Raw genomic sequence first — 144,179 nt, forward strand, 5'->3', positions numbered from 1 at the left:
TGGAGCCCCGAGCCGCTAGGGGGCCCCCGACCTGGTCTCAGCGCGTTTGCCTGTGGGTCAAGCGAGAATTTCGAGAGATTGAATTATGTATTTTGCGTGCTCCTGCCCTGTTGTACAAACAGTACGTGCATATGTAGGCCCTATGCTATGGCCTTATGAACAGCGGATCTGTGTTCAAAAAAGTTCAAAGAATCCGCACATATTTAGGCAACTGTGGTAAACGTCAATCGAGGGTGCAGTGATGACGGATCAACATCGGATTTTGGCATTTAACCTACTCAATTAAGTTATAGTAGGCTAATGTTAATTGGCAGAAAGATTGAACATGGTTTGCTACATCTATACGACAGTAAACTTCAGCTAGCTAGCGGCAGTTGCAACTAGTTAAGCAAGGAGATGGTTAACTTTATGTTTGTATTAGGGCTGTCAGCCATAACATGTTAATCGCGATGCAGTAAGGACCAAGCGTTAATTTGTTAGAACCCGATTGACGCAAAGTGCGTCAAAAAATAGACCCTTTCTTCTTTGTTACATTGCTCCGGAACTGTTCATTGCAGCGAGATAAAACTTTTATTGCGTGACAGAGCAGAAGTGGGGCTTTCCAACGAGACTACGCACTTGTCTGTACGATCAAGTATGAAAATAAAAGAAAATCATGAAATTAACCCATTTAATCCCAACGGTCACAATAGTGACCGTACAAAAAAATCTTGCTCTTGTGCCTTTAAAACTGTTACTGGATGAATTATCAATACATTTCTCCCAGAACTAGAAACCTGAAAGGGTCTCAGTTAAATATGTGCAGTGCCAAATGTGTAGTGTAATTTGTCACATGGCCAGAGGTGCTTATGTTTTGGTTGCACCCTGACCAGAAAATGTTTGCCCAAAAGCTCCCAAACTAAAGCTTAGAAAAGTATGTTTATGTAAACATAGGACAAAGATTTTTGGTACACATAATCTTTAAGGTGTCTAGTATGGAGGGATGGAATTGAAATATGTTAACTTTGTTCAGCGTTCTCATAGCATGAGTGAACATGATGACGGTCACAATTGTGACCGTTGGGAAACAACATAGTCCGATTTTAGTCATTTTCACACATTTCATTGTGCAATCATCTAATTTCCACTAAATTCCATTCAGAGATGATATGGGGACATTGTCCCAGGTCTGTTCTTTACATTTAAATGTGAATCACATGGCATTTCTCAACATTGCCTCTGCAATTCTCTATTATATTCTAAGTGTGCCCATTTTTACATAGAAAATCCATTATACCACACTATTATACATAGGTATTGTAATAGCTGATTTTCTATGCTATTGTTTAGTTTAATTTCACTTTCCCTTCCTTGTCACTTCCTGCACATATCAGATCTAACTGACAGATATTACAATCACACCTCAAAAACAGTAAATCATTATACGTATTGACTATATATTACATATGTCACATATAAACTAGGTGGTGGGGGGTAAAATCAACTTGCCAGTCAGCCTGTTGAAGGCATATTGGCTGAATTTATGCAGAGACTTGTAGTAGACATGAACAACCTTAGCAGAAAATATATTCCCCACCCGTTTTCCCAAAAATACCCCCTCCATTTATATACAGTAAAAGGCCTCTACCACAGGGACCAGTCAGACGAACCATAAGCAAAGCTTCATGTGATCAAAAATAAAGATCAAGTGTCTCAACAATCTGCTCTGACACTATGTCCAAATTACAGAATGTTTCCTATTATGCATTTAGAACCTTACTTAATTCAGTGGTAAAATTAATCAAATTGAGCAATATAGTGGATATCACACCCCTCTGACACTAGATTGGGCCAATAACTGAAGTCAGAGCAGGCTCCTATGTTCCTCAGGTTTATATGTAATAGGATTATGGACAGGGGTCCTGTGTTCCCCAGGTCAAGCACTGTATGTTTCCAGGGTCCTCCAGCTTTATAAAGCACATAATAGGTACCTGAATGAGCATAGGTCCCAGGATACATAGGACACTGGGAACATAGGGCTTTATAAAGCCTTTGGAGCATAGGGACCTGTGGGCACACTACGAAGCATGTTAGACATATCTAGGCTATCTAGACATATCGAAGCTACACAAAGCTTTGACTTGGGGGTATAAGTTAAGTGATACCACGATAGCAGTTATGTGATACATTTGTAAAACTAGGCTTTCAGCTCAGATCTGTGCACGGATGATGTTGGCCAATCGTGAAACTTGGAGACTCACAAGACCGCCTACATTATAAAATGATTACTTCAGCATTTATGAGCAATAGCGTAATCTACACTGCGGTCATTTTTAGTGTCTAGCCTATAACATAGAATAAATAGATTGTAATCAGATGTTGTATGGTATGCACGTCCATAGTGGCATATTTGCACGCACAACACTGTTAAAGCGCCTGCAATATCCAAAATGTTTGGAGAGGCGGAGCTCCACCTGTAAGATATATGACAGAATCTTATACGTGAGAATTTCAATTTTCAAGATAATTGATTGGTCAGTGGGCGGTATTTTACACGATTTGAGCTATAACTTAGCACATAACCTGCTCTCCGACCAGGTGTCACAGCATACCCTGGCTTTGAGCACAACATACCTCGCCAACCCACTAATCGAGCTTCGTAGTATACCCGACAGGTAACATAGGTTCACTTCATTTAGTGACCTTAACAATACCACTGAGCAAAGGAGACCAATTGCTGGCCCAATGGAAAGACAATTAATGGCATTGGAAGTATGGCAGTAGACTTGCAGGACAATCTGTTGTGTAATTAAATAAGTTAATTCATTAATTAATTAATTAATTATATAATTAAATAATACAATAATAAACAAACAGACAAACAACATCACTTTTTGTAACATTTGTGGTTGTTGTTGTATTATAGGGTGGTGTTGTTTACACTATAGTCATACCAATGTGATATAATGCCTTTTCTATGTAAAAATTGGCACACATAGAATATAATAGAGAATTGCTGAGGCAATGTTGAGTATTGTATTGTGATAAAAAATTTAATGTGAAGAACAGACCTGGGGCAATGTCCCCATATCATCTCTGCCTGGAATGTATTGAAAATTAGATGATTGCATAATGAAATGTGTGAAAATCCCTAAAATCGGACTATGTTGTTTCCCAACGGTCACAATTGTGACCAAGCATAAAACACTCCTTTTCACCCACTTTTTCAGGAAAAATTGAAAAAATAGTAATTGATTACTTCAAAGGGTTACTCAAGACACATGATTTTGATATTTTCAAGTCTGGGAAAAATTTGGGATTAAACGGGTTAAATCAAATTGCATCATATTACAGTCTATACTTCTCTGCGTTCACCTGCTCACCCATTACTCTCATTTGATTTACTTGCAAACCCGTGATCGCATATATATGGCAAGCATATCAGATGAAAGAGGAGACACAGGGCTATCCATTGGTACCATGAATATCGATCCTTTTGGCTTATAAAAACAGACAAAATAACTGCAAAATAATAACATCATGTACACAAACCAACGCTGCACACCCATTACTCTCGTTTGAATTACTCGCGGACCCCTGATCGGATAGATATGCCACGCACGTCAGATGAAAGAGGAGACACAGAGCTATCATTTGATATCAAGTACATCCTATAAAACAGACAAAGTGACAGCAAAATAATAACTTCATATAGCTGGACTTACCCCACGTTTACGAATTTGTGTCTGTTTTTGTGGCAAAGCATGTTTATAATCCAACGCTATCGTGCGTTTCTTTATGGCAAAGCATGTTCATAATCCGGTTTTGAAATCCTAGCAAATTCCTGCATGGCATCCAATTCAAGGCTCACATTGCATCCCAATTTGTTCAACAAAGAAACCAATGCACTGTTACAAACAGTCTTTCAAATTCCCTCTGTACGCAATAGGACCGCTATGAGTCCCATGCGTTTCCCACCAGCGGAGCTAGTTGGCCAGTTCAAACTTTTGCCAACTTAATAAAAGCTTAACTCGAGCTCACAAGCCAACGGAGCTCACAAGAGCTCACAAGCCAACGGAGAGTTGCTAGACTAGCCTGCCGCTAGGGTGCGTCTAGATTTCTAGGCTAAGACAAGGGTACACTTTCGTGCAGTCTGATGTGAAATGGGTCTTAAATGTTCCTTTTTGGGGGGGCACTGGCTCTTGTTCCAAGATACACTGAAATTATGAATTTAGTTCGGGATAAAAGAGATAAAATCCCGCCTGCACTGAAAACTGATTGGTCAAGATGTATGGAGGAAAAGAAAGCCAACTGTAAAGTTTGATTTCGTACTTGTAATTTTTGAATTCATATTTTTTTTCATACGTATTCTGATAGATATAATACAGACAATATATTTTTATGCACGACTGGACTCATTCGAGAATTCACAAATATTTATTTTATGCACAACTACAGACAAATACGCACGTGTATCAAATCTATGGACACGAATATTTTGACAGCTATCCCCCTCCATAAAGATACGTCTTAGATGCGTTGAAAGCACATACGCACCACCCCTCTCTCTATCCCTCTCCATCATCTGTGCGCTACTCTCCATCATCTGTGCGTAGATGTACACGCCATTTGAAGTTTCGGTCTCGCGTGCGTGTTCTTGCTTGCTTGTTCTAGATTCCGGGAGATTGTATCTCATTTGCGGGCGCCAGGGAGGCGCTATCAATATGCGGGAGATTTGGAATGTCTGATATAACACCAGGCGCAAAATGCACTAGGCTACATGATATGAAATGCCTAGGCTACACTGTAAAAAAAAATTGTAATATAACAGAATTTTACTGTTTATTTTACAGATTTTTTTTCTGTATTTTTAAAATACCATTTAATTTACAAAAAGAGACTGTGATTTTACATGTCAAATGTAAACTAACATGAAATCACTGTAACTGTGAAAACACACAATATTCCTGTTCTTTTACAAAAAAATCCTATTAGAAATCCATATATTTATTGTTAAAATACGTTCACAAATATATCGTAATTTCACAAATATTTGTCTGTTATTTAAGGGAATAAACTGTAAAATTCAACTTTAAAACTCTAAAAAAAAGTAGAAAATCGTTTAAAGTTACTGAGAAATTAAAAGTAAATAACTATTTAATTAGGAATTTTACTATAATTTCTTTGTTAAGTGACTAATGTTTTCATTGAAAATAACTACAATTACTGTAATTTCCTAGATGGTAACATTTATTAACATTATAGGCTATTAACATTTATATTGAAAGGACATCTAAACAGACATAGGGAAAGTGAAGGAGGCCAATACCAGGATAAAACCACATAAACTAGGCTGTATGCTTTCCATCTGTTTCCTTAACCTACCATTTAAAAGCATTACATTCTGTCAGAACAGATCTTATGACAGAGCATTAATATGCAACGTCTGCCTGCACCTTTCTTTTACTGTCTATGGCCTGCACACACACGTACACCAAAAAACAACAACAAAAAAACATCTCACGGCACCTGAACCGGAACAATGTGACGACAACAACGCGACATGTCATTGGAGTACGTGCTTTGAAAAGCGCGGGTCCCGTTTGGGTTGGTCAACAGGATCTGTTTGAGAAGGCTGTTGGGAACATCAGTCTTTGAAGTTACGCTGAACTAACACTAAACCGGTGTCAACCCAACAACATCGCGCGGCGGTTCCCGTTTGGTCGACTTCGAAGTGATGTCAAGGCTGGAGGAAGGACGAAGCTAGAAGGTAAGTATCAAACTGAAGCTGAGTAGCATTAGGTTTATTTACCACCATTCCTCCGAGTTTACTCATGTTAGCTAACTATGATGACAAAAGCATGACCGTCGGCGTCTTCACGTTGTGTAATTATATATTGTGTAGGCTACTATTTTTATTACCGGTATCATTGTTAGTGTGTGATGCCAATGAAACACTCTCTTGGGCACAGAATACATTATTTATTTTCGCCCGTTAACTTCGCTAGCTAGCGTGAATGGAACTGCTAGTTCTGTTCACTAGCTAGGTATAGGACTTTGGTTGAACTTTGCTGAAAGCTGAAATAACATACGTTCAGCAACGGTGTGGTAGTCTACTAGTTTTAGCAAAAATATGTTCGGATAGTTTATTCAGGGCTCCAGTGTGCAACCAAAAGTCTGCTTAGTGCGACTAATTTTTTTCTCTGGTCGCACCAGTTCGCCTCCGTTTTCAATTTTCAATATCTCAAATAGCCTAGCTGCTATGTCCCCGCTATTTCTAATAGACCTACGTTAATTACTTAACTAATACATGCAGCCTTTCTTGCTATGCCCTGCGCACTCTCCCTCTCATTCTCCTACGCGAAGTTTCATTTTTTTTTTAAAAAGATGTTTAGATGCTTAGTTTTGTTTCATCAACGTTGTCACGACCAGCCACTAACGTTAGCTTACCACTTAACAGTGAGCCATTACGTTTGCATTTGTGATCTAACTGACAGAGGCAGAGAGAAAGACGAACATTTGTTTAGAGCTGCAACAATGAACAATAATCGATTATTACCCCTCTTGCCTTTTCTACAGAACCCAATGTTGAGTCAGCTAACAAGGTGCAGTGGAAAGGCTCTCAGTACAAAAAGGGACTCTTTCTGTGTTTAAACCAAGGTGAGGCACTTGAATTCGGACAGATTGAGCTCATGCTTGTGATGCAGGACCAGCATGTGTACTTTATTGTTACACCTCATGACGTGTCTTATATGCCAGCATTTGCATTGTATGAAGTGAAGCAAGCAAGGCAGAGCATGAAATGTTGGAAGCCTGAGCAGAAACTAGATTATTATCCTTTGCCTGTGTACAAGCTTTGTGGGACAAGGGTAATTTCACTTAAGCATAGCATTGTTGACTCAGAGTAAGTTAAAAGTTAAAATCTGACACTAATGTTTGGATATCATGGATATAGAGAGCCCACTTCTGCCTTTGCTGGAGCGTCTGCAAGGTTTAGGAGACCTGGAAGACCTGAGCTACCTGCAGGAGAGTGACCTCCTTTCTTTCCTGAGACCAATTGAAGCCAGGAAACTTCTGTCACTGCTCAAAAAGTCAAGTATGTGTTTCAATTTGTACAATCAACTTTGACATTAGAAAAATGTGCATAGTCAAAATCATTAGGTACACCTGTTCAAATGAATGCAGTCCAATACAGAAGTTCTACTATGAATTATACTTCAAAGAATCCTTTCTACATTTTTGTTGATGTTTTCGAAAAGGTGATAACTAAACTATACCTTGTTCATCATTGATTTCATAGTGGGTGTTAGTGGTGGTGTACTGTACTGCATTATATTGAGAAAGGAACAGTTTGAAATGTGTCAATTGGCTACTGAGTATATAATTATGTTGGGTATTAATATACCCAGATTGAGCTATGTGATGTCTGTATGGTTAAGTATTACTACTATCTGCCCTTTATTAAGGCCAACAAGATGTCTTGGACAGTCCTCCAAGCAACACAGTCTGACGAGATGCACCTTTCTGGTGAGTATATGCATCTGTTGCACAGAATCACTTTTATGAAGAAATTACAAGCCTCTTTGCGCATTAGCATAACGCAGGAAGGAACCGGGATGGCGGGGATGTGTCGCATATCCTTGAAATCGTCTGCTCATTGGCTACACGGACATGTAAGTCCCGCCTCGGAAGCTCACTCAGAAGCAACGCTATTGGCCCATCAACGTTGGATGACAGATTCATGGCTCGCGTGCCTCATTGGCTTAGAATATATTTTTCTCGACTCCCGTTGGTCCTACAGAGACATGGGTGGTGTCAAACTATGCGGAAGGGTCTCCTGGTCACAGACTACTGTGAAGCCAGCGACAACAATGGACATCATACTCAAAATCGCTGTTTTCCCTGTTTTTGTTTGTGCTGGCTTGTACGATTTCTCGATATATTGTCAACAAAACAATGCCGATATTTTACATCTATGGATTCTTACGAACTTCATATGGGGGTAGGGTATTTTAAGACATTTTTAGATCTAATAAATATTATTTTTGCATGGAAAGCTTTACCTGTATCGATTGTTGAGAACCTCAGCTTTCAGCTGGTATATGACATTACTATGGAGGTAGGTTCATTTTTGGTGTCTGGGGGGAGGTGGGGGGCACTATGAGCGACGGGTGCTGCCCATCGAGAGATTTTATATATATTATATAATGCACATACTGTACAACTGAGCACTGCTCAAGTGCTGAAATGATAAGTACAAGGGTTCCCAAACTTTGTCAACTCAGGGCCCACTTGAAAATCTCTTTTTTTTGCAGCCCACCTCTGCCCTCATTAAAGGAACACGCCACCCAATGTCAGTAGTAATATATGTTCTTACCTTAACTTTCACGAGTTGAGTCATACCTCTCCCGTGTCGGTACGTGCACTCAAACGCTCTGGTGCGCGGCGCGAATGTGTTAGCATGTTGCTATGCTAGCGGGCTCAGACGTAACCATAGATGGAGGAAGATAGCAGTTATCAAAAACATCCACGTTTTCCCTACTTAAATACAGTTGCACGAGTAGTTGATAAAAATGTGTAAGGTCACACAACATGAAACGTGGTGATTTTCCAAGCAAATAAACAGGAGAACTACAATGTGTGGCGCAATAGCACTTGGGAGTACTTCTACCTAGCGTGGTAATATTAATTAACACCTAATTGTAGATCCTATCCACCGTTTGCAGCGAAGCGGAATTCTATGAAACATGAAATCACTATAATACTTCACAATGCATGTTATAACCATGATTGTTCACAATCTACTTAACCACTACCTGGACCTCGGAGGGGGAGGCTGAGGGGTCGATCCAGGTCTGTGGTGGATAGGATCTACAATTAGGTGTTAACTAATATTACTACGCTAGGGCGAAGTACCCCCAAGTGCTATTGCGCCACACATTGTAGTTCTCCTGTTTATTCGCTTGGAAAATCGCCACGTTTCATGTTGTCATGTTGTTATCAACTTCTCGTGCAACTGTATTTAAGTAGGGAAAACGTGGATGTTTTTGATTACTGCTATCTTCCTCCCTCTATGGCTACGTCTGAGCCCGCTAGCATAGCAACATGCTAACACATTCGCGCCACACACCAGAGCGCTTCAGTGCACGTACCGACACGGGAGAGGTATGACTCAACTCGTGAAAGTTAAGGTAAGAACATATATTACTACTGACATTGGGTGGCGTGTTCCTTTAACAGTACAGAGGCCTAATAATGCGAGTTTTCAGTGCACTTTTTTTTTAAATGTTAATAATTAAAGATAAAACATTCAGTACTAACCTTAAAAACCTGAGCGGATTTGTGGAGGTGCAGGTGCTTTACCTTCAGTGTACATTCACAGCAGGGAAGCCTGACAGCCTGCTGCGCATGAACACTCATGCTAGGAGTCACTCAGACCAGACAGGAACCAGCACTGCCACTGAGGAGGCCCCACTAGGAGGTGGAGTTGGGTCGCGGAGAAAAGCAGCATGGAGCTGCCGAGATGGACCTGAAGGGACATTACTGAAGATGGTGCTGGCTCCTGCCCGGTCTAGGAGACATGTCTTGCAGTCGGCAGGCAGATCTCTGGTCAGGCTTTTCTGCTGTGCATGTAGGCTGAAAGTAAAGCACCTGCACTTCCACAAGTCTTCCAAGCAATTCCTGTATTTATCCAAATATCATATAACAAAATAATATCAAAAACTTCATTTTAATGTTCTGATTTTATTGTAAGAGGAAAAACAACAACCTTGTTTTCTCTTTTTTTCTGATTGAGTTATGAAATGATGAAAGATCGACCCATACACGGAGTAGGACAATGTATTATTGATATCTTTCAATTCCACAGTTCCCTGTATGTCCAAACACTCTTTCACAAGCAAGCTCTGTCTACACTGTTGTGTAACCTTATTGCAAATGTATGAAAACATTAAATTACAGTACAGTCCACAGTGACTAAAGTTTTTTTTTTCATTTGACAGGTGCCTCTTCAAGATAAATCCGGACAAGGGATCAAAAGTGGAGCGGAAGCCACCAAAAGAAAACTTGCAGTCAGTCCAAAGGTTCTCACACTGATCACCAGAATTGCAGACTAAGAGTGGAGGGAATAAGAAGTGCTCACAAATTATGGATACTTTGTCCAAGTTACAGACTGTTATGGATTAATATCCAGTGCGGTTTCATGTAAGCTATTATGTAGCGTTATCAATTTTGTGGATTACTTGGCCAAGTTATGGATGCCTTGGATATAGTATGGATTCATTTCCAGTGAGGTTTAATGTAAGTTTGTAATCCATGTATGGTGACTATGGTGACCAAGTTATGGATGCCTTGGATAGAAATGTTACTGTAAATTGGTAACTCAACTTTTTCTTTTTCTTTACTTTTTTTTGTTTGTTTGCAAATTATTGTTGTATACTGTTACTTTACATCTAATATAAAGTAATATACAGCCTTTTTACATAAAATAAAGCCATTAAAACCAACTAATAGCGCATTTCTGTAAATTTAAGCATTATTATTCATATTACAATGTTAATTTACCATCTTTATGGGTAATTTCATTGTTTTAAAACAAAATGTTTAAGTAAATGTTAAAAACAAATGTAAAATAACTAAATATGCATTTGATGTGATCTAAAAATAAAAGTAAATTATTGTAATTGTAAACCCAAGACAATGTTTTTCAACATTTTTTTACATGTTTTGAAAGATGAATCACATTATTTTATGTCCATTTACTGTTATATTACATCAAATATAAATTATTATACAACCTTTTTCCATTAAAAACCAGCTAAGAACAGCACATTTCTTTCAATTTAAGCAGTATTATTCGTAATACAACATTTATTTACCATATTTATAGGTAATTTCATTGTTTTAAAATGTGACTTTCTAATTAAACATTAAAAATAACATGAAAATAAGGCAAAATCTTGTTAAAATTACAACTACAAACTGTATTTTAATTATGGAAAATAACCGTATTTTTATGAGAAAGTAATTATCTGTTATTTCACAGATATTTTACGAATTTTTTTTTTACAGTGTAAGCAACGTGAAGATATTTGTTTTCCAACCGTAAACAAGTCATTTTTTATTTGCATGTTTTGCAGGCTTAGGCTATCCAAGAAAAACGAATCAAATGAACCAAAGGCTGGTCTTGTATTAGGCTAGGTGAACTTGGCTATTAAACGGGAGACTTTCTGTGGCCCATCTGTAAACAATTCTGGGTCTTAAAGGACAATTCCGGCGCAAAATGAACCTAGGGGTTAATAACACATTTGTACGAGTTCGACCGTTCGCTGGGCTTTATTTTCATGCTAGTCGAATGTGACCAGTTTTATTGCAAACCGCTCATTAGCGTTTAACGCTAGCCTTCGGGGCACACGTCCAGTAGAAAGAAATCGCTATTTCTATACCACTAACAAGGCTCAAAATAGCACCACACTTACATAGTAGCATAATGAGGGTCTCTACATGTAAACCGAAGCATTGAGAACTTTGTAAGTGTACAGGCAGTTTATTAAAAAGAAACACATTACCGTTCAAGTCTGGTTCACATACAGGCAGGCGCCTTGGGAAAACGAAACTCTGGGATGTGAAGTGAATCTCGTGTGAAAAGTTGTTGCTGAAAGAAAGGACTGTACAAAAGAGAAGCACTGAACGCAACAGGAGACGTAAGAGATGGCAGGCTATTTGAACGAATTTGAAGACATCGAGGATGAACCCTTATTGGACGTCGGAATATAGCCTACCAACGAAGAGCTGCGGAGCTCCGTGAAAGGGCTATGAGAGAGAGAGAGAGCTACCTGTAGTCAATGCTGCACACAGCCTCGCACTTCTGGAAACTCTAGGCTACCTGCGGACATTGTGAAGCTATAGCCACCGAAGAGGAGTGCCTGTGTTGCATGGAGTGGGACCTGTTGCGTCGCGATCCCCAAGAGACGCAGTGTTTTGTAGAGTATGAAGATTTCCCCTCATTTATAAACAGGGCTGTAGTTGAAACTTTTTTCCATGTCCCGAAAAGAAATTGGAGGCGGCGATCCATACCAGAGAGACCAGATGGACATCCACTAAGTAAGTACACTATACAAGTTATGTTACATCGGAGCTATTACTTCTGATAGGCATATATTGAGCAAATTACGTTTGATTTTAGTTCACATCGCCTGCCTGTATATGTGAACAACCAGCGGTTTGCAATAAAACTGGTCACATTCGACTAGCATGAAAATAAATCCCAGCGAACGGTCGAACTCGTACAAATGTGTTATTAACCCCTAGGTTCATTTTGCGCCGGAATTGTCCTTTAAATTTAAGTTGTATGTTTGCCTTTCCCATGCTATTGCTCTGTATGCATTTCCATGTTTGCACTACACGGCTATACCAAAAAATATTTGACTGTGGCGCGCAATTTTAAGCACGGGGCGCACCTTGAAACAGTACCAAATCCAACCCCTCCCATAACGTGTAAGGTAAATTGTGCTTGCTAGAATGATTCGTTTCTTTTAACTTGTCGGCCAGCCAGCCAGGGTCATATGACCTATATTTCGAAAGAAAATTGACTGTGAACCACAAGTGTGAAATCATGTGTGTAAGCCTATATAAAATGGAGAGTAACGTCACCAGTCGAAATAGCGGTACCCCCCGAAGCTCACGGTATAATTCGAACTGGGTCAAGCCCTCAACAACAGAGGCGTATCAAGCTTTTTAAAAGTGTGGGGGTTGTGGGATAGGAAAATGAAACAATCTAGCCAAATTATAAATAACTCCCTACAGGGACGTTGTAAGTATTTTCTGAGAGGGGTGCGGACTATATTGGTGTCCGGGAGTTTCTTCCCCGAAAAAAAATTGAGATTCTGATTACTAAACACACCATTGTAATGCAGTTTGGAAGGGACAGAAGAAGCAGCACCTATGTGTGGCTCATGTGACATGTAGGCCTACATGGTCTACCTGCTATCACTTCACTATTTGACACTACCCTACATGGAGACATATCTCATGTTATAAATCAAGAAATCATTTCAGAAAGTATGTTATGTGCATGTGGGTTAGCAGGCTACTACAAATTGCCTCACAGATAACAGCCTAATTTCGAGGTATCACTAATACCTATTAAATAAATGTAAAGGACACAGAATAGTGACAGAACTGTAAGCTCAAATTCAAAAACGTTTGAAGTCCACCCATTATGCAAAGGGAATATAAATACATTGTGTTGCATATAGCCAGTTTAATTAATGTCAATTTAAAGATTATGATGAGCAGTTTCTATGGTTTTTCCATTGATAGTTACAGGAAGCCACGTTGTTTAAACTATTGTTGCTTCTAGCCCACGTTACCTCCAGTTTCACTTGCTGCAGGGACGCACACATTGCATGAGCGCTCATAAGCGTTCTATTTGAGTTCTACATGCTGGAAATCTTAGTTCTCAGATGTAGAACTCAAATTTGTCTTGACGCCGCCGTTTGTAAGATCAAACTAAGAGGCCGTTTACACAACACCGCCGGGTGGATTTTCTCTTACCGCTTTCACACCTTTAACGACTCCGGCAAGAAAAAACCTCGCGTGTACACACAGAGGTGTAACCGGCTAAATGTGCTGTAGTGCATATGCCAGACCAGTCGTTGGCGCCGCTGTGCAGAAGCGTAACGATAATTTCGTGTGAATCGCGTAGAAGAAAACATTGTTAAAACAGTTTGTTAAGCCAGAGAATGTCTAATAACTGCTCTGGTTAAGCAGTCGCATGAAATAAGGAGACTACAGACAATTCGTTTTTCAATTCAACTGTTAAACCAATAAAGTTCATTTTCAAGGTATGTGACTGCTATGTGAAATTTCAAATGCTTAGCCTATGCATTGCATTAGGTCTGAGTACCACTGGAGAAAACACTAACATGCAGTAAGCTAATGTTTAACTAAGTTAAGCTAACGTGTGCTTCTAACTTAGCCACTAAAGGCTGGTAGGCTACATTGTGCACATAAATCATGACAGGGGAAAGAAAAACATTTTAATATGATAAATAAATGGTTTGGTTTGTTTTGACAAGCAACATGTCAGGTCGAGTGCCGTGGCAGAGTTGAGAGGTGGGGCTATGTCGTCATAAAGTTGTCTACACGGCGAAAGTTAGCCGGCGGTTTCAAAAGTTCTCACTTCGGAAGCCGGTTTCAAAAGCTATCGGTTTCAGTCTCCTAAACTGCCGGCGTCGTGTACATGCAAGGCGTAACCGTTAACAAAACCTCACCGGTTTCACAAAAACCGGCGTCGTGTGCACGGCCCCTTCTACATGGAACGCGATCGTATTTAAGACAATAAGACCTCCAGTAGATGTAGCACTACGACACATATGACAGTGAAATGCCGCCGACGTTTGTAAGATCAGGCCAAATAAGACGTTCTAAATGGAACGCAATGTAATTAAGCTGATCTTTTCCAAGCGTCTTGGAGACATATGTGTGCTGACTGGGATATGTCTATATAGTTAATGACACCAAATTTATAAGTTTTGATTGGGGAAACTTTTAGCCTAGTTTATTTTTGTTTTCAGTCCGTGGTTCCAATTCAATCTTGCTGCAAATCAGACGTGTCGGGCATAACTTAATTTCGCGGCTACGTGTACCATTAGGTTAATTGTTGAGGAGGCCCATAGTTTGAGAAAAGCTGCAGATCATAGACAGAGAAAGCATAATGCTCCGAGAACAGTAGCCAAAGGTCTTTCTGCAGAAACAAGTGTCTCGGTGCGCGCACCCCACCCCCGTTTTCACTTTGACTCCCTGCATTTCTACATTGTGACAAAAACTGTCAGTCAGACAGTGAATTTTGGTTTACTAAATTAGCATAATGCGGTAACAATTATCATTTAAATTCTACCTGAAATCTGCTCACTGCAGACGTTATCATGCAGACCCAAGCAGCCGCACCCTTGTAAGACGCACACTTTGAATTTGATCAGAGCGGCTCTGGTTCTTCACTGGCTAACTTGATGTGATTGGCTGGATGACCGTTCAATCAAATCAACAGACCTATTTGTGTCTCTCTGTGTGTGCGTTATGGTAGATACGGTTCCAACTCTGTAGCATACGGTAGCGTCTATTTCCATGTTTTACTTTCATTTTAATCTGACAAAAAGTGTGGGGGATAGAATCGTGTTTCAGCAAAAGTGTGTACGTTATAACACCCACATCCCCCACGCTTGCTTACGCGCCTGCTCAACAACAATATACAGTTGCTAAGCTGTCTTTTCATCTGTGGAATGTTGTTGGCCGTCAGTGTCAGAGCAGAAATCCCCTATCTTTAATTAAGGAGCTTCCTCATGTGTTGGAAACTGACGAGCTGTCTTCAAATGAAAATATATGTGTCAATCATTCTGTCTAAAATAAGCACATCTTTTGAATGAATCTGTAGTCATAGACACATTTATCAATTGTTTTTGGATATAAAGATATTTATCATTTAATGTACTGTTTGAGCAGTATTATTCATAATTTTAATATATAATTTATATCTCTGATCTTCTCTGACAAATTAAAGTGAAAAATGCACCGACCCCACATCCTAAAGGCCGGTATTTGTCCATCTTTGTAATTGAGCTTTTTCTTAGGGTCAGGATAAAGGTCATGGAATATATTGTGACAAAATTATAAAACACTATAACATAGTAAAACAAAAACAGTAAACCTTATTACATTTCTTCTGGAAAACAGGTCATGTAATTACCGTAATTTCCCAACTATTAGCCGCGGCTTATACATTGATTTTGCAATATTTCTTCAGCTAAGAGGTTAATACAGGGGGGCAGTTCATATGGTATTAATATGGTTTTGTTTTTTTAATTTGCATAAAACACTGTCCTGCAGCTTATACACAATGTGGCTTATACACAGGATTATTACTGTATCAGATACACAAATGTACTACTATCATGTGCCCTTGTCTAATAGTGTGCTGTATAATGTGTTGTGTATGTTCAGATCTCGGGCAGAAGTGCAATAAATGTACCTATTACTGGGAAAGACTAGTGCCAATGTTAGTGAAGAGGAACTTCTTCATTCTTCAAATGCATTTATGATTTTCATAACACCATTGTGCCACCATAATCAAATTAACCTGTAGAGGAGGTTAGTTGTTGGTTGGCTTTTCCGTGTTAATCAGTTGCTCTGAAGCCAATTTAAAAAAAGACTAAATTCAAGGCAGAGTAGGCACAATTATTTAGTTTATTTAATTTATATGGACAGCTCAAAGTGCTTTACAGAGACATATATACTATATACATATAGGCTACTTAAATAGGAAATTAATAATTTAAAAGTTAAAAAGACTAAGTTTGTTCTCCGGTAGTCAGAAGAAAAAACTGCAGGACTCAGGTGAGGGTGGGCCCTGGAGGATCATTGGTGGCATTTGGTGAGCCCACACTGGATTCAGTTACACCGGTACTTGCCGTACTTTCGGGCCTGTCCTCCTCACCCCTCTGGTTTGGCGATTCCACACTGGAGTCAGTTACACCGGTACTTGCCGTACTTTCGGGCCTGTCTTCCTCACCCCTAGGGCTTGGTGAGCCAACACTGGAGTCAGCTATACCGGTACTTGCCGTACTTTCGGGCCTGTCCTCCTCACCCCTCTGGTTTGGCGATTCCACACTGGAGTCAGTTACACCGGTACTTGCCGTACTTTCGGGCCTGTCCTCCTCACCCCTCTGGTTTGGCGATTCCACACTGGAGTCAGTTACACCGGTACTTGCCGTACTTTCGGGCCTGTCTTCCTCACCCCTAGGGCTTGGTGAGCCAACACTGGAGTCAGCTATACCGGTACTTGCCGTACTTTCGGGCCTGTCCTCCTCACCCCTCTGGTTTGGCGATTCCACACTGGAGTCAGTTACACCGGTACTTGCCGTACTTTCGGGCCTGTCTTCCTCACCCCTAGGGCTTGGTGAGCCAACACTGGAGTCAGCTATACCGGTACTTGCCGTACTTTCGGGCCTGTCCTCCTCACCCCTCTGGTTTGGCGATTCCACACTGGAGTCAGTTACACCGGTACTTGCCGTACTTTCGGGCCTGTCTTCCTCACCCCTAGGGCTTGGTGAGCCCACACTGGAGTCAGCTATACCGGTACTTGCCGTACTTTCGGGCCTGTCCTCCTCACCCCTCTGGTTTGGCGATTCCACACTGGAGTCAACCATATCTGCTGGACTTTCAGGCCTGTCCTCCTCACAAAGGTCACACAGGACCAGAAAGGATGACTCGTCTCCCTCGGGGGTGATGTTGAACGCAGGCCGCATCTTCGTGCCACGGCGGAGCACAAAGTTGTGCATCACAGTATCAGTGGCAACATTGTAGAACGTCAGGCGCTCCCTATCATAGTCAAGGAACAAGCCGATGAAGGAGAGATCCTGCTCTCTCACCGGGGTGGAAACATCGTTTTGCAGCACTGACAGCATGCCTGCATCCGACTCCAGCATCCAGGACAGCTTCTTGTGTCCCAGTGGGGACGTCCCAGCCTGCCTGCCTTCCTCTTCCTCCTCTCCCTCCACACCCACCGCCCAGCTCCGACACCCTCGCACGTCCACCTCCCAGTAGTGCTGACCAGCTGTGAAAGACTGTTCAGCCAGGACATGCAATAGGGGATCCGGAAGTTGGTTTGGTTGACTTTTACTCCGCAGATCCTTGGCAAAGACAGTCACCTGTCTATTATTCTCAGATACTCTCAGCTTTTCATGTGCTGTAGCTTTGTCAAATGTGATGAAGTCAGCAACTGTTCAAAAAGAGATGGTGATTAACTTGTCAGCAGGATATCAGTTTTATGTTTATGTTTTATGTTTATCAGTTGTATATAATGATAGAGTTGTTAGAAATAGAGATATTCCATGAAAGGTTGCTTTATATAGGCTAGAATGTATTTCAGTTCATTATAGAGTAGGTAGCAAGTTCACTTAAGTGGTTTTATTTATTAATAGTTCCCACCACAAGGCAATAGGCATAAACAAATAACCCCATATATTTATTATAGATTTAATTATGCTTACATTCCCATGGGTATTGCAGACAAGCCTTGCTCTTCTTCACAATTGCATCGACAGACTTCTCCAATGATTTCAGTCTGAGATCATTGTACTTAGGCTCCTCCCAGTCAACAAAACTCTTTCCAATGATTTCAATTCTAAAATTAATCAATGCACAGATAATGCATTAGACAATATTCTGATTTGACTTCAAAAACCTGATAACTGCCACAGATAATAGACATTTACTCAATGTAAGTCAATGCTTTCCCCAAGTCTAAATTACATATTAAGTTGTGCTGACCTTTTTTCCTGTTCCATGCATTCTTTCTATGAAGAGAAAAAATGCATTAGGAGAAGAATTGTTGAAGGACTAAAATTGACCATTACCCTTTTTATGTTCCAGCAGGTACATAATATGTATGTATGTATATATATAATTAAGTAACATTTTATTTTAGGTAACACATGTTATACATAGGTAATATGTGTAAGTATTAGTGCCTAAGAACTGTCATTACACATTATTCATTATACACCTTATTCAGCCATTTCTTATTCTTACTGAATAGGTGATTTATTCTTGGTAAATCCTTAATAAACAACTAGTTGGTCTTGATCTAAGGTTATTGATATATAGTATGGATCAAAATAGAAACATAACTATTGTCAATATAAGTCACATATTCAGACAGTGTATTAAGAGTTTATAAACTCCTAAAAATATATATAGGCTAGAATACCAGTAACCTATACATCAAGATCAACTAGTTGCTTATTAAGGATTTACCAAGAATAAACAAACAATTAAGAATAAAAAATGTTCAATTAAGACCTAATAAATGTGCATGATTCTTGATACATACCTTGTTGAGCACTAATACATACACATATTATGGTTAACGTGTGTTCCCTAAACTAAAGTGTTTCCGAAAATTATTATGAAGGTAGCTAAATGTATTTAGTAGTAGACAATATTGATACTAACTGATTAAAAAATAAAAACACACGCGCGCACACAGTGGGCCACCAAATAAATTAGGGTCCTGAGTAACAAAACATTTACTTTTGCTGACTTAACACCTGAGTGGTAGTAACAATTGACATTTAGGCCTACCAGCACAGCAGAACACAGCACACTGTTCGGGTCCTGTCCTATCTGGATCCGAAACTGTTCCAGTTTCTCATGGATGTCTGCTATCTCATTCTCTCCATATTGCTTGATCTCACGGAGTTGTGCCTTCGTGTGGTCCTTCTGTGCGTTTAAGAGTTTGAAGACCTGCGTTCTGTTTGCCTCCAGAAGGTCTTTCAGGTCCTTGAACTGAGCTTCTATGTTCTCTTTGGATTTATTAAAGTTGTCCTATATGAAGAGAAACGAGAGGCTGAATAGAATTCACTAGCTAACAAGGGTAGAATCATTTGAATAATGTTGCTATTCAAGTGTCATCCCATACACAACATTGTAAAAATACATTTCAATATATTTTTTCAGTGTGGCTCATTTTCAGCTCATATCCAGACAATATTTCTTACCTCTATAAGTTCAAGTCTGTGGTTGATTGATGCTTGTGTAGCGAAATTGCCTTGCTTTCTGATATTCTTTGTCAGTTCTTTGCTGTTCTTCATAAGTTCGTCCTAAAAAAAAATCAACAAAATAATAATTGCACTTGCTAAAATGAAATACAATCCATAATGTCTGCTTAGCGATATGTCAATGTAATTACTTTGAGCAACACTATTTTATGTTATTTTCCTGTTTGTTTCGAAGCTGAGAAAAGTTGATCTCACCATTTCTTTCTTGCATGCGTCTGGAAGACGTGATAACTCATGGTTGCGGTGTTCGCCACTGGACAAGCAGCTGTCGCACAGTGGCTTTCCACACTGTTTGCAGAAGACAATCAATGGCCGTTGATGAGTATTACAGGGAGTGCTGGCTCTCCCAGATGCGACAGAGCGCCTCCCAGATGTGACAGAGGAGCGCCCCCCTGATGTGACAGAGGAGTGCCCCCCTGATGTGACAGAGGAGTGCCCCCCAGATGTGACAGAGGAGCGCCTTGAAGACATTTCAGTGTTGATCCTCCTAGAAGCACGAGAACAAGTGACACTGAATGACAGCACAAAGGCAATTTATCTTTCTTGAAGGAATGTAAGACAACCAGTAACTTGCCCCCTGCATTAGCAATGCAAAATGTCATAGGCCTTTCCTGGAAAGTAGGCTTGGCTACTTTCTTGATCTACCTTAAGCCCTGTTTTCAAGAAGGGATTTTTTTTTTAATGATGCTATACAAATATATTTGTGTGGGTTATAACCCTATGGTTATAACAGACCCCTGTACTACAAGGCTTGTTTATTACCATCCTCTATAGCATTCATTAATTTTTCAACATAACTTACACTACTTTTTTCTTTTTTTAAGAACACAATGATCCAGCCCTCACTTAAGTAAACAATGACTCTGACAACTTCTGTGGGACTTACAAGCTTCAAGTGAAAGGCATGTATGCAAAGATTAAGATCTAGCAAAGATTCTTCAGAACACCGTCTCTCCTTTTAAAATGCAAACATTTTTTAATATATTAATTGTGATATCATTCTGAAGCATTTCAGTGCCAAAGTGAGTCACTACTGTGTTGGAATGGAAAAAATGAATCCGAGTGAAACCTCTATTAATGCATTTAATTCAACTCTGATTTACAGGTTATAAAATGCTCTGAGAGCATTCCAGTTTGCAGTCTTGGGGGGGAACACACGTTAACGAATTGCAACCCTTGCGACATGGTATCTTTCTTGAAGGAATGTAAGACAACCAGTAACTTGCCCCCTGCATAAGCAATGCAAAATGTCATAGGCCTTTCCTGGAAAGTAGGCTTGGCTACTTTCTTGATCTAAGCCCTGTTTTCAAGAAGGGATGTTTTTTTTAATGATGCTATCAGTGATGTAGTACTCGAGTCCGGTCTCTACTCGGACTTGTTCCTTCAAAGACTCGGTCTTGACTCGTCTCGGACCACAGTGGGAGGAGAAGGACTCGTAATTTCAGACCGAGTCCTCGAGACCAACGCTTTTTTTTTATGTTCATATAAAAAAAATCAAAATGAAATTTCACGGCGGCCACGTCTTTGTCCCTTATTGGCCTTGGTGCCCCCTTCTTTCAATATTCTGCTTTGCGTCCGTTTAAATTTTTATTTAGCCTATAGCCTGTCAAAACAATCTTAGCATCACAGCGCAAACTAATTCGGTTTTACACAGTGGAGAAAATGACAGCGCATGGCAAGACAGAAAGTGCGTCCAAATTCACCCATTCTTCTCGCAATCGCTAAGCCTACTCATCACACAGGCACATGTATCACATCACATGAAATAACTTTTTCTCAGCTTTTAAACAATGTTAGCCGCTAATTGCTGTGGTGAACGGTTCGCGAGAAAAGTAAATAATATAATTACATTTAATCATAACGTCTACATAAGGTGCTACACCCATCTCCCTACCCATTCATCTCGGTGGAATACTTCACGAAACCCTTCGTTCAACACATGACAAACCAAATATCAGAATAAACAGCAGACCTTACCGAACCCAAAGGTGTAAAGCAGTCCCCTGTACAGTAAGCCGTTCCAGAGTATTCCGGTTAAATTAAAAATGTAATCTGCAGCAAGGTCTATTCATGTTTCCAACTTTGGTCTTTAGGTTTCAAAATGTGTTTAAATCGTTCTTCATGATTTCATAACAGGCCAAATACAAAATAAATGTTACAAATATTGCCTAGATATAGGTAAATATTAAAATCAGAGGATATACTGTACAGCTGAGTAAGAGTTTGTGAAAGGAGTCTTAATGATCAAAAAATGCTAAGTATGCATCTAGGTTGCATCAGTTTCTTAAAGCTGAGCTGTGCTTAAATTGTTCAATACATGATTCCATAACAGGCCAAATATAAAATAAATATAAATATTAAATATAGCCTAGACATCTAAATATTAGATGATCAGATAATTTACAGTTCTATGTAATATGTCATGTTTCATGTTTTTGTAATGTTTCATACAGTGATTCAGGTCTACTGCTGTGAATAGGCTAAATACAACTTTGATTACTTTTATAGCCTACTACTGTATAGTTAACTTTGGCCTTTGTGCCCCCCACCAAATATGCCCAACTGAAGGCCAAGTGGCCTTGCCCCTAAAATGGTGAAATTCCAAGCCTGGGCCTAACTGTTGATTATTAATTGGGGTGATATTAAATCATATGAAAACTGACATGTTTTTATGGTCTTGGTCTCGACTCGGTCTCGACTCCTAAAGGACTCGGTCTCGACTCGGACTTGCTTCCTCAAAGACTCGGTCTTGACTCGGACTCGACTGTATTTGAAAACCAACGGACTCGGTCTCGACCCTTCAAAGACTCGGTCTTGTCTCGGACTCGGCATAGGCGGTATCGTCCCCATCACTAGATGCTATACAAATATATTTGTGTGGGTTATAACCCACTTTCATTCTGAAGCATTTCAGTGCCAAAGTGAGTCACTACTGTGTTGGAAGGGAAAAAATGAATCCGAGTGAAACCTCTATTAATGCATTTAATTCAACTCTGATTTACAGGTTATAAAATGCTCTGAGAGCATTCCAGTTTGCAGTCTTGGAAAAAAAAAAAACACACGTTAACTAATTGCAACCCTTGCGACATGGTAGTGAAGTATGAAGTTAATAGTATATCAAACAAATGAGCCGGAATCCAGATGCTTATTACCCATTGAACTAAGTGTGCTAAAACAGTGATTCTTACTTATCCCTGTCCACATATGCCTTCCAGGCTATCACTGGGAAGGGTGGACAGTGACTGATTTAATTATTTTATATCCAAGATTAGAAGTAATGGTAGTCAACAGGTGAGATGTTTAAACAGTAAAAGACAGTTGACATTTTGTGAGGTCAGTCCTCACGGCTTATATTATGGCACTGGTCTGTTACTTGGCAGCTTCCAGACCTACAGATTTCATGCTGTGTAGCCTATATCTTTGCACAGATTACATGAAAAAAGGAGACGTTCACGCACGTTTGTTGTTGCTTGTGGATAATGACAAAGCACATCTTGGTTTAAAAAGAATTCAAACAGGAAATCACAAAAAAAAGCAGGTAATCGCAAGTACAGTAAAGGTTTAACAGCACAACAGGAACTTATAACATCAATCGGGGCATCCTCACATAAAAATTCCCAAGACCAAAGGGTTGGCTATGATGAATGATGACAACATTCCTTAAACATGACCAATGCCTGCTGAAACTCTCATTCTCAGAAATAACTGCAATGCATCTGGTAGTTATGGGTAACATTGTGCACAATGAATCACAGGAAAAAGCAAGTTTGTGAGGAAAACTTGATATTGGTATATCTTGGGGTAAACTATATAAAAACTGGACAAATAGGGCAAAGCCTAAAAACCCAATGACCAAGAAAACATTTCAGGGTTGTGTGATTCTCTGGACTGACTATACTTGCTGAAGAATACGGTTGCCATTATAAGCTTCTCAGACAGCACATAGTCTGTGGGGATATAGGTGGTGAACAACAGACGTGCATTTGTTGTGCATGAATTTACATATATTTGCACATATAGTTCAGGCATTACAGAGTGAACGGACATGTTCTTACAGGGCATGTTTGTCTCTGGAGTATTTCCAGCATGCATATTAGTCTCCTCTGGTTCAGAGGTTTACAGGTGTGAGGCCTAATGATATGGGACACTTAATGACCCCTTATCAGTGACAAGTAGCCTAGAGTGAATCCTGAGCACAGTATTTGCTCTAGTCAGAAAGCACATTAATGCAAAATTAGTTGATTTCCACACAAACCAACCATATGTTTGCTTATTAAACACACCAATTACAGTTTCCGCTCTAAAAACGGATACAAATTTTATTGTAATATTTAAACAGTGCCAACAAAAGGAACATTTCTTTGGCTTCTATCCTGGGCAGCGTTTCTTAAGAGAACAGTCAAACAAAACAAAACAAAAAGCAGGGAGAACACTGGGATACTGGGCAAAAACAGTTTCAAAACATTTAGCTGTGGTCATGACAAATAGTAAGGTGCAGCTACACAGGACTGACGTTGCTCTCAAACTAGAAGGTACGACTACTTGGCAGCAGAGTAGACAAACCCCTATTCCTCACTGGATTTCTAGACATCCAGTCAAAAGCCATCATGGCCAACAGGGAAAATACACACTATAAATACCACATTACTAAGCTGTTTCCTATGGGAAGGAGGCTGTGTGTGTGTGTGTGTCTCATCAACTTCCAGTGGTGGGAACCAGTCAAACAACTCCAGACGAATCCAACACAGTCTGATCCCTGAAGGCCTGTCACCATCAGCCTGCTCATGTCTACCCAAGCCTCGGGCCCCATTACCATGCGGGGGCCCATACACTCAAGCCGCCTCAGCTCTGAGTGGCTGAGATCAGACAGGTTTCGCTTAGGCAGGGCGGAGAGAGTGCTGGGGCCTCGGCACCTCAGTTAATGGCCCCATCGCCGTCGTCATCGGACACCTGGTCCATAGGGATGACGCGCGTGTGGCTGGCACGGACGCTGGTCAGCAGCGGGCAGGAGGAGATGAGGTTGGCCACGCCCACCAAGGTGACCCCTGAGCTGTCCAGGTTGATCTGGCTGAGCTGGGTCTGACGCAGGGACTTCAGCCCTGCAGGACGAAGGGGGAGAAGGTTAGGGGCTGGACTGGGCTGTTGTACTGATGCCCACCTGGCCTGTGAGACTGCAGGACGAGAGCTCACCATGGTCTGTGATGCGCGTTCTGCTGAGGTTGAGCTTCACCAGCTCTGAGCAGTGGATCAGGCCTCTCCTTACCACCGTGTCTCCCACTTGAGTACTGGCAAGGCCCAGGACCTGCAACACACACATCAGTGAATACAGCAATATTGATTATTAGAATATGGTGAGAGAGTGGTCAGACATGTTATAAATAAAAGCACAGGGAACAGCTTGAGCTATATCTAAAAATGTGAAGATTTGGAATCTGGGGGGGGGGGTCGGGCGGGGGGTTGTACCTGCAGATGTGGTAGGCGTGTGATGAGGGCGGCCACGCCTCGGCTGGTGACGGCACAGCGGTCCAGACACAGCTCCAGCAGCTCCTGCAGGCTGGCCAGAGACGGCAGCCCTGCGTCAGTCACCTGCGTATTGCACAGCGACAGCTTCTTCAGCCTGAGGACACAAACAGGGACATGGCAGAGGAGAGATTCACTTTAGCCCAACGGTGGTCACTAGCTTGTGTGTGTGTGTGTGTGTGTGTGTGTGTGTGTAGGTGTGTGTGTAGGTGTGTGTGTAGGTGTGTGTGTAGGTGTGTGTGTGTGTGTGCATGTGCACAAGCACAAATGGGAGCACTCCTTTAATTTCATCAAAGGAGGGTGAGGATGTGTGTGTATGTGTATCAGGGGGTGTATGCGTTCTGACAGTGTGTCACCAGACCTGGTCATGGCAGCCAGCTGTGTGACCCCTTGGTCAGTGACGTGGGTGTAGTCAGTCAGGTCCAGCTCTGACAACATGGCGAGCCGCGAGAGGAAGACCAGCCCGCTGTCCGTCACAGAGTGTCTGCCCGGCAGAGTCAGCTGAGTTAGCCTGAGACCTACATGTACACATAGAGGGCGGGCCGACAGAAAGAAAGAAAGAAAGAAAGAAAGAAAGAAAGAAAGAAAGACACACACACACACACACACACACACAAAGTGTATCCTTCAGAAACAGAGTATCCTTAAGTCATGCTATGTTTATTACAGAGAAACACACAAACACAACAGTCAGAAGGTCATCTCAAAGCAACTGACACAGCCTCAAATGGAATTTATGGTGTCGTAAAAAACACTCACAGACAGACAGACACATACTGTACACACACCTGAGATGAGCTCCAGTGTGCGGTTACCATCGGTGATGGGGATGCCAGCCAGACTGAGGGCAGACAGGGTGGAATGGGTTGCCAGGTGCTGCAGAGAATCCTCCCTCACGCCTGTGCCGTCTAAGTGGAGCGTCTGCAGACAGCGCAGCTCAGCCAGGGCCGACACATCTGCTACCTGAGAAACACAGCACACCCGAGCTGCTGACCTGCATTTTAGCGTCCTGATGAAGGGTGCCCTCAAAGCGGCCACACTAGAAAATATGACATGTTCGGCGCAAACATATCTGGACTGTATAAAGCACATGGAGAGATGATGGCTTTAACAAAGTTTCGTCACAAGGAATAACTAGGAATGGGACAGCACCTTGTGTTTTTTTCATATGAATGGATACATACAGTTGTGTTCAAATAAATAGCTTGCGTTGCATAGAGTCAAGTCAACCGAGTGAATGGGGTTTCCGAAGTAAAACAGGAACTGTGTAATGCAGTTTGCTCATTCTGGCCAGAAACACCTGTTCATAAGTGCCAGAAAAACAATGGTTTGTATGTGCAAATGTGTGATCACGTCTGTCTGAAGTGTGACCTTGGTGTGCTTGATGCTGAGCAGACGCAGCTGAGGCGTGCAGGAGGGCATCTCGGCGAGTGTTGCCTCGGTAATGGCTGTCTGGTTCAGACTGAGCTGGACGAGGGAGGACGGGGCCGAGCGCAGGTACAGCACCATGCCGCAATCGCTTACTTTGGTCTGATCCAGCGCCAGGAATGACAGACACTTCAGACCTGTCCACAAACAACACAGTAGGTACGAACAGGAGAGTTAAGAGTATTGACTTTGATAGAATAACCATTAGCATTATGGCTGCATTCTTAGCTGTGAACCATAGCCTAACCACAGTACCTGTGATATGTTGCAGGCAGCAGTCCGTCAGCTTGGTGCAGGAAGACAAGTTAAGGTGCTGGAGTTTCAACAAGCTGGATAGGACCGAGAGCCCAGAGTCTAGGGCAGAAACACACACACACACACACACACACACACACACACACACACACACACACACACACACACACACACACACACACACACACACACACACACACAGTGAGCTGAGCTCCACTGAAACCTGTTTTAAAACTGGCTGTTTTATAGTCTACACAAGCTATGCAGATGCTGTGCTAGACGCAACGCTCAGGCAGATGATTTAGAGCCCTCATAATCGACACAAACTATACAGACTATGCACCCTTATCTGAAACGTGACACAGCATTTGCACTTGTGTTCCGTTAACAAAGTGTGAACGTGCGTTCGCTTCCGCATAGCATGTGTTGACCCTTAGACACAACCCCAATACCAATCTCTCCGACCTCAATCAGAGGACCTGTCCCTCCGACCGGACCCCCCTGGCTTGCCTGTGATGAGTGGGGAGTTGACCAGGCTGAGGTGCTTGAGGGCGGTGAAGGCTCGCAGCTGCCTCAGAAGCTCGTTGGTGGAGTACGAGTAGCTGTTGAGCACGAGCTTCTGCAGCGGGCAGCCGAAGAAGAGTTCGAGAGTGCGCGGCCGCAACAGCCTCTCGCGGGCCATGTGGCTCAGCAGCAGCTCGGCCAGCTCCGGGGTCAGGCCGGCCAGACTGCTGCTGTACTGCATACTGGGAGCTGAGGGGAGTGGGTGCATATGAGAGAGAGAGAGAGAGAGAGAGAGAGAGAGAGAGAGAGAGGGAGAAATTAATATTAGCTTTCTATGCACCAAAAGAAATTGTCTTCTGCAGGAAGAGAACTTTTTATATAGTTATATTTTTATATAGTTATTTTATATGAGATTCCCATGCAATTGAAAAACAATAACTGAATAATAATGAGACACCACCAGCACACAACAGACCCAGCCTGTGTTCAAAAGACTAGCCCTTTGACTAACCTTTCCTGGTTTTGATAGGTCATGAGACTTCTGCTGTGATGAATTGCTTCCATTACTGCTATCTATCTATCTATCTTCATAGACTCAATACTCAATACGCTTTTACTTTACTTATTACTCACATAGTTGTGAATAACTCACAAAGTAAAGTAAACAAAAGAGCAGATATTATGCTTCATAAAGAAATGATGCAGAAAATAACCTAAAGTTAAAAAGAAATCAACTTCCCATTAATAATGAGTTCGGATGGAAAGAATGAAGGAAGTTGGTTATGAGATTATGACCCAGATAACTGATAAGCCAAATATAAATAGGTCACAATTAACTATACTAAATACTCAATACTTTGAATCACTCACAAAGTTGTTAATAACTCACAAAGTAAATAAAAGAGGAGATCTTATGCTTCATAACGAAATTATGCAGGAAATAACCTAAAGTTAAAAAGAAATCAACTTCCCATTAATATTGAGTTTGGATGGAAAGAATGAAGGAAGTTGGTTATGAGATTATGACTCATAACTGATGAGCCAAATATAAAAAGGTCACAATTAAGTAGACTAAATTAGAGAGAAGGGAACAGACGGACAGAAGTCAACAAACAGGCTGTTTTCCCTTTCATGTGTCACACGTAATTAAGGCTCGGCATCGGGCAGGGAGTGCCCTAATCTTATTCAGACTGCAGACACATTTTTTTGGACACGCTCACCGGTCATGAGCGTGACAGTTGCACGTGTAGCCATGACACAGAGGGATGGCACTGAGGGCGTCCTAAAGGCCTTCTTCGGGGGGGAGGGGTGCCCCTGGGGTGCCAGCGGGTCCTCCTGGTGCGCTGCCCTCTCAAGGCGCTGCACTGCCGCCTGCCCTGCGGCACCTGGCAACACCTGGGGCTCCTCTGGGTCTGCAGGGTCATCAGCTTCAGCTCCCCTAAACACACACAGATGTATTCGCAAGTACGAATACATTTTAGGATCACTGTCAGTTTCAATCTGGATTTTATCCAAATAAGTACCCTGAAGCTGGGTAATGCTATACTGAGTATATCTCCTTTTCTTGGCATTCATCCAAATAGGCAAGTGAACTACCAGTAAAAAAAAAAAAAACATTGCAGCGTTGGAGCCCTGCAGTCAGGGGAGGAGAACATATGTAGTTCTTCAACGTAGTTCTTCTACCTTAACATTTTCAAACTCATTTTGATGACACCCTGACTACGGAGTCTCTTACACTGCTGATGTGCGACCCAAATGCCTGGGATTGCACTATGAAATATTGTTGTCTTTTTTGATGATTTGGGTACCCCTTAATGGTAAATGGGACATTGAAAATTGAAAAGGGGAAAATCCTAGAAGGCATTACTTTAAAGCAAGAAAAACAACAGGGTTGTGGTATAAGGAAGTTCAAACCAACAACACATACCCTAATGTGACACACCCTCATGTGTACTAACAAACCTGCATAATGAATATTTAAAAAAAAAAAACCCACATATTTCTGAACTTGTATTTCCAGCTCAAGATGTATTTTTGTGCAGCAATTGCGGGAATTAGTGCTCACCTGAGGCGATTTCCGTGATCAGGCCATCGATGTCGTGGCTCCAGGGGCCCTCTGCCACGGTTCTCAGGGAAGAAGGGCAACCGCGGGAGACCTGCAGTTGCCAGGAAGGAGAGGACCTGTTATATTGTATAATAGTCTCAATTCCAACCTGACAGTAAAGTTCAACCAACCCCTACACACACACACACACACACACACACACACACACACACACACACACACACACAATAGAACACACATGCCTTTTAGTAACATTCTGCTTTCCTCCTCTCTGCACCCTGTAAAAAGCTCCTTCACACAGATAACTCCAACACGTGAGCCGTAAGGGTGTGAGGATAGACACTCTGTGGATAGAAGTGGACTCTGCACGGACTCTGGATCAGGGTAAAACTAGGACAACCCCGGCCATTCACCTCTTTCTCAACCTCTACCTTTTCTGCCCCCTCTTCCTCAGCGGCATTCTACCAGGTCGCTTCATAATGTAGTGACCACACATGCCAGGAGATTTTGAAACATGAGGACATGTGCCTCTGGGTTGAGCCTTCCTCTGCGCTACCTAAGAGCAGTTGTCTAGTGGCCCCATGTCAGTGAAATATTCCCAGGACAGCACAACTGGATGAGCAGTTTACCGTTGAGCAGGTATTGGGGGTCAGGCTCCTCCTCTGGACGCTCCTCATCCTCAGAGCTTCCGGCGCCCTCGACATCACCTGGCACCAACTTGTGGCCTCGACCTAAAAGATAAAAAGGTGATCCATCATTAGAGCCTCCTCACACTGGTCCGATTTGAGTGTGTTAAAGTAGCACATGGGTCATTCCGTGTCAAATCAGACAGAATGCAGAAAAATGGTTTCTGCACCGTCTCAGTTTGTCTACCTGATGTTAAGTCCCAAACCATAGACCTGTAAAATATTTTTGTTTCATTCCAACGTATCCGCACATTTTTTCACCTTGATTTTCCATACATTTTACACTCTCAAAAATGTCTCATCATGGAGGCCATGTTTGGACATTAATATCTTAAAAAGCTTTATTTCAAGCCTGCCCAGAGTCTGTAGGATGAGAGACAAACATGATTTCAGTATGACTTGGCCATTACAAGTCTGTACTGCAGGCCCTAGATTTGGGACAAAATGCAAAACTGTTGGGGGTATATAATAAAATATTGGGGGTATTGTAAGCTCATTTTTTGTACCCAAATTGGCAATTGATCAATCAGTATTTTGTCTGCAAATACAATATTTTATTAATGTTAAGCCAATATTTGAGGTCTCCGCAACAAATACACAAAGATATTAAGGATAAAACTTTAAAAAAAAAGTGTGATTGCATGTTTTGGTCATTTTCATAGGACTAAAACGGTATGTGGGGTAGATAGTTGTAACATGAAAATCAAAGTGGGAACAGCTCGGTTTATAGTAATTTCATGTACAAAGTGCCAATGATGATGTCATTCATAGATCAATACACTTACTTGGTTACATTGTATACCAATGCACTTTCATTCTTGTCCCTGAGGTAAAACAATGACTTTGATTCTATTTACTTATTGTACAACATTGGCACTTTGTACATTACATGCTCATAGACTGCTATTGCCACATAGATTTTACTAGCTACCCCACATACTATTTTAATCCTCTGACAATGACTGAAAAACACAACCTGCTCGTGTTTAATACTTAAAATTTTCAAGCCATTATATGTGGAGAGCAAGAACCTGAGGTGCGTTCAAATTCGAAAACATAGGCGAACGCACCTCTGATCTGATTAATCTTGATAAACCACCTGATCTGAGTAATCTTGATCTGATTTGACATGGAATGACTCACATACAGTACTTCTAATAATGTGTTATCACTATTTCACAAATACCTACCAGGGCTCTACAGTGCGCCCATTTCACTCGCACATGCGAGTAAAAATGATGGCGTGCGAGTGCAAAAAAATATATAGGCGCACTGGTGCGAATTACTTCTAACCATGTCAGTGTTTGTCTACAAAATACACCGCAACATCGAGAAACATTACTGGTGCAAACCATAGAATCACGTCGCGAATGCAGCATAAAAACTACACCTCCCATCAACGTTAGCAGTTTCGCGTTGTGACTCGCTAGTAGTCGCTTCTATCAAATCCAAGAGCGCGCAGAAAAAGCGGAAAGTTAGACTAGCCAGCCAAGATGCAAAGATTGAAGAAATTAGTGCTTCTATCCACCGAATTCATCGGATATAGGAGGAACAGGATGAGATTCTGAGAATGCAGTGAGAGAAGGAAAGGTAACCTAACATGCCTTTTAGCCCAGTTGACGTATTGGCTGCAATATGCAAAATATAGCTGTAGCGAACAGGCACAAAAGTAGCCTCCCGTAATACTCCCTCCCATTTTATTCAAAGGTAGAACGCTAAAGTGCAAAACGAAAGTAGGCCTAACGTTTGCCTACTGCCCCCATCAATGCAGATATTTCAAATAAAAAATAAAAGGATAAAAAAAATATACATCCTTGATAGCCTATGTTGGGTTTTGTGGAAGATAAAATGGACTGTTTTAGTAGTAGTATTAGGCAGTATGCAGTCAGATAGGTCACCATGGGCATATTTGGATTAGCTACAGATGGATTCACAAATAAATAAATTAGCCTACATTTGGCAGGATACTTGATATACAGGCTAAATGCAAATATGGCAATGTATTATATTATTTTACATTAACAAAATGTAGGAAAATAGAACAGACTGAAAATAAAGTAGGCACTGATCTTTAAAATCCTGTTTCCTGTAGCCTAAATGTTGTCAGTCATTCTTAATATTTGCAATTGGTGCACTGGCATGATTAACTGTTAGCTGGAGTGTAATGTTAGATTATGTGTAAGTTAAGTACAGAACTGACTGTGCGCCCAAATTTTTGTCTGTGCTCCTACATTTTTTAACTTGGGCGCACAAGTGCTCCTGGAAAAAAATGTTAGTGTAGAGCCCTGCCTACACTGGGCAGGTAACTGAAACATTCCGCTCGCTGATCGACGTATACCTTTGGAAAAAAAATAGACCAGTCTATTTTAAACTATTTTTCCGCGTTGCGAACGGATCGCTTCAGTTACGACCCCGGTGTAGCGTCCCTGTCAAACCTTCACTCCAGGCTACATGCGTCCTCTCACCCCAGAAGTGTGACGGGCCTGAGAGCGGCAGCCCCACACCCGGGATGCCGGCGTAGCCCAGCGCCTCCTCCCACACCTGGTGTGGCAGTAGAGGAGGAAGGCCCGGGTGCGCCTCCTGTTCCTCCTCCTCCGCAGCTGGCACCTCCCCGGGCAGAGGGGCTGGTTGGTGGTCTGGGGCAGGGATGGGGACAGGTACAGGGGCAGGGGCAGCGTGTGGCATAGGCTCCTCCTGGGGCTGCCTCGGGGCGAGTCGGGGCGCAGGGCTGGGGGGGTCGGCGGGCGTCTCCGGGGGAGTGGTCTGGATGCAGAGGGCAGCGTTGGGAGTGAGACCCAGGGAGTGCAGGGAGCAGGCGAGCTCGGCCTCGCCGAAGCGTTTACGTGGGAACCCCTGGAGCAAGGAAAAGGTGGGCAGGGAAGGGTGCCGTCCGGCAATGTGCTCCACCACGTGGCGAAGGGGGGCATCGGCTGGGAAGCGCTCCCGCATGGACTCCCCAGAAGGCAAGCGGATCTATCTCAGCACAGGACCATAAACAGAAGACAGAAGACAAGGACTACATTTAAACAGAGCCATTAACTGAGAGGTTGAAAAACATCATAAAGCAACAATAAGCTTGCGTGGCCATACCTACAGTATAAGTCACCAGCTGGTAGGCTACTTCATAGCTGACTAAAGAACTGCACAGCAGTCAATGAAGCAGCTATTAAAAAGACAGTCACTCCGTCCTACTTATATGGATCACATTTACATCTATAAATAACATGAATTGAACATAGCAAGGTGGACAGAACGGGAGTCTTGTGGGGTTGTACTACGAATCTCGATTAGTGGGTTAGCGAGGTATGTTGCGCTCAAAGCCAGGCTATGCTGTGACACGAAAGTGGATCTGTTTTAGTGTCGCTATATCACCATGGTATCTTATGCTGTCAACCAAACCTGGTCGGGAGGAGGTTATGTGCTAAGTTATAGCTCAAATCGTGTAATCTACCGCACACTGACCAATCAATTGTCTTAAAAACGAAGTTATCTCACGTGTAGGATTCTGTCATATATCTTACAGGTGGAGCTCCGCCTCTACTAACATTTTGGATCTTGAATGCGCTTTAATAGTGCTGTGCGTGCAAATATCCCACTATGGACGTGCATACCATACAACAAGTGATGACAATTGATTTATTTGATGTTATAGGTTAGACACAAAAAAAGACCGCAGTGTAGATTAAGCTATCGCTCATGAATGCGGAAGTAATTGTTTTTAAATAGAGGCGGTCTTGTGCGTCTCCACGTTACACGATTGGCCAAAGTCATCCCAACACCGAGAACGCGCACAGATCTGAGCTGAAAGGCTAGTTTGACAAATATATCACATAACTGCAATCGTAGTATCACTTAACGTATACCCCTGAGTCAAGGCTTTGTCAAGCCTCGATATGTCTACATAGCCTAGATATCTCTAACGTGCTTCGTAGTGTACCCCACTGGCCTCTAAGAACATCTGCAGAAGAAGTCTGCATAAACCATGTCATTGGCTTTGACCTCACCATCAGAATGCAGTGGTTATCCACGCTGGTCTGGACGCGGCCCCCCAGCTTCTGGCCCTGGACACCGGCACTGGGCGCCTCAGGGGCATCGGGCTGACTCTTCTCGTGCAGGATACGCCGGTCCTCAGCAATCCGCTTCAGCACCAACTCACGCTCCTGGAGAAAGCACACAAGGATGTGAGGTGGTATCAATATCTTCATTATTCTGTTGCTTCTTATTATGAAATGAATGAATGGCAAACATTTTACACCGCCTCCATCTCTGATGTAACCGTGATGTCACAATGACTATGTTTACATGCAAACCAATAATCGACAATTGACCTTATTCAGATAGATTGATATAAAACTCTACAAATAGATACAAAACTTTTATATACTTTACTCTTTTAGATACATTATAGATAGATTATGGGGTTTACATGAGTTTGATAGAATATTCCATCCATATTCCCATTAACATGTAATAAGGCATAGTCATAGCATAGATTATTACTAGCAAAAATGGATGATTCTGTAAAAGTTTTTGCACCGGAAATTAGAATAGGGCGTTCTAATGCGAATAAGGTGAATAAAAGCATACAACACATCTCAATAATGCAACTAAAATCAGAATACTCAGATGAAGGCAATCAGAAGCTGTTTATATGGCAGTGTCTAATTCAGGACATTATGTAAATTGGGTTGATATCGGAAAATTAATGTCCATGTAAACGTCCTCATTGAGTTTTATAATGTTGTTTTGTATGTGTACACTTCACTTACAATACCTTCATATTTCAAAAGCTGTTTTGGTGTAAATTAGGCTCAACACACTGCACAACTACAATTGCCATTTGAATGCAATGTGTCATGTTATGTAGGCTTAGCCTTTATCTAACAACACATTTTTACAAGAGGGTAAATTCAGTTGAGTGAAAAGCTGCTTTGCAGACAATTTCAGAGAGAAAAGATATGACAGGCTGCAGTCAGTTCAGTTGGTATACAAGCTGGGTTCATTTAGCTGACGTTGACATCTTAAATCTAATAAGGTTAGTTTTGACACTGCAGTACAAGGTCCACTCTTTTAGAGAGTGCTCTGCGAAAAAGGGAATTATGGGTAGACTCAAGCTGTCGATCTGAGTCAAACCAATCAATAACTCTTCTCTGATCCTCTGAGTAGATCCCGCCCATTAAGTTCAGTTCAACTTGTTAACAAAACTGGACTCATAAAATAAAGAGGACTACTTAGCAAGTAAACATTTTTAGACCACAAGCAAAGGAACTAATTCAGTAAAAACAACTTAAGTCTGTGACCACAAAGTAATGTAAATGTAACTGTAAATGTGTTTGCAATGCAGATACTTTAGTTTTCAGATCATATGTTTTTAATCACAAATTAAATTGAAAAGATTGAAACATTTGCAGTAATTTGCATTGCAGTATTGCAGTTACATTTGCAGTAAAATTGTTCTTCAAGCTTGCATCTTCCACATCTCCACAGTGGCTCTGGCAAGGTTAGAGTTGTACTCTACTCTATACTGACCAGGGTTGTGCACAATTAGAATTGCAATTCTGTTTCCTGTTTGCTACCTCAATTGAAATGCAGGTGAAATTCAAGAATTGAATTGGAATTTAAGAGCCAGTTACAATTCAATTCTGGAATTTTGCACAAGCCTGATACTGACCACTGTGGTTCCTCACCTGTTTCTTCTGCTTCTTCTCTGCCCGCGCCTCCTCGGCTCCTCGCAGCCTCTGCTGCTCCTCAAAGTTGCTGCGGTCTTGCCTGATGCGCAGGTCCAGTGGCGGGGGCTCAGCGGACGAGCCCGGAGCTGGCAGGGGGCCCAGCGTCAGGGAGGCACCTGCGGAGATGTCAAGAGTTGAGAGCAGAGTGTGGAAAAGGTTGCACTTGAGTGTTTGCCATGAGTTGTTGGTTATGTAAGGTTCTGGGGGATTGTGGGACTGAAACAAAGATGATCAACTTCAAATGGCTTTATGGGAAAACTCATTATTTCTAGGGTGTAATTAAAATCAGGTATGTAATATGACATGACAATCTGTGGCTAAAGTATTATATACAATATGACAACTAGTGTTCTCTTGCACTGTCTAATGTCAGTGTTTATTGGTGTACTATCAGAAGGAAACAGGACAAGGGCTGTAGGCATGGAAAGGTAACAAGGAAGCCACTATTTAGTATAAAAATACTACTTTCTCAGTGTAGATTTCCAGTTGAAGTATTGCATTGAACAAGCAACTTTGAGCAAGAAAGCTCTTACAATGCTTGCATTTAATTAGATTCCTGGATGGATTACAAACTTTTAGTGGATTAATTTGCTAGGCTCAGTTTTTTGTGTCCTGCAATGGAAATAAAATCTCCAGTAATTAAACAAGAACGAATAATAAAAAAGACCAGCCTTTGAGAAACACATTTTAAAAAGCCTCCAAAATAACACAAACTGATTAGGAGTAAACATTTAAAAGTAAATCATTTAAAATGATTATCAAACAAACACACCAACCTGTTCTCTCTGGACTGTCTTTTGTGGTATCCTGAAGTGAGGGGTTCTCTTTGGGTGGATTGAAAGCAGAGAAAGCTGTGCCTGTGGGCTGGCTGGGCTGTTTCACCAGTTTGTGTCTGGGACTTCCAGCCTGCAACAACCTGGAGAGAACAAGAGCCAATGCAATTACCGTGGCTACACCATACAGGCCTGGTCAATAGGTACTAGCTTTTGTCAAAAAAATTAGGAGGCTGACACTTCAGGCCATACTACACCTTGCAGTAACTATCTAAATATCTATAGTGAATTTGTAATTCAGCATCACATCTATTGTAAGGGCTCCACATCTATTGTAAGGGCTCTAGTTTATATTAATCCCAGCTCACCATTCTGCAGCCTCTGGCACTGAAAAGTGTCCTGCTCGAACCGCTGCCTGAATCTGGTCTTCACTGAAGCCCATCTCAATAAGGGTGCGGAAAAACTCCCCGATAGTCTACAGCCGTGGACACAATGAGAAATGGAGGGCACAACTGCTTAAATGAAAACTTGGGAGGGGGAAATGGAGACGACTGAATAACAAATATGTTAACAAATACTTCACAGACACACAATGGAAAGGGCTGAATAAATACTTCACACAGACACACAATGCATCAACACACAGAGACAGACAGGCGTATGTGACAATCATTGTTCCTCAAGATCAACAGCAGCTTGCTACTCAAAGGTAGTGGTCAATGTTCCTCTGACATAGAGTGGCATTAGCCTCATTTACACCAGACTGCATCTCAATTGAGATGGCAGAACAAATGCAAATTTGTCAAAAGTTTGTATAGGTATTTACAGGCTAGGGTGACATTAGACATCTACAATTAAGGGGTCAGCTAATCAACAGTGTTCACATTGATGATTAAACTCTAATTAAATGGGAGATTGCTGAAGTCCCTAACAACTGTCTATCTATTATCTTCATAACAGTGTTAGCCAGAAAGTTAGCTAGTGGTTGACTTACATGGCTGTTGGCTAATGTAAACATTAACATAAACATCACTTCACTACCTGACAGTGGCGAGCCAGACAGTTTGGTGGTCTGGTTCATTAACGTTACCATACCTCGAAAGCAATGTTTAACTCAAGTGGCTTTCTCTTGCGAAGGTATACAAATGGATAAACGTTAACATAACGTTGAATGTTGTTAAAATCAGCTAACACAAACGTTAACATGTATGATCCAGCTGATGCTGAGACAACACCATCAGAGCCTCCATGAAACATTGACAGTAATTGTTAACGTTAACGTTAGGTAGAAATGATCCAGCTGAATGGCTATAAGTTGAGAAACGTTCAGAGATACCTGCTAATGTTAGCTAGCTAGTAGCTAGTAAGAACGTCGCTAACGTTTGCTAGCTATCAAATGAGTTAGCTAAATATATAGTTTCAGTTTCAGTAATCCTAGTCTCTGCGATTAAAGTGCAAATCTGGTAAATACGACAATGTTAACGTTACAGTTAGCTAACAAGACCTTACTTAACGTGTTCTATATCACTAGCTAACGTTAGCTGTTATAACCAATGCAAAGTAGCATCTCAACGTTAGCTATGATAGCAGGCAGGCAGGCAGACATCGGTTAGTTAACATTAGCTAAAACGATGTTCAGACTGTTACTTGACAGACTTTGAAGTTGGATTTAGCAACAACGTTATTTCCATAACTAAGCCATTTCGATGACGTCACCTACCCCTGTTTGCAAGAAGAAATGTCATTTTAATTTTTTTGCTAGTTAGCATAACATTACATGGATGAAAGACACATTCTAGTGGGTTTTAACGTTATCTGGTTTAATCTCACCGGAGAGGAATCCATGCGTACTACACTCGGTTTCCTCTAATGTTTAAGGAGAAGGTAAATATGGCAACTTGCTGCGTTGATTGTATTATGGCTATTTGCTTACTAGCTCAAAAGCTAGTTCAAGCATCAATTTGCCTTGCCAGTCAACATTTGCAAGTTTCGTCCACTTCGCGTGACCACTGAATCCAGTAGTTATGATTGACTGTGTAGGACACGCCCCTGACACGGTACTTACGTATCTCCTGAACTCACTGAGCTCCGTAATGTTACCCTACTGAAGAAAGAAATAACTGTCACTCATTCTTAAACTCAAGAAAAGAAAAGTGTGTGTAAATGCGGACTACACTATTCATCATCTATTTGACTGCAAGCACAGCCAAACCAAAATACAATAGTATGAACCTACAAGCTTTTAGGCCTACAGTCTGGCTGTGCATAGTCAACAAAGATACCTCAGTGCTAGCAAGCTTTTATCAGTTACAACTTGACTGTTTATTTATTTATTTATCTATTTATTTTGCAATGTTTTGTATTTTACTCACTAGACAGAAACTGGCGTCAGCAGAGCGGCCCTGCTAGGCTATACATCAACAACATTGTTTGATTATGACTTTACAAATTATGACTGATATATTTCTCATTATTCGTTTTATTGGATAATCACTTGCAATGAATGTCTACTCACCCTCACCTAGTCAAGACCAAAATGTGAAAAATAGCCCTGGAAATATGTGGTAGACATTTTTGAGGAAAAGTACTTAATGTGTTGTTTCTATATGATTTTTAGGTGCTGAATCAATTTCTGCTGTATAACAAGCCCTAAAAGTCACTGTTTAGTCATAAATAATAAAAATACTTAAGTCTTAAGTTGATCAAAACAATATTGTACATTTATAGGTCTTCAAACAGCAAATGTTGCAAAATGTAAGTTATGAATATATCTAGTTCTTTAATAAAGGAGAACATGAGACGTTATCAAATCATGTGATGAACTGAACCAATATATTCATAAAGTTAAATATATTTTAGGTGAGTTCACTTTATGTTAACCAGTGGCAACACATATAGCCTACTGGGCCTCAATGGCGATAACGGACAACCATGTCTTGTAGCCTACTAAACTGCCATCAGAGTCATGAACACAAGCAGAATTTGAACACTGACATTTTTCTAGAGTCTAGATTACTTGCTGAGTGCCAACAACACAAAACAGGCAGGGTCCTGGCGAGCTCTTAGGCTGTCTTAGGCACGTCTGACCTAGAACTGCAGCAGCAACATGGTAGACACGTGCTGGCTTGAGGCCGACAACACAGAGTGGTCAGTGTGAGCTGACAGGCTCCCGTAGCCCACATTGAGCACACTTGACATTATAGTAGAGTCTGAGACAAGATGTGACACACACATGCTGGGTGCCAGTCACATGTGTGAAGTTGAAAGCACAAATCAGGCTACCAATGCGGGCTATAAATGTGGGCAAAGGTATCACAGAAAGCCCAGCTTGCACTTAGACAGATGTTCAATCCAAGATGCTGCAGGCCTGTAGCCTGATGCCTTTTATGCTGAAATGATAGCCTCCATAAGTCAGTGGGCTTTGACAGTTTATGGCCCTCTGCTTGACCCGAAACAGAAAACGGTTCTCTCCAAGCATAAAGTGTGTAGCCACAGCTGGTCCTGACTTTTGGACAGAAGGCAGGCAGCTCAATGACTGCTAAAGGGTGAGGTCCACATTTTAGGTTGGTAGAAATTATTTGGTTGCTGGAGCATGAGAGGGGCATAGAGACTCCTGCTGGCATTCTTTGATGCTGCCATATTCTGCCACAATAAAGCTGTAAAACACCCTCAGTGTGTCTTGTGCAGGAACTGGGTGGATGGCATGCTTCAATGTGGTGTGTTTCATTATTTCCTGTCTCAGAATAGGAGCGCAATGAGGAGCCACTACCGTGGGTAGAATTATTGTGGAAGGTATGGTGAATTAACTGTAGCCGTTTGCAATCATTTGGAGTACCTATGATTGTGCATGTTCACCAATTGCTGAGGTAAGTAGTGAGGTGTGGGGGTGTGCAAAGGTGTGTGCTTGCCAGAGCATTATGGACTGCAGGCAAAGGCAAGAAATATCCAAATGGGCTGTGTGCATGTGGGGGCGTCATGAGTAACAGTTGTCATTGTAAAAGTGGTTGTGAAAATGCACAGGCTTAAGCCAGGTTCACATTGTATGCGCAGCGCCGCTGTGCTATGCATATTTGAACTGCCCTTGAATTTCCCCTAGGGGATCAATAAAGTATCTATCTATCTATGAAACCCATTATTTTCAATGGCTTGCGACTGAACTTTCAAAATATCATGTATGACAACTTTTCCTCAAAATGCCAACAGGGTTACAGAATTTTGAAGTCATGGCCCTGACTAATATAGGCCTGTACGGTCAATATCAGAGCCGTTTATACAATAGGCTAAGTGCGACCCCTACTGTTTAAATTCAACCATGCAATTTGATAATGATAGACTATTTAGTTTGCATGTGAAATTGTCTTCATCTTAAACAGAAGTCAAATAAACACAGCATATTAAAGATGTAATTTATACAGACAATAGGCTATTTTAAAACCCATCACAGATTACCAATATTAATATCAATTTGCCTATCATCAAGGTTAAACAAAATCATAAAATTAGGCCTAGGACATGGCACAAATAGGCTATCAGAAACCCGTAGCCGTATCAGGCTAAGCCTGTTTGACTTGGGGGCGTTTTATTTGAACAGTTTTACTTTGAAGAGACATGGCATTTGAGAAATTATAATGGCCCAACGTAATTGAATAAAGCTAACCTCTTATGACACTGCGACGCTGTCAATGTTGGACCATAGGCTAGCCTACATGTTGAATCAAACACTGGGAATTCTCTGGAGACACTCCGAAATATGTATCTCACTCTCACGCACGCGCACGATGGATTTGATGAGTACGGTTGTAAAGCGGGAGGGGGCACGCACAATATGAGGTAATGTTACCCATGACAATTGTTACTTTATGATTCAGTTAATCAGCAAAAGAAACATTGTATCTTACGCTGAAAGTAGTTAATAATGTTGCCAAATTAATACACGCTGCTTGCCGAGAGACTTTACACCCGACATAACGTTAATAATCTTGTGCGGTGGTGCAGGCGACCGGGGCCAAGTTAACGTTATCCCTATTTGTCTTGGTTAAAGTTGATTGATGTTGCCTATGTAGCGTTAGAAAAAAGTCACTTGACATCCTAAATCTGGAAGGAAATAAGATGATAAACGTGTTGGATGAATCCGGTGAAAATGACTGGTCGAAATGAAATGACAGCTTGTTGGAAAGTGATATAGGATCTCCGTTTTGTCCACAGGACATGCAATGTATAATTCGTGGGAGTTTGTCGTTCTAACTGACTTGCGAGCACTTTATGTTAGTATGTGTCGTGTTCACATTTTCTCAATGTTAGTCACCGATAAATAGCTAAAGTTGGCTAATGATAATCGCTAACTAGCTGGCCACGTTCTCTCATAGTCAGTAGTCTTCTTCGGTAGCATCCTAGCCTAGTCTACTGCTTGCAGTTTGTGGAGTCACAGGAGCCATGACATAATTTTATCTGCCGTAATGCCTCTGTTCATATCAGTATTATGTTTATAATTAAGATGTAAAACTGTCATTTTTCTTAGCCTACTCCTACCATAATAAATCTGAGCTAAGTTGAGCTAGCAGTGATGCATCAATTGGGGGTGTGGTTTAATAGCTGATGAAGCATGGGGAAGCAGAGCTCCATTCATTCCCAAAACAGTCAGGCCCAACTTAATAAGAATTCATAGCATAACAATATAACATATTGGGAAAAATGAAAGATAATTGAAAAGATGGCATTTATAAATCCAACTCACATGTTTGGCTACAATTGGCCACCTGATTTACACTGCAGTCAATTGCTGCAGCTGGAGTAGGCTATGTGGACAGTGTCCACAACTTCTTGAGCAAAATCTGAGATGGTTTTGCATCTGAGACTAATGCCCTGCTGGCTGTTGTCAGACCTGGGAAATCATATTTGAGTTTCCACATTAATTGTTCCAGGGGGTTATTTTCCTGGTAAGTGTAGGCGTATCACTTGTGTGTATAAATCAAGAACAATAATTATCTGTAGGCATACTGTTTATTATCCTTATGAAATTAAACAATTAATGTAAAGACAGGTCTACAACTGGTGAATCCAGTTGAAGTGATGACAAAATTGCAGTCCATAGAAGGCCTATCATGTTAATAACCCATCCAACTTGAGCAAAGGCTCCAGTTCAGTGCTTTGCACAGACTCGACCTGTTGATCAGTTTGTGCTATGTGCTTAGCTCATACTAAATCTGTCAGGCCATATGACAGGATGGGGTGAGGAAGTCAGTCCTCTTTCAGACAAATTATTTTGCGCACATTTGCACATCTGCTGTCTTTGTGAATTTGGTTTGGTCTTATGTAACACGTTTATGGTGCTGCAAGCCTTAATAATAACTGATTAATTCTGAACAATAATCAAGTAGTTATTTTGGTATATTACTCTTTCCATGAACCCGCACTTGTTTGGCTTGCCACAATGTTGTAATTTTTTTATAGTGTTTTCAGTGTGGCCTGTTCATATCTGCAAGTGTCTTGAAGATGTGCCCAGAAATAGCAAAAGTTGGAAACACATGGTCTCCATAAATGCATGGGTGTTTAACTAGTAGTCAAATAAGAATATTCATTAGAGTTTGTCATGTAATACACTAGAAATCATCATGGAAAATTATTGCAGATTCGAGTGTCAGGTGTACATTGGTTGAGTAGGTTGCACATCCTAAATCCAGTGATACCTGCTATCTGCATCAATGATCCACAAAAATAGTGTAATCCTATAGTATAAAATGGACACCATAATCTGGAAGACTGGATCTCTAGATATCCCCACTAGCTTGTCTAGTTGAGAGTCCAAGCGTGCCTGGATAGAGGAGGAGTGTGCACAATCAGTCTGGAGCTCAGAGAAAATTTCTATTGTTTGTGTATCATCCATCCTCATCACTTTTCACTTCAATTATCACTTTCAGTCTCTTGAGTTAAGGCCAATTCTGTGTTGCCGTAGTGCTGATGAGCTCTTCTCTTTGTGCCGTTTGACAGCTGTGCCTGAAATGATGCGTGCATCTGTCGAAAGTATCGTTTGGTCTTAGTGGTTAGCCCAATATTATGGGGTTTTCCCAGGATTGGGAATTCTTAACAGAGTCTGTGGGCTGCTGTTTCTATAAAAAATACTTCCATACACACCGGTAGTTGCCTAATAAATGTAACTTGCTCAGTGGGGTTTTCAGACCATAACATAAGCCAAGTTAACATCCAATTGAGTTGCAAACACAGATGAACACCCAATTAATTGCACAAGATTTCTCTTGAAATTGTGGTTATGCTACAACTCCAATTGGCTATCCTGCTTTGCATTGGGTTGCATTTCCTTCACTCAGCTGATTTCACATGCCTATTTGCAGTGAAGTTTGAAGCCATTTTCCTTTGCTCATGAGTATGTCCAACTCCATAAGTTCTAAAGCTTGCTGTTGCTGGACTAATTTACTGTCTTGGAATTTCACTCTCTCCATGTTACCCAGTACCAGCACAGCTGCGTTCACCACTTACTCATGACCCGTTAAGGTCCTTAGTCAGGACCTTCTCTTGTACATAAGGTCCACTGCCAGATTTCAGATGTGCCAACATTTCTTTCCCATACTGTAATATAGCATGTTAGGGTTCACTGCAAAACACTTAGAGCTTGTATGTCAACATGTTAAGGGCGCCACTCACTGGACTGTTCTTCACAAAATGAAGAACTGTGAAAAAGTCTAATCAATTTGCTGTCAATTGTTTAGGGTTTTGATACCATACAGATAATATTTGCAGTCATGTGAATTTTGGCATTGGAGATCCCACAGAGAGTACTTTAGTTACTTTACATTACTAAGTTCACTCCAAGCATGTCTATAGCAGGTGTAGACAAGGATAGAAATCCTAAAGATTGTCACTCTCCTTCATGCTTCAATCTTCAGTTTTGATCTTCAGTTCAAATCTGGTATGTGTTGCTGAGAAGTGAGCTTGTCTCGGCTGGCTCACTTCTCAGCAATATCTCAATAAAGTGGAAGTGGGTGTTATGAAGTGTTGTGACACATCACACGCATTATTTCCGTCTGTTGAGTGTTTCATCAGCATTTCCTTTTGCTTTTTTTCCTTTACTCTATATCTTTACACATCACTTACTTTAGTTCTTTATCAGCTTGGCCAGGCCTTTTCCTGTAGGTAAAATACCTCATGAAGGGATGTGGTATGGTATGTTTATTAAGCATGATAAAATATATATATATTTTAAATATTTCTGTTCCCCACGCTTTACAATAGGTTTATGCTTTGTGGAAATGCTTTATGATACAAACCCAACAGAATTATGACATTACATTCATGAAAGGAACTATTATTATTATTATGTTATTATGTTTCGTCTCGGCTTCCCACGTCTCCATACCATTGTTCCCATTGTTTTTAATAGGGAGGAGTGTTAGAGCATGGCCTTTGTTTGCCAAGCATGGATCCAGAGCACGTCTGTAGCTGAGATCTGGGCTCAGTTCTATTAGCTCCTATTGTTGCACTAGACCAATTTTAAGGCTGACCCATGCAATCAATGTAGTGAATAACAGATCATGGACATGCATTTTTTCCTCCCCTGAAAAGTAGAGGTGAGATTGAAAAGCAATACGGTCGAAGAAGTCATACATTTTGTGGCTTTGTAATATCCACGTTATTCTTGGTGACTGTTTTCTTTACAATATTTGTAGGAAATGTCTGCATTGTGGTCTGTTTGATAATGTCTTTTGTAAACTCGTAGAGAGGAAAGCCAAGTTGGCGGCACATTCATTTCTTTGTGTTGGGATTAGAGGGGAAAAACAGCCATGCCATGTTTTGTAGATTATGAAAGGTGATCGTTTAATGCAGAATTTGATTTGAACAAAGATAGCTCTTTTCATTTGAGTTCTTTGATGTAGCCCTGAACACACATACATATTTGTTCATATACAAGAGTTGAGACCTTGAGGTCATGCACTCAAAAACTGTCTCTCTCAGCAGATTAAGGTAATATTTGAACTTGTTTTCTACAATTCATTTGCTCATTTTCAACTTATTCTCTATTTCAATGTTTGAATTTCAATTAATAGCACCCAATGGCCTCCTTACACCAAACAACTTTGACAAGATTCGGGAAAGATTTTTGAAAGATTAGAGTCTTTTGAGTAAATCTTGTCAAAGTTGTTTGGTGTAAGGTGGCCATAAAACGTACCCACAGTGAGAGATTAGACTGAATGCCGAAGCCCTAAACACTTTTTGCTCCCAGAGGTCCCATTTCCACTCGGTTGGCACCCATACCGCTCCATTTCCCTGCAAATATCTTGCCAGCCCAGTGCTTTCTTGATGGAAGTTTGAGATTTCAGGTCTATTGTTTTGTGTTTTATGGAGACTCTGGGTGCTATTGGTCCTTTCTCAGCTCTCTTCCCCTCTCAGTGTTTGGCCTAGTTGGTGTCGTCATGTTACACATCCTCGGGTTATAGCTCCAAGTAAAACATGCTGGGTTGTGAGAAATGTCACCAACCCTCTGTTTAGAAACCTGAGAAGGCCCCAGCTGTAGGCCTAGTTATGTATGCAACTTACCTTTTACACAACTTGTTGTTAGCACCTCCTCATGGTTATAATTGTGGATGTAGGTGAGATGCAATGATAATTTCATTATTGTAGGCCTTGTTGGTATTACTTTACACTCTTTTTACCTAAACAACCCTCTAACATCCTGAGGGCTGTTTACATTTTTTAAATGAATACAGGTGAAGGGCAGTATCCTACTGAGTCAAGTGACTCTTCTGTATCACATCTCTGCTAGTTTAATATATGAAGCATGCACATTCACTCTGACCCCATGTATAGCCCATGGGAATGTGAATGGTTTGTTTTTGGCGGTGAGTCTCTGGCTTTGATGAGAGGCATGGGAGCACATGCAGGCTGGACCAAACAGGATATGGCTGCATACCTATGGGTATGAATGAACAGACGGTCAATTCATTGCAGCAGACCATTCTTGCTGTTGTACAATTGTCAATTTCATCGGCTTGTGGATTTCCTTCCTTATTTTCTTGTCTGTACACAAAGAGAATCGTTTGAACCAAGCACTCTGAAGATGGCTTGATCTTCACTTTGCAGCTTTCTTAAGGAGGCCTACATGTTGAATCTTCTGTCGTCAATGCTCTTCAGCTGGGCAGGTTGGCATGATGGTCATCTTTTTATTTCTGGAGGGCACAGATCCCCCCCAACAGATGCAGTGTATAAGTAAGTATAAGTATATATACTCTTTTGATCCCGTGAGGGAAATTTGGTCTCTGCAATTATCCCAATCCGTGAATTAGTGAAACACACTCAGCACACAGTGAACACACAGTGAGGTGAAGCACACACTAATCCCGGCGCAGTGAGCTGCCTGCAACAACAGCGGCACTCGGGGAGCAGTGAGGGGTTAGGTGCCTTGCTCAAGGGCACTTCAGCCGTGCCTACTGGTCGGGGTTAGAAACCGGCAACCCTCCGGTTACAAGTCCGAAGCGCTAACCAGTAGGCCACGGCTGCCCCGGTGTGCCCTAATGTCCTCTTGTCATACCTCAGCTCCCACTGGCAGCTGCTATTCAGCATGCTGAGATAGAGTGACTCAGCAAACGGCCAGCCCCAAACTTCCAGCTGAACTGATAATTTAACAGGCACAGGAGAAAGACGATAATGAAGTGAAATGAGGAAATGAAATGGGCTAATTGAAGACAGAAAGAGACAATTCTTGTGGGCCACTTGTGGCTCTGGAGAAACTCCAATCACAGTAGGTGCATATCTTAGCAAGGGTGTGCCAGACATCATCAGACTCGCCAAGTGGCAGGGTCCTGTGAAGCTTGGACACCAGTGCGTGAAACGCTCCAGTTGGAGCTGTGGCAGTATTTGCTAGACAAGGGATCCCAGCATGAGTCCCGCTTAGTGGCTTTCTGAGGAGAGAAGTAGCCAAGATATTAATACGCATCGCTGCTAAGTCCCCCTGGAGACCTGGGTGTTTGTTAAGGCCCTGATAGGCCAGCAGAGTATCTTAGATAGTGAGACACATACAGCCTACAGAAATGTCCATGTTTCATATCACATACTGATCCACATAATGGAATGACATAGTGGAATAGTCTACACCACCATGAAGTTGTTTTGTTTTGTTATATAATAACTGTATGTTTTCAGATTCCTCTGAACAGACGGGAGCAGAGCACAATGAAAATCCTTTTTAAATACTTCTGTCTACAGTAGAATCAATGCACCATATCAGGCTTTGGATCCCAATGTATGGCAATAGGGGCCTTTTCTGGATTATGTCTTAGTGTTTTAAGTTTAACAGTCCAGTTTGAATTCAAATGATTTCCAACCAGTAACCAAAAATTCCACAGAAAACCACATGTACAATTTTTTTTACTATGATTCCAAACTGGTTGACCTCAAACAAAGACATGAAATTTTAGGGAAATTGAGTTGGACTCAATTGGACTGCTAAAAGGAATGAAAAGAACCATGCAGTTTCCAGTATAAAACTTGAGTGTTAGAATGTTGAGTACTCATTATCAAAGTGTAGCAACTGTAGTATTTTTGCCTGCATTTTAATAATTTTAATGATTTGACCACCATTGGATTGACCACCAATTAAGCAGGACATCTTTAATAGATTGAAATCACTTGGCGATTTTATACCTACTCAAATGACCCTCAGAAACAAAATTATAGAAGGCCACCCATTATTGGGTTCATTCCTTGCTGTTTATTTTTCATTGGCTCCAAAGACATGTATAGAAACCAGAAGCCAGTATGATCACAAAGAGCTCTCACCCGGAACTGTATACCTGTTGTGAATATGCTGTTTCTGATGGCCAACCACAGCTCACTATGCACCTCTTCTATTCCTGGAATTTTGGCAGAGAGACATACCTCAGGGTTTGAAGCAATGGCCAGTTATAGCATAGTGGGTTTTTACCTCAGGCATACTTCGGACCGTGGCCGTCATGTGACTTCTTGGTTTGTGCTTTTTAAGCTCACTGACACATGCTCACGAGCAGACACTCACTCTCATGCAGATGTTGAAATGCTACCAGGCTCACACATCAGATCATAGCATTTTGGCACAAAAAAATCTAATATTTTTATAGGATGTTTTCAAAATATGCTTCTGAGAGACTTACTGCCTCATATTTTCATAGTCTTAAACTACAAAAACTTCTGTCAAAATCCCACGTTTGTTGGGGGCGCTGTGGCACAGCTGGTTACAGTGCCCATACCATATATGGGTCCAAGTGCCCACGGGGACCCAGTTTCAAGTCTGACCCGGGTCATTTCCCAATACCACCCCGTCTCGCTCTTCCAGTCATTTCCTATTCTCTCACTGTCCTATCAAAAATAAAGGCAAAAAAATATACTATTTTTATTTTTATACTATAAAAAAAAAAACTCATGTTGCTGATATTTAATTGGATGGGCAGTTGTTGGGTGAAGATGTTTCTCCATCCTTTTATGGACAGTTGTGCGCGTGCAACATGCTCGTAGTTGTGTCACATTAGGATTTATTGTAATCAGCTATAGTATGTTTCATATACTGACAAAAATCTGCAGTTGAGACAAGCACTCATTTAGGGTTAGTCCCAGTCAAATGAATGTTTCTTAGGAAGATTAATTCAACCTATTTATTAACATAATACTATTCATTTAAAGGAGGTGATGGGTTTTTCCTGAGGCTAGTAGCCTATTCAGAACTCTAGGCTAGTATTCAGAACAGTGTCTCTTTTCCATCTGGCTAGTATTCAGATTTGTTTGAGCTGGATTCTATTCACAGAAAGGTTTCAGATCTCACAGTTTTTTCACAGTTTATGTTGCATTTGCAATTTAAATTAGGGGTACGGTTAACAGTACACAAAAATCACAGTTCTGTGTGTGTACCTCGGTTTTTATGTCACAGCTCAGTTAATTTTCGGTACAGTAATCCTGTAGGTACTGCAAGACTAATATTCACTGACAATATTGCTGATGCCCAACGGTAATAGTATTTTGAAAAGGTGTCAAATGTTTTTGACGTTAATAAACTAAACTGACATGGTCCACCACTTAGGGCTGTATTTTGCACACTGGCGCATGGCATAAAACTCGTTTTCCACCCGCGCAAAGTTTAATTTGGTATGGCATTTGTGGCAATTAACAACCTAGGGAGTGGCCTGGCGCATTGTCTAAAAATCGCTATTGTACACCTGGTCAGAAGTCTATGGCGAGTTGTTTATATGTTATTTTAAGAGCGCATTGTCAACAGTCATATTGGCACGTGCACGCACCATCCTTCTATCATTCATGAACGCACACCAGCGCACGTCCATGCAAAACATTACAAATTGCATGATTACAATGGGAAACATAATTAGAATAAAGATATTACAAAATACTGTACATCTTATGATGAATAGTTATTCACCATCATTTGCAAATTGGTAATGACGGTTAAAAGTGATTAGGGGAGAGGCGAGAGACACGTATGGAGCACAGCTGAAGACGCACTGTCACAAGATATAAGCAACTCCTCTGCAGGATAAATGTTGTTTTGTTCAGTCATTTCAGCAATATTTGGGTAAGTGTTTCTTTTTTCAGGCTATGTTTTCGATGGTAACCCATTGTCAGTCAATAGTGAAAGTAACTGATTATAACTGTCTTGTCGTTGACTGACACCTTGGTGAAGTTAGTTTCACTTTGCCAATGAGTTCAAATAATAGACAAGTGCAAATGCGTGAAGGCTATGCTAGGTTTTAGTAAAGCATGGTTTTTACACTCAGTTTCCACCTCACCTTGAGTTAAACAATGGATTTTTACCTTTCTCCAGTTCATCCAACCGTTCTCTGAGTCTTGTGATGCCACTTTTAGCTCCAGCCTAGCATAGATCATTGAATCAGATTAGACCATTAGCATCTCGCTTGCTAGCAGCATGTTTAAAAGTGACTAAGATTTCCGGTAATTTTCCTATTTAAAACTTGTCTCCTCTCAAGTTAGAAAATGTCCAAAGGCCAAAGACCAAAGGAAAATGAAATGTGGCGATTTTCTAGGCTGATTTGGCGTGGAACTATACTTTCATTCAGGCGTAATAATCCATTAACCAATTCGTCTGCTGCAGCTCAACCTTGTATTGTTGCTGGAAGTTAGCCTACGGGGACTATTTTCAGGTGCTGCATGATAGGAAAATTAACGGAAATCTTAGTCACTTTTAAACATGATGCTAGCTGGCAATATGCTAATGGTAGGGGTATAGGGGCCTTTAATATGTTTGTGTTTTGTGAGGAAAAAAAATAAAGTATTACCTTGATATAATCATTCCAACCATTTTCAGTAATTAGTTGTGGCCCCGCCCCCTTGGGCAGTGATTAATACATAAAGCTTGGACTTGGACACCTGGATTTGGGGATTTTCTGCCGTTCTTCTCTGCAAATCCTCTTAAACTTTGTCAAGTTTGATAGGGACCATCAGTGGACAAATGTTTAGGTCTCTCCAAAGTTCAATTGGGCTTAATCAAAGTCCTTTTAGGCAAGTCCCTTCACTCGGCGGCCATATTGCAACGCTTTTTGGGCACTCATCGGGCATCCTATTCAGCAGAAATGCGCGTGCGCAAGGCTTCACGACACCAATCTTGCTCCAGCGGCGAGTTCACAACAGATGATTGGCACGATGTCTTCACAACACACCATATGATTGTCTCAATGTATTCTCATCACACCACATGATTGGCTCAATGTATTCACATGTCGACGTTTTGCCGAGGAAGGGGTGGGATATGTGTAGACAACGGCCATATAGGCATTACAAACTAACCCCATGCATTTCTGTGGAGGATTTTTTGAGTGCTGTGTCTCCTTATTAGAAAGTCTCTGGCTTAACCCTTAGAACCCGATTGACGCAAAGTGCGTCAAAAAACACACCCTTTCTTCTCTGTTACATTGCTCCAGAACGGTTCATCGCAGCGAGATGAAACCTTTATTGCACGACAGAGCAGAAGTGGGGCTTTCCAACGAGACTACACACTTGTCTGTACGATCAAGTATGAAAATTAAAAAAAATCATGAAATTAAATCAAATTGCATCATATTTACAGTCTATACTTCTCTGCATTCACCTGCACACACATTACTCTAGTTTGAATTACTCGCGAACCCGTGATCGCATAGATATGGCAAGCATATCAGATGAAAGAGGGGGCACAGGGCTATCCATTGGTACCACGTTTATCGATCCTTCTGGCTTATAAAATCACACGAAGTGACTGCAAAATAATAACATCATGTACACAAACGCTGCACACTCATTACTCTCGTTTGAATTACTCGCGGACCCGTGATCGCATAGATATGCCACGCATGTCAGATGAAAGAGGAGACTCAGAGCTATCATTTGATACCAAGTACATCCTTCTGGGTTATAAAACAGACGAAGTGACAGCAAAATAATAACTTCATATAGCTGGACTTACCCCACGTTTTTGTCTGTTCTTGTGGCAAAGCATGTTTATAATCCAATGCTATCATGTGTTTCTCTATGGCAAAGCATGTTCATATTCCGGTTTTGAGATCCTAGCAAATTCCTGCATGGCATCCAATTCAAGGCTCACATTGCATCCCAATTTGTTGGGATGCAACACCTTTTTTGCCTTTACTTTGTTCATGGCAATGCAGTAAAGAGTTGAGAATTATTATGACTGCATACACACAGGCACGCAGGCTAACACGCAACCTCGGGTCAAGTCAGGTCAGATCAGTTCGTGTCACAGATATGGAGCGCAGAAAGGTCATTTTTCATTACTAAATAAAAAATGGCATTTATTTCCGTAAATCACACAGCAAATATTTCTGTAAATTGCTCAGCCCCAGAGTATCCCTCCAACATGGCAATTATATTGCCCGATTCAGGACAGTCTGCCCTACACACACATGAAATGCATGTAGAGCTGTGAGCTTGCTGTGGTGAGATACATGTCGAAATATAAGAATTTTTATAATACACTTTTTATATTTTAATTCTTTAAAAATCTAAATAAAATCAATGCTAGTATTAATACATGAAATGATGGCAGATCTGAATAGCCTAAACTCTCCTGAAAAAAACAATATAGAATATATGTGTGTGGCACTTACAATGACCAGAATAAATCCTTATGAATAAAGGTAGTGAAAATGCCCTAAAAACAGCTTAGGGTTCTAAGGGTTAATTAGTCTGGTTCTTTCAAGTCACTCCGGCGTCCCTAAGCCACTCCTGTGTTGTCTTAGTCATTGACGGTAATTGTTTGTGATCAGAGATCAGAGAGTGCTTTAGGTTAAGAGTTTCCTCAGTCTAAGGCCAGAGAAGATAGCCCTTGACTAGAGCAGTAGTATTTTCTAGTAGTAAATGTGATTTAAGCATTGTATGTGATATAGCAATGTTATCCTGTGGTTAACCTCCTTTGCCACATCAGTCTTTGAGCAAGAATGGCATAGAGGGCAGTGTTCCCTTTACCCTCTAGGGGCAGGCTGAGTGTAAGACAGTTGATCTGCAACTCTCCACCTTCAATGTACTGTAAGAGTAGGGACATCAAGTTCATCTTGAATTTCCCCTAGGGATCAATAAAGTATCTATCTATCAAGTCACATAATCTGAGTTGAGGTCGGGATGTGATGTTGCGTGCGCGGAGTTGCTGATAACTTCCTCCTCCACAGTTTGTGGCTTTCAAAGGTGAGGTGGTTAGGTTGACTCATTTAAGCCAAGATAGTCTCGCCAATTTGGATTTTTAAAAAAGGCATTGAATCAACTCCATTCCAAAATGAAAAATCTTCCACACCTGTGTGTGTGAGTGTGTGTGTGTGTGTGTGTGTGTGTGTGTGTGTGTGTGTGTGTGTGTGTGTGTGTTCATGTGGGCGTGTGTGTCAGAGCTGAGTCATTATTGAGCTGTCCCCCTGGTCACATGGCCTCGTGTCAGAAGTCTGAGTGGAGGAAACATAATCCAGAGGAGGAAGGATTGAGCCATCAGTCTGCTGTGTGAGCCGCACAGAGCCTCTGCCTGAACGAAAATCTCACACAGTCTTCTCACTCGCTTTTCTACCTCTCTCCCTCCCTCTGTCCCTCTGTCTGTCTCTCTTGCTCTCCTCTCCTTGCACTACTGCTATTTCTCTACAGTGTCCTGGCTCAACACTACGATGTCAGTGGTAGCCCCACAGCAGTAAGCACACTAAGGTAAGATGGTCTTTCACTCACTCATACTCTCTCCCATTCTCTATCCATCTCTAAACCCATTTGTTGTTTGTCCAGCTTTTGTCTAGCTATCTTTCTTGTATTGTTTGTTCACATATTTTTTTTTTCCAGCCCTTATCACGCTTACACTTCAAGGATGAGAAAATAAAAAAATTCAGTTTAGTGACTGTTTTCTACTGCTACTTTTGTGTCAGTTGAAAATTAAGTAGAGTGCAGCAAGGACAGGATTGCTCTCTAAAGACACTTTGAGGTTTACAGAGATGTATAGTGTATTGTGTTATTCTCTCACTTTAGACAAGCTGGACATTAAACCTGAAAATAAACCTACACATACTTACAGTATTACAGTAGTTTTTGTTGCAAGGTTTGGTTGGAAGTCATCTCGGGAATAATATTACCTTGCACAAAGGCATGTTCTCAGTTAGCAGCTCCTGAGGGATTTTGATTTGTGTTTTCTTTGATGTCCACTAAGCAAGGGTGTTTCTGCATTACAAGCCAGGCTCATTATAGACCGGGTGGCATCTCTGCTAAGAAGTCTGTGTTATTTAACCAACACTAATTGTTAGAGTTAGCGGGATGGCGGATTACAGAGAAAGGCTTCTTCTCTAGAAACAGATCATATTAAAGGAGCTCTTCTGCTTCTTACTTAGTCAATAAAAGGAGTGATGCTGCACTGCAGATATCTGGCAATCAGAGGTTGGAGACATGCGTCCTGTCTTGTGAGTTTGATAAGACAATTAGAACATCCAGCTTTCCCACCGTTCCACTGGAGTTCCACTGCTCCTCTGTAAACACATACACACTCTCTGTCTTTCCCTGTCTGTCTCTGAGTGTCTGTACGGTGGCCTTGAAGGGCCATGCATAATTTCTAAATGTGCGAATGATATAATTATACCAGTGTGAACCTGGATATGAAATCATGTCTGTAATGAAACATTGAGACCTATTTAATTCCTAGCTTTCCTGCTGGCCCACGTACACAGACACCCGTAAGCGTGTGTCTGCCGACTCTTAAATCAGCTAGGAACTGTCATTCAGTGGTGGTGTGCCTTTCCAGCTGGACAGACGACGACTGAAAACAACATGTTGTAAAGATGTGGGTAAGCTGGCTAAAGCTCTTCCCCGTCCATAAAACTTGCAAGGCAAACTAGTACTTGCTTGCAATACTCTGTTATTGTCCTCTTGCTATAAGAAATCTATTCCTCTGTGAGGGTTTGCACATTGTGATTCCGTGTCTATTTCAGGATTGGCATTTACAGTGTCTCTCCAATTTTTACGTCTGGAATAACTTCTTTTGATGTCTATTCAAAATGCAACCCACACACCCCTTTGTATTTGCCAAATAGGAAAGGACATGTCATAAAACTATATCCATGTCTGTAATTTGGCGTCATCTTGAGAGTTGGATAAATAGCAGAAAGCCTTTCCTGAGTACCGTTACAGATTACAAGTAACATGTTTAGTTGCCCGTGCATGCATGTCTAGTTTTTCACTTTCAAGTAATTTAATCATGACCTTTGAGTACTTTCTGTCTGGGGTATTTTCTGAACTAAATTGACACCCACTCTCAGAGGAAGTACAGAATCTATTGATTCTGTGTCCTTGCCCACATCTTGACCACAACTTCTCAAAGAAAACCTACAGTGATGGCCAAAAGTGTTGGCACCCATGCTAAAGTTGACTGAAAAGAGGAATATAAAATCATCTTTTGGAAATTGATCTTAATGCCTTAAGTGAAAAATGAGGAAATATCTAACCTTTTTGAGCTCAATGAGCATCAAACCAGCTAATAGGCTAACTGAAATAACACCCATGCCAATATCTAGGTATGGTGAAGGGTATGTGATGATGTGGGGCTATTTTAATTCCAAATGCCAAGGGAACTTTATCAGGATGCACAGTATTCTGGATCCATGAAATAACTGGCCTTTAAAAATAAAAATCTGCCTGTCTCTATGGGAATTTAACATAGGGGTGTCAATTCTTATGACCCCTGTATTTTTAGGAAGAACATTTATTTATTTATGATACATTATTCATTCACTAAGAAAATTTGTTTCCTCATTTTTCACTTAAGGCATTAAGATCAATTTCCAAAAGATGATTTTATATTTCTCTTTTCAGTCAACTTTAGCATGGGTGCCAACACTTTTGGCCATCACTGTATTTTTAAATCATTAACCTACACGCACTGGTCATAAGGGTGCATCAAAAAACACAATTCTTGAATTTTGATATGGCTGGGTGCTAAAAGTGTTCCAATATATGTAGAAACAACACATGCAAAATATTTTTCCAGTACATTATGATTTAGGGGTGCCACCGCACATCTGTTTTTGTTGGATAAAGTGGTTAACAGTGCTCAATGGTCGCCATGGAGATCTGAGGTAAACAATACTACAGCTCAAGAAAACTGAGGTGATCTTTCTGTTTGAGGTGATCTTGATCTGTGTTGGATGTGTTATTACATATTACTATCATATATGTAGTTGTTTCCCCGCCCCCTCTGCAAAGCTAATTGCGTGCCCACAGCTGAACCACAAGCGCAGTTGAATAGTTAACCAATTGCGACATTAAAAAGAAAACATACATGACAATAAGATCAGATGAGTAGCGACATACAGAGTAGGCCTAGTAGTTCTACTAATCTACTTAAAATACTTGAACTATTTATTGCACAATGAAGAAAACTGATGCTCTGAATACTTATTCAGCTGTCTCTAAAAGTTTCTCTAATTGACGCATTCAACCGCGATTTTGATTACACCTGCTTTTAACAGGCGCAAGTTTTTCACCGCAAAACAGACATGCGCTGTTTTCATACATATGGCGGAATACCTAATCAATGCTATTAGCACTTGTCGTCTCCTGTGTTTGCGCGATACTCCCACTTTCCCCTGACCCTCCTATGAATGCATATGCATGACACGGAAAAGCGCAAATAGCCATTTGCAGCTCCCACGACAGGCAGTCTACGCTTTTTCCTCAGTGTGGCCTGTTTGTACATACCTCGCCATGCTTTTACGTGCACTTTGCAAATGAAATATGCCTGATGTGGGCACAAAAACATACATCTGGCCCTGTCTCTCCTTTTTTCATCCGCTTTCTCTGGGTGTGTCTTACTTCTCTCCATTGTATCCCTTATTCTCTCTCTCTCTCTCTATTTATCTCTTTGGCTGTGGAGAACATGTGTGTGTGTGTGTGTGTGTGTGTATGTCTGTGTGTGTGTGTGTGTGTGTGTGTGTGTGTGTGTGTGCGTGTGTGTGTGCGTGTGTCTGTGTGTGTGTCTTTGTGTCTGTGTGTGTGTGTGTGTGTGTCTGTGTGTGTGTGTGTGTGTGTCTGTGTAGGCTGAATAGGACGGTTACTCTTGGGTGGTGGGTGGGGGAGACATAACTGGGGGGAGACACACTGGCTAGGTTCAGAGTTCAGGTTCCATTCCCTCTCTCTTTCTCCCTGGTGATGTTGCTCAGTGGAGCAGAGACTCTGGCACAGACTGAGCAGTTAAGTTCGGAGTTTAGTTAGTGTCAGCTCTTACCATTAGGCCCTGTTAGTCAGTGAGTTAGCCACTAGAGAGGGTTTGTTATTTTAAGTTTGTCAGTATCGCCCTTTGTGTTTAACAATAAAGTCAATTCAATTTTATATGTGTGTCCGACATCCATCACTGCTGCACAGAATTCAGGGTAAGGCCACGTGAACATGTCCCATTGACCTCCATTCATTTTGTCTATAGGACAAATGAATGGAGAATCTTGAAAGTTGAATTCTGAGAAATGCCCAAGTTGCCCAAAGGGCAAACAAACAACTTTTACTTTGATAACCCTATAGAACTTATTAATGTATAAAAGTTCACTGTACTCAACATTTCCAGGTCAACTTTTGGCAATTAGACTAAAAATTGCACATTTTTCGAAATTTCACCAAAGTTCATGTGTTAGGTGGCACCCCTAAATCTCAATGGAATTACTCAAAACTGTGCAAAAGTCATTTTTATGTTAATTGGAACAAAATGCAATGCCAGCCAAATTTATATTTTGAAATTAAAATTTCCCATTCAAATTTGATGCACCCTACTGGTCATTAACACATCTTAAAATCAATCAATCCATTCCTATGTTCAGTGTATGAAATATAATGTTTAATTTCATGAATCATATAATCATTAAGCAGAATAAGTTTAGTTAATCTATTCACAGGACTGTTATTTAGAATTGCTTGTTATCATTAAACTAGAATACAAACTAGTGATTTTCATGTACAAAAAGGCTAAAGTATGAAAACGATATGGACAGAATGTTCACAGAATGAAGCTGTGTGATTTCAGCAAATCTTAAACCAGTGTACAGAAAGAGTTGCCTCAGTTTGCTGAGTCACTACAAAAAAGTGCCTTGCTCATCAGCTGAGAGTGACAAATTACCTAGCTTCCTGCTGCTTTTCATGCATCAGGTCATGTGCTTCTAGCCTAGTTTGGAGAAACATACCTCCTGCCTTTTAACAGTTTCCTTTCTAGTGGTTGTTCCAAAACTGTAATGCTGATTATTTCAGTTGCACAGACAAGCTCATTGTGTTTTTTAGTCACATTGCACATCTAGTTGTCCCCCCTCCCCCACATTCTGTGTGTGTGTTTGGGGAACTTCTGTTGGCCCAATCTATTGTATCGTCCTGGAGAACATGCATTTCTGCTAACATTGCATCATGATTAACGCTGATTGTTCTCCCTGTAGCAAAGCCCACCAGCACAACAGTAGAAATGTACACACCCCAAGACAGAGGAGGTGCAAGTTTTGCCAGGTATCGGCCAGTGAGGTTGTAGAATGTGACACGGCAAAATATTTTGTAATACATCACGCCCACTATTGAGCTGTCAGAAGAGCAGACATCTGAGAGGTTAGTGCAAAATGTAATAACACTGTTTGACATACTGCATGTATGGAGACATAGTAGTAGGCTTTAAATGTCAGTGTTTTAAGAAGGAAAATAATATTCTTTCTTGTTTTATATCTGTTCCAAAACCCTCCCTGGGAAATCTTAATCTGCTAGACAGATAAACTGTGCCCCACCACCAAAGTTATTGAAGAAGGTGATTTAGTCAGGTGTAATGGAAACCCAACCATTACGTTTCCAACATGCTGTAGAGCTGTGCTTCTCTCGAAACAACATCACAGCACTGCAAAAGCACAGCTGGGGGGGGGGGGGGGGCGTTTTGTATTTCTTTGTGACCAGTAGGTAGGCAGACTGCATGCAGAGTGGGTGAGGACTTGTGTGGTACAGTGACATCAGATCTGGCTCTCTGGCAGTAGGGCCAGAGGAGTCCTGCTGTGGAGGAGGGTCTGGACGCCTTCTAGCAAACAGGGCCCCCGTTACTACAGGGTGACATGACTCTGTGTTATTACAGGGCACTCTTGTTTTTTTTGTTCAAGTGTATTACATCACGTTTTAAATTAAATAAATGTTTGATTATTCTCATGCTCTATGCAGCTAAAGCAATGACATGATCAGAGGTCAAACTATCATTATTTGTCAGTTTTTATGTTCCTGCAGTTGACATTCCTGTAGGAGTTTGTGATTCCAGGAGTCTAGCATGTAACTTTTGTAGAAAGTGGGGCTGTGGTAGACAAGAAGCTTTTAAACCAGTCATATGCATCAGTTGTTCTTAACAGTTGTTTAATGGAGCATTTATTTGTTTTTGTACAGTGTTTGTTCTTTATCTTTTTATATCTCTTAAATTCCCAGTGGAGACTCTAATTTTAAAACTGTATCTTGGATGAATTGTAAAATGGTATCGGTCATATCAAAATGCTTTTGAGTAAATTGCTCTTGGGTCATAACTCAAGCATGCATTCCATTGTATCTTACATACATTTGACCTCTTTTTGTACTGTACATAGGCCATTCCTCCATAGTATTTCCATTCATTAAATGCCCTCTAATGAGTATCATTTTGATAAATACATGTCCAAGTCAAATGTCAGTTCAGTCAATTACCAAGTCAAATGTCAGTTCAGAGAAATGGTTTTATATTGCATCTGTGTTTTAAGTTGTTATCACAGTGAGTACCAGTTTGGGTCTATGGCTCTCTCAATCTGACTTTTAGATATAGTTATATCAGTGACCTTGTTTGAGGATACATAAAACTAGCCAACTGACAGGGACATGACAGGTGTTTCATGGTATTTGGTATTTGGCAATATTGCTATTTTATGTATTGTAATTGAATGCCAGTCAGTTGGGTCAGGGTTAGTGTTGAGGTAACTCTCTGATGTGTGTCTTGCCTCTACTGCCGCTCATGCAATTCATTTAGAGGTCAGACCCAAGCCACCCAAATATCTCCCACATACTGTTCTAACAATCTGTAAAAGCTGCTCACTTCTTGACCTTCAGCGAAATGCCTATCACAAACATCAACGTCATCCTCTATTAGATTCACCATTAATCTATTAGATTATGCCTGTGACAAATCAACAAACCAAACTCACAAAAAAAGTGTAAGTGATGGAAAAAGTAAGTTGTGTTTGCTTGTATGTCCAGACAGGACCCCCCTACTCTGACGTACAAAGCCAACGGAGGAGCGCCCAACACACCAGTCCAGTCATCCAATCATGCATCTCCTCCTTCGTTCTGCCCACAGGTTATGCTGCCCATAAGTTCCTGTCTGAGTCCCAGTGAGAAAGAGAAGGGCTAAAGCCAGACCCAGGTGTAAAGCACTCAGCTCTGCAGAGCCCCAGCACAGCCTTTAGCCCGCAGGTGCACCCCAGACCAGGAGCCATGAGCGACCCCCAGAACCCCGGCCAAGTCACGGACACAGTGACCTCCATCAGCTACACAGTGAGTGCATCTTCAGTCTCTTTTGATCCAACTGATGGGAACGACATAGAAGAATGTTAACCTAATTAGTTTTTCTATGCTTTCATTAAGCTTATTTCTGTCTCCTTGTATTGTTCATCATTAGTGATTTTAAAAGTGTTTTTTTCGTAATGGGAAAAATGTCAGCTGTTTAACAGTAGGTTCTTTTCCTCATAAATGAATTCATTCTAGCTCATATGGATATGCATCTAAAGTCTAAATGGTTGGGATTAACGAGGATTAAGGTAGGGTTCTTTACTAATTGTATAGGACAGTCAACACTGCTCCTTGCAGTATAATTGAAGTCTAACTTTTTTTTTTAACAATGTGCAGATAATTTGTGCTTGATACAGTACCACCAGCATCTTCCATCTTCCAACAAACCCTATGAATGCCTGTCTTCAGGGCTTAAATTATTCAGGCACGGGCTGGGTTGTTTTAGAATTGACTTCAGGCACAGACATTTGCTTTGCTTTAAGCCCTGCTGTCTTTATCAGCAGCTCTACATATGGAGCTGGCTTCCCCTTCTTGCTTTGATTCTTCCCCAGTCAGACGTTCATCACAACCAGGCTCTATATGTCTGTGTTCCATGTCCTGTGTTCACTGTTTTTGTGAAGTCAACAGTATTGCTGCAGAGGACGGTGCCAGTCAGACTTGCCAAATGTTTCTCCAGCCCAGCTGCACATCCTTTCTGACCTTGCATTATGCCTTGTCAGCCCTTTCAGTGCCCTTAGAGTTTCGAAAGTCAACTCATTTTGAGTTTAGGTTTTTGCGTGAGCTGTCTACCCCAGTAGTACTACTCTACAGTCTGGCTTACAGGGAGTTTTTCCTCTTTCTCTGCCTCAGTGTGTTGTGATTCCGGGGTCATTATATAGTGAATAACATTGAATAACATTCTCTACACTGGGCTGGTTGGTGTCCTTTTGAGATGAACCTTAAAATCAAGTTAAGCAGACCCACAGTGGGCTTGCAGACTGTATCTGTTTTAAGAGTACTGAAGGAAGCTATTACAACAGAGAACACTGCACCATGTTTTACCTTATGATAATTGTTATGTATGAGAAAACAGTTCACCAGAGAGAGAGCCAGCTGGCTAAGTACACTATTATTACAGAGGGCTGAAGCGAAGTTTGGTCAGTGAAGGGCCATTTCCAGAGGCACATGGATCAATTTTAGCATTCAGGCACAATCACTGTTTTCAGTGAATACTTTTTTCCCCATAAAAATATTGATCCCAACATAGTTTTTTTCCCTCCGGGCATCTCTCCTCTTCACTGGACCAGCTGTATGGCATTTTGTGTACCACTGGGGTTTCCCCCTTTGCTCTTTTGAAAAGATCACCGTTCATAGTTCATATTAAAACTGACTACTGTATGATCCAGTTACGACACAGTTAAAGTTACTGCCATTTTGCCCACTTCAATGGAGTATCTTCTTCTTGTTCAGCAAGCATGACAAGCCTCAGTGTGTACTGTGAGGCAAGATAAAAGGATATTGTAGGTCAGAAATGTTCTTTTCAAGATTTTCCTTTCATTTGACATCTCCGGCATCCGTGTTTTTTTTTTTTAGTCAGTGATTTCAGATTAAGGTCACAGGATGGGATCTCATACAGATTGAACTCAAAAGAACTCCCTCTGAGCACTGATTGAACACCTGTGGGATCAAATTTGAATACCACTGAGCAGAAGGTGTCCCACACAGCAGTTGTCAATTATTCACAACCATGCCCTTTCCATTAATGTGGTCCAAAGAAACTGTCAGTCTGCGTACCTTCATATCTGAATAGCTGTTTATTCCATACAAAATGTTTTGATATATGGCTCACATTTCGGTGAAGGACAGACCTCTGTAGGGTGAAAAATGTAAACCCTGATTAGATAAATTTGGAAGTGGGGCCTTCTCATGGAAACAAGATGACTTTTTTTCTAAAAAGGCCCTTTGCTATGGATACTGCCTTTAATATCTTTGCCCTACCCAGACCATGCTTTTGCATTCAGAACATAGATGTGGTTGCAGATTATCTGAGAGAAGGTATTTGCGTTGCTTTGCCCTCACCTTGAAACTTGGAGAAAAGCCTATCAATGCTTTGTTAATGCAGCACATATAGTAGATGCAGAACTAAGATTATACAAGTGCTCAACAAACCAGTGGTTTGTACTAGTGTAAACTTAGTTGTTTGCTTGCACTACTAATGGATGAGAATTCAGTAATCATATAATGTCTGGAGTTTCATTACAAAGTATTTCTATTCTAAAGTATTTACAAAGTATTTCTATTAAACATTTAGGAACTCTGGATAACACTGCCTTTCATCAGTAAAAAATGAGTGATAATTATATATATATATATTATTATAATGAGTAATGATTTTGTGTACATGATCTAAGCAGCACAGACCTAGTTCAAGCAGGCGATCTGGTGAGTTTTAAGAGGTTTTATACAACCAAAAAACTTCCATAAAAACAGACCAGGCTACTAATTGACACCTGCCTTTATTTGTCCAAACCTGGGGCCTGTGTCTAATTGGGACTCAGCTAATCATGGTTTTATAGTATACTAAGTTATATACTGTGGATTTTTTTCTGAGTCAGTTGGGTCCTCCCTTAAACCAGTGATTGTTGGTCCAGCACTCTAAACAAGCCATAAATGGACCTTTGCAGGCAACAAAGCCTGAAATGCTTTCTACCTGGAAACCTGACTTTATTTACTTGCAAACGTAAAGTCTATAGTATAGTCTACTATGTATACAAGCAGTTGCGTTTACAATCCAGGCACAATGATACAGCAAGCCTTTCTTTGACCGATAAGTGTATTTGCTGTGTGACTGCATCTTAGCTGTAATTGGCTAACGTCCATGAAGCAGCAGCAGTTGCTCTTTGGGGTTAATGATTAATCTAGAACCAATGACTATGTTTGATTGTACATTTTTGGTTGTCAGGATTGTCAAGACAATCAGTAATTGGATTTTGAAATGGGGGCGGTCATTGTGAAACTAGTCTATATCCACTTCCTGTCGCTTGGTTAGTCATGTGAATAGTGACATGAGGGAGAGTTTCCTAAATGACCAGAACTGCCTTAAGAAGGCAAAGGAGCTACCACTCCGTTGACAACGTTGTCCTGGACTAGACGGAACAACAGTTTGATGGATTTCCTTTACAAAAAGGTCAGTTTGAATAAGTCATGGGAGAATCCTGAGAGTTATATCGCTCCACAGTCACAAATTCTTCTCACTCACTCTTAGAGGTCAGGGTACATGTTGAAATGTTGAAAACGACAGCACTTAACCAATATTTAACACCATATGGTTACATAGCTTTATGGAGGCGAAGTCATTGTGTCAGCTGGAACCTAATATTAGTTCTGTTCCGTTTTCAGCCCTCTTTCTGAAGAAATCAGGCACACTGCTTAGATAAATCTTTTTTTATATATTTAGGTTAGTATTAGCCATCATGAGTTCTAGTTAATATTTGATTTTGATAAGAGTCACACTTGTCAACAGTTGTCCCTAAACGGATGTGTGTCATCTACATGTGGCATGGGAATCAGATAATTATTGCAACTGTTTGGGTTTTTTGCCTTAAATATTATAATTTTGTTTATATTGTTACAGGTCCATATATGCATTTTAAACTGACATGAGGAGTACTACTGATCCTGTTATTCACTCTGATCCAACCATTACCCTCATGGTTGCTTTTATTTTCTCTTTAAGAATTATCTTGTCACTCACATATCTACAAGTTGGTTGGTTTTTTGTAAATATTTAACCTCTGCCAAACAATGGCATTCCTAGTTTCTAGTTCATTTATCTATGATGGAAACACTTTGAGCAAAATCTGAGATGGCACACCAACCATTTTCCTGGATTCTGTCTGATTTAACAAAGAATGACCCAAATAAGACATAACCAGATGCCAGATAAATTGTAATTTTTAAATTGATTGCTGGAGTGCATCTTACCTTCTTGGGTCACTTGGCATTTACCCAAGACTTTTGTTCTAATGACTAAGTTGGACAAGTGGTAACTTTTAGACCGTTTAGATCATTGTTTCCAATGAATTATCACACCTTGTTTCCAATGAATGATTACACCTTGAGGTTCCCATCAACCACAGGAACAGGAGTGGGCTTAGGCTTTATGAGGCTGCCTTCAGTCAATCATACCCAAGAATGGCCAGCCAACCTAAGTTTTTAGTTACTGTAGACATAAGGTCCTGGAAGAGGCTGATATATAGTGGCACAAGTAAAATCTAGCATAAAATCTGCCGTTTAAATGATTGAGAGTGATAATCCGTTACTCTCTCTATAATACCTTCACGTGTGAGAAGGTGGCAAGAGGTAAGGGATGAGTCATGTTCTTTTGAAGGGTAGTCTAATTGTTTGTAAACCCTGGGATGTCATCAAGGGGGATCTACATGTAGTTGTCTTCATGCAAGATTGAGGTTTCGCTGTTCCTCAGCGATTTTATTTCTGTCTGTTAGTGTTCAGATGCAATTTGTAGACAGTACTTGGAAAATAACACAAGACTTACTTCACTTGCAGTTTACTCTCCCTGCCTGATCTCTTTGTCATTCTCCTTGTCTGCCGCGCTGTCTGTCCATGTCGATACCATGAGCAGCGGCTATTGCTGACTCAGTGGGATATTAGGCACTTCATGGCCACAGCTAATCCCTGCCCAGCTGAGTGCACCTGAGCCTGCACACACTGCCCAGCTCAGGCCTTCCGTGCAGCTCAATGCTTTGGCCAACGAGAATGAGATGTTGCTTAATGATAATGCCTGTTATTTAAAGTGTAACTGTGAAGAGGGGTTCATCACACTCTGGAGATTAGAGTTAGGGTTCATCTTTAACTAATGGAACTTCATAGGTATGAAAAAAAAGAAAGCCATGGGCAGCCGTGAGCCGGGGCAGCCGTGGCCCACTGGTTAGCACTCTGGACTTGTAACCGGAGGGTTGCTGGTTCGAGCCCCGACCAGTGGGCCGCAGCTGAAGTGCCCTTGAGCAAGGCACCTAACCCCTCACTGCTCCCCGAGCGCCGCCGTCGTAGCAGGCAGCTCACTGCGCCAGGATTAGTGTGTGCTTCACCTCACTGTGTGTTCACTGTGTGCTGTTTGTGTTTCACTAATTCACCGATTGGGTTAAATGCAGAGACCAAATTTCCCTCACGGGATCAAAAGTATATATATACTTAAGCTTCTCTCTGTTTCTGCAGTCATTACAAATAAAATAATTTCCAAGACAGTGTTGTGCAGTGTAAAAGGTGCAGAACATTGAATCATATCACAATACTCTGCATGCCTCAGATCTTTAAGACCAGTAGAGATCCAATGTGGCTTATGAGAATTTTGTCTTTGCCATAAATATTCATGCAATAAGCCCCAAGAGACCATAGTTGGGGGCCAAGCGAAGGCACCCATTGTGTTTCTTAGTTTTCTTATTATTATAAATCCTCTGCCATTGATGTCTATGGCAGCCCATAGAACCGTCTGGTGAAAAGTTGTGAAATTTGGCATACTAATTAAGCAGTGCCCCATGATTAATCTCACCAAGTTTCAAGTCCGCACCCCGACTGATCTAGCGCCACCAACAGGCCAAAGTTGGACATGCTTTCACGCACGTAACTTCTGACCCGTTGGCTCGATTTTGACTAAGCCGAGTTCAACGCACCCTATGACGTCATTTTCTGCCATGATGGATTTTCCGCCATACTGGATTTTAGTGAAAGTGAAACTAATTTTTCACAGGTCACAAATTTTGTCCGATCGTCACCAAACTTGACACACATGATCTTCAGCCCAAACCTCACAAAAGATACTCCTTTTCGTCTTCGGAACTTAAACCGTTCGCCCGTAACAGCCAATCAAAATTTGCGGCGAAGCCGCCAAGCAGGAAGTGAGCTCATATCTCAGCAACCCATTGATCTATCATAACCAAACTTAGTACATGGACTCAGGACCCCATCAGGAGGAAGCTCCAAAAACATGGTGACCTTTGACCTCTAGGGGGCGCTGCAATTAAGAAACATGCCTTTTGGCCTGTAGCTGCAGTTGTGCTTAGAATTAAAAAAGTCTGGTAATACTGTTGGAGGTCCTTAGGCCGACCCAAGCCAACTTGTGATGTCATCGTAATTGATTCGGCTGCCATATTGGATTTAATCAAAAACACGTACAAGTTTTCACAGGTCACAAATTTCAGCGGATCCTCACCAAAAATTGGCAGAGACCATCTTCAGACCATGCCTTATCAGTGCATTGCTTTTTGGAACAATTGACAGAAGCATTCGGCTGTAACAGCCAATTGAAATTTGTGGCGAAGCCGCCAAACAGTAAGTGACCTCATATCTCAGCAACCCTTGCATGTATCAAAGCCAAACTTGGTGCATGGACTCAGGACCCAATCAGGAGGACGCTCAATAAATCTGGTGACCTTTGACCTTTAGGGGGCGCTGTAATTAATAAACATGCCTTTTGTCCTGTAGCTGCTGTTGTGCTTAGAATTAAAATGCACTAGTGGTGTCTGGTAATACTGTTGGAGGGCCTTAGGCCGACCCAAGCCAACTTGATGTCATTGTAATTGATTCGGCCGCCATATTGTATTTAATTAAAAACACATACAAGTTTTCGCAGGTCAAAAATTTCAGCGGATCCTCACCAAAATGGGCAGAGACCATCTTCAGACCATAACCTATCAATATATTGCTTTCTCAAAATATTGCATTTTGATCTGTAGTTGCTGATGTGTTTTATTGATCTTTAATTTTTTGATGTGAAACTGATGACAACATGTTCCATCCAGTTCATTCTAATGCGTGCGTGCGTGCAAGGGCGGGGCGGGGCAGGACGGGCAGGGGTGATTAGGTGAGGGGGGCTGGCTGGCGGAGGCGGTGGTAATACTCAGCCCTGTTTCAGCCCTACAAAATCAGCTATGTTTTGATGTGACACTTGTTGAAAGTGTTGATCGCGGGTGTCTGCTGAGTTCTATCTTGTCGCCGTGGCTACTCCGGCCTATTCTGCTTGGCCCCCTCATTGCTGCTTGCAGCTATATTTTACAATGATTTTAAAACGGCGAAGGGGCGATATTGGGATGCAATGTTGTTTCCTAAATGTTATAAAATGTTAATATGATGGCAACATTTGTGCATAATCTTTTAGGCACCTACCCCATCTGTTAAAGTGTTATGTTAAGTGTGGCCTGTCCTTCTCCTTTTTGTTACATGTTTGACTTTAGATCAAAGAGCTTGAAGCATAACCTGGTGCTAATGTCCATGACCGGGCTACAGACTTTAAGGGCCAATGTGCCATGGTCAATATTTATACATGGCAATGTTAAAAGTATAAGATTAAATGAGTGGTATTGTTTCCGACCAAGTCAAACAATCATGTGCCCTTATGAAAGCGTTTGTCCTCCACATGGAAAATGGACAATGTTTGTTTTAATCACATTGTGAATACAGCCAAATACGCACGCCAGGTCAGGACACCAGTTGCTGTGCAAATGTCACACGAACAGAGAGTGGATGGGAGGGAAATGGGGGTAGGGGGTTTTGGCAGGTGGGGGATAGAATGAGTCTGTTTTTATTAAAGTGGTGTCGTGACCTGACGCCCCGCAGATTTGACATAGACTCTGCCACTAGACACCTCTCAAGGCCGTCTCAGATCTCACCACTACTGCACACGCTGCATACACTGGACCATGAGTCTGGTAAGCCCTGTCACTGTGGGAGGATGCTGGGGGTTTATTTATAGTGCAGAGAGGATTCCTGCCTGCTTTGGGAACCTTGTTGCTTTTTAAACACAGGAACCCCATGTTACCTTGGTAAAGAATGTTTCATATAGTGCAAGTACTTTTAGTATTGAACTTAGTTTCTTAACTGACCTCTCAAAGACTTTCTGTTAGAAAGAAAACAGATTTTTCTGTTTTGATTTTCTGTTTTTTTTAGTTTGCTTGTAGACAGATTCGATCAGGATTTATACACGTCAGATTTTTCTCACCTTCTTCCAACGACTGGGAATTCTACCCCAAGCAAGGAAGTGTGCTTGGGTGCTCTATATTTGCTAGGTAACTTTAATTAGCAGAGGATCCCCATTTTTAATTAAACACTTGGCATTTCCAGAGGTCTGGGGAACATGAAATTAATATTCTGGTTGCCTTAAATACAAAGCAGACAGCTGTCATGGATAATCGCAGAGACATAGTCATTAGAGGCAGGGGACTAAATGTTACACAGAATGCATCTAGTACGCACCAAGCTAGCTGGTGTAAGTAAGCCATATGTTGTTTCTGTCCTCCAAATGCAAATAATAAAGTGTTTGCATTGCCATTTTTTATACTGAAGAATTAGTCTGGACCAGGATCTAGTCTTAGATTAAATTAAACTGAATAATTTTAATGAATTTTTTTGGCACCAGGGGAAGCAATGGGCAAAGAAAGTGTGTATGTACCAAAACCAACACTACAGCCCAAAGGCTGCGCTTTTTCTGAGATTGTCTGAAGTTGGCTTCTGCTGGTCCTCAGGTTTTCTTTCACCTCTACGGCAAGCCTTCACACTCCCTCACTAGCTCTGGGGATTTACTGTGAAGTGTTCAGAGATGGAAAAAAGTCATTTATTCTGGTGCAAGACAACTCCAAACCTCTCCTGCTGGACGTACTACAAAAATGTTTACACAGAAAGTTATGCCTTGTGGTTTTATTTTTTGATGTGAAACACATTTGCAACTATTTTGATTTATATATTTTTTTCTCTTTGAGTCTTTGGATATTGAAGCAAGGCATATTTGTAATTTGTAGTTTGTAGTTTCTTATTTGTCTTACATCCTGACAGCGCTGCCAGGCAAATAAAAATAGCCTTCTGCATGTAGGAAGTATGACTTTGATAGAAAGTTGAAATAAGACTGCACAAGCTCTTGTCAATACAATGAATGCCACTAACTGCATATTGGTGAGTAGTTTGGAGTGTAGCAGAGTGGGTTAGTAAACTTTCCCAGGGCAGATCTGCAAGGTTACGGGAGGGCTGCTCCTTGGGTCAACATTGACCCTTTTCCTCTGTGTTCAGAGAGATTTATCAATAGTATGTGCTGGCTCCTGTATGTTCTCGAATGCATGTGGTATGCTACATGGAGATCCTCAGGCCCTGCACCTACCCATCAAGGCCTGATCTCCAACATTAACTTAAAGCAATATGATGTAAGAATCTGTATTTATACCCCTTGTCATAAAATGTTTAACGAACGGGGTGCCCAATGCACCAAAAACTGATCAAAAAAGGGTCATGATCCTGCATGGAAGAACAAAGTGGCCTTGTGCAATACTGGGTGTCTCCTTGGCAATGACACAGACGTGTAATACACAAAATTACATCTATATAATCAAAAAAAGTTTGAAGCTGTTATTTTAAGATAAACAAGCTGTATTGTGTTGTGCTAAACATCCCCTCCCCATTTCTTTCCAAATCTAGTCAAGTATTGTTGGTAGTATTGTATTGTAAAAAGTAATTGACAGTAATTATACACTTTGGAGTTTCCTTACCAGTGATGTTTTCCTTTATCCTTCTGATTTTGGTTGCTTCGTTCAGTGATTAATGTCATGTTGTCTATAATTGGGCTTCCTACTGTTCTTACTGCTGCTGTCTGCTGAGGCATCTTCGTCTGTGAATGTCTATGGAAATGGGGAATCATGCCCTTGAGTAGTAATGCACAATATAGTTTTACTAAACTGGTGGAAAGGCAGTGGATTGTTGCACAGGGTCATGTCTGTACATTCCGTAATGGCTTGACCTGAATATCATATCTGTAATTGAGCTTGAAATCTTGGGGTATTTTCTCCTAATAAAAGCTAGTAGTGTACTGCTTATAAAACTGCTTGGCATTCCAGACATGGTTACAGTTAAATCAAACATGAAAGATGCAGTTAATTTTACCCCGGTAAAAGTACTTGTCCCTTTAGTCTCTAGTATGGACCCCAGGAGCTCTCTTCCTGGTCTGAGGGCATAGTACACATTCTTCGCATGACAAGGTTCCCTTGAAACAACTCTTATTTGCTGGAGAAGAGGCACTGGTGGCAGCATCTCACTTGGTTTGGGTTGCAATGCTTGTGGCATTTGACTAATGCTTCTGAGGGGGCAGAGGTTGGGGAGATTAAAGGGCCACTGGACTGGGCAGCAGCTCATTAGTTCACTGTCAGCTGGAGAGATCCCACCCTCGGGGTCTCGGACCCTAGGGGGGGCACTAATCTCATCATGACGTCATAGAGCCCTTCATTAATGTCAGGGTACGGGAGGATCTCTGTGTTGAGGAGAGGGACCACAAGCGCTGGACGCTTTCTGGTTGTTATTTTCCACTCTAATGCGCTGGACTGTACGATTGTCCCTGACATCCTGAAAGAATAACCAGCATGGTAGAATCAATTTAACCACTCTCTTTAGAGGGGTTTAATACATGTGAATTACCATTGCTGTGTGGTACAGCCATTTATTTGATAACCATTTATTTAATTGTTTTTATAATGTTTTTGACATTCTGTCATCGTCTTTTTTTTCCCTTGTAATGCTGCCCTATGTGAACATGGGGAGGTTAAAGCTGTTCTTACTTTGATAATGTGTCCCTCTAGTGGAGAATGAGGAAAACACACCTTTAGCAGCATCTCGTCTAAATGCCTCGAGTCTCTCACTAAGTCTTAAGGCCATACAGTATATTTTATTCCTTAGAATATCAACACTGGTTGCTTACAGTGCAGCCATTACAGTAATTTCCTGTCTATTAGTCGCCTTGTGTATAAGCCGCAGGACAGTGCTTTATGCAAGTGAAAAGAAACAAAACCATATTAATGCCATATTAACTGCCCCCGTGTATTAACCCTTAGAACCTGATTGACGCAAAGTGCGTCAAAAAACACACCCTTTCTTCTATGTTACATTGCTCCGGAACTGTTCATCACTGCGAGATGAAACCTTTATTGCATGACAGAGCAGAAGTCGGGCTTTCCAAAGAGACTACACACTTGTCTGTACGATCAAGTATGAAAATAAAACAAATCATGAAATTAAATCAAATTGCATCATATTTACAGTCTATACTTCTCGGCGTTCACCTGCGCACCCATTACTCTTGTTTGAATTACTCGCGAACTAGTGATCGCATCGATATGGCAAGCATGAAAAGATGAAAGAGGGGACACAGGGCTATCCATTGGTACCATGTTTATCGATCCTTCTGGCTTATAAAAACAGACGAAGTGACTGCAAAATAATAACGTCATGTACACAAACCAACGCTCCACACCCATTACTCTTGTTTGAATTACTCGCGGACCCGTGATCGGATATGTCACGCATGTCAGATGAAAGAGGAGACTCAGAGCTATCATTTGATACCAAGTACATCCTTCTGGGTTATAAAACAGACGGAGTGACAGCAAAATAATAACTTCATATAGCTGGACTTACGCCACGTTTTTGTCTGTTCTTGTGGCAAAGCATGTTTATAATCCAACGCTATTGTGTGTTTCTCTATGGCAAAGCATGTTCATAATCCTATATGTTCTCGGATCTCAATGATCATTGAGATCCTAGCAAACTCCTGCATGGCATCCAATTCAAGGCTCACATTGCATCCCAATTTGTTCAACAAAGAAACACCTTTTTTGCCTTTACTTTGTTCATGGCAATGCAGTAAAAAGTTGAGAATCATTATGAGTGGATACACCATAGGCACGCAGGCTAACACGCAACCTCGGGTCAAGTCAGGTCAGATCAGTTCATGTCACAGATATGGAGTGCAGAAAGGTAATTTTTCATCACTAAATAAAAAAATGGCATTTATTTCCGTAAATCACACACCACATATTTCTGTAAATTGCTCAGCCCCAGAGTATCCCTCCAACATGGCAATTATATTGCTCGATTCAGGACAGTCTGCCCTACACACACATGAAATGCACGTAGAGCTATGAGCTTGCTGTGGTGAGATACATGTCGAAATATAAGAATTTTTATAATATTCTTCAGAGCTGGATAGCCTAGACTCTGCTGAAAAAAACAATATATAATATGTGGGTGTGGCACTTACAATGACCAGAATAAATCCTTATGAATAAAGGTAGTGAAAATGCCCTAAAAACAGCTTAGGGTTCAAAGGGTTAACTGAAGAAAGCTGAAGAAGCTGAAGAAATTTAGCTGAAGAAATTTAGCAAAATCAATGTATAAGCCGCGGCTAATAGTTAGGAAATTACGGTAATCATATCAACATATCAAAACAAATTGAGCATTTCACGGTGATCACAGTGTGCAGTGACTGAGATACAGACAAAGAGGCAACTCCCTTAGGTGCTCGCTTATGTATCTGTCCACTCTCATCTTCAGCCGGAGCCAACAGCCTCATCATTGCGTGGTGGAGGTAGGCAGCAGCAGCAGCAGCAACAGCAGCAGCAGGAGGAGGAGGAGGAGGAGGGGGACCTGAATAAGGCCCTGGGTGTACAGCGCTTCCAGCAGATCCTCAGCCCCACGCCAAGCGTGCCCGACGAGCAGCACCGCGCCTGCCATGAAGAGGACATCGAGTGTGAGTGAGCATGGGCACGATGGAAAACCACACGACGCAGCTGTGACACATTCTGACAGACAGATTAAAATCATTTAGATGATTGTTTACATGTTGCTGAGACACCACAATTAAAATTCACAGCACATTGACCGCTAGAATTACTTAGGATTTTTTTAATGGGGCATACATTTGCAGGCAGCATTTATTAAAAAATTCTTTGTAGGTGACTATTTTCAGATTTGCATGCAGAGACAAGCGAAAGGAAACACATAGCATGTATTTTTGTTGCAACAATGATTCATCAGGAAGGCTGGTGGTAATTTATTGTATATCCTGGTCTGATGTAAAATTGATCATTGCAGATCATCGCAGCTCTTCCCACCACATCCACCGGCCTCTGTCCAAGCTTCCTGGAGACAGCAAGAGGAAGAAGACCAACAAGAAGAAGAGGAAGGGCCGCGATCACCGTGGCAGCCCCGGGCCTGGCGGAGCACCCCCTGTAGAGGAGGGAGAGGATGAGGAGGATGAGGAAGAGGAGGAGGCGGCAGAGGTCAAAAGCAGTGCCACACTACACGGTGAAGAAACAGATGCCAGCCAAGATGTGCAGGTAAAGACCACAGTTAAACCACAGGTTTTAGTCCCTGAATGACACAATATGACTAATATATATAATATATAATATATTCTCTGTTGGTTAATTTGTTGACTAATTTATTGAGGAAGTGATTCCTTATTTTATCTATAAAATGTCAGTCTGTGTTTCCCAAAGCCCAAGATGATGCCCTTAAATGTCTTTTTTGTCCATACCCAAAAGATGTTCAGTTTGTCATCATAGACAAGATAATTTAATTTTTAATTGATTATCAAAATCGTTGGTGATTAATTTAATAGTTGAGAACTAATCAATGAAGTGTTGAACCTCTAGATGGCAGTGGTGCTGAGAAGTTAGAATTTCTTGTTTACCCATGTTGCTTTGCTGAATATTTAGTACAAACTATAGGTACTGTCCTCAGTTACGATAAGTGCCTGATTGTGAGACTAAATGGACCAAAGGGCAGCATTCATCCTTGACAAGAATGGGTCGATTTTTGGAGCTGTTTGTGTTCCCAGAGGATGGCCTTGTCCACCACATGTGGCCAACCCAACACAGCACTGCACATCACTTCCTCTCCCCTTGTTCCCCTTGTAGCCCCACAAAGGATAGCATCGAACCATATCTCGAGAATTGTAGGGCCTAGGAGGACCACCTTTTTTTTGTATGTTCGTCTTAAGGGGCCATGTCAACCCATCCCATAACCAATAATTTCATGTATAGCGCCACCAATTTATTTAATGGGGATGTGTTTCATCAATATGACATTTGAAACCTTTTGTTTCATGCCAAAAACACAGATTATCTTGACTAGACCTTTTGTTTTCAGCGCCTCTTTTACAGTCACAGAATTGATAAATACCCACTGCAATGATACTAACTCTTTTTTCTAGAGTCGTGAATCTTATAATTATTATTCAGATTACTTGTTGGTTTTAGAGCATGGGCCATGAGTAGTTCATATAATGTAGTGGTAGACAGTAGTTACATTCTATTTTTTAGTATTACACTAATTTTTGTCTGCTATGGTATATTCAAAAGTTCATTTATAAATCAGTCTGAACATTAAATTGGGCAAGCTTAGGTGACCGAGGACGTTGTATTTTCTAAGGAGATTTTTCTTCCGCCGCTTTGTGTCCCTCTCATCCAGTTCTTTGTGTCCCGTGAGGATCCTGAGTACGTGGCCTCCACTGAGGGGTCCGAGAGCCCTCACCCGGCCAGAGATGTCTCCGTGGTCCCCTTTTCAGCTGGGGGCACGGGCCCCGAAGATGCCACACCAACTGAGTGAGTCGACCCGTCCATTCAGATGAGCAAACTGTACTCAGAAAAGTGATATTCATTGTACCACCACCTTCATCAATGGTTTCCTTTTCTCAGTATATCCTCTCCCTCAAACTGCCCATTTTGAGATCACATGTCGGAAGATGTCGAATAACATTTGGCATTTTCATGGTTTTGGAAAATGCAGCTTTTTCCAGCTCTCACAAACTGAATTGCATAGCTTTTCGTTTATGTTATTTTTTTATTTTTTTTTTAGCATTTCGGTAACACATTATAATTATTAACACATTATAACTAATTAGTCATGAGTTTGCTGCACTGATGTTGTGAGAAAGGCTTCCTCCTCTCTGTGTCTCTGTCCTTTATTGACTGAAGCAGCCTGAGCCGTTTACTGTCTCTTGTGTGAGGCTGGGCCTGATGGGGTTTTGTGGTAAGGTCAGGAGATGGTCATGGACAGGACAACGTGTACGTTACCAAGTCACAGCTATTCAGGAAGCCAGCAGGAGGGAAATTCGTTCCCGCAAAGCCCACGTCACCCCAAAGCCCATATTTCAACCCACTTCCATGGCTACTGGCCGATGTACCTTTTGTACCTGTCAGCCAGTCCAACTACACGCTTAAGCCCTCTGTGGACTACACTTCCCTTATTTTCTTTTAGACCTCTTCAGATAACCTCTCATTTTCTAGTGTAAAGGAATAGCTCTATTGGAGCAGGCAGAATAGTGCCGATATCCAGGACTAAAGAGTTTCAGGGGAATGTGAAGCTTGGATCCTGATTTATTCTAAAGGTCAAGAATTATTTTTGCCTGTATTTTATTTCATTCTATTGGGACTAGTTCATTGCAGGTAAGTGTTGTTAATATAGTTATACTGTTTTTGACTGATAGTCAATGAGAAACTTAGATATTACTATGTTGTGTTCAATTTCAGTTGAATTGAATTAAGAATGTGATCTGGAGAGAGTGGTCTGAAATACTTGTATTTAAGTAGTTTGTGTTAAAAAAATATTTTTATTTCAGTGGTATTGTTTCTGTTTTATACATTTCACTGATACTTAGCTGCTCTTTACATTTCTGCATTTTCCCATAGATTACTCAGCGATCTCATTTAATGTAAGTCTATATGGTTACCTAGGTCACCTGCTGGAGCCCCCACTGCTGTCCCTCTGGCGAGAGTGTCCAGCCGAAGTTACGACCTGCAGGAGCGACGACGCACTGGCAACATGACGGGCGCTGAGCAGGCCAAGTACGAGCGCATCCCCACCGACGAGAGCGAGGCACAGACACTGGCCTCCGCTGACCTGGACGGAATAAAAAGTGAGTCACTCGCGTGTCCTTCTATGGGGTCATTTACAGTTAAAGTTATCCTAATGAAACTATAGCAATGTCTGGTAAATGCCTTGTACTTATGTAATATCTTGTATTTCCACACACACACACACACACACACACACACAGAATAAATGTAGTCATCAGAGCATAGGGTGTCATCCGACTCCTTTTAACTCAGGACACAGCAATAATCTCCTCACTATTAGCTACTGTTTCTCAATCCATTTAAGCCTACAATTTTCCATCATGACGAGGTCTCCTTACGCTGAGCCCTTCGGGCTCTATTTTGTTTTTACTCCATCATGACATTTTAATGAGAGGGCCTGTGTTGAGGATCTAAACTCTCCGTGACCTGGGGATGTTTTCACTGGCTGCTGTGCCAGTGCGGCATTCTCAGCTGTCCTTTTAAATTTCACTTCATCAAGCTTAAGGTTGCTCTCCTGCTTCCCGGGCCTCAGATAGGTGTGTGAGTGTGTGAGTGTGAGTGTGTGAGTGTGTGAGTGTGTGTGTGTGTGTGTGTGACTGTGTGTGTGTAGGCAGGCATATAGGCCTCTTTCATAGCGTTCCTCACTAAACCATCCTGCGGTGCTTTGAAATTAAATGTGGTCTCAGGCACCTGGAGCCTCAGCTCTGTTGAAGGTCAGCACCCGGAGGGGGGAGGGGGGTGGGCACACATGGGCCTCCGCCCCTCCCAGCAGCCAGTCTCTGCTCTGGCCAGAGATGGTGGCTCCACGCTTGTTTGCACAATGCCGCACTTTACCTCAGGGTAAAATGTTTTGTTCGCCAGTGAGGGTCAGTGATCAGATTACCCCTTCGACCTGTCTTTCAGCTGAATGGACAGGAGTTAACCTCCTGCAGAAATGGGAGGCCTGCTCTTACCTCACTAGCGTTAAGGTTAATCGCCCCACACTGACCCTGGACCAGTCAGAATGTGCAGCCACAGGCTACATACATGATGGTCACAGAGAACCCGCTGTCCTGCTCCCTGAACCTTAAACCACACATGTGCCTTTAGTGTGTGGTCCAGAAGTGACCATATGGCTGTAGTGTCCACTGATTCATAGGCCTTCTCTCTGCGCCATCGTTAGCGATTGTGCTACTGTAATTAGCCTGGGAATCTCGGCCCTCTCATCTCTCCTGGCCGGTGCTCAACAGCAGGAATCATTAAAATTGATCTCTACCCTTTTGTCCGACCCAGGCGTATCAGCACCTCAACGTCCTAATAGGCCTGGATGGGATGATCCTGTTAGGTTCGGCCGGCGGTCAGTTGCTGCTGGTCACGTCTCTCTTTAGTGCCATGGATGAACGTTGGCGAACCACCAACAGATCAGGGGGTCATGTCCCTATCAAATCAGAATTACAGTAATGCCACACCCTCCTGGATCCTCCTCTTGTCTGAAGACACGGGGATGTGCTTAAATCTGCTTGAAACTATCTCAGATATACTTTGCTTTTTGTTTGAAGATGAATTTTGTCTAATGAAATGGAGAGCAATCTAGGAGCTTGGGTTTTTTGTTGGTTGATGGACTTTGATGTAGACATGTAGACAGGATGACAGGAGTCCTCTGTTTTCTACTGATATCCCATGGTCCTGAAACATAATCATCAGAGGAGACTGCGGACTTCATAAAGTCTCACCTGTGGACCTGTTGGATAAAGCAGGTTACTCATGAAGAAACAGAAGGACTGCTGTCTCTATGACCTCACCAATGGCAAAGGTAGGACAGAAAGCAACAGAAGTCAAAACGTGGAAATATTACATGTCTGTTGGTTATTATAGACCAGTTTTTGAAAGATACGGTTTGATGTTACCCTTTACCCTGCAAATAACCCTGCAAACTTCAGCCATACTAGTGAGCTTGTGTGTTTCTTTTTTAAATCAATGCTAATTAGCTGACCAAATTGCTGACCAAAATGAGTTAACAAAATCTGCTTCTAAGCCATTCCCACATTAAGTCCATTGGTGAGTGAAACATAATATAACACATATTGTGGGAAAAGAACAAAAGATGGCAGCTTTTCTTTGGCTGTCCATACAGCCGTCAAATCCTCTTGCATACCAATGTTCCTTTGTCCCTCTTGCTGTTAGTACTGATTAGATGTTTCTCACCTTTAGTACCCCACACTCCAATCAGGTAATGTCCCACAGCCACCCCATCACACACATGCGCACACAAAAATACACACACACACACACAATAACACCCCGTGTATACTTGGTACTGGGCCAGTCTTGAAACTAGATTCTTCGAGGCAGGGGAAACGGAACAAAGGGGAACAGGGCTCCCTTAATTCAGCAGGCTGAGATTTGATCTACTGGGTGAGGTCATCCTAACAGCAGCAGGATTGGTGCAGGGACACGCTGTCCAGAGTGCATTGAGAAAATCCTCGCCGGGCTCCCATGATGGAAGTCACCCTTTATTCTCTCCGTGATGTCCACAATCAGCTCCTGTGGAGGCAGCCCTGTGCAGCCATTGCTCTGTAGTTCTTCATACTGCTATCTCCCACTACAATCTGTGTTTCCTTATGCCCCGTAGACGGTCAGTTTTCTCACCTGACTGTGGTCAAGTTTAAGTCTGTGTGTGTGTGTGTGTGTGTGTTTTTGTGTGGACATGATTGCATGATTGTGTGTGTTTGTGTGTGTGTGTGTGTAGGCAGGCTTATAGGCCTCTTTCATAGCGTTCCTCACTAAACCATCCTGCGGTGCTTTGAAATTAAAGGTGGTCATGTGTGGACATGATGGAGCTAATATGCTGTGGACTATTCCAAATGTCAAGTTTGCATGAAGCTTCTTCCCTAACTAATACACTTGTGGTCACAAGCTCACACCATTCATCCCCTCCCTCTCCCTGTCCCACTCCCTGTCCCTCCCTCAGGTCACCGATTTGAAGATGTACCTGGCATGCGGAGACACCTGGTGCGGAAGAGTGCAAAGGGCCAGGTGGTGCACATCAGCAAGGATCACAAAGAGGCCAGCACCCGCACACGGAAACTGGACCGCACCCCACATGAGGTGAGCTACTCAACACGTCACACATGCTTCTACATTTTACCTGCTATTTGTCTCTGTTACTGGGGATATGGTTTCATTTTTGTATTATGATATATTTGGATCTAATCTCTCTCAGCAACATGTTGTTCAGGGCACCGTGTGGCCTTTCCATCATGTGATTGGTAGGGTTCTTGGAAGTGGATCTTGGATCATTCGTCCCGTCAGATCTGAGGTTCATTTTATAGAGTGTTCTTTTGTTTTCTGACATTTCCAAAAAAAAAAAAAAAAAAAAACTCTGGCCAAACTCTCGGCAAAGCCCCTCATGGCTCTTGAGCGGACGAATAGACGGGGGAAGGTGCAATTAAAAATGAATGAATGAACTTCTTTCCTTTCACACACGCTCAAAGAAACCGAGATCAGCTCAGGTAACCCGACACCACAAGCTTGTGAGAAGCGGAGATGTTTTATTAACGCACTCAGACCCCCCAGCGGCCAGGTAAACAACATGGTCTCGTCAGAGATTGTGCACCATAGAGTGGGAGTGTGTGAGCGTGAGCGTGTGTGAGCGTGAGCGTGTGTGTGTGTGTGTGTGTGTAGAGGTCTATGGCCCCCCTTGACAGCAGACGAGGGACAGTGTGCGGACCCTGAAGCTCAGAAGCTCACACCTCCATTTCCCATCGGTTCTGTACCGCTCCGAGTCTCGACCCGACAGCATGGTCCTGCTGGACTTCTCCAGTCAGTTGACCCGCCACCAGAAGGTCAGCAGTTAGTTAGAGGATGTGCCTGTGCTTGTCTGCGTTTTGAGTTTTTGAGGACACTAATGCTGGTCAGGATGTGTGTGTGTGCTGTGGCATGTGGAACTGGTGCTTTTATTGTGAAGTGTTTAAGAGGAAATATCCAGTGTGCCTTTATGTGCGTGCGATGATCTTGACCGGTAGCATCAAGGGTCGTGCAGAAATGTAAGTCGGTGGCGGTAACGGTGTGCAGTGTTGCAGAGCCTACACCTGTGCTTAGAATGCTGATGTAAAGGATGGTGTGCAAACATGCTGCGCTGCATGTTTGGTGTGATTTGCCTTTTTGTAAATGGTTAATATTTACTAAAGACTAAAGTCTTGTCTGAAGAGTTCAAACTAATTTACATCCAATTTGTAATATGTGCATGGCTTGTTTTTTTTTTCAGTTGTGGTTATATTTCAAAGAAATGTGAAATGTGTGTGATTTATAAGCTTTCTTTAGTAAGTCATTAGCATTGTATATTTTTGCCTAAAAATAGGACAGTGAACAGTGACAGGAAGTGACTGGGAGAGAGAGATGTGGTGGGTTCGGGAAATAACGATGGGTTGGATTCAAACCCAGGTCCCTGTGGGCACTTGGATCCAAATGTGGTATGGCCGCTGCATATGCTTATGCCACAGTTCCCTCAAGCTCTGGTTTCAGTGCCTTTAAGTGAGATCTTGAGGCAAATCCCCACCTTTGCTCTGTATTGTCCTTACAGGGATTGACATTGTGTGTGTGTGTGTGTTTCGGTGTGTGTTGTGTCCTCCAGGTGTTTGTGGAGCTGAATGAACTGATCATGGACAAGAACCAGGAGATGCAGTGGAGGGAGACTGCTCGCTGGATCAAGTTTGAGGAGGACGTGGAGGAGGAGACGGACCGCTGGGGCAAACCCCACGTGGCTTCCCTGTCCTTTCGCAGTCTCCTGGAGCTCCGCAAAACTATCTCTCACGGTGAGACACTTGACCAGCCCTTATAACGACTGTGCCTTTTCTCACTCTCCCCAAGTGATCTGTACCTCAACTACAGTAGCTATACTGTACGTATGCGTTTCCCTCATCATTACTAATGTAGTAGTCACTGATAACCGAACGACCGTGTGACATTGCCTCTGTGTGACCTCCCAGGTGCCGTGCTCCTTGATCTGGACCAGAAGACCCTCCCTGGCATCGCTCACCAGGTGGTGGAGCAGATGATCATCTCGGATCAGATCAAGGCAGAGGACCGCGCCAACGTTCTCAGGGCCCTCCTGCTCAAGCACAGGTGAGCCGTGCCACGTTGCGCCACACCATGCCGTCACAATCGGTACAACACGGCACGGCTGCCTCATTAATTATGGATTAGTCATGGAGAGTAATGGAGAAGATGGGCTGGGAAGAGGGGAAGGGAATCAGAACTTAACTCAAGCCAAAGTTTCAAAAGTAGAAGTCAAAAGCATTTGGCACTCTACCGATGTGATCAGGACGGGAGTTTGTGGTAACTTTGCCGTGTTATGTAAGAGATACAGGCCATGGAGTGTCGACTCTCAGAACAGCATGCTCTCACTAGTCATTTGCTTAAATGAGGCAAAAAGGTTGGTTCAGCTCCAAGAATAAATGAGTGAAATGTCTTAGTGTTGTATTTGTTGCTCACCTTGTGCTCTCATCCTCCCTCCTGGTCTTTCCCTTTTTTTTTGCCATCGCTGTCTTCCCCCCCCCCCCCCCATGGCTCCCCCCTCCCGTAGACCCGAGCAGCACCCTATGCAGACGCTAGTGCATGAGCTCACCCGCTTAATGCTCTTCCCCCTCTCCCCCAGCCACCCGAGCGACGAGAAGGAGCACGCCTCCTTCCCCCGCAACATCTCGGCGGCCAGCCTGGGCTCGCTCATTAGCACCCACCACCACCACCACGGCAGCAGCAGCAACCACATCTCCCAGGCAGAGCCCTCCGCCACCGAGCCCCTGATGACCGGTGCCGGCCTCGAGGGGGAGCTGCGCATCGACATGGACAAGCACGAGGTGCACGCCCAGGTCAGAGCCTGCATTGCTGTCATGTGTTTTGATTAATTTTTGCTTTGTGTATGATTGTTACTGTTCATATAATTTAGTTACTATATTTTTTTACTACACAGGACACATTACTTTAGCTTTTTCTTTATCTTCAGTTCACACTTGAGGTTTGCTTGGGGTTGATTGATTAATCATTGGCTTTTGCAATTTTGTCTCAAAACTGTGGCTAAGTTTTATTATGGTTATAACCCCACAGAGGGACTCCATCCCAGCTATTGGAATGCATAGGTCCAAGTCAAAGCATGAACTGAAACTCTTGGAGAAAATTCCTGAAAATGCTGAGGCTACAGTTGTACTAGTTGGTGAGTTTCTTCCATAATGCAGTGGATCTTATTAGATATGGCCCAAATAACATGTTCCCACTTAACTGTTTAAAAAGCTCTGTTGCTTTATGGTCACGCCCTTTTATGATGTATTTAGGAAGCTGTCTTTAGGTACTTTTACTGTCCTGCAAGGCAAGCATTGAGAAATCTTTAGATCAAGCCTGACACCTCCAGATTGACAGTGTTTCTCTGTCTCTCTCCCCCTAGGTGCGGTGGACTTCCTGGAGCAGCCCACCATGGCGTTTGTGCGTCTGCAGGAGGCGCAGGAGCTGGACTCGGTGCTGGAGGTGCCGGTGCCGGTCCGCTTCCTCTTCGTCCTGCTCGGGCCGCCCAGCACCAGCATGGATTACCATCAGATCGGTCGCTCCATTTCAACACTCATGTCTGACAAGGTAAGTTAAGAGATGCATGATGTATAGAATGCCGGTCATTATGGGAAAATAAGTCCCTTCAGGGCGAAACAAGACCCTGGTCTTTTTTGCCCTGTCGGGACTTATTTTCCCCATAATGACCGGCGTTCTATACATTATCCCGCTTATTATACGGCTACCTGCCAAAATGAAAAAATAAACTCCACGATATGTCTCTTTACACTTATTTGTTACCGTTTCGTCGTGGCTTTTGCTGAGAAACAAATAGTTCGCAACACACGCTGAACTTAAATCAAACATTCTTTAGAACTCTGATCAACCGTCTGCTTTCACTTTTGAATGAAGTTCCAATGGAAGAAGTGACCGGAATACTTGCGGAGTGATATGATCAGCAGCACAAAACCCGTTGCCATTGACAGCGGTAATTATATGTTTGCAGCGGTAATTACATGAATTTATTTTACCGTAGAACGTTGGGAAATCCCATTCAAGTCAATGGAGCGTTCTACAAGCATTGTGAAGAGCCGTATAATAAGTGTAGAGACATGAACCCATGGTCCAAGGACACAGTAGCATTGTGCTCACATCACTCAGTATTGTTGTGTGTAAATACTCGTGTTGATAGGATTGTATTTTTAAAGCACAAATTAAATGAAACTGATACTGTTACATTTATACCAAAATGAGTTAAAATAATATCCCTCTCCACCTCTCTCTCTGTCTCTATATACACAAATGAGATTTTGGTGTTTCATTTCTTGGTAAAATTTTTTCGATTTTTGTATTCGCTCACCTCTCACTCCTCTCCGCAGCATTTTCACGAGGCGGCCTACCTGGCGGACGACAGACACGACCTCCTGAACGCCATCAACAGCTTCCTGGACTGCAGCATCGTGCTGCCGCCCTCGGAGGTGGGGGGCGAAGAGCTGCTGCGCTCAGTGGCGCGCTTCCAGCGGGAGATGCTGCGCAAGCGCGAGGAACAGGAGGAGAAACTACTGGCCAAAGAGCTCAAGAGCCCGGAGGAGAAAGGTGCGCATGCCGGGGTGGGACGGTAGCCTCGCCTCGTTGACATCAGACCGCATCTCAGTTTAGATTGAGAGTGGGTCAGGAAAGGGTTCATTGACTTGTGACTACCAGGTGTATAACTAGCAGTGAAATTAAACTTAAATTGGTCCATTAAACTCTTACCATATTGTTTCGGAAGTAAACAAAGATCTTGTAAACAAAGTTTTTAAATGCAGTTGTAGCAGTTGAATACACGTCTGTATCTGTTTAACCCTGTCGCCATCTGTGCAGCCATTGGTTGTTTTGATTGCACTGCTCTATCTGTCATCACATAAAGCCCGCCTCTGGTTTCTGGGTCTCTGGTATATGTTAACTTTCCAGCTTGTCTTGACCAGTGGGAGAGAAATAACATTTAATTGTGAAAACAAATCATATGATGGCTTTCTGTGATTGTACTCATCCCCCCACCTTGTCGTTCTTCCCAGAATCCCTCCTGGCTGCTGGCAAGCCCAGCGACGACCCTCTCCAACGCTCGGGCAGGCCGTTCGGGGGCCTAATCCGCGATGCCCGCCGCCGCTACCCCAAGTATATCAGTGACTTCAAGGATGCGCTGAACGCACAGTGCATGGCCGCCGTCATCTTCATCTACTTTGCGGCGCTCTCGCCCGCCATCACCTTCGGCGGGCTGCTGGGGGAGAAGACAGAGGGCCTGATCGGCGTGTCGGAGCTCATCGTGTCCACGGCCATCCAGGGCGTGCTCTTCTGCCTGCTGGGAGCCCAGCCACTGCTGGTGGTGGGCTTCTCCGGGCCCCTTCTGGTGTTTGAGGAGGCCTTCTTCTCGGTGAGTGCCGCTGACCTCTCTCCCTGGGTTGGTTAGGTTCAGTTTTTTCTTCCATGTGCATTTTTTCCCCCTTGCGTATTCATGACCGTTCAGTTAGTGTAATAAGCATTGGTAATGCTGGAAACTGTACTGGTGGGGGGCACCTTCAACTTGAGTTAAATGGGAAGATGAGGTGAGGTCATCTTATTTAAGCAATAACCCCCGAGAGGCCGTAGGTTACACTGATTCTACAACAGCTAAGGGCCGTTGTTAGGCACGACGCTCGGTGTAACTTACGCACTCGAGTGGTTTATTGCTTTTCTAAAACTGTTACTATAAATACAAAGTTTCATAAAGTAAAGGCACAGCAACTAGAAATGGAACCGATTTATTCATAGATAATCATTCTTCCGCCAAGAAATATATTTCCTCTATCTGAATGGTTGCCAAGCAACGTCGAGACGCAGCTACTTTAACTTTTGTATCAAGTTATGGTATCGCAGTAATGTAGAACAAAATGCGGTTAAGGTGTATGTTTATGCTGCATTTTACAACGGCATCGAACGCGATTCAGCCAATCACAATCAAGGACCGGAATTATCAGTTTTAGAAAGTCTTCTTGTTTGTCCCCCTTTGCAGTTTTGTAAGGCGAACAACGTGGAGTACCTCACAGGCCGCGTTTGGATCGGCTTCTGGCTCATCATCATAGTCGTGCTCATGGTGGCCTTTGAGGGGAGCTTCCTGGTCCGCTTTGTGTCGCGATTCACTCAGGAGATTTTCTCCATCCTCATCTCCCTCATCTTCATCTATGAGACATTCTCCAAACTGGGAAAGGTCAGACTGGACACTGGGTTTGACTAGTTGTTGAGTAGCTGTTTGTCTTTGGTTGATTACTGAGAAATGGGAGAAAAACCTCCACTATGGTTAAGTGTAAAATGTAAGCCTGATCCTCCCATATTTCAGATATTCCTGCACCATCCACTGAAGCGATGCACTATCATCAATAGCACCGATGGCAACAGCACATCAGAGAATATCACTATGAGTCTGCTGCCAGACAACAGCACCACCACCCTCACCCCCAGTAACCGCGGAGAGCCCAACACAGCCCTGCTCTCCCTGGTGCTCATGTCGGGAACGTTCTTCATCGCCTTCTACCTGCGCAAGTTTAAGAACAGCGCGTTTTTTCCTGGCAGGGTAAGGCCATATAAGCAAAACATTAAGGGCCCTAATGTGAATGATTGGGGGCAAAGGTCTAAGATCATATGCTAATATGAGGTCATATGCACACTTATAAACATTCACATTAGGCCCCATAATGATGTGTCCTAACGTGAATGTTTATAAGTGTGCATATGGAGTGGAGTTCCATTGAACCTGTTCAGACGTGGAGGTTTGATGAATACCAATTTTGTGTGGCTCTTCACAGCTTCGCAGGGTGATTGGAGATTTTGGTGTCCCAATTGCCATCCTCATCATGGTGCTGGTGGACTACAGCATTCAGGACACTTTTACACAGGTGAGTACGGTGGCCCTGAGGCTCAGGGCCACCGTAGGTGAGGCTTACACACCGCATACTTCCCAATTAAGCGGATACAGATACAGTGTAGTATCTTTTAAAACAATGCAAGATTGAAAGATGCAAATAGCCAAATAAAAAGTTGTGAATATAACATAAAAAGCCTACAGATTTTTAAAATGCTTGTCCTTTTAAACATTAAATGGTTTTCATCCTTTCACAGAAACTGAGTGTGCCCAATGGGTTATCTGTGACCAGCCCATCCAAGCGTGGCTGGTTTGTGAATCCTCTTGGCATGAATGACCCTTTCCCCATCTGGATGATGGCTGCCAGCATCCTTCCTGCTCTGCTAGTCTTCATCCTCATTTTCATGGAGACACAGATCACCACGTAATGTTAATGACTTAATGATGTTATGTAAGGGATAACTGGCGCAGCGGTGTCGTGTTACAGGATTAATGGACGAGGGCTAAGAACTCCCCGATGTGCAGTGGAGCCTCCGCCCATGTCCATTAATTCCGTACAACAGGACACCTCGAAGCCTGTTATCCCACTTATCACCCGGTTGCCACTATAGGCAATAGTCATGCCTTTATAGCATGCAAAGGAAACAAGCGGCTTCATTTAAAAAGAAGCCGACTTTTTTGTTGTACAACTTTCTTTGGCCCTAACAGCGATAGCATGGACAGTTAGCTTGTTTACAGTTGATTTCATTGTTGTGAAGCCTGCTTCCAGGCTCAACCGTTGTCCTACTATAGTTGTTATAGTTTCCCTTCGTGATTAAACTTTTTTTACCAGATCTACTTCATAGGTGTTTTGTTATTCAGAATTAATAGCCACCCCACCAGCCAATCAAAAAGATTATTTCTTCTCTCCGGGTGATAAGTTAGGATTAATGCTCTGAGTCAAAGCCAGTCTTTCTCTACATAGCACCAAGATGACGCATAGTCGACATAACCAGTGAACACAGTAACTGAAGTAACAGCTTGAGAACCAAGCAAGCTTTTTATTCTGCAACATTGCAGGATGTGTTGTCATGTGGTCAGGCATGTGAATTATTAAACAATACTGTATCTTTGTATACCTCATACTCTCAAGTCATTTTAATATGAAACCATCGGTCTCACTCTGGCTTGATCTCTCTCCATCTCTCTCTCTCTCTCTCTCTGTTCTCCATTCTCTCCCATGTTACAGCCTGATAGTCAGTAAAAAGGAGCGGATGCTGGTGAAGGGCTCCGGCTTTCACTTGGACCTGCTGGTGATTGTGGCTCTAGGGGGCACTTGTGCCCTGTTCGGCCTGCCGTGGATGGCCGCAGCCACTGTCCGCTCCGTCACCCACGTCAACGCACTCACCGTCATGAGCAAGGCCGTGGCCCCTGGAGACAAGCCACGTATCCAGGAGGTGAAAGAGCAGAGGGTGACTGGGCTTCTGGTGGCCATTCTAGTGGGTGAGTAACACTACTTTAGCGTGCTGCAGCACAGGACCTAGCTTAAAGCATACAGACCCTTTCAATCAGCTCCTGGAGGGTTTCTGGTTGAAACGTTCAAAACCAATGCAGATACTTTGATATGAAAATACATAAATTAAATACTGAAATTAAAACGTTACCGTAATGCTCTACAGAATGTTGACGTTACAACTTTTTTATTTTTGTTTGTTCCGACGTTACCACTAGCTCAATTTTGTTTGCTGTGCCACCGGAAATGCCTTAGGAACACACATGTTTGTTTATGCAGTTGAAAGGGTATATATTGTGCTGTGTATGAGCAAGTATATTGAACTTTGAACAACAACATTTGTTGGTATGATGATTTTACCTTTTTTTTTTTTTACCTTTTTTTACTTTTAACTTTTTATCCCTCCTCTCACCCCTCCCCGTCATTCAGGTCTGTCAATTGTGATTGGGGACCTCCTGCGTAAGATCCCCATTGCTGTTCTGTTTGGGATCTTCCTCTACATGGGCGTGATGTCTCTCAATGGCATCCAGCTGACTGAACGCATCCAGCTGCTACTCATGCCTCCTAAGTACCATCCTGACCACATGTATGTGCGCAAGGTGAGAACTCAGCACAGCACGGACAATTCCTTGAGTCGTGACAGACAGACAGACAGACAGACAGACAGACAGACAGACAGACAGACAGACAGACAGACAGACAGACAGACAGACAGACAGACAGACAGACAGACAGACAGACAGACAGACAGACAGACAGACAGACAGACAGACAGACAGACAGACAGGAGTAGAGTAGAGTAGAGTAGAGTAGAGTAGAGTAGAGTAGAGTAGAGTAGAGTAGAGTAGAGTAGAGTAGAGTAGAGTAGAGTAGAGTAGAGTAGAGTAGAGGCAAAGGGTGAAAGCATAATAACATACCTGAGCTCTTCATATGATAGTAAGCACCAGCATGGACCACTGTAACAGTGTGCCCTAACAGGATCCAAGCGAGCGACTGTCTGGTAGCATTCAATGTTATCTGACTATCTACACTGAATCTGTTAAATATTCCCTTCTATTGCGTCATATTTCACATTTAAAATAGCAGAGCAACATGAGCGACAGAAAGAAAATACAAACGGAGAGTCTGACAAAAGTTCTCACAAAACGCTGCGTTGCACAGCACTGCTTCATGTTGCGTACTGTTCAGGACATTCCCATTCAAAACAGTGTAACTAAATTGATTTTTTCGTTAATGTTCGCTTTCTGTTTGGACAATCTGTAAGAACACAGTGTAACCCTTTCACTGAGGCTGTGGTAGAGGAATAACTAACTATGTGATCTGACTGTGTAATCATCACCCTCTCTGCTCCCGCAGGTGAGAACGCTACGCATGCACCTGTTCACAGCAGTGCAGGTGGTGTGTCTGGCTGTGCTGTGGGCAGTCATGTCCACTGCTGCGTCGCTGGCCTTCCCTTTTGTCCTCATCCTCACCGTCCCCGTCAAGATGTTCCTCCTTCCACGAATCTTCACTGCCAGAGAGATGCAGTGTGTGAGTTGACCGCACACATATACCACTGCTTATACAAATGGCACTTGTACACCAAATGACGGCTGAATGGGTTTAAAAATATCCCAGGTGGTGAGAGGATGAGTCTATCAACAACAGTCATAGAGCATAGAACAGTGTGTGTGTGTGTGTGTGTGTGTGTGTGTGTGTGTGTGTACTGTGTGTATATATACTGTATATACGTATATATATATATGTGTGTATATATATATATATATATATATATATATATATATATATATAAATTAAGAGACCACTGCACATTTGTCTGTCATCCTACGGTTGGTGAGTGACATTCAAATGAGTTGACAGTCATATTCAAAATTTAGAGACCACTGCAAATTTGAATTATGACTGTCAACTCATTCAAATGTCACTTAGCAACCGTAGGATGACATCAGAAAAGTGTGCAGTGGTGTCTTATCTTCTTCCAGAACTGTATATAATATACAGCATGTATAGATATTTTGTTGACAATGCTAAGAATGTCTGTTTGTGTCTGTGTAACCCTCAGCTGGATGCTGATGATGCTGAGCCCACTTTTGATGAGCGGGAAGGCCAGGACGAGTACACAGAGATGCACATGCCTGTGTGAGCCACGCCCAACGCCAGCTCCCCACATCAAATGTGTCCACCCGCCACTCCGTTCCAATGGCCAATGTGAAGTGCCTTAGGGAGCTTTTTCTGTAGCCAATCTGAACTGACGCACAGAACACATACACACACATATATGCACACGCACCACCCACCTTCACCCTCTCTCGTTCATGGGTAATCACCTTTGTATCTCTCCTTGAACATTTCCAGACACTAGAAGGCAGACACACATGAAGTAGACTCTCCCTTACCAAAGCCTGTTCTGCTTCTGGTCTTTTAGAAAGCATCCGTCCATTTTCTCCACTTTCCAAATGAAGGATGCCTTTATGGTGATGACTTTCACATGGGAGGTTGTCTGTGGCAACAGTGTCTTCCACTGGGCACAGAGAATATTCTTCCTATTAGAAGAAAAAATAGTGTTCCCTATGGTGGAAATTTTATATAATCGTAACTGGACATTCCCCCCTCGTCCTGCAACGTAACGTGACTCAGAGGTCAATGATTTCAGATGTTTTGTAATATTTATTTTTGTATACGTCACTACACATTTCAGAAAAATTGAAGCTGCTGCATTGGAACATCTGTGCTTCACTAGTGTTCCATTTAGCCACATACACATAGGAACGAAAGTAGGTGTTCTTTCCCCCGCTCATTTCTGTTGTCTGATATTGTTATTGTACCAGGGAGAGTGCTGTACTGTAGGTATATGTAGCTTGATCACATGGGTATTACTATGTTTGTATGATCCCTGACTATCACTGTGCTGAATATTTCAGTGTTGCCAATCTATGCCTGCAGCATAACTGCAGTAATGTCACTGCAGTAATGGGTTTTCAGGCTCACTCAGTTCATGCAACGCTACATTGTGTTCCAGTGAACATGAACAGTGAACAACTGGCTTTGTGGACCGGTAAGTGGTCACATCCACCTCTTTCTATCTGAATCGGCCATCACTTCTCAGTATCTCAGTAGCTTTAGTGGATGCCAGCTAATTGGTTTACCTGTGTGGCAGTTACTGAGCCCCTAAATAACTCTAACTGTCAGAGAGATTTAATAACTGCACTTACAGTGTAGTAGCAACCACAGGCTTAATGCTGCCTAACCCTGTTTCTCCTGTCCTGCTTTATGAGCAGGAGTCTATGAGCATCCAGTTGAGACCAGTTTGACACACACTCACTGGTGTATTGGTGTATTTCAGTTTGGGTATAAAATCATTCATATTATGTTTGGGAGCATTGCTGGTGTCTCACACTTTTAGAAATGGTGGAACTAGACGTCATCTTGACAAGACTTCTTGCAGCTTGTTGTAATTCTCTTAAATCATCGTGTATTATCCCGTAACACATTTAAGTGCCAATTCAACCAGGTATGTGGGAATTTTTGTTTTCAGATGATGTGCTGGACTTCTTAGTCGTAGGAATGATGTCACAAAATTAAATTGTAATGGTGGTATGGGTTTCCTCAGCATCCCCTTGATTTAGGGTGACATGGCCCATAGATGGGAGGGGAGGGAGGGGTGGTTGCTGTTGGCTGTTACGGGCTACATATTGAAGTAAGCTTAACTCATTTTCTTGCTTTCTTGTCAGTCTGTTGTGTCCTCTTTTTAGTTTTCCCATGTATTTTAGACAAACCTCTGTATATATATTTGAATGTTTTCAGAACAAGTTATATCAAGGCTTACTTTCTCTGAATTCTTCCAAGTGCTTCAGCTGGTCAGAAAGTGCTCTTAACATTCCACATATAACTTAGTTTTGCTTACTTGATGATTTTAAAGTAATATAATAAACATAACTGACAGCACAATCATAGGAAGAAACGCTGATTTTAACTAATCACAGTACATTAAGATATCATGTATCCTTTTCTTATCTGAGGATCAGTTGGACTCTTTGTGAGGTTATATTTTTTGAGTAAATTATTAATGAAGAGCTATAAATATAATTTTATAAACTACAGATTTTTATCTTCAGACATACAACTGGATTCCTTTGTAGGCCAAGGTCTTTTTATGGTTTGCCTTCCCCTGCTCTGCCAGTGTCTGCACTCCTCCACAAAGCCTTTATTGCTGTTGTTTGTATTACCAGCTTTGACTGTATTGTCCTTACTGAAAGTGTTTTGAGAGTGCCATGTAACTGTTCTTTGCATTGTCTGAACTCTTTCATTCTCTTTTTTTGTGAACTGCTAGTATCATGTATGGGAAAGATGTGTTGGTGATGTGATCATGTTTTTTTTTTTTTTTTTTTTTTGCACAGTCTGCACAAGTTTGTGTCTACATGTGCATTATCTCAAGAAAGTCAAAATAAGGCATATTGATGTCAGACACATTCGTTCTAAACCTAGGCTACAACAGAAATCTCAAACCTCTTACAGAAGTCCTGTGTGGAACTGTATGCATATTGTATCTGTTTCAATCAAACATTTATCTTTTTTTGGCTTACCTTATCTGTGCACATGTGTGTAGGTCATGGATATAAAATAAAGTAATTTTGTATTAATGCCCTGCATTTGTGTCACCCCATTTTTTGCAAATTTCCAAGAATGAAGATGCGTGCGTGTGTGTGTGTGTGAGCGTGAACAAGAGAGACCGACACAGAGAGACCTGTGCTACTGTTGAGACTGATGTGAGTAGCAGACATGCCAGCAAAGACTTAAAGAGGCTTAAAGAGTCTGTTGCGAAACATCCTGAAGAATCAGGTCTACTACTCCTTGGTCTCAATCACCTGTAGGGCTGTCATGAAATTTCTGTTGACAATTACCATGCTAATCATTACAATTGACTATTTAATTGCCATTTTCTGATAATAGTATGCCCTTTTTATAGTATAAACCTCACCATAGTTTAATAATACAAACTTATTAAAGGAGAATTCCGGTGTGATATTGACCTAAAGTGTGTTGAAACATGATACCGAGTGTGAACGTATGTCTCATAGCCCATCTCGGCTTGTCCCCTGCACTCCAAAATCTGGCGCTAGTTAGCCGATGCTACCAACAGCTTTTTCAATGGTGGTGCTTCGGCATCGGGCTAGCCATGCAAATAAATTAGGGCTGTCAATTGATTAAAAAAATTAATCTAATTAATTACATACTCTGTGATTAATTAATCTAAATTAATCGCATATATAATATTTGCTGTGAAAGCATTTAAAATATTTAAATTCAAATGAATCATTGAATAATCAGCATTAATGACATTAAAGTTCAAAAACTCTTTTATTATTATTTTAATAATGGCCATAATAATCTATGATATGACCTAATATGCTGAGGAAATAAATTCAAAAGTGCTTCGGGAAGAAGTTTTTTTTTCATATACAAGGTATTTCAGGCCACAGATATAACCTAGGGGACACAATGAAAATAAATGAACACTCCCCTCAATGTCTATTTCTTTGCATTGATGTGCGACTTTAGAGTTGATGAACTCCGGTGATATGCAAATTCCTTGCTGCAGACATTGCAGAGGACTTTATTTTAATCAACACCATCAGGCCGTTTTTTAAAAGTAAATGTTCCAATCAATGATCTAGACATTTTCTTCTCGCTCCTTCTTTTTACAGTCTAATGGTTACTGACTACAACGGCTCGGGGTCATACGGAATCGATTAATCTGCGTTATTTTTTTTAATCAGTTATTTTTTCTCAAATTAATTAATCGAAATTAATCAGTTATTTTGACAGCCCTAAAATAAATCACTGTTTTACACCATTTACGAGGCCCTGACATTTAAAACGAGACATTGAGAACTTTGAAAAAGCACTGGTAGTTTACTTACAAGACGATTTATACAGACAGTATCTTCACGAAGTTTAGCGTTTGCAGCCATCTTGAATTTAGTCACGATAAGTCTAGCGACGAGTAAGAATTAACAGGTATGATAAGGGATCAGATTCCAAAAATATATCCGTGGAAATGCATGGATTCCAGTTGCTGCTACTGGAAGAAACTGGAATCCATGCATTTCCACTGAATTATTTTTGGGTCATTCCACCTCAGTTCAACCAGGGCCCACACACTTAGGTCTCAAAAAATTCTGAAAAAATTACCAGGTGTACCTATGTTACCCAGGAGACACACTGTAAAATTACTCTTATGTAAGATCAATACTTTCCAAGATACAGCCAGTTTTACAGGGGGAGGGGGGTGTCGATTTTGTTCGGGCTCTTTTTTTTGTCAAAGTTCACAAGCCCACAGCGCAAGAACTAAACCATGTAGGAGGCTCAAATTTTGCTTGGTGGTACATAAATAGGAATAGTATGTAGCAAAATCGTCACGCTTCAGAAGAAATATTTGTACTCAACATAGGCTCTTGATTTATTTTCCTTACTGAGATAAGTAGAAACACTCTCACAAAAAGCAATGAACAGAAAATAAATCCCTTCAGGGTCTGAACAGCAGACCTCACAAGTCTGAAAAATAATTTTGGTTATCATTTTCAGAGCACCCAAACACCTTGTGGGAATATACAAAGATTTTTTAAATATGTTTTTCCTTATTCTCGGTCAAGCCGCCCAAACAGGAAGTGAACTCATATCTCAGTAAGGCTTTGATGTGCAAAGTCCAAACTTGGTACAGGGACTTGGTACCTGATTGTGAGGACGCACTAGAAAATTGGCATCATTTGGCCTCTATAGGGGGGAGCTGGTAGCCTGGTAGCCTTCCGAACTTAGTCCCGCCCACAACATTTGAGGTCGGGAAGTTCGGTCTGGCATTGCTCCATTGTGGAGCAAGTATGCTCGCCCTAGATCGGGCGGACCAATCAAATCGGGCTTTACGATGATGGACAGGTGAGCAACAGCGCCTGGTCTATCACATCATCTGAGCACGCTTAGATTAGGCTTATGTTTGAAACAAAAATGCTGTGACTAGAAGGATACATGGCTTTTAAGACCCCATATGGAAAATGCATATTATTTAATGAGGTTTTATCACTGAAAACGATTATTTCTGAAAACTTTGGCCAAAGTTGAGATGTGGGAAAACTTGTGGTTTCACTTTCATCAAGGGAAAACAGCGCTATTGCATTGCGACATGTTCCCTCGTTTGTTTGAAATCTCTGATTGACCACCTGTTCTAAGGATTTGCGACAGCCTTTCCCAGCTGTTTAACATGTTTGTAGCATATCAGTGTTCAACAGAATTATTTTTAAAAATGGAGGGGATATAGGTAGATATATCAGTTTTTTCCTAGTAGCCTACCCTACAACGTATCTCTTAGAATTCGCTAATGAATGTTGTAGGCTAGGAGTTATTGACAGCACTAATTTTTACAAAAGACCAGAAAACAATGTTAAGGCATTTGTGAAGAAGAAGGATGGTTTGTGTGTTTTCTTCCTACACCTCACGGTAAGCTATTTCGTTGCTCTGATTGGTTAGGTCTATCCAATTGAGTGCAGAGGCATTCCCCCCCTGTATCGGTTGAAACGCCACATAATTATGTCCCAATGGAGCAGTATCAGACTCATTCTGACTAGAATTGTCAGGCTAGGGCACTGGAAGTGAGCTCGTATCTCAGCAACGCTTTGATGTACAAAGTCCAAACTTGGTACAGGGACTTAGTACCTGATTGTGAGGATGCACTAGGGAATTGGCAACATTCAGCCTCTATAGGGGGCGCTGCAATACAGGAAGTGAGCTCATATCTCAGCAACACTTTGATTTACAAAGTCCAAACTTGGTACAGAGACTTAGTACCTGATTGTGAGGACGCACTAGGAAATCTGCATCATTAGCCTCTAGAGGCGCTGCAATACAGGAAGTAGGCTCATATCTCAGCAACGCTTTGATGTATGAAGTCCAAACTTGGTACAGGGACATGGTAGCTGATTGTGAGGACGTGCAAGGAAAGTTGTGTCATTTGGCCTCTAGGGGTGCTGTAATAAAGAAAGACAGCTAATATCTTAGCAACACTTTGATGTACTAAAGGCAAACTTGGTACAGGGACTTGGCACTTGATTGTGGGAACGCACAATGACATTGGTGTAATTTGGCCTCTATGGGCGCTGTAACAAAGTAAATGAACTGATATCTCAGCCTTTATTTATCCAATTGCCATGAAAGTTGCTGTGAAAGTTGACTAAAAGCCGGTATAAAAAATGTATCTGTTGGTGATTTAAAAAAAAAAAAAAATCCAACCTTGAAAGGAAGCAAACAATTGTTGTCGCTCACAATTATTGCCACCCCTTGGCACCACCTTCTTAAGCCTCCATTTGCCAATAAAACAGCTTGTAATATTCTCCTATGACACCCCATAAAGTTGGAGAATACAAAGCAAGGGATTTAAGACCGTTCGTCTTTACAAAATCTTCCCAGATCGTCCAGATTCCTAGGTCCACACTTGTGCATTCCCCTTTTTGGCTCACCCCACTGTTTTACTATGGAGTTTAGATCAGGGGACTAAAATTAACCAGTGATGCATTGGGCAGTTTTCACCACCCTCTGCAGTGCTTTCCAGTCATGGGCAGAGCAGTTGCCATACCAAACTGTGATACAGTTGATGAGGATGCTCTCGATGGTGCAGCGGTAGAAGTTCACCAGGATCTGAGGAGACAGATGGACCTTCTTTAGTCTCCACAGAAAGAAGAGACACTGGTGAGCCTTTTTGATCAGGGTAGAGGTGTTGAGGGTCCAAGAGAGGTCCTCAGAGATGTGGACACCCAGAAACTTGAAGCTGGTGACACGCTCCACCTTAGTCCCGTTGATGAGCATGGGTGTGTGTGTGCCAGCTTTAGACTTCCTGAAGTCCACAATGAGCTCTTTGGTCTTCTTGGTGTTGAGAGCCAGCTTGTTATCAGTGCACCACAATGTTACTGTAGGTGTTGGACCTCCTCCCTCTACCTGGCATGCCCTCTAAATAATCTATTAGCAGTGAGGTCACTTTTGAAGATTTTTTGGGGGAGTTGGTGACCCCATGATACCTTTGTATGAAACTCTCCAACAGTGGTTCTTATGGATTTTTTTTGCCTATCTTACCATCCTCCATACTGTACGTGGGGGCAAGATAACCATGGGTCTTTGACCAAGCAAGTACCTAGTTTTCATAGACATTCTCTGACTTACAAATTACAACACACTTTCTTTTTATTTAGATTTAGTATATTCTGTTGTCTTTCCGATGTTATAGATAGATAGATAGATAGATAGATAGATAGATAGATAGATAAGTTGAAATTAGATAGGAAAATGCACCCCTGCTATCTCTCCCATTCGCTTCCTGTCACACTCCACTGTCCTGTCATTAAAGGCATAAAAAGCCCAAAAAATATACTTAAAAAAATAATATATATATTTATTTCTTCATGACATTTTCCTTTTTCTCAGAATAAAATTGCTTCCCTTCAAGGGTGGATTTTTCCTCATTGTTTTCATTGTGGGAGTACAATAAATCACCAAAAGATTATTTTTTATACTTGTTTTTAGTCAACTTTACCAAAGATCCCAATAATTCTGGAGGGTAGTGTAGTTACTCTGTCAGTAATTACTAACAATGGCAGGTACAAAGGTACCATTGGCATAGTGATGGGAATATGACATACTGTTGCAAAATGATGCACAATTATTATGACCGCCGCGCAGCGAAGCGGCGGTCATATAGGTTTAGTCAGATTTTTTTTTTTTTTTCTTTTTTTTTTTTTTTTTTTCGCATGCCCAAATTTCCGTCAATGAGTCCCGGGACACTGGGGCATGTAACCCCACATGGATAGCATGGAACCATCGTTTTTCGTTTTGATCTGTAACCCCCCCGCTTGACTGGACCCCCCGAAAGGAGGGTAGGGCAGACACAGTTTTCTGTGAATATCTCGAAAACCGTGGGGTTTAGGAGGACCATTTTTTTTTGTATGTTGATCTCAAGGGGCCATGTCAACCCATTCCATAACCACTCATTTCATGTATAGCGCCACCTAGTTAAACACAAAAAAGTAAAAATGAGGTGTTGTAATTGAAGGTATCTGTGACCTAACATAGTCAAAACTGCACGAAATGGAAGTGTAGGATCATTATGACACCCTCTGTATGCACGCCAAATTTTGTGGAATTCCGTTCATGGGGGGCCACACAATAAATTAATTTATGTTACTATACACCAACTGGCCTGTAGGTGGCCGGAGACAGTTTTCTGTGAATATCTCGAGAACCGTAGGGCCTAGGAGGTCCATCTTTTTTATGTATGTTGGTCTTAAGGGGGCATGTCAACCCATCCCATTACCACTTATTTCATGTATAGCGCCACCTAGTTAAAAATTAAAAAGCAAAAAAGTAGGTGTTTTCATCACAATATATCTGGCTGACAAGGTTAAAACTGCACGAAATTAAAAGTGTAGGATCATTATGACACCCTCCGAATGCATGCCAAGTTTTGTGTACTTTCATTCATGGGGGGCCTTACAATAAAATAATTTATGTGTACATTTAGTGACGTACACCAACAAGGATTCCCGGGACACTAAAAGACCGGGGTACAAGAAACTTGGTGGGCATGTACCCCCACATGGATAGCATGGAACCGTCATTTTTCGTTTTGATCTGTAGCCCCCCCGCTGGACTGGACCCCCCGAAAGGAGGGTAGGGCAGACACAGTTCTCTGTGAATATCTTGAGAACTGTAGGGCCTAGGATGACCATTTTTTTCGGTATGTTTGCCTCCAGGGGTCATGTTAACCCATTTCATGTGCACACATGTGCACAAACAGATACACACACACACACACAGTAATCATACGTATGACACATACTCACACAGTAGACATATGTACGCTTCCATGCACAGACACATACGCAGGCACACACACAAGCACGCACACACACACACTCACACACACACACACCCACACACATAACATAAACATAACACAAACAATCAAGAATTTCTCAGAATTATGAACAGGCAAGATGGAGGTGGGGTTGTATAAAATGAATTTTACATGTGAAAATCTATGAACTAATCATGTTTTGGTACTTGTTGTCTAGCAGATACCAGTGAGAATTGAGTGTGGATAATGCAATTTAGTGAGACAGTTAGAATCATATAGGCCTTTCAGCGTGATTTCTTTTTGTGGAAAAAATGTGCTGGACTGGGCGGCGGTCATATTTTGTACCGCTCTGCGGTACATCTAGTTCTCATATAATTGGTAACCGACAATTATTTAATAAACGTGATGTGTCCACAAAAGATTTTTTATTTTATTATTTAAGACTGAAGTCCCATCTTCAGCTACAAAGCAGTATCAGTGTCAGTCCTGACTTAAAATGCTTGGGATTTTTGGGGTAATACTTTTTGAGGTGGAAGTCAATTAAAATGTCAATGTCATGATCTGAATACAATTGTGCATCACCCAGTAATGTTTCTGTTGGATTCAAAGGAGGGTGTATCTCTGAGCATTGGACTCTACCTACATTTGAATTTGACGTTTCCGTTACACTTTATTTGACAGTGTCGACATAAGAGTGACATGACACTGTCATGAACATGTCATAAACAAGTCATAAAAAATATTATTAAATACATTTCATTGCCCTATAGTAACCCAATTAGAAAAAAAAGGTTTCCACAAATGGAATACTTTCAGAAGGCTTTTCTTTACATCGAGGCACTCGACAAGGTTGCCCCTCATCACCTTTACTTTTTATTCTTTCTCTAAAACCACTTGCTTGCCAAATTCGATCAAATAAAGATATTAATGGAATTCCTATTAGAGATTTTTCTGTAAAACTATTCTTGTATGCCGACGATATCTTACTAACTGTACTAAATCCTGCCTCCTCACTTACATACACTCTAGAATTAATTAAAAATTTCAGTCAATTATCCGGCTATAAAATGAATTGTGGTAAATCTGAGGCATTGCCACTTAACAAATCCTTCTGGTCTTGGAAATCTGCCCTTTAAGTGGTCCCCAGAGGGTATCAAATATTTGGGTATTACTCTAAATCCCGACTTGGAGACCATAGTTTCGACAAACTTGACCAACATCCTGAAGAAGATTAAAGATGATTTAGATCGATGGAAGTACTTACCTCTCTCGCTATGGGGGAAAATAGATACAATCAAAATGAATGTTCTTCCTCGCTTAGTGTATGTCATAAATGCTCTTCCCTTACCCTTTGAAAAAGTTTATTTTAAGAAAATCAACTCTATTCTATCTTCCTTTATATGGAATGGCAAGAGAGCGAGAATTGGTGTACACAAACTATATCTCAGCCGCGACAAAGGTGGAATGGGCCTCCCAAACTTAGAGAAGTACTATATTGCCATAAATGCTAGATATCCCTTAAAATGGGCTTATAATTATACTGAATCAACAATTTGGGAGGACATAGAGTTCAACATTTTTTCAGACAACTACAAATTATCTTTAAAATCATTGTGGTTCAATACCAAATATCTGAGGAATATAGATAATCCTATCATAAAATTCTCATGTGAAATAATAAAACGTCTACATAACATGCTACAATTTGAACCACACCTCTCCCCAAATACCCCGATATGGGAGAACAGTGCCTTTACAGTTGATAAGAAAACACTGCAAAATCAGGAGTGGGAAAGAAAGGGGCTCACTTGGTCACCTTTTTTCTGAAGGCACTATAATGTCCTTTGAACAACTGAAAAACTATTTTGAACTTACAAATACTTCTGGTTATACCTTCAAATTAGATCACAACTTACAAAAAGTTTTGGACAACGCATACAACTCCCAGAACTATCCAATATAGAAAAACATCTTATGGTAATAATGAAAAAGGGGACACACTTGAGCAGCAAAATTTATAAGATAATAAACAACTGGAAAAGTGATGCTGTTACATCGTTAGAAAATATTTGGGAGAAAGATTTAAAGACAATATAGATTCAGACAGTTGGCAATCAATCTGGCAGAAAATGCATAAGATATCCAATTCTGCACGCAATAAAACTATACATTTTAAGTTTGTCAATAGAATATACTATACTCCAAGGAAACTTGCACTTATGGGTTCATATAACGATGACAAATGTTGGCACTGTAACAAAGTGAAAGGAACCTACTTCCACATGATCTGGGAATGCCCCAAATTACAAACATTTTGGAAGAATGTCATATTAAACTTATCTATGATTACTAAAGAAAAGATCTCTCTAGACCCTAAATTATGCATTTTTAATTATATGGACAGTATGTACTGGCCCCCCTTCAAGAAAAAAACTGTATCTATTGGCCTGATGAGTGCCAAGAAGGTCATAGCAGTTAATTGGAAGACCACTATCAACATTAATGAAAGAACATGGCTACAAACATTTGAAACATTATTGAGTCTAGAACAAATGTCTAACTCCATATACACAGGTACCCCAAACATTTGGCACAAAATTAAAAAACAAATCTATAGTAATATTGCAATATTTGTATGTAGCCACTTGTGTATGTATGCATTTCCGTATGCATGCATGTATGTATGTATATACTGCGTGTGCTGGCGTAAACATACAAGAATGTAAGATTGTACTTGCACATCTATGCATTTCCATATGCGCTTGCATGGATATCTGGCTGTGTATATATGTATATGTATGTTTGTGTGTGGGTGTGTGCGTGTCTAAATGTATGTTCACATGCATTCATATACGGGGAAATGCTAATGAAATGTATTTATGACACCTGATGAGATCTAATGTACGGCTTCAACCATCAAAATACTTGTTATTTTTTAAGAACTGTTATTTTCTGACCTTAAATTATAACTGATGTAAATGATGTGATTTCCCGAGCAAGGAAAACTCAATAAAAAAAAAAAATAATAATAAAATAAACAAGTCATAAACGTTTATGACATAACACTTCTGTTATTAAGTGTAATTCGTTTTTTGTCATAACAAGTTAGGGTTAGGATTAGGTTTAGAGTTATGGTTAAGGTTAGGGTTAGGGTTGGGGTTAGGATAAGGGTTAGAGGTTAGGATTAGGGTTAGGTTTCATGTGTCATGACAGTGTCATATGTTCATGACAGTGTCATGTCCCTCTTATGTCGATACTGTCAAGTAAAGTGTTACCGAAGTTTTCCTGAGAATGATTGTATAACATCAAGCCATGCGAGAGTCCTTTTTATACTAAACTGGAGCACCTATCTCATCTGTCATCAGTAACTTTTCCAGTCGTAGACTAGAGCAAAGGGAGAGCAAAGAGTCAGTGTCACTGTCAACATCGGTGTTTACTCTTCCCAGGGGTTGGGAAGGGGCTTGAATTCCACATATTTTTGAGGTTAAAAGTTAATGTTTAGCCAACGTGTAGTCCAAGAGACAGTGCTACTTGCTCTAAAGTAGTCAAAAGTCTGGTGGAAAGATGGCGTTTCTCCTGAGTGTCTTTCTGCTGGCTGCTGGAGCATTGAGCTGCACTGAAGCTCAGGAAGCCTACAGTAAGCTACCTGATCCCTACAGGAAAGGAGTGGACCTGGCCTTGCAGCACGTCAACAACCACTCAGCCATCCAGCAACACTTCTTCTTCTTCAAAAGCCTCGTCATGTCAGACATAAATGTAAGTGGAACTTAGCTAGTCAGCTGATCAGGGTTTGTAAAAAAACATGCATTTCATTTAGTCAACTTCATTTGCTATACTTTATTTTTGACTTATCACCCTGAGAGAAGAAATAATCTTTTCTTATTGGTGGTGGGGTGGCTATTCATTCTGAATAATGGGACACCTATGAAGTAGATCTGGTAAAAAAAAGTTTAATCACCACCATGCTTATGGATGGTAACTATGACAACCAGTAGGACGATGGTTGAGCCTGGAAGCAGGCTTCGCAACAATGGAATCAATTGTAAACAAGCTGTCTATGTTATCGCTGTTAGTGCCAAAGAAAGTTGTACAACAAACTGAACTGTTGGCTTTTTTTTAATCAGATTCTCCCTTTTATGCAAACTTACTTATGCAAATGTTCATGTTATGAGGTAATGTCTGATGCTACTCTATTTTAAAAGGCTGGATTTAATGTGAACTTCTACTACCACAACTTTTACCTGAAAGCTACCAAATGTAACAAAGGAACTGTGGATCCTGATCTAAAGAAATGTGTGTTCAGAAATGACAGAGTAAGTGTGTTTGTTAAAATGTCTTTGAACTTAGATGGTGACAAGCTGAAAAAAATAGTTCCAGTTAATACATTAGATTAAAGCTAAAATTGTTCTAATGATTGTTTTTCTTTGGATGTGCATTTTGCTTGTTTAGCCACTTATAGACTGTGCCATTTGCTACAAAACCTTTGAGGGAGAAATTGACCCAGAACCCAAACCCTATGTACACTGTGTACACAAGCCTTCACTGACAGAGGTACTTCAGCCCATCTCTCTTGATTTGTTACTTAAAGGAATAAGGACTCTTAAAGTGTCCTTTTCAAAGAATGGTATAATTGCTCAGGAGTTAATTTTTTGTTTGTCTGTGACTATTAGGAAATGAAGAAAGCACGAGTGGATCATTGCAACACTTTGAGCTATAATAATGGATCCCCAACCCTCTTGGCTGTATTGAAAGAGAATTGAACATCAAAATGAGGAATAACTGAAGATTATATAATACTGCTGTACAGAGATGTTGACTGATTGTCTGATCATTACTGACTGTAAGACATGTGTATCTGATTAATTTGGTCAAGAATTTCAAATGGAATACACAAGACGAGGAGTTAAACGAAAAAGTGGCTTAAAGGTGCTTGACAACGACTGTGTTGAGCTGACTGTTTTAAATCAGTGAAACATGCCAATATTTGTCTTCTGTGGAACTTATGTAATCTCTGTCCGACTAATAAAAGCATGTATTTAAACTGTTGTTTGTAGTTGTTTTATTTTTTGGTAGTATTCGAGTTCACCACAAATCATGCGCAGCAACTATCACAAGTCTGGACTTGTGCAACTTGATGTTGAAAGAATGCTACCCGCCGCCAAAACAACAAAAAAAAAAGAGTCAGGGGGTGGCGACAAAAGAAAACATGTGAGCTATCGACCGTCCTCCTCTATTCCCCTAAAACCATTTGCGCAATCTCCTGCAGTACAGCAGATCTCTCAGTCAGGGGACAGAGTTAGTTTGGCACTTTTGTTTTATACAGTATGCGCAGTGGGAGACTTAGTGGGAACTCGAGTCCCGAGTCTGGTGGAAACATGGCATATATCCTGACTGTCCTTCTGTTGGCTGCTGGAGTGCTGGGCTGCACTGAAGCTCAGCAGGCCTACAGTAAGCTGCCTGATCTCTACAGGAATGGAGTGGACCTGGCTTTGCAGCAACTCAACAGCCACTCAGCCATCAAGAACCACTTCCTTTTCTTCAAAAGCCTTGACAAATCAGATATAGATGTAAGTTTTTTTATTTCATGTTTATTTCATGTTTCAATAATCCTTTTGCCTTCTATAGCAGAAGGATTCTGATACTGTGATAATTTAATTTTTTTACGTCTAACAATCATTTATATACGTTTGGTATTTAGATCCGTTTTGGTGTGAGGTTCTTTTATCATAACTTTTACCTGAAAGTGACTAGCTGTGCGAAAGGAACTGCCAATGCTGATCCCACTAAGTGTCCATTCAGAAATAACAGAGTGAGTATAGTGGGCAGTGCCATTCAGTTATTTAAAAAAATCTTTCAAAAACTGCAGTGTTCAATAATGCTTGTTCATATGTTTTGTTTAGCCACTAATCGATTGTGTAGCGTGCTATAACACCTATTTTGGGAAAATCGAGCCAGAACCCAAGCCCTACATTCACTGTGTCCACAAACCCTCCTTTAACCAAGTAAGTCTTTCATTTCATATTGTATTTGTATTTTACAGTGGAATAGAGATGGAGAGGTAGTACCTCTCCTGGCATTTTCTTTTTGAAAGCCACGTCTCTGCTTTACTTTAGTTTCACTTTCCTGGTAAAAAACTTGACTTTCTCTTTCAGGAGGTCCAAACAAAAAGAAGAATTCACTGTGATGGAATGAATCACATGAGTGGAGGGGGAACTCTGCTGGCTCAGAAGAGTCCGTAGAACAGCTCTGGCACATCACTTCCCTTCTGCAAGTCAGATGAAGTGACCAATACAAGAAAACAATATAAACAAATATTTGTTTTACTTTGAAATAGTTACTTTTCTTGAAAGATGCCACTTTTTTTAATGCACTAAACTCCCCAATATAATATTTATAATCATAATTAACAATCACCATTTATCATCAAACTGGTGTAATTATTATGCTATTTTCCACCAATAGATGTCAGCATAATACTATTATGATATTTCAACAGCTGTTTGGTTTCTTTTCAGTAGAGTAGAATAGAGTGTTATTTGGTCCACATTACAATATGTTTTAAAGATTAATAGATACTTTACAAAATCATATTACTTTCAGGTTTGTGATGATGTTGCTGTAAATTTGTCATTCTGTATTGTACTTACATTTTTACAATTAATATTTTATGCACTGAGATTACTAATAAAGGCGTACATTCCCTAATGCTGTTTACCGCACTATACCACACAGGCGCACCTGCAGGTGTACGTCCGTACGCGCTGTGCGTACCATCAGGCTACTCAACAAGAGAAAATTTCCTGTGTGTGTGTTTTGGCCCACCATACCTTCCCAACTATGGACAGTATCCTATTAGCTGCATGCCATCAGGCTACAATTTACAATTTTCTATTGAAGTTAGTGAACACGTTATCAAAATTAACGCGCACACATTTTGTTTGAGCAGGAGAGAGAGAATACGCACGCAGGCACGCAACTAGTGGGGTGCGTACCATAGCATTAATTCCTGCAGGCGCCCCTGATACCACACACAACAAATGTCAAATGTGACGAACAAATACATTTAACATCAACTTTTGCCAGTACTAATAAGGCTGTAATTAACAATGGTCAGATAACCTCTCACCTCAGAGGCCCAGCAGACTGAGTTCCCTGTTGCCTGAATACATGTAACAGCAGTAACTCCTCTCAGGAGTAAACCAATATACATAAACCAATTAACTAGCAGAAATGCATGACATATAAAGACATATAAAGATGACATTTATTGTTAACACATGGTGTTGTGCGGTGAGTTTCAATGTGACATTGCCTGCACGCTGCGGTTGCCATGGGACCCACGTGAGACAAAACATGACTGTCATCTGTTTAGCTTGCCTTTGGCCCACCTATATCAGATACACCAATGATACCATTGTTCCATGTGCCCTTTTTGGATTTTGAGCCCCTGCCCTGCATATTCATAAGCATCATATTTTAATGCATTTGATGCTTCTGAGAAGACAAGTTCATTCGATTGAGCGCTTTATTCACTTCCCTGATCATTTGTGGAGCCCATTTCCACAACCCTTCATCCACAATTAAATCATTCCTTTTCAGTGCTGTGTTTTTCCTGCGCCGGATGTGATACATTCTCCCCAAGGAGGGTGGCACCTTGACAGTACTAGTGCTGCTTCTCTCCACTAGGTGCACGTTCACCTCAAACACAGTTCGTGGATTGATGATCAGTTTCCCTGTCCTTGGGGGAAACATTGGAAGTGGCTCTCGAAGAGTGTGCTGTAGGAAGCTCTCACCCGGAAGGGAAGCCCATTCCTTCAGGTAGTATCTCCCACTGTCATCAAACTCCTCAACAGGGAAGACATTATTCTCAAAGTAGTAGATGACTTCTCCATACTTGGCCCTCAATCTCTCTAGGAAGTCCCTCCAGTTTTTATCTAGATATGGAAGAATGATCTCATCCGGATCGTGTAAAAACACATACTTGGAACTATACATGTTACGATACATACAGTCGTGGAGTGCTGGGATTTGTCCATTGTAATGGAGGTCACCAGGGGACTCTGAGATCAACCAATGAGAGGACACATTGATGTGGGCACCAATTAGCCAAGGGAGGACTTCCACAAATCCCATGTTATCTTGGTAGTAGCACAGCACTTCTTCCATGTCTGGGCTGCAGCTACTTTTGTAAACCACCACCTTCTGGGCTCCTAGTAGACGATAGATCTCCATAGCCTGGATGAACTGGAGGACATTGTTGTATCCATTAAACATGGTACTGATACAGATGGTGATGTCCACTGGGAAGTCACTGTCTCTTGGCTCCTGATTAAGAACACTTATGAAGGTGCTGTTCACATAATCACTCCCAGCAGTAGTGAGGGATGCATGCTTTGGTTTGCAATCCCCTGGAATGGTGCAGAGAAAATCAGCCATTCCATAAGGGAAATAATAATGGGTGCTGTGAACTGTCTTCTTTGCAGAAACTACAAACAACATATCTTCACAATACAAAACACAGTAATGAGGAGTTTCTTCAGCCCGCCACACAATAGCTAAGACTCTGACACTTGGAAAAGAAGTCCGATGCTCCAAGAAGGCATTAAAATATAATGTTTTGCATCCTTGGATACCAACAAATGTTTCTGTTGATACTGTATGAAGACAATTGGAAACAGAACAGTTCATTTTCTTTACCCAATGCTGGCCTTGTGACTCAGAGGACCAGTATCCACTTGACCAGATATGTGAAAACATAAACATAATCCCAAGGAGTGCAACAACGAAGGTGATTACAATGCCACATTTTAGTTTCTTTATAGTGCAGTTATATGAAGCATTACATATCATTGACTTCTTTCCCATCATGAGGCCTGAGGCAGGGGCTTCTTTTTCTAGAGAAAAGAGGCAGAAATTAGGAACTGCTACAGATTCAATCACATCTAATACAATGTCAGCATAAAGCATAGAGCATAAAACAACCAGTATAAAATATTGTTTTTCATATTGTGGCGTTTATAAAGAATGCAGTATCCAATACACACACTGGCACTTCCTTATAGACTGGCATGGGTATTTATAGGTGGGCACAGGGGTAAAGGGTAATACAGTACATACCCATACATCAGGAATAGTCTACAGCAAAGGAAATGACATTTCCCAATACAACATGCTCGTAATCACCACAACCAGGCTTGGAATTTCACCATTTTAGGGGCAAGACCACTTGGCCTTCAGTTGGGCATATTTGGTGGGGGGCACAAAGGCCACATGTCAGGGCACTAAGGCCAAAGTTAACTATACAGTTGTAGGCTATAACAATGATCACATTTGTATTTAGCCTATTCACAGCAGTAGACCTGCATCACTGTATGAAACTTACAAAAACATGAAACATGACATATTACATAGAACTGCAAGTCTTGTGTAGTAATCATTTCAGTTCCTGTTTATCTATTGCACGATGGGTAATAATTTAAAAGAATCTAGTTGCAGTCCTGTAAATAGTGACCCTGCAAGATCCCTAGTCATTGCTAAATCATAGTCTGTGATTTAAAACTCTACTACTTGTCTTTAGATGTGGGAGGGTCTGAGACTGTAGTCTTTCAAAAATCTTTTCCAAATCTTTCCAAAGTCTGTCAGTGTAAGGAGGGCTTAAGGGGGGAAAAATTCTGTCGGTCTGTCCGAGTGACATTAACTAAATAAATCCAAAATATAGCCATTGTTGTAAGGTTAAATTGTGTGTGGCCTATGGTGAAGTTATAATCAGACTTCAAGCTGTGCAAAGCAAATGCAGCAGTTGGGAATAGGTTGGAAATGACTGATTTTCAGCCACTTAATTCTCATTCTGGTGTAAAGCAAACAGATGTAAAGGGGAATTAAGGGGCATCACCGTTTTTTTTTTTTTTTTTTTTTTGGGGGGGGGGGGGTGGTCATGACCTGGTGACGTAATTTATATGCAAATTAGTGTGTGACGTCATCTAGCTACATTTAGCGACTTTTGGAGCTGGCTTTAGCTACTTTCCATTTGAAATAGTTGGCAACACTGATTTTAACAGAGCAAGCAGGGCTCGTCTTCTGTCTAACTCAGCTAGGTGATGTGATTGGCTAACTTATCACTTAACTGCTTGACACTAGCCTACCCTGCATGGAGACTAGGGTTGCCCTTCCTTAAAACACGGAATCGTCCCTTATTTGAAATTATAAAGATGTGTTCCGAATTGAACTGATAATGCATATTGTTCCGTATTATTGAGAATCACCTCAGTGCAAATCCGACAGATCAGTATAATACGTTAGACTATGAACAAAGAATGCACGATTAGTAGGCTATGAGATAATGGGAAACTGCTGTCATTTATCCCTCTCGGTTTGTCTGTCATCACTATCCCAACAGAGAATGCACATTTCGTTAGAGCCACTGTGAGTCACGACGTAGCCTAGCGTGTAGGCCTATCTTGTTTTGACAGATATCTAGTCCCGTGTTACATGGCAACTGGCACCCATGTTAACTGGCTGCGTTGGTGACGTTTCACGAGTGATGACATTTCTTTGACAGATGTGGCCACTTGCAGATTTTTCACTTTCTGATGGAAACTGGAGATGAACAAATATAAATTTGCATCATGACATATTTAAATGTCAAAATTGTCTGTAGTATGCTACATGCACTGGACCATGAATATGCCACCAAAAAATAAATACCTAAATAGCCTAATAATAACTCCATGTGGGTATTGAACCTGCCTCCTAAATTACACTGCTTAGCCTACATCAGGGGTGGCTAACCAGTCCAGCATCAGGAGCCAAAAAAATCCACACAACTTAAAAGAGCTGCACAACAAAAAAGATGCCCACACTACAACATTGACTTAGGCCTAGGCTACAGTTTAAATAGGCAGTTGGCAGAAGCTACAAATGATCATTTTCAGGAATGAGTAGCAAGCAACGAAGATATCTGACACATCAAAAATTCCCCCTCACTGAATGACCACAAATTCCTCCTCACTGAATGACTTATTAGCATGAGCAATGCTTCAATGTAACAACTGATATGATGCCAATGTGACTGTTGAGTGTTCAGTAGCTACATTTTTTAAAAGAAAATACACAAAAAGAAAACGAGTCTGCTTCTCTGACTGACGTCTATATACTGTAGCCTACTTTTACCTTGTACTTGCAAAGGTCAGTGCCTTTGGGAAATGTTCAGGTTTGAAGCTTTATGCATCAGTTAAATCTGGCATACCAAGTACCAAACTAGAACACATTTTTTAAGGGTGTTTTTTTGGTTACATTGACATATCAACCAGACGGATTACGCTACAAAAAGATAAATCCTGACCCCTGGCCTACATGATAACCATTCATCTACGTAGGCTACTTGCACCACGAACCAGCTGACAAATCCCCATGAAATTTACTTTACTTAGGCTATACAATTAAAATAAGTCAGCTATATGGTATAATGATTGTAGCAAGTTGTAGCACGGCTGATCATGGTAGCCTATGTGGCTACCTACCGTGTTCTCGGCCCATGTTATCACTGATGTTGATGAACATCAGCCTGTATGACCTTCCTGCTGGTACACAGGCCTAAGGCACAGTTATGTACAAAAATATGGACCTCTCCCTGTTGTTTACTACACACAGAAGTAACATATGAACACATCAGAATACAGTAAGAATACCCCAGAATTCTACACCACCTAGTCTATCTGCCTAAATTGAGGAATCATTGCTGGTCTAAAAGTAAATTAATAATAATAAAAAAAAAACTGTGATGGGGGAGGATTGAACCCTATGTTGAGTGCATGAAATAGCAATGTATATAACCTGTTGCACCACTGGAGAAGCACGAGAGTTTGTGGATTGAGAAATAAACTATAAAAAAAAACATCAACCCCATGTTTACATGTCAGCAACATTAACGTTAATAGCCTATAAGCCTAAGGGCCCTATCATGACAGTCAAAAGCGCATCGTCACTCGTCAAAAGCTTATTCAAATTTAGTAGGATGTGTTCAGTCTACATTGGGAGGGTTTTCGTTATCAAACGTCGAGCGCATGGCGCAACAAGTGGGGTATACTACGAAGCACGTTAGACATATCTAGGCTATGTAGACATATCGAGGCTTGACAAAGCCTTGACTCAGGGGTATACGTTAAGTGATACTACGATTGCAGTTATGTGATATATTTGTCAAACTAGGCTTTCAGCTCAGATCTGAGCGCGTTCTCGGTGTTGGGATGACTTTGGCCAATCGTGTAACATGGAGACGCACAAGACCGCCTCTATTTAAAAACAATTACTTCCGCATTCATGAGCGATAGCTTAATCTACACTGCGGTCATTTTTTGTGTCTAACCTATAACATCAAATAAATCAATTGTCATCAGTAGTTGTATGGTATGCATGTCCATAGTGGGATATTTGCACGCACCGCCCTATTAAAGCGCTTTCAAAATCCAAAATGTTAGTAGAGGCGGAGCTCCACCTGTAAGATATATGACAGAATCCTACACGTGAGAAAACTTCGTTTTTAAGACAATTGATTGGTCAGTGTGCGGTAGATTACACGATTTGAGCTATAACGTAGCACATAACCTCCTCCCGACCAGGTTTGGTTGACAGCATAAAATACCATGGTGATATAGCGACACTAAAACAGATCCACTTTCGTGTCACAGCATAGCCTGGCTTTGAGCGCAACATACCTCGCTATCCCACTAATCGAGATTCGTAGTACACCCCAAAGGTGTTCCTAGGTTTTCATGGGTGTATTTGGGGCGTATAACCTCATTTAAACCAATGAGAATGACATCTGTCATTCACTTTAACGGCGCAAAGCGAGATGTCAAATAAATTCATCAGTATTTTGACATTCAACGGCGCATTTGAAGGAGGCTGCTTGCAAGACGTATGGAATAGTCATTCCACTAAACCATGCTTTACTAAAACTTAGCATAGCCTTCACGCATTTGCACTCCTCTATTTTTTGAAGTCATTGGCAAAGTGAAACTAACTTCACCATGGTATCAGTCAACGACAAGACAGTTATATGCAGTTACTTTCACTATTGACTTACAATGAGTTACCATCCAAAACATAGGCTGGAAAAAGCAACACTTACCCTAATATTGCTCAAATGATTATCCTGCAGAGGAGTTGCTTATATCTTGTGACAGTGCGTCTTCAGCTGTGCTCCATACATGTCTCTCGCCTCTCCCCTAATCACTTTTAACCGTCATTACCAATTTGCAAATGATGGTGAATAACTACTCATCATGAGATGTACAGTATTTCGTAATATCTTTATTCTAATTATATTTCCCATTGAAATCGTGCAATTTGTAATGTTTTGCATGGACGTGCACTGATGTGCGTTCATGAATGGTAGAAGGATGGTGCGTGCACCTGCCAATATGACTGTTGACAATGTGCTCTTAAAATAATAAATAATAAAATCAACTCGCTATAGACTTCTGACCAGGTGTACAATAGCGATTTTTAGACAATGCGCCAGGCCACTCCCTAGGTTGTTAATTGCCACACCCCTGGGCGCATTGTTTGAAAAATAAAAGTGCAAAATACCGAATTAAACTTGGCACCGGGTGGAAAACGAGTATTATGCCATGCGCCAGTGTGCAAAATACAGCCCTAAGAGTTTTGACTCTCCCTGTGCGCAAATTTTGTGTAAAATATGGACACGTTATAGACTTCTCCTGCCCATTGCAGTGTGCGTTTCAATGTCTGTGTTTCATGAACTGAATTCTTAAAAGAATAGGCTGGACAAAATGATATACAATTAGACAACACATTTTTAGTTTATTTATTTGCTGGCGTTCATGTGCCTCTCAGACACTTTAGGTAGGGCCACAGCCTAACCTCAGTGAAACGTTTGTAAAACTTAACCATGATACTTTGAAGGCCTACTAAATGGCTTGGGCAATGGTAGCATGATAACATGGTAGCCAGATGACATGATCAGCTATGTTAACTTGTTACAATGATAACATTATTGACATTAGCTGACTTCTTTTAATTGTACAAGTCAAGTCCATTTCTATAAGTGCCGTCAGCTGGTTCGTGGCGCAAGCAGGTAGACGTCTGATTATCAAGCCCACAGTTCAATTTATTCGTGGTTCGATACCCACGTGGAGTTAATGCTATTTAGGTGTTTGTTTTTTTAGGTGGCATATTCATGGTCTAGTGCATGTAGTACTACACACAATTTTGACTTTTAAACATGTCATGCATATTTGTGTTCGTCTCTAGTTTATATCAGAAAGTGACAAATCTGCAAGCGGCCACATCTGTCAAAGACTCGTCATCAATCATGAAACGTCATCAACGTAGCCAGTTAACATGGAAGCCAGTTGCCAACACCGGCAGCCAAATGCCATAATTTAGGTTAACCTGGTTTTGTCGGTTAAAGTTTTTTTTTTTGCTGTTTCTTGTTGCCAAGGGGTAACTCAATAAGATTATAGAGGGTGCCCAGTGATATCCCTTGGGCAGTTCTCGATATTAAGCCTTTCTTGTCCAATGTGTTGAATATAAGGCGAGGCACCACAGGTGAATAGGGTAAAAAGAATAACTAACAGATATCACTATGAAACTTCCCCAGTTGATTACTTACATTGAAGTGGAATTTTTTTTTATTACAAGTTATCTGTTATATAAAGTTTAAATATGCAAATGAGGCATCATCTAATTAAATATGTGCTGATTTGCATAAACTAAAACAACATTGGATGAAGCTAGGTTCAAAATTACTTTTTCATTGTGTTTACATATTAGAAGAAAAGTCTTTTACACAAGGAATTTTAGATATCTCTTTTAGTTATTTCGTAAATCAGAAAATACTGCCAAAGAGTGAAAATCCTTGTAGCTCTATGCAGTTTCCAGGTTAATGTGCCTTGCAATGTTCTCTGCATGTCTTAGGGTAGGATGAGCCAGAACTGGACAATTATCAGAACTAATACTAGAGGGAAAGTGTACATATTCAGAATTATTACAGGCGATATCTGAAATTATTAATTCATTATTTGCAAAAGGGTTAAATTTTCCCAACATTTTACCACACTGCAAACTGTATTTTAGTACATTCTATTTGAGTTGATTTGCTTTTGATATGCTTTTCCTATTTTTTTTCCATGATTTCGGCACATATTGTAGGGCTTTAATGGTTAATATAGGACATTGCCCAATAGATATCACTGGGCACCCTCCTAAATATTAAAGAGCCACCCCAAGTCAACAAGTCTAAGCAAAAATGAATAAATAAATAACCCACAAAACCAGGTCTGACCCCATGGCTCCCAGACTGGCATTATCTGAAATATAGAAATTCACTAAGTAAAGGGTTAAATTGTCCAAATTTGAATGCATGAAGTACTGTCTGAAAAACGATAACACAAACCACTGTATTTTATTACATACTGTATTTTATTACATTAGAAGGGGCAACCGTGGCCTACTGGTTAGCACTTCGTACTTGTAACCGGAGGGTTGCCGGTTTAAACCCCGACCAGTAGGCGCGGCTGAAGTGCCCTTGAGCAAGGCACCTAACCCCTCACTGCTCCACGAGTGCCGCTGTTGTTGCAGGCAGCTCACTGCGCCAGGATTAGTGTGTGCTTCACCTCACTGTGTGTTCACTGTGTGCTGAGTGTGTTTCACTAATTCATGGATTGGGATAAATGCAGAGACCAAATTTCCCTCACGGGATCAAAAGGGTATATATACTTACATATATTTTATTTGAGTTGTACACTGGTGCACCTTCCTAAATCTTAAAGAGATACACCTAGTCTACAAGATTCTGCAAAAAAAAAAAAAACCTTTAACCGACAAAACCAGGTCTGACCCCATTTACTGCAAGAACTCCCAGGGTGTCTATAATCTGACTGAGTCCTTCGGGTTCGCATATTACGTCATTACGTCGTCGGACGTCTCTGTCTGGATAAGTGAGGTCGCCTGAGAACAATGGCTGCCCGACAACGGCTGAACGGCCGAAAGGTAAGGTGAAATGTAGTTTGTCTGAAGAGTTTTCTTTGCCCAGCATTTGTAACTTTCTTTGAACGTTACTTTCGTGCATGTTTGTTTGTGCTAAGGATGTACTGGGGTACATCCATAACACATGGTAAGTTAACTTTAACGTTAGCGCACTAGCAAATTTTAGCACGCCATATCAAATCTGACCAAACTCTTTTTCTGATAAATGTTGGGATTCGCTCGCCATGATTGAATTAATTTGACGTTCGTCAGTGTTTCCTCTACGTTTATTTCAGCATGGTGGCCCGCCACAGTTTAATTAATACCCCCACGGTATCAGAATCAGGGCAGACGCACAATGTACAGTTGCTTTTTAAATAATCCTGCCGACGTATCCTCCCCTGCTGGATGCCGCTCACATTGCAATTTAACAATTTCACGTATTATATATTGTATTGATGTAGCCTATTTAAAACATTAACTTTCTTCTCAGTGTTTCCTCTTCATTTAGCGGCGACTGCTTCAGAATTAGGGGAGACGCAAAATAATGTCTGGAAGCTAAATGCCCTCCGCTGGCTGCTGAAAATTGCAGTTTAACAATAAACAGCAATGCTAATCCGAGGTACCTAGTTTTATTCCATGAATATATTGTTTTTATAGACGTTAGTGGCATGCGCTATCAAGAGCTTCCATGTGCTACGCATGTTTGTCAACATCATTAAAACTAAAATTTTCGCACAACTTGGTGGAAAGATGTAGCACAGGCTAAGGACAACCCATTCATTTCTGAAGCTGATCTTATTGAAAGTATTTCCCATATCGTAGCCTATTAGCTCGCTCGCAACAACAGCAAAAATGGAACTGGAGAGTGGATGTCTCCGCGAAGACACCGCTGTTACATTAGATGCGCACTAAATCGCGAATCGACACAGTAAAAAAGCAATGACTGGTATACAGCCTATCGAAGGTAAATGGCAAAACTTGGCCAAAAACATTTTGTATGCACTCGTGGTGAATCGTGGACTATAAAGTATAAAGGAGATTTGCACCAAATAAAGGCAGTGTTGTGGTTGTGGTTCTACAACATGTTGGCACAAAACTTAATTTCTGTCATAAACGAAGTAAGCTAAGCGTTTCTCCATTGTCAACGTGAACTACCGTTAGGCTATGTTCAAGCGTTCAAGTGACATGTGGTTTAATGCATGGGTTAACGTGAGTCAGACAGAAGATGGGCCTGTCTTTAGTTCCTGAATCCTGTCCCTCTCAAGTCACGTTAGGCTAAATGGTGTAATATAAGTAAGTATAAGTATATATACTCTTTTGATCCCGTGAGAGAAATTTGGTCTCTGCATTTATCCCAATCCGTGAATTAGTGAAACACACACAGCACACAGTGAGGTGAAGCACACACTAATCCCGGCGCAGTGAGCTGCCTGCATCAACAGCGGCGCTCGGGGAGCAGTGAGGGGTAAGGTGCTGTGAAGTGCAGGGAAAGATTTCAAGGAGGAAGTTTCTTATTGCATGATAGCAATTTTATTGCCTATTATTTTACAATTTCTAAATTGCGCGGGGAAAGGGGATTGGGAACAAAGGCAGTATGGAGTCTCTGTTGTGCGCGCTCGCGCTGCGCGTCCGAGTTGGCTTTATCCTGGTGAACCCCAATGGGCCACGCCCACTTCTACAGGTAAGTCCATATATGGAAACGTGCATCACATAGGACGTCACCGTTGGTATGTAAAGCTGCAACGACAGTTGTTAGAGACATGCAATATAGCCACAACATACTCCGGCCCGATGAACTTGTCAGTCAATGTTCATCCACTTCCAGCGGGTAGAGTAATTGTACAGGTCTCCTAAATACAAATCCAGACGGCAATCGGACAGCACATGATCTGATTTTACCGTCTCTTCCCATGAACGTCTCGTCAATCCGTCCCATCTTCCACACATGCTTTGGTTGGTTATAATCATGAATCAATACAACATCTCCAATTTTGAATGGTGTAGATTGATTAAATGTGTTACTCACATGGTGTGCAGACCGAAGTTCCATTAAGTACTCTTTCTTCCATCGATTCCAGAAATGAGTACTCAACCTTTGCCGATACTGTAATCTCTTGTTGAGCTGGGTGGCGGTCGTTTTCCCCGAACTGGAATCATGTAACGGATAGGAAGGAAGGGTAGTAATCCTATGTCCGGTCAGGAAATGAGCAGGTGTGAGGGGCGAAGGTTCACTACTGTCTGCGTGCAGGTAGGAAAGGGGGCGGGAATTGATCACAGCCTCCACTTCACAAATCAAGGTTTGGAGTTCCTCAAACTCAAGATAGGACCTCCCCAACACTTTCCGTAGGCACGTCTTAACTGATCTCACCAAACGCTCCCACATTCCACCCCACCAAGCGGCGCGCTCAACGATATACTTCCATGTAATCCTCTTGTCTGTAAACAATTCCTGCAATTTTTTTCCCTTCATCAATGTCCAGAGGAACTTCAAATCCTTTTCAGCTTTCTTAAATGTCTTTGCGTTATCAGAATATATTACACTGCAAATGCCGCGTCTGGCAACAAACCTCTTAAAGGCAAGCAGGAATGTGTCAGTGGTCAAATCAGAAACAAGTTCTAAGTGTACAGCTCGAGTTACGGCGCATGTGAATAAAGCAATGTATGCCTTCTTGTTTTCTGGTTTCACATAAACTGGACCAGCAAAGTCAACTCCAGAAATTTCAAACGCTTGGGCCTCGTTAATACGCTCTTTTGGCAATGGTGCACTGACCTGTTGGCCTGCTTTTACGCGTGCGCGTCTGCAGATCAGACAACGCTTGACACATCTCTTGGTCGTCTGTCTAGATTTCAGTATCCAGTACGTTTCCCTCAGTTGGTTCAGAGTGGCTTGTAGGCCTGAATGCATCACATCTTCATGTGCCTTTCTAATCAAAAGTTCTGAAAATGCGTCATTACCTGGCAAGATGTACGGATGCTTCTGGGTAAAGGACCAGTTCGTTTCCTGCAGTCTACCTCCTACTCGCAGAAGTCCACATTCATCCAGGAATGGTTTCAGTGAAATGATTTTCGAATGTCTGTCCACATTGTTATGTTTCAAAAGATTGTCCATTTCCTTTGGGAAGTTGTCACTTTGAGTTCGCTTGATCCAATACTGTTCTGATTGTTGAATCTCCTCTGTGCACAGTTGTCCATGCCGTTTTTCCTTTGTCCGTGCGTTATGCACAAACCGCTGTATCCATGCTGTGATTCGCAAGACTCTGTTGAGTCCGCTGTACCTCAAGTCAAACAGAGGTGAAACTGTACAGGTTAGATCAATCATTGTATTCTGAACGACATACTCCATCACATCATCATTTTCATTAATCACTTGAGGTTCGGTTTCGTGTGTCGGCGCTCCATCTTTCAGCCACTCCGGCCCGTGCCACCAGAGCACCTCGTCCTGGAGCGCTTGGGCACTTTTTCCGCGCGTCCCGCAGTCAGCTGGGTTCTCCCTTCCAGAGCAATGTTTCCAGTTTTCCGGTGATGTCAGACTCTGGATTTCACTTACTCGATTCTCCACAAACGGTTTCCACTGTTTGGAACTACTCCTAATCCAATGAAAGGTTATCATCGAGTCAGTCCAGAAATACATTTCATTGTCACTCACATTCAGATTGTTCGATATAAATTTCCCAAGTCTTGCCCCAATAAGCACTCCCATTACTCATTACCCAGCACTCTAATCTGGGGATTGTCATTTTCTTTAGTGGAGCGACTTTAGTTTTGGATGCGATCAGACTGGTTGTACACTCTCCATTTCGCTTTATGCACCTCAGATAGGCTGCGGCGCAGTAGGCCTTCTCACTGGCATCTGTAAATACATGAATCTCACGATCAACTGTTGCCTTTACACTCGTTTCATCACATTTAATTTCGATATCATTATCATCATCATAACGACGTGGGATACTTATCCTTTTCAAGTAGGGTATCTCTGAACACCATTGATGCCAGGTCTGCGCGATATCAAAGGGAAGATCTTCATCCCATGATATTCCTCTCTCCCACATTTCTTGAAATAGACATTTGACTCGAATGGTAAACGGGGACAAAAATCCAATTGGATCGAAAATGCGCGCAGCTGCCTGAAGGACCCCTCGTTTCGTGTCTCTTTTGTTCTGCAGAAAGTCAATCAATTCGTTAGTTTCAAACATGAGTTCGTCAGTGTCTCTGTTCCATGTTAGACCAAAGCACTTTGAGTGGATTTGGGCCTTTGATTTCCACTATGTCCTCTTTATTTCGTTGTTTCCATTCGCTTTGCAACTCAGATGAATTTGTGTTCCATTTGCATAGTCCATCATACTTGCACTTGACATTATTTCTTTGGCTCTCTGAGACAATTTGAGTGCAATTTTCACATTATCTGCTCCAGTTATTAAATCATCCACATAAAGACATTCATCCAACACCTTGACTTCTTCGGGATACTTCTCTTCATATTTCTTAAGGTGGTGTCTGATAGTTGCAGCCAATAGAAAGGGACTTGGTGATGCACCAAATGGCACACGCGTCATTCTCATAATCGCCACGTTAAGATCCTCATAAGGGACAGGTTTCTCCTTGAACCACAAGAATCTAAGCACATCTCTGTCTTTCTCATTCAGGCCAATTTGCAGAAAAGCTTTCGTTATGTCTGCCATCATAGCAACTCTGTGCTGCCTGAATTTAATTAAAATGCTTAGCAAGTCAGGGTTCAGATTCGGTCCCGCAAGGAGACATTCATTAAGTGAGAGACTTTCTCGCTCGTGAGATGACGCATCAAACACAATTCGCAACTTTGTTGTAATCCTACTTTCTTTGATTATTGGATGCATATAATACACTGGGTTTCCTGTCTCAACATTAGTCACATCTTCGACAATTCCCTCAGCCAGATATTCTTGAATTACTTGATCATATTGCTCATACAACTCGTCATTATTGTGAAAACGCTTTACTAGGCCATTCAAACGATTTCTAGCAGTACAGTAATTAGTAGCCAAATTAATATTGTCTTCTCGCCAAGGCAAACTGACTTCATATCTACCTTGTTGGTACTTTACTGTTTGTTCGAATTTCCACAACACGTCTGTCTCTGGGTTCCGTTTGATGTCCGTGATCCCCAACGATTCGGTCTCCCAGAAACTGCGCAGTTGGTCAGTCAGCGCTTGTTCCTCGCTGACGCTGAGATGCAGAGCATTTACGTCCACTGTTTCAGTTGTCACACTCATTACAGGGATGGACACAGTTCCCTGTATCAACCATCCGAATTTGCTCTCTACAGCCACAAGTCCGTTGTCCAGTCTCTCTGTGTGTCCTGACACAATGTTCCAATAGTAGTCTCCTCCGATAAGAAGTCCAAGGCCTTCTTGTTCCATGCCTCTCACAGGATGATCCGCTACTTGGAGGCCCTTTGCTTCAAGAGAGCCCTTGGAGGCCCTTTGCTTCAAGAGAGCCTCTGACTTCTTCGCTGGCCATTTTAATGTTAGATGAACATACACTTGGAGTTTCTAGTAATTCAACTACAACAGACGCATTCGTTTTCAGATTTCTCAGACTAGCCTTAACCTTTCTGGCTGTCATTCGTTTGGCATTTACGGAACCAAATACGTGTAGTTTAATTATTTCTGTACCCACTACTGGCAGGTTCAAAGCCTTAGAAATGTCTTCACGGATAAAGCTACGTTGGCTTCCTCCATCTAACAAGCATTTTACAATTTGGCTTTGTCGTGGCGTGTCTACCCAAATGGTTGCTGTTTGTAACAGCACTGCTTTACCATTACAGTTACCTGGTGAAACTGAGCATTGAGCTTGAGCTGTGTCTACCTCTATTTTAGTCGCAGTCTCGTGTCTGCGTTGCCTGCTGGTTACAGATGGTTTTGTGATGCCGTTTACCACACTGTGCACACTCAATGCCGTGCGCCCTGCAGTTTCGTGCAATGTGTCTGGGACCAAGACGTATAAAACACCTGCCTGATCTTCTCAACTTCTCTCTCCTCACATCCACTGTGGATTCGGCACATTCCGGAGATCTATGATCAGGCTTACCGCAAAACAAACAGTTGCTGTCGTTCGGACTCCACGTATGGAAGGCCGCAGCTGAGGAGGCCATATTTCCAAAGTTGGGCCTTCTCGTTCTTCGCTCTGGAGTGCGTTCTTTGTCAGTGCCAGTACTCCTCCATTCGGGTTGAGACATGTCTTTCTTTTGAGTGAGATTCACTGTTCTTTCTCTACTCTCCACCTCTAATTTCAGAAAGGCCATCAACTCCTTTGCTTTCAGAACGTTGTCTGCTTCTGACTTTGTGAATTCGAGTGCAATGTCCTCTGGTATCATTTTCAATAATATTGGACATAACAAGCTTCCATATGTGTCCGCTACAACACCTAGTGCGTCAAGGCTACGCACCTGTATTTCACAATCATCATATAATTTGCGCAAAGCGCTTACATCATTGGCTCGTTTTACGGGAGTCGTATTCAGTAACTTATTCATATGGGCATTAATCACTAAATCTTTACGGCCAAATCGTTTTCTGAGCAGATCAATGGCAGTGTCATAATTAGTATCAGACAAAGCGAGGCCTGCTACTGCGCTCGCTGCGGTGCCAGATAGAAATGATTTCAAATAACTAAATTTGTCAATCTTGCTCAAACGTTCATTATCATGGATGGTTGTTTCGTACTGACTCCAAAATCCTTGCCACTCACAAATCTCCCCGGAAAACTTCTGAATGACCAATTTGGGAAGGTTGACTGTGTTCATATAAGGCCCAGGTCTAGGCTCATGTGCACTCTGTCCAGACTGGCGGTCTTCAACTTCCGTGCGCAACGCGCGTCTCAATCTTATTCTCCGCACACTAATTGCATCCATATACTCCAATGCCGTGGTCATCTCAGCTTCCAAATCCACTTCTTCTGTTTCTACTTCAACATCTCTATCATATTCTCTGAGAGTCTGTTCTTTTTCTTTCACCTGTTCGAGCAATTCCTCCAATCTCTCAAAGCATAATTCTTCTTTATCCAACTCAGCATCAATCTTCTGGGTGATTTTTGTTGTTGCAGTTCGGACCACTCCCCGCTTCATCTTTAGTCGCTTTAAATCCGCTGGTTCCATGACTTCAATTCGAATTTCCCCCGCAGCTTCTTTCAAACAACTTTTCAATCCAGTCTTTTCCCGTTATTCTTTATGGATTGTATCCAAGTTCCCCGGTTTTCGGCACCAGTTTGTGAAGTGCAGGGAAAGATTTCAAGGAGGAAGTTTCTTATTGCATGATAGCAATTTTATTGCCTATTATTTTACAATTTCTAAATTGCGCGGGGAAAGGGGATTGGGAACAAAGACAGTATGGAGTCTCTGTTGTGCGCGCTCGCGCTGCGCGTCCGAGTTGGCTTTATCCTGGTGAACCCCAATGGGCCACGCCCACTTCTACAGGTAAGTCCATATATGGAAACGTGCATCACATAGGACGTCACCGTTGGTATGTAAAGCTGCAACGACAGTTGTTAGAGACATGCAATATAGCCACAACATACTCCGGCCCGATGAACTTGTCAGTCAATGTTCATCCACTTCCAGCGGGTAGAGTAATTGTACAGGTCTCCTAAATACAAATCCAGACGGCAATCGGACAGCACATGATCTGATTTTACCGTCTCTTCCCATGAACGTCTCGTCAATCCGTCCCATCTTCCACACATGCTTTGGTTGGTTATAATCATGAATCAATACAACATCTCCAATTTTGAATGGTGTAGATTGATTAAATGTGTTACTCACATGGTGTGCAGACCGAAGTTCCATTAAGTACTCTTTCTTCCATCGATTCCAGAAATGAGTACTCAACCTTTGCCGATACTGTAATCTCTTGTTGAGCTGGGTGGCGGTCGTTTTCCCCGAACTGGAATCATGTAACGGATAGGAAGGAAGGGTAGTAATCCTATGTCCGGTCAGGAAATGAGCAGGTGTGAGGGGCGAAGGTTCACTACTGTCTGCGTGCAGGTAGGAAAGGGGGCGGGAATTGATCACAGCCTCCACTTCACAAATCAAGGTTTGGAGTTCCTCAAACTCAAGATAGGACCTCCCCAACACTTTCCGTAGGCACGTCTTAACTGATCTCACCAAACGCTCCCACATTCCACCCCACCAAGCGGCGCGCTTAACGATATACTTCCATGTAATCCTCTTGTCTGTAAACAATTCCTGCAATTTTTTTCCCTTCATCAATGTCCAGAGGAACTTCAAATCCTTTTCAGCTTTCTTAAATGTCTTTGCGTTATCAGAATATATTACACTGCAAATGCCGCGTCTGGCAACAAACCTCTTAAAGGCAAGCAGGAATGTGTCAGTGGTCAAATCAGAAACAAGTTCTAAGTGTACAGCTCGAGTTACGGCGCATGTGAATAAAGCAATGTATGCCTTCTTGTTTTCTGGTTTCACATAAACTGGACCAGCAAAGTCAACTCCAGAAATTTCAAACGCTTGGGCCTCGTTAATACGCTCTTTTGGCAATGGTGCACTGACCTGTTGGCCTGCTTTTACGCGTGCGCGTCTGCAGATCAGACAACGCTTGACACATCTCTTGGTCGTCTGTCTAGATTTCAGTATCCAGTACGTTTCCCTCAGTTGGTTCAGAGTGGCTTGTAGGCCTGAATGCATCACATCTTCATGTGCCTTTCTAATCAAAAGTTCTGAAAATGCGTCATTACCTGGCAAGATGTACGGATGCTTCTGGGTAAAGGACCAGTTCGTTTCCTGCAGTCTACCTCCTACTCGCAGAAGTCCACATTCATCCAGGAATGGTTTCAGTGAAATGATTTTCGAATGTCTGTCCACATTGTTATGTTTCAAAAGATTGTCCATTTCCTTTGGGAAGTTGTCACTTTGAGTTCGCTTGATCCAATACTGTTCTGATTGTTGAATCTCCTCTGTGCACAGTTGTCCATGCCGTTTTTCCTTTGTCCGTGCGTTATGCACAAACCGCTGTATCCATGCTGTGATTCGCAAGACTCTGTTGAGTCCGCTGTACCTCAAGTCAAACAGAGGTGAAACTGTACAGGTTAGATCAATCATTGTATTCTGAACGACATACTCCATCACATCATCATTTTCATTAATCACTTGAGGTTCGGTTTCGTGTGTCGGCGCTCCATCTTTCAGCCACTCCGGCCCGTGCCACCAGAGCACCTCGTCCTGGAGCGCTTGGGCACTTTTTCCGCGCGTCCCGCAGTCAGCTGGGTTCTCCCTTCCAGAGCAATGTTTCCAGTTTTCCGGTGATGTCAGACTCTGGATTTCACTTACTCGATTCTCCACAAACGGTTTCCACTGTTTGGAACTACTCCTAATCCAATGAAAGGTTATCATCGAGTCAGTCCAGAAATACATTTCATTGTCACTCACATTCAGATTGTTCGATATAAATTTCCCAAGTCTTGCCCCAATAAGCACTCCCATTACTCATTACCCAGCACTCTAATCTGGGGATTGTCATTTTCTTTAGTGGAGCGACTTTAGTTTTGGATGCGATCAGACTGGTTGTACACTCTCCATTTCGCTTTATGCACCTCAGATAGGCTGCGGCGCAGTAGGCCTTCTCACTGGCATCTGTAAATACATGAATCTCACGATCAACTGTTGCCTTTACACTCGTTTCATCACATTTAATTTCGATATCATTATCATCATCATAACGACGTGGGATACTTATCCTTTTCAAGTAGGGTATCTCTGAACACCATTGATGCCAGGTCTGCGCGATATCAAAGGGAAGATCTTCATCCCATGATATTCCTCTCTCCCACATTTCTTGAAATAGACATTTGACTCGAATGGTAAACGGGGACAAAAATCCAATTGGATCGAAAATGCGCGCAGCTGCCTGAAGGACCCCTCGTTTCGTGTCTCTTTTGTTCTGCAGAAAGTCAATCAATTCGTTAGTTTCAAACATGAGTTCGTCAGTGTCTCTGTTCCATGTTAGACCAAAGCACTTTGAGTGGATTTGGGCCTTTGATTTCCACTATGTCCTCTTTATTTCGTTGTTTCCATTCGCTTTGCAACTCAGATGAATTTGTGTTCCATTTGCATAGTCCATCATACTTGCACTTGACATTATTTCTTTGGCTCTCTGAGACAATTTGAGTGCAATTTTCACATTATCTGCTCCAGTTATTAAATCATCCACATAAAGACATTCATCCAACACCTTGACTTCTTCGGGATACTTCTCTTCATATTTCTTAAGGTGGTGTCTGATAGTTGCAGCCAATAGAAAGGGACTTGGTGATGCACCAAATGGCACACGCGTCATTCTCATAATCGCCACGTTAAGATCCTCATAAGGGACAGGTTTCTCCTTGAACCACAAGAATCTAAGCACATCTCTGTCTTTCTCATTCAGGCCAATTTGCAGAAAAGCTTTCGTTATGTCTGCCATCATAGCAACTCTGTGCTGCCTGAATTTAATTAAAATGCTTAGCAAGTCAGGGTTCAGATTCGGTCCCGCAAGGAGACATTCATTAAGTGAGAGACTTTCTCGCTCGTGAGATGACGCATCAAACACAATTCGCAACTTTGTTGTAATCCTACTTTCTTTGATTATTGGATGCATATAATACACTGGGTTTCCTGTCTCAACATTAGTCACATCTTCGACAATTCCCTCAGCCAGATATTCTTGAATTACTTGATCATATTGCTCATACAACTCGTCATTATTGTGAAAACGCTTTACTAGGCCATTCAAACGATTTCTAGCAGTACAGTAATTAGTAGCCAAATTAATATTGTCTTCTCGCCAAGGCAAACTGACTTCATATCTACCTTGTTGGTACTTTACTGTTTGTTCGAATTTCCACAACACGTCTGTCTCTGGGTTCCGTTTGATGTCCGTGATCCCCAACGATTCGGTCTCCCAGAAACTGCGCAGTTGGTCAGTCAGCGCTTGTTCCTCGCTGACGCTGAGATGCAGAGCATTTACGTCCACTGTTTCAGTTGTCACACTCATTACAGGGATGGACACAGTTCCCTGTATCAACCATCCGAATTTGCTCTCTACAGCCACAAGTCCGTTGTCCAGTCTCTCTGTGTGTCCTGACACAATGTTCCAATAGTAGTCTCCTCCGATAAGAAGTCCAAGGCCTTCTTGTTCCATGCCTCTCACAGGATGATCCGCTACTTGGAGGCCCTTTGCTTCAAGAGAGCCCTTGGAGGCCCTTTGCTTCAAGAGAGCCTCTGACTTCTTCGCTGGCCATTTTAATGTTAGATGAACATACACTTGGAGTTTCTAGTAATTCAACTACAACAGACGCATTCGTTTTCAGATTTCTCAGACTAGCCTTAACCTTTCTGGCTGTCATTCGTTTGGCATTTACGGAACCAAATACGTGTAGTTTAATTATTTCTGTACCCACTACTGGCAGGTTCAAAGCCTTAGAAATGTCTTCACGGATAAAGCTACGTTGGCTTCCTCCATCTAACAAGCATTTTACAATTTGGCTTTGTCGTGGCGTGTCTACCCAAATGGTTGCTGTTTGTAACAGCACTGCTTTACCATTACAGTTACCTGGTGAAACTGAGCATTGAGCTTGAGCTGTGTCTACCTCTATTTTAGTCGCAGTCTCGTGTCTGCGTTGCCTGCTGGTTACAGATGGTTTTGTGATGCCGTTTACCACACTGTGCACACTCAATGCCGTGCGCCCTGCAGTTTCGTGCAATGTGTCTGGGACCAAGACGTATAAAACACCTGCCTGATCTTCTCAACTTCTCTCTCCTCACATCCACTGTGGATTCGGCACATTCCGGAGATCTATGATCAGGCTTACCGCAAAACAAACAGTTGCTGTCGTTCGGACTCCACGTATGGAAGGCCGCAGCTGAGGAGGCCATATTTCCAAAGTTGGGCCTTCTCGTTCTTCGCTCTGGAGTGCGTTCTTTGTCAGTGCCAGTACTCCTCCATTCGGGTTGAGACATGTCTTTCTTTTGAGTGAGATTCACTGTTCTTTCTCTACTCTCCACCTCTAATTTCAGAAAGGCCATCAACTCCTTTGCTTTCAGAACGTTGTCTGCTTCTGACTTTGTGAATTCGAGTGCAATGTCCTCTGGTATCATTTTCAATAATATTGGACATAACAAGCTTCCATATGTGTCCGCTACAACACCTAGTGCGTCAAGGCTACGCACCTGTATTTCACAATCATCATATAATTTGCGCAAAGCGCTTACATCATTGGCTCGTTTTACGGGAGTCGTATTCAGTAACTTATTCATATGGGCATTAATCACTAAATCTTTACGGCCAAATCGTTTTCTGAGCAGATCAATGGCAGTGTCATAATTAGTATCAGACAAAGCGAGGCCTGCTACTGCGCTCGCTGCGGTGCCAGATAGAAATGATTTCAAATAACTAAATTTGTCAATCTTGCTCAAACGTTCATTATCATGGATGGTTGTTTCGTACTGACTCCAAAATCCTTGCCACTCACAAATCTCCCCGGAAAACTTCTGAATGACCAATTTGGGAAGGTTGACTGTGTTCATATAAGGCCCAGGTCTAGGCTCATGTGCACTCTGTCCAGACTGGCGGTCTTCAACTTCCGTGCGCAACGCGCGTCTCAATCTTATTCTCCGCACACTAATTGCATCCATATACTCCAATGCCGTGGTCATCTCAGCTTCCAAATCCACTTCTTCTGTTTCTACTTCAACATCTCTATCATATTCTCTGAGAGTCTGTTCTTTTTCTTTCACCTGTTCGAGCAATTCCTCCAATCTCTCAAAGCATAATTCTTCTTTATCCAACTCAGCATCAATCTTCTGGGTGATTTTTGTTGTTGCAGTTCGGACCACTCCCCGCTTCATCTTTAGTCGCTTTAAATCCGCTGGTTCCATGACTTCAATTCGAATTTCCCCCGCAGCTTCTTTCAAACAACTTTTCAATCCAGTCTTTTCCCGTTATTCTTTATGGATTGTATCCAAGTTCCCCGGTTTTCGGCACCAGTTTGTGAAGTGCAGGGAAAGATTTCAAGGAGGAAGTTTCTTATTGCATGATAGCAATTTTATTGCCTATTATTTTACAATTTCTAAATTGCGCGGGGAAAGGGGATTGGGAACAAAGACAGTATGGAGTCTCTGTTGTGCGCGCTCGCGCTGCGCGTCCGAGTTGGCTTTATCCTGGTGAACCCCAATGGGCCACGCCCACTTCTACAGGTAAGTCCATATATGGAAACGTGCATCACATAGGACGTCACCGTTGGTATGTAAAGCTGCAACGACAGTTGTTAGAGACATGCAATATAGCCACAACATACTCCGGCCCGATGAACTTGTCAGTCAATGTTCATCCACTTCCAGCGGGTAGAGTAATTGTACAGGTCTCCTAAATACAAATCCAGACGGCAATCGGACAGCACATGATCTGATTTTACCGTCTCTTCCCATGAACGTCTCGTCAATCCGTCCCATCTTCCACACATGCTTTGGTTGGTTATAATCATGAATCAATACAACATCTCCAATTTTGAATGGTGTAGATTGATTAAATGTGTTACTCACATGGTGTGCAGACCGAAGTTCCATTAAGTACTCTTTCTTCCATCGATTCCAGAAATGAGTACTCAACCTTTGCCGATACTGTAATCTCTTGTTGAGCTGGGTGGCGGTCGTTTTCCCCGAACTGGAATCATGTAACGGATAGGAAGGAAGGGTAGTAATCCTATGTCCGGTCAGGAAATGAGCAGGTGTGAGGGGCGAAGGTTCACTACTGTCTGCGTGCAGGTAGGAAAGGGGGCGGGAATTGATCACAGCCTCCACTTCACAAATCAAGGTTTGGAGTTCCTCAAACTCAAGATAGGACCTCCCCAACACTTTCCGTAGGCACGTCTTAACTGATCTCACCAAACGCTCCCACATTCCACCCCACCAAGCGGCGCGCTCAACGATATACTTCCATGTAATCCTCTTGTCTGTAAACAATTCCTGCAATTTTTTTCCCTTCATCAATGTCCAGAGGAACTTCAAATCCTTTTCAGCTTTCTTAAATGTCTTTGCGTTATCAGAATATATTACACTGCAAATGCCGCGTCTGGCAACAAACCTCTTAAAGGCAAGCAGGAATGTGTCAGTGGTCAAATCAGAAACAAGTTCTAAGTGTACAGCTCGAGTTACGGCGCATGTGAATAAAGCAATGTATGCCTTCTTGTTTTCTGGTTTCACATAAACTGGACCAGCAAAGTCAACTCCAGAAATTTCAAACGCTTGGGCCTCGTTAATACGCTCTTTTGGCAATGGTGCACTGACCTGTTGGCCTGCTTTTACGCGTGCGCGTCTGCAGATCAGACAACGCTTGACACATCTCTTGGTCGTCTGTCTAGATTTCAGTATCCAGTACGTTTCCCTCAGTTGGTTCAGAGTGGCTTGTAGGCCTGAATGCATCACATCTTCATGTGCCTTTCTAATCAAAAGTTCTGAAAATGCGTCATTACCTGGCAAGATGTACGGATGCTTCTGGGTAAAGGACCAGTTCGTTTCCTGCAGTCTACCTCCTACTCGCAGAAGTCCACATTCATCCAGGAATGGTTTCAGTGAAATGATTTTCGAATGTCTGTCCACATTGTTATGTTTCAAAAGATTGTCCATTTCCTTTGGGAAGTTGTCACTTTGAGTTCGCTTGATCCAATACTGTTCTGATTGTTGAATCTCCTCTGTGCACAGTTGTCCATGCCGTTTTTCCTTTGTCCGTGCGTTATGCACAAACCGCTGTATCCATGCTGTGATTCGCAAGACTCTGTTGAGTCCGCTGTACCTCAAGTCAAACAGAGGTGAAACTGTACAGGTTAGATCAATCATTGTATTCTGAACGACATACTCCATCACATCATCATTTTCATTAATCACTTGAAGTTCGGTTTCGTGTGTCGGCGCTCCATCTTTCAGCCACTCCGGCCCGTGCCACCAGAGCACCTCGTCCTGGAGCGCTTGGGCACTTTTTCCGCGCGTCCCGCAGTCAGCTGGGTTCTCCCTTCCAGAGCAATGTTTCCAGTTTTCCGGTGATGTCAGACTCTGGATTTCACTTACTCGATTCTCCACAAACGGTTTCCACTGTTTGGAACTACTCCTAATCCAATGAAAGGTTATCATCGAGTCAGTCCAGAAATACATTTCATTGTCACTCACATTCAGATTGTTCGATATAAATTTCCCAAGTCTTGCCCCAATAAGCACTCCCATTACTCATTACCCAGCACTCTAATCTGGGGATTGTCATTTTCTTTAGTGGAGCGACTTTAGTTTTGGATGCGATCAGACTGGTTGTACACTCTCCATTTCGCTTTATGCACCTCAGATAGGCTGCGGCGCAGTAGGCCTTCTCACTGGCATCTGTAAATACATGAATCTCACGATCAACTGTTGCCTTTACACTCGTTTCATCACATTTAATTTCGATATCATTATCATCATCATAACGACGTGGGATACTTATCCTTTTCAAGTAGGGTATCTCTGAACACCATTGATGCCAGGTCTGCGCGATATCAAAGGGAAGATCTTCATCCCATGATATTCCTCTCTCCCACATTTCTTGAAATAGACATTTGACTCGAATGGTAAACGGGGACAAAAATCCAATTGGATCGAAAATGCGCGCAGCTGCCTGAAGGACCCCTCGTTTCGTGTCTCTTTTGTTCTGCAGAAAGTCAATCAATTCGTTAGTTTCAAACATGAGTTCGTCAGTGTCTCTGTTCCATGTTAGACCAAAGCACTTTGAGTGGATTTGGGCCTTTGATTTCCACTATGTCCTCTTTATTTCGTTGTTTCCATTCGCTTTGCAACTCAGATGAATTTGTGTTCCATTTGCATAGTCCATCATACTTGCACTTGACATTATTTCTTTGGCTCTCTGAGACAATTTGAGTGCAATTTTCACATTATCTGCTCCAGTTATTAAATCATCCACATAAAGACATTCATCCAACACCTTGACTTCTTCGGGATACTTCTCTTCATATTTCTTAAGGTGGTGTCTGATAGTTGCAGCCAATAGAAAGGGACTTGGTGATGCACCAAATGGCACACGCGTCATTCTCATAATCGCCACGTTAAGATCCTCATAAGGGACAGGTTTCTCCTTGAACCACAAGAATCTAAGCACATCTCTGTCTTTCTCATTCAGGCCAATTTGCAGAAAAGCTTTCGTTATGTCTGCCATCATAGCAACTCTGTGCTGCCTGAATTTAATTAAAATGCTTAGCAAGTCAGGGTTCAGATTCGGTCCCGCAAGGAGACATTCATTAAGTGAGAGACTTTCTCGCTCGTGAGATGACGCATCAAACACAATTCGCAACTTTGTTGTAATCCTACTTTCTTTGATTATTGGATGCATATAATACACTGGGTTTCCTGTCTCAACATTAGTCACATCTTCGACAATTCCCTCAGCCAGATATTCTTGAATTACTTGATCATATTGCTCATACAACTCGTCATTATTGTGAAAACGCTTTACTAGGCCATTCAAACGATTTCTAGCAGTACAGTAATTAGTAGCCAAATTAATATTGTCTTCTCGCCAAGGCAAACTGACTTCATATCTACCTTGTTGGTACTTTACTGTTTGTTCGAATTTCCACAACACGTCTGTCTCTGGGTTCCGTTTGATGTCCGTGATCCCCAACGATTCGGTCTCCCAGAAACTGCGCAGTTGGTCAGTCAGCGCTTGTTCCTCGCTGACGCTGAGATGCAGAGCATTTACGTCCACTGTTTCAGTTGTCACACTCATTACAGGGATGGACACAGTTCCCTGTATCAACCATCCGAATTTGCTCTCTACAGCCACAAGTCCGTTGTCCAGTCTCTCTGTGTGTCCTGACACAATGTTCCAATAGTAGTCTCCTCCGATAAGAAGTCCAAGGCCTTCTTGTTCCATGCCTCTCACAGGATGATCCGCTACTTGGAGGCCCTTTGCTTCAAGAGAGCCTCTGACTTCTTCGCTGGCCATTTTAATGTTAGATGAACATACACTTGGAGTTTCTAGTAATTCAACTACAACAGACGCATTCGTTTTCAGATTTCTCAGACTAGCCTTAACCTTTCTGGCTGTCATTCGTTTGGCATTTACGGAACCAAATACGTGTAGTTTAATTATTTCTGTACCCACTACTGGCAGGTTCAAAGCCTTAGAAATGTCTTCACGGATAAAGCTACGTTGGCTTCCTCCATCTAACAAGCATTTTACAATTTGGCTTTGTCGTGGCGTGTCTACCCAAATGGTTGCTGTTTGTAACAGCACTGCTTTACCATTACAGTTACCTGGTGAAACTGAGCATTGAGCTTGAGCTGTGTCTACCTCTATTTTAGTCGCAGTCTCGTGTCTGCGTTGCCTGCTGGTTACAGATGGTTTTGTGATGCCGTTTACCACACTGTGCACACTCAATGCCGTGCGCCCTGCAGTTTCGTGCAATGTGTCTGGGACCAAGACGTATAAAACACCTGCCTGATCTTCTCAACTTCTCTCTCCTCACATCCACTGTGGATTCGGCACATTCCGGAGATCTATGATCAGGCTTACCGCAAAACAAACAGTTGCTGTCGTTCGGACTCCACGTATGGAAGGCCGCAGCTGAGGAGGCCATATTTCCAAAGTTGGGCCTTCTCGTTCTTCGCTCTGGAGTGCGTTCTTTGTCAGTGCCAGTACTCCTCCATTCGGGTTGAGACATGTCTTTCTTTTGAGTGAGATTCACTGTTCTTTCTCTACTCTCCACCTCTAATTTCAGAAAGGCCATCAACTCCTTTGCTTTCAGAACGTTGTCTGCTTCTGACTTTGTGAATTCGAGTGCAATGTCCTCTGGTATCATTTTCAATAATATTGGACATAACAAGCTTCCATATGTGTCCGCTACAACACCTAGTGCGTCAAGGCTACGCACCTGTATTTCACAATCATCATATAATTTGCGCAAAGCGCTTACATCATTGGCTCGTTTTACGGGAGTCGTATTCAGTAACTTATTCATATGGGCATTAATCACTAAATCTTTACGGCCAAATCGTTTTCTGAGCAGATCAATGGCAGTGTCATAATTAGTATCAGACAAAGCGAGGCCTGCTACTGCGCTCGCTGCGGTGCCAGATAGAAATGATTTCAAATAACTAAATTTGTCAATCTTGCTCAAACGTTCATTATCATGGATGGTTGTTTCGTACTGACTCCAAAATCCTTGCCACTCACAAATCTCCCCGGAAAACTTCTGAATGACCAATTTGGGAAGGTTGACTGTGTTCATATAAGGCCCAGGTCTAGGCTCATGTGCACTCTGTCCAGACTGGCGGTCTTCAACTTCCGTGCGCAACGCGCGTCTCAATCTTATTCTCCGCACACTAATTGCATCCATATACTCCAATGCCGTGGTCATCTCAGCTTCCAAATCCACTTCTTCTGTTTCTACTTCAACATCTCTATCATATTCTCTGAGAGTCTGTTCTTTTTCTTTCACCTGTTCGAGCAATTCCTCCAATCTCTCAAAGCATAATTCTTCTTTATCCAACTCAGCATCAATCTTCTGGGTGATTTTTGTTGTTGCAGTTCGGACCACTCCCCGCTTCATCTTTAGTCGCTTTAAATCCGCTGGTTCCATGACTTCAATTCGAATTTCCCCCGCAGCTTCTTTCAAACAACTTTTCAATCCAGTCTTTTCCCGTTATTCTTTATGGATTGTATCCAAGTTCCCCGGTTTTCGGCACCAGTTTGTGAAGTGCAGGGAAAGATTTCAAGGAGGAAGTTTCTTATTGCATGATAGCAATTTTATTGCCTATTATTTTACAATTTCTAAATTGCGCGGGGAAAGGGGATTGGGAACAAAGGCAGTATGGAGTCTCTGTTGTGCGCGCTCGCGCTGCGCGTCCGAGTTGGCTTTATCCTGGTGAACCCCAATGGGCCACGCCCACTTCTACAGGTAAGTCCATATATGGAAACGTGCATCACATAGGACGTCACCGTTGGTATGTAAAGCTGCAACGACAGTTGTTAGAGACATGCAATATAGCCACAACATACTCCGGCCCGATGAACTTGTCAGTCAATGTTCATCCACTTCCAGCGGGTAGAGTAATTGTACAGGTCTCCTAAATACAAATCCAGACGGCAATCGGACAGCACATGATCTGATTTTACCGTCTCTTCCCATGAACGTCTCGTCAATCCGTCCCATCTTCCACACATGCTTTGGTTGGTTATAATCATGAATCAATACAACATCTCCAATTTTGAATGGTGTAGATTGATTAAATGTGTTACTCACATGGTGTGCAGACCGAAGTTCCATTAAGTACTCTTTCTTCCATCGATTCCAGAAATGAGTACTCAACCTTTGCCGATACTGTAATCTCTTGTTGAGCTGGGTGGCGGTCGTTTTCCCCGAACTGGAATCATGTAACGGATAGGAAGGAAGGGTAGTAATCCTATGTCCGGTCAGGAAATGAGCAGGTGTGAGGGGCGAAGGTTCACTACTGTCTGCGTGCAGGTAGGAAAGGGGGCGGGAATTGATCACAGCCTCCACTTCACAAATCAAGGTTTGGAGTTCCTCAAACTCAAGATAGGACCTCCCCAACACTTTCCGTAGGCACGTCTTAACTGATCTCACCAAACGCTCCCACATTCCACCCCACCAAGCGGCGCGCTCAACGATATACTTCCATGTAATCCTCTTGTCTGTAAACAATTCCTGCAATTTTTTTCCCTTCATCAATGTCCAGAGGAACTTCAAATCCTTTTCAGCTTTCTTAAATGTCTTTGCGTTATCAGAATATATTACACTGCAAATGCCGCGTCTGGCAACAAACCTCTTAAAGGCAAGCAGGAATGTGTCAGTGGTCAAATCAGAAACAAGTTCTAAGTGTACAGCTCGAGTTACGGCGCATGTGAATAAAGCAATGTATGCCTTCTTGTTTTCTGGTTTCACATAAACTGGACCAGCAAAGTCAACTCCAGAAATTTCAAACGCTTGGGCCTCGTTAATACGCTCTTTTGGCAATGGTGCACTGACCTGTTGGCCTGCTTTTACGCGTGCGCGTCTGCAGATCAGACAACGCTTGACACATCTCTTGGTCGTCTGTCTAGATTTCAGTATCCAGTACGTTTCCCTCAGTTGGTTCAGAGTGGCTTGTAGGCCTGAATGCATCACATCTTCATGTGCCTTTCTAATCAAAAGTTCTGAAAATGCGTCATTACCTGGCAAGATGTACGGATGCTTCTGGGTAAAGGACCAGTTCGTTTCCTGCAGTCTACCTCCTACTCGCAGAAGTCCACATTCATCCAGGAATGGTTTCAGTGAAATGATTTTCGAATGTCTGTCCACATTGTTATGTTTCAAAAGATTGTCCATTTCCTTTGGGAAGTTGTCACTTTGAGTTCGCTTGATCCAATACTGTTCTGATTGTTGAATCTCCTCTGTGCACAGTTGTCCATGCCGTTTTTCCTTTGTCCGTGCGTTATGCACAAACCGCTGTATCCATGCTGTGATTCGCAAGACTCTGTTGAGTCCGCTGTACCTCAAGTCAAACAGAGGTGAAACTGTACAGGTTAGATCAATCATTGTATTCTGAACGACATACTCCATCACATCATCATTTTCATTAATCACTTGAGGTTCGGTTTCGTGTGTCGGCGCTCCATCTTTCAGCCACTCCGGCCCGTGCCACCAGAGCACCTCGTCCTGGAGCGCTTGGGCACTTTTTCCGCGCGTCCCGCAGTCAGCTGGGTTCTCCCTTCCAGAGCAATGTTTCCAGTTTTCCGGTGATGTCAGACTCTGGATTTCACTTACTCGATTCTCCACAAACGGTTTCCACTGTTTGGAACTACTCCTAATCCAATGAAAGGTTATCATCGAGTCAGTCCAGAAATACATTTCATTGTCACTCACATTCAGATTGTTCGATATAAATTTCCCAAGTCTTGCCCCAATAAGCACTCCCATTACTCATTACCCAGCACTCTAATCTGGGGATTGTCATTTTCTTTAGTGGAGCGACTTTAGTTTTGGATGCGATCAGACTGGTTGTACACTCTCCATTTCGCTTTATGCACCTCAGATAGGCTGCGGCGCAGTAGGCCTTCTCACTGGCATCTGTAAATACATGAATCTCACGATCAACTGTTGCCTTTACACTCGTTTCATCACATTTAATTTCGATATCATTATCATCATCATAACGACGTGGGATACTTATCCTTTTCAAGTAGGGTATCTCTGAACACCATTGATGCCAGGTCTGCGCGATATCAAAGGGAAGATCTTCATCCCATGATATTCCTCTCTCCCACATTTCTTGAAATAGACATTTGACTCGAATGGTAAACGGGGACAAAAATCCAATTGGATCGAAAATGCGCGCAGCTGCCTGAAGGACCCCTCGTTTCGTGTCTCTTTTGTTCTGCAGAAAGTCAATCAATTCGTTAGTTTCAAACATGAGTTCGTCAGTGTCTCTGTTCCATGTTAGACCAAAGCACTTTGAGTGGATTTGGGCCTTTGATTTCCACTATGTCCTCTTTATTTCGTTGTTTCCATTCGCTTTGCAACTCAGATGAATTTGTGTTCCATTTGCATAGTCCATCATACTTGCACTTGACATTATTTCTTTGGCTCTCTGAGACAATTTGAGTGCAATTTTCACATTATCTGCTCCAGTTATTAAATCATCCACATAAAGACATTCATCCAACACCTTGACTTCTTCGGGATACTTCTCTTCATATTTCTTAAGGTGGTGTCTGATAGTTGCAGCCAATAGAAAGGGACTTGGTGATGCACCAAATGGCACACGCGTCATTCTCATAATCGCCACGTTAAGATCCTCATAAGGGACAGGTTTCTCCTTGAACCACAAGAATCTAAGCACATCTCTGTCTTTCTCATTCAGGCCAATTTGCAGAAAAGCTTTCGTTATGTCTGCCATCATAGCAACTCTGTGCTGCCTGAATTTAATTAAAATGCTTAGCAAGTCAGGGTTCAGATTCGGTCCCGCAAGGAGACATTCATTAAGTGAGAGACTTTCTCGCTCGTGAGATGACGCATCAAACACAATTCGCAACTTTGTTGTAATCCTACTTTCTTTGATTATTGGATGCATATAATACACTGGGTTTCCTGTCTCAACATTAGTCACATCTTCGACAATTCCCTCAGCCAGATATTCTTGAATTACTTGATCATATTGCTCATACAACTCGTCATTATTGTGAAAACGCTTTACTAGGCCATTCAAACGATTTCTAGCAGTACAGTAATTAGTAGCCAAATTAATATTGTCTTCTCGCCAAGGCAAACTGACTTCATATCTACCTTGTTGGTACTTTACTGTTTGTTCGAATTTCCACAACACGTCTGTCTCTGGGTTCCGTTTGATGTCCGTGATCCCCAACGATTCGGTCTCCCAGAAACTGCGCAGTTGGTCAGTCAGCGCTTGTTCCTCGCTGACGCTGAGATGCAGAGCATTTACGTCCACTGTTTCAGTTGTCACACTCATTACAGGGATGGACACAGTTCCCTGTATCAACCATCCGAATTTGCTCTCTACAGCCACAAGTCCGTTGTCCAGTCTCTCTGTGTGTCCTGACACAATGTTCCAATAGTAGTCTCCTCCGATAAGAAGTCCAAGGCCTTCTTGTTCCATGCCTCTCACAGGATGATCCGCTACTTGGAGGCCCTTTGCTTCAAGAGAGCCTCTGACTTCTTCGCTGGCCATTTTAATGTTAGATGAACATACACTTGGAGTTTCTAGTAATTCAACTACAACAGACGCATTCGTTTTCAGATTTCTCAGACTAGCCTTAACCTTTCTGGCTGTCATTCGTTTGGCATTTACGGAACCAAATACGTGTAGTTTAATTATTTCTGTACCCACTACTGGCAGGTTCAAAGCCTTAGAAATGTCTTCACGGATAAAGCTACGTTGGCTTCCTCCATCTAACAAGCATTTTACAATTTGGCTTTGTCGTGGCGTGTCTACCCAAATGGTTGCTGTTTGTAACAGCACTGCTTTACCATTACAGTTACCTGGTGAAACTGAGCATTGAGCTTGAGCTGTGTCTACCTCTATTTTAGTCGCAGTCTCGTGTCTGCGTTGCCTGCTGGTTACAGATGGTTTTGTGATGCCGTTTACCACACTGTGCACACTCAATGCCGTGCGCCCTGCAGTTTCGTGCAATGTGTCTGGGACCAAGACGTATAAAACACCTGCCTGATCTTCTCAACTTCTCTCTCCTCACATCCACTGTGGATTCGGCACATTCCGGAGATCTATGATCAGGCTTACCGCAAAACAAACAGTTGCTGTCGTTCGGACTCCACGTATGGAAGGCCGCAGCTGAGGAGGCCATATTTCCAAAGTTGGGCCTTCTCGTTCTTCGCTCTGGAGTGCGTTCTTTGTCAGTGCCAGTACTCCTCCATTCGGGTTGAGACATGTCTTTCTTTTGAGTGAGATTCACTGTTCTTTCTCTACTCTCCACCTCTAATTTCAGAAAGGCCATCAACTCCTTTGCTTTCAGAACGTTGTCTGCTTCTGACTTTGTGAATTCGAGTGCAATGTCCTCTGGTATCATTTTCAATAATATTGGACATAACAAGCTTCCATATGTGTCCGCTACAACACCTAGTGCGTCAAGGCTACGCACCTGTATTTCACAATCATCATATAATTTGCGCAAAGCGCTTACATCATTGGCTCGTTTTACGGGAGTCGTATTCAGTAACTTATTCATATGGGCATTAATCACTAAATCTTTACGGCCAAATCGTTTTCTGAGCAGATCAATGGCAGTGTCATAATTAGTATCAGACAAAGCGAGGCCTGCTACTGCGCTCGCTGCGGTGCCAGATAGAAATGATTTCAAATAACTAAATTTGTCAATCTTGCTCAAACGTTCATTATCATGGATGGTTGTTTCGTACTGACTCCAAAATCCTTGCCACTCACAAATCTCCCCGGAAAACTTCTGAATGACCAATTTGGGAAGGTTGACTGTGTTCATATAAGGCCCAGGTCTAGGCTCATGTGCACTCTGTCCAGACTGGCGGTCTTCAACTTCCGTGCGCAACGCGCGTCTCAATCTTATTCTCCGCACACTAATTGCATCCATATACTCCAATGCCGTGGTCATCTCAGCTTCCAAATCCACTTCTTCTGTTTCTACTTCAACATCTCTATCATATTCTCTGAGAGTCTGTTCTTTTTCTTTCACCTGTTCGAGCAATTCCTCCAATCTCTCAAAGCATAATTCTTCTTTATCCAACTCAGCATCAATCTTCTGGGTGATTTTTGTTGTTGCAGTTCGGACCACTCCCCGCTTCATCTTTAGTCGCTTTAAATCCGCTGGTTCCATGACTTCAATTCGAATTTCCCCCGCAGCTTCTTTCAAACAACTTTTCAATCCAGTCTTTTCCCGTTATTCTTTATGGATTGTATCCAAGTTCCCCGGTTTTCGGCACCAGTTTGTGAAGTGCAGGGAAAGATTTCAAGGAGGAAGTTTCTTATTGCATGATAGCAATTTTATTGCCTATTATTTTACAATTTCTAAATTGCGCGGGGAAAGGGGATTGGGAACAAAGGCAGTATGGAGTCTCTGTTGTGCGCGCTCGCGCTGCGCGTCCGAGTTGGCTTTATCCTGGTGAACCCCAATGGGCCACGCCCACTTCTACAGGTAAGTCCATATATGGAAACGTGCATCACATAGGACGTCACCGTTGGTATGTAAAGCTGCAACGACAGTTGTTAGAGACATGCAATATAGCCACAACAGGTGCCTTGCTCAAGGGCACTTCAGCCGTGCCTACTGGTCGGGGTTCGAACCGGCAACCCTCCGGTTACAGGTCCGAAGTGCTAACCAGTAGGGCACGGCTGCCCCCAAACAAACAAACTGATTAACAACTAGAATTTAAAAAAACATCCCGGGAGTGACACCCCAGCTGCAACCTTTTTTTTTTCCTGGGGGGGGGGGGGCTGCAGCCGCCGCCACTGTTAAAAAAAAATCTAGCAGAAACACTGCGTTTGTGCCATCAAATATTGGTGAATATAAACGTTGGTCATGTTGTAGAATCTACGTTTCTGTAAGAGACTGGGTTAACGAAGCTAGCCTACTGTGAAGTTTCCAGGTTATTTTAACTTAAGGTAGCATGCTAGCATAACGTTAGTTAGCTCACCGTCAATCTTATATCAAAGCCCATATATATATATATATATATATATTTATCTATGATCAAAGCCAAGGAACTTTTCAGTTGAAAGTTAGCATTTGCCCCCACCATCGCTAAGTTAATTTAAAATTTGTGTTGTCAAAGGATGTTGTTTTTAAAGGATATCAAGATAGAAGTGGTGGACTGGAAGAAGCTGGATGGACACGTCTAATCAGGATTTCTGGAGTGATATATGTCTATATATCTATTAAGGGATATATAAAACATTTGATCACTATTATTATTTCAAATTACCTTGTTTTGACTTAACTCTTGTCTTGTCTGTGTCATGGTGATTGTAGGTGCTGCAGGACTTCCAGCTACTGTTTGGAGAAGATATTTCCTCTCGATTTATGGAAGTGGGGAAATTTTCTGAAGCCAGAAATCATCAAAGGATCCAAGAGCCTCACCAACAGTGTTGTGCGTGAACGAGTTCAAAAGAACGCGTTCATTGAACACGCTCATTTTTTCGTGAACATTGAACTGAAAGCAACACATTTTTTAATAAAGAACTTGAACGTGAATTAGTTCACATTATGTGTCATGAACGGCAGACATCACTGTAAATGAACGTTGGAATTTGTTTTCCATTGAAAACTGAGTGACATCTGTTTTCTCTTTTGAAACGCAACGAGAGAAAGTTCCTCCCTCCTGTATTCTCGCTGGTGCCGCTTAAATCATGTATCACCAGACAGAAATGGTTTTGACATTGTGTGCGCAATGCATTGCGGGCAACGTAGTGTCCGGCTGAGAATAGTTGAATAGCATACTGGCTTCCGCACAACGTTACCCGTGATGAATTGAGCAGAGCGGGTTAGGCATAGCAACGCTGCGTAGCAGGCAACGACGAGAGCGCGGAGGGCTGGATTAACTGGTCTACCTTGTCTGTACTGCTGCAAGTTTCATCACCTGGTAAAGAAACCCACAATTGCAGTGTCATGAGCCAATGTCTACAATGAGCAGCTTCAAAGAACGTATAGTGATTTCTAGCTCGTAGTGTGAAAAAAATATTTATTTGAATATCTCACGAAAAAAGTAAAATGAACTGAACTTTGAACTAGTTCAGAATTAAAATTGTGAACTTTAAACGTGAACTGTTCACTTTGAGCATGTATGAACTGAACTTGAACTAGTTCAGAAAAGCTGTGAACTGGCACAACATTGCTCACCAAGACACCCATGTTGGACTCTTGATTCCCAAACACCACTTTATGATACACCAAAGTCCTTTAGGCAAGTCCCTCCACTCTGTGGCCATATGGCAACACATTTTGGGCCTTTATCGGGCATCTATTTCGGGCAGAACTGCGTGTGTGCAAGACTTCACAACACCGACCTCGCTCCAGCAGCGAGATCACAACACATGATTGGTACCGTGTATTCACAACACATCACATGATTGGCACGATGTATTCACATGTCGTCTTTTGGCCGCGGAAGGTGCTGAGATGTGGATACACCAGAGCCATTCAAAGTTGTCGGAAGTAGACAATCACATAATTATGCCAGTCCAGTACGTATGTTTTTATATTTTGCCAGAACTTCCTGATGTTTAGACATGGTTGTTGTTACAATTCATGAATGGAAATTATTTTAAATAATGAGGAACAAATGTAATGCCTTTAGTATATTGCTTTTTATGAATGTCATGCTGTATTGTTTCAAACTGGATTGTGGATTTAATCTAAACATTGTAATTAGGGCTGGGATAAACGATTATTTTTTAAACGATTAATCTAGCGATTATTTTTTCGATGCATCGATTAATCTAACGATTCATTTTTTCAGTCCGATTTGATTTTGATTCGATTATCTCCCCCATTAATTGATTAATAGCAATTTATACATGTTGATTTACATATCTAAATGAAAAAACATGAATTCCTTAACATTGCAATATGTTTATTGCTCTTAAAATTCCAAAATAAAAGACTATACAAGTGCAAAGTAATGCATTCTTAGTCAGAGGTAGCATTCAATAAAGTTCAGTAGTGTATAGGTCACTTTAAGACGTTTTTGAGGGAACCCTTGCACTAAGTTAACACAGTTAAAAGGCTGCTGATGTGTGAATTCATAACGTAGTTAGTTCAAATAACGGTTCGTTGGGACAAGCACTTTTGAGTCTTGGAAAACACTTTTCCATTTACATCGGGATTTTGTGTCAGAGTGTCAATAAAATGAGCCCTGCATGAGTAACGAAATTGACAAGCAGCTGTAAGTAAGCATGCTAAACTCAACATCCAAACAGTATTCTAATGTTAGCTTTGAGATACTGCTTGATTGCTTATCTTAACTTACTGTAGTTTAGCCTCCTCAATGTACTATGTTGTGATAATACCTTAGCAGAGTTAACTTTAATGCAGCAGTTTTTAACAAATTTGCGCAGCATGGTCACGATGCTAAGCGGATTTAATAGCAATTTAGCCCGCCGTATTCTATGCAATGCGTCTATATGACAACAACAATCCTTCAACAATTTTGTTAAATGCACATGCAGAGGAGGGGCAGCGGGCTCGTTACGAAAGAGAGCAGGCAGGGCAAGGAATGGCTGAGTGCGTAAAAAGCACAGCTCAATGAAAGGATTTCATCTTATCTTTAATTTAAATAGGCCGGTTTTGATTTCGTAGCGCCCCACCACAGATTAGTCAACGTATGAGAAACACTGAAGGTGTAAAATTAAAAATATTTGGCGGCACGCATTATGCTTGAAGAATAGACGCGCATATTTTGCGTTTACGTATTTTTTCATCGATTACGTCGACGCATTGTCTAATTGTAATGCTTTTTTGACACTGTCTTGACAGGTCTGAAATAAAATATGTTGAACTGTGAGTTGTTGTCTAAATCTATTGGTGTAAAATAATTTCTAAATGAGTTAATATTGTTTTGTAGTCATAGGTGTTAAATGTTATTTTGGTGAGCGTACAAACCTAACAGTGTTGCATAATTTCTGCATAAGAGTATGTTGTACTCAAAATCTGTATTTCTTTATATTTTGGAGATAAATATTATTAAGTGGTACATTTTACCTTATCAAGTGCTGAAAGGACACTGAATTGGAGTTTTCATTTTATTATTTCACTGTTGCATAAGTAACTATTACATGTCTTGGAGTTACTCAAAGTAGTGTCAAAATGATGCCTCTGAACGAGTGCATTTGAACACTTGTGGTGTTAGGAATTTAACTCTGTTATAGTGTTAATATTTTAACTCTGGTGTCCAGTGTTGGGAGAACACTGGAAACTTGGACCCATATATACACTGAAAAGGGTGTAAAATGTACTCCTATAGAGTACCATTTACACTGTCCAATTTGCTGTGTACGTGACCTGTCAGGAAGCATATGTGAATGTACTTTCAGCTACGTGCAAACCAAAAGCTACGTGACCTTGGTCAGACAGACAGCCAGAGTAAGACGCAGAGACCACAAGATCCGTTCACTTTAAAGGGCAACAGGCTACGTGCAAACCAAAAGCATGTGACAGTCAGAGACAGCCAGAGTACTGTAGGTAGGAGACACGGCGGGGACCGTGGAGTTTATCTTATCTTTAATTTAAATAGTACAACATAGAAGATTAATGTGTGACGGTCGGTTTTGATTTCGTGGCGCCCCGCCACAGATTAGTCAATGTATGGGAAACACTGATGAAAGGCTCTACGTTTATACTGTAGCGTGACTTACAATATGAAGATGTGATTATAATTTATAATCAGAATCATAATTTACTATTAAAAGATTTTTAGTCATATAACTGCTTAAATCCAGCTTGCTCTAAAACAAATAAAAATGTGCAAATGCTGCAAGGTAATGATAGACAATCAGTGTGAAACAAGTTAGAATTATGTTTAAAAACTTAGAAGCTTAGAATTGAAGTGTGTTTTCTTAATTAAAAGCATAAATAGTTTTTGCTAGAATAACCTGTTATAATTTTGCTTAAATTTAGAGTGTTTTTCTTAAACATAAAAGAAAGTTTGCTTATAAAACTTAAAGTGTTTTGCTCAGACTTAAGGAATATTTACTTGAAACATAAAATGTGTTTGCTTATATAAAAAGGTTGTGTTAGATTTAAAGTGTGTTAAGCTAAATGAAATGTGCTTTGAACGAAAAGCTGACTGGCAACTAGAGAAACAAAAAAAAAGCAGAACCATTATTTCATGGCAAGACAGAATACCAAACTTGGACATGTTCTGCCTGACCGAGAGGAGTATAAAAAGAGAACGACCCCTTGTTCAGGGTTCTTTGTTCTTTTTACTTTTCATTTTTCTTTGGATCGAGCATTTAGCCTTTAGACTTAGACAGTTTTCTTTCTTTGTATTTAATAAAAGTCAAAATCCTAACCTTTGATTAGGGGTTTGTAAAAAGACCGTCTAGCGTTTTCTCATATTTTTCTGCCTCTCCTGTGTTGCTGAGAACCCCGG

General features: G+C 41.8%; 4 protein-coding genes and 1 long non-coding RNA gene across 10 annotated transcripts in view; 2 read left to right on the forward strand and 3 right to left on the reverse strand.

Annotated features, from left to right (window-relative positions):
* The first annotated feature begins 5,496 nt into the window (after window positions 1-5,496).
* Window positions 5,497-10,469, forward strand: LOC143131091 (uncharacterized). 4 transcript variants are annotated; one of them, XR_012988034.1, is made up of 5 exons: window positions 5,497-5,749; window positions 6,559-7,075; window positions 7,446-7,506; window positions 9,362-9,610; window positions 9,981-10,469. It is a non-coding gene; the product is annotated as an uncharacterized LOC143131091 (long non-coding RNA). The 4 variants fall into 4 exon arrangements; XR_012988033.1 differs by lacking the exon at window positions 5,497-5,749 and having other exon boundaries at window positions 6,366-6,639; window positions 6,935-7,075; XR_012988032.1 differs by lacking the exon at window positions 5,497-5,749 and having other exon boundaries at window positions 6,366-7,075.
* A 5,734-nt stretch (window positions 10,470-16,203) lies between these two features.
* On the reverse strand, window positions 16,204-20,106 carry LOC143131090 (tripartite motif-containing protein 75-like). Its single transcript, XM_076290487.1, has 6 exons — window positions 19,791-20,106; window positions 19,536-19,637; window positions 19,120-19,362; window positions 18,307-18,332; window positions 18,027-18,160; window positions 16,204-17,755 (listed from the first exon to the last, which is right to left on the reverse strand). Exons 1-6 carry the CDS (start codon window positions 20,064-20,066, stop codon window positions 16,368-16,370), a joined length of 2,169 nt encoding a protein of 722 aa, XP_076146602.1. The 5' UTR covers window positions 20,067-20,106; the 3' UTR covers window positions 16,204-16,367.
* Window positions 20,107-22,563: 2,457 nt separating this feature from the next.
* On the reverse strand, window positions 22,564-38,568 carry LOC143131092 (uncharacterized). Its single transcript, XM_076290489.1, has 17 exons — window positions 38,386-38,568; window positions 36,924-37,030; window positions 36,559-36,698; window positions 35,741-35,898; window positions 34,058-34,213; window positions 32,519-33,026; window positions 29,997-30,098; window positions 29,368-29,458; window positions 28,523-28,740; window positions 27,309-27,551; window positions 26,799-26,897; window positions 26,487-26,680; window positions 25,904-26,078; window positions 25,477-25,633; window positions 25,059-25,212; window positions 24,786-24,897; window positions 22,564-24,694 (listed from the first exon to the last, which is right to left on the reverse strand). The coding sequence occupies exons 1-17, from the start codon at window positions 38,398-38,400 to the stop codon at window positions 24,510-24,512; spliced, it is 2,814 nt and encodes a 937-aa protein (XP_076146604.1). The 5' UTR covers window positions 38,401-38,568; the 3' UTR covers window positions 22,564-24,509.
* Window positions 38,569-41,339: 2,771 nt separating this feature from the next.
* On the forward strand, window positions 41,340-92,246 carry slc4a2b (solute carrier family 4 member 2b). Of its 3 annotated transcripts, XM_076290491.1 has the most exons (24): window positions 41,347-41,385; window positions 53,680-53,736; window positions 54,713-54,854; window positions 60,380-60,576; window positions 72,949-73,144; window positions 73,489-73,733; window positions 74,869-75,002; window positions 76,134-76,315; window positions 79,207-79,343; window positions 80,869-81,049; window positions 81,224-81,359; window positions 81,892-82,105; window positions 82,341-82,446; window positions 82,675-82,859; window positions 83,651-83,867; window positions 84,329-84,684; window positions 85,303-85,497; window positions 85,627-85,860; window positions 86,093-86,182; window positions 86,406-86,572; window positions 87,377-87,630; window positions 88,070-88,239; window positions 88,997-89,170; window positions 89,703-92,246. In XM_076290491.1, exons 4-24 carry the CDS (start codon window positions 60,517-60,519, stop codon window positions 89,781-89,783), a joined length of 3,714 nt encoding a protein of 1,237 aa, XP_076146606.1. In that variant the 5' UTR covers window positions 41,347-41,385; window positions 53,680-53,736; window positions 54,713-54,854; window positions 60,380-60,516; the 3' UTR covers window positions 89,784-92,246. The 3 variants fall into 3 exon arrangements, with proteins under 3 accessions (XP_076146605.1, XP_076146606.1, XP_076146607.1); XM_076290490.1 differs by lacking the exon at window positions 54,713-54,854 and having other exon boundaries at window positions 41,340-41,385; XM_076290492.1 differs by lacking the exons at window positions 41,347-41,385; window positions 53,680-53,736; window positions 54,713-54,854; window positions 60,380-60,576 and adding an exon at window positions 63,686-63,757.
* Window positions 92,247-105,776: 13,530 nt separating this feature from the next.
* Window positions 105,777-144,179, reverse strand: part of LOC143131094 (uncharacterized) — a 46,244-nt gene continuing 7,841 nt past the window's right edge. The window contains exon 2 of the mRNA XM_076290493.1: window positions 105,777-107,428. Within this exon, the coding sequence (XP_076146608.1) occupies window positions 106,011-107,402 (1,392 nt within the window). The 5' untranslated portion in view covers window positions 107,403-107,428 and the 3' untranslated portion in view covers window positions 105,777-106,010. The remainder of the gene's footprint in view (window positions 107,429-144,179) is intronic.

Source organism: Alosa pseudoharengus, unplaced genomic scaffold (assembly GCF_046254945.1).
Source record: "Alosa pseudoharengus isolate Yale_2024_CS ecotype anadromous, Long Island Sound unplaced genomic scaffold, YU_APseudo_1.1 YU_APseudo_1.1_scf_18, whole genome shotgun sequence".
Lineage (NCBI taxonomy): Eukaryota > Metazoa > Chordata > Actinopteri > Clupeiformes > Clupeidae > Alosa > Alosa pseudoharengus.

What these genes read in the sequence shown, in the direction of transcription:
- slc4a2b (XM_076290490.1), top strand. Translation starts at nt 60,517, where the DNA reads ATGAGCGACCCCCAGAACCCCGGCCAAGTCACGGACACAGTGACCTCC. An exon ending in ATGCCAGCCAAGATGTGCAG is followed by an intron (nt 73,734 to 74,868) that starts GTAAAGACCACA and finishes CCTCTCATCCAG; the next exon opens with TTCTTTGTGTCCCGTGAGGA. An exon ending in CATTCTCCAAACTGGGAAAG is followed by an intron (nt 85,498 to 85,626) that starts GTCAGACTGGAC and finishes CCCATATTTCAG; the next exon opens with ATATTCCTGCACCATCCACT.
- LOC143131090 (XM_076290487.1), bottom strand. Translation starts at nt 20,066, where the DNA reads ATGTCTTCAAGGCGCTCCTCTGTCACATCTGGGGGGCACTCCTCTGTC. An exon ending in ACAGACTTGAACTTATAGAG is followed by an intron (nt 19,363 to 19,535) that starts GTAAGAAATATT and finishes CTCTTCATATAG; the next exon opens with GACAACTTTAATAAATCCAA. An exon ending in TGCTGTGTTCTGCTGTGCTG is followed by an intron (nt 18,333 to 19,119) that starts GTAGGCCTAAAT and finishes TTCTCTTCATAG; the next exon opens with AAAGAATGCATGGAACAGGA.
- LOC143131092 (XM_076290489.1), bottom strand. An exon ending in AGAAGAAGCAGAAGAAACAG is followed by an intron (nt 34,214 to 35,740) that starts GTGAGGAACCAC and finishes TGCTTTCTCCAG; the next exon opens with GAGCGTGAGTTGGTGCTGAA. An exon ending in CACGCCTACCACATCTGCAG is followed by an intron (nt 24,898 to 25,058) that starts GTACAACCCCCC and finishes TGTGTGTTGCAG; the next exon opens with GTCCTGGGCCTTGCCAGTAC.